The 144,179-nt window shown below is 40.4% G+C and overlaps 4 protein-coding genes across 5 annotated transcripts; 3 read left to right on the top strand and 1 right to left on the bottom strand.

The window, feature by feature from the left end:
• The first annotated feature begins 63,046 nt into the window (after positions 1–63,046).
• On the top strand, positions 63,047–67,681 carry LOC311508141 (E3 ubiquitin-protein ligase DTX3L-like). The gene is made up of 4 exons (XM_084572806.1): positions 63,047–63,113; positions 64,177–65,121; positions 65,480–65,697; positions 66,187–67,681. Exons 1-4 carry the CDS (start codon positions 63,108–63,110, stop codon positions 66,254–66,256), a joined length of 1,239 nt encoding a protein of 412 aa, XP_084428932.1. The 5' UTR covers positions 63,047–63,107; the 3' UTR covers positions 66,257–67,681.
• Positions 67,682–81,564: 13,883 nt separating this feature from the next.
• Positions 81,565–116,734, bottom strand: atp8b1 (ATPase phospholipid transporting 8B1). The gene is made up of 30 exons (XM_084572729.1): positions 116,584–116,734; positions 102,721–102,902; positions 102,346–102,443; positions 100,880–100,993; positions 99,331–99,429; positions 99,116–99,177; positions 98,958–99,030; positions 98,633–98,703; positions 97,871–97,953; positions 97,127–97,285; positions 96,841–96,929; positions 96,368–96,558; positions 95,096–95,180; positions 94,423–94,546; positions 93,143–93,186; positions 92,803–92,959; positions 92,404–92,592; positions 91,867–91,979; positions 91,615–91,779; positions 91,215–91,326; positions 90,952–91,027; positions 90,396–90,525; positions 90,109–90,237; positions 88,302–88,458; positions 87,984–88,207; positions 86,929–87,012; positions 84,873–85,118; positions 84,462–84,600; positions 83,396–83,526; positions 81,565–83,026 (listed from the first exon to the last, which is right to left on the bottom strand). The coding sequence occupies exons 2-30, from the start codon at positions 102,881–102,883 to the stop codon at positions 82,793–82,795; spliced, it is 3,741 nt and encodes a 1,246-aa protein (XP_084428855.1). The 5' UTR covers positions 102,884–102,902; positions 116,584–116,734; the 3' UTR covers positions 81,565–82,792.
• A 2,705-nt stretch (positions 116,735–119,439) lies between these two features.
• txnl1 (thioredoxin-like 1) lies at positions 119,440–126,528 on the top strand. The gene is made up of 8 exons (XM_084571737.1): positions 119,440–119,695; positions 120,832–120,928; positions 121,953–122,126; positions 122,561–122,683; positions 123,488–123,557; positions 123,721–123,893; positions 125,860–125,964; positions 126,057–126,528. The coding sequence occupies exons 1-8, from the start codon at positions 119,598–119,600 to the stop codon at positions 126,084–126,086; spliced, it is 870 nt and encodes a 289-aa protein (XP_084427863.1). The 5' UTR covers positions 119,440–119,597; the 3' UTR covers positions 126,087–126,528.
• Positions 126,529–128,929: 2,401 nt separating this feature from the next.
• nars1 (asparaginyl-tRNA synthetase 1) lies at positions 128,930–139,867 on the top strand. Of its 2 annotated transcripts, none has more exons than XM_084572556.1 (15): positions 128,930–129,086; positions 129,968–130,050; positions 130,160–130,225; positions 130,523–130,615; positions 131,757–131,846; positions 132,404–132,482; positions 132,645–132,715; positions 133,712–133,798; positions 134,032–134,253; positions 135,090–135,289; positions 136,363–136,498; positions 136,734–136,847; positions 137,485–137,616; positions 138,218–138,349; positions 138,618–139,867. In XM_084572556.1, the coding sequence occupies exons 1-15, from the start codon at positions 129,065–129,067 to the stop codon at positions 138,747–138,749; spliced, it is 1,659 nt and encodes a 552-aa protein (XP_084428682.1). In that variant the 5' UTR covers positions 128,930–129,064; the 3' UTR covers positions 138,750–139,867. The 2 variants fall into 2 exon arrangements, with proteins under 2 accessions (XP_084428682.1, XP_084428681.1); XM_084572555.1 differs by having other exon boundaries at positions 128,930–129,107.
• Positions 139,868–144,179: the final 4,312 nt, after the last annotated feature.

Here is a 144,179-nt window from a genome sequence, read left to right as displayed (position 1 = left end):
AATACTTTGTAAGCAGAGTTGTGTTATCTCAGTTTGGACAGAAGTGGTGGAGGGGCAGGCACTTCCATCCACAGATCCCACAATGCTGGCAGGGCTAAAACGTAGCAGTACATATGATAAACTTATTTATTTTATGTTGCTTAAGTTGCTTAAGCCAAAATGTGCAACACAAACACAACTGCAGGGTCTGGTTCTCATTAACCTTTTACTTTTATAGGTTCACATGTGCATTCCTTTCCTGCTGGTCAGAACAGAAACACATTAACACACATATAGGTAGGTACTGCTCTAAGGCAGGAAAAAAAACTCTTGCTTCACAGCAACTAATGGTTATAATAATGCATGTTGGTGCAAGTTGGTGTGTGAGAGAGACACCAAAGCAGTTTGCAGAGATTGCAGGCAGCTGCTGGGAAAATACCAACACACACATACACACACACACACACATCGGGGCCTTTGAACAACCAGATGTGGCTGTGCGGCAGGTTGTGAGCATCAGTGCACCAAAATCAGGGTGAGAGGAGGGCTGGGTCTGAAGCTAAACCAGTTAATGGAATACAGATTTCCTCAACCTGCTTCAGCCTGAGGACATACTCATGCACAGATGCATAAAAACCTTCAGACTGCAGTTGTGTTGAAGGTTGTGGGCTGATTTTAAAGCCTAGTTCCACACTGTTACAACTTGCTACATCTTATTTTTTAGAGTTATGTCCATAATTCTGACAGAACGTGAGAAAATAGATTGCCTGTTCAAAATACCCATCACAGGGAAGCTACCATGGCCACTCGTGATCAAACCTGCAAGCATATTTACAGCCAGATCACTCCTACTAGCTGTTCTGGAATCTGGAATATGTAAAATTTCATTTTTTCAATAAACACTGCTTGTCTGCTCACCTAAAGCTCAACAATACAAAGAGACAGAAACTTGTACATCCCTAGGACAAAACATCCAGACAAAGGAATGCAGTAAAGAATGTATAGATCTGTATATTGGATGTCAGAAGAACCAACCACTTAACAAACGTGTAGCCCAACACTGGAGAGCCACTTCATCTGGTGAGGGTTCACCGGTCCACCTACATCTGAAGTAAAAGGAATACTCTTTCAAAGACAACAGCATACACACATGTATGACAAGAAGACCAGTGGCTTGAAAGAGGAGTGAAGGAAGCCACCTATGTAAAATAGAATAAAATCTTTTCAGCCTCTTACCACACAGTCTTAAAATCCCTTCCCAAAAAGTCTCACACCCTTTTACGCCTTCAGTCTGGAGTTTCTAGCAAATAATGGGGCATTAGAGTACCACTAATCATGGAAAAAACAGGACACCACCCAGGCTAATCCCAGGAACTGCCTTCAATTGCAGGTGAGTGTGGGCTGCTATCAAACCCCAGTCATGTGAGTTTCAAGTGTGCACCACTCACAGATGTTCCGAATAAAAACCTTAACTCCCCATCAGTCATTTCTACCTGAAGAAGCCACATAGATGAGTGGTGAAAGGCTTGAAGAATATTCAAACAAGTCCAGCTGTTTTTGTTTTACATACATTTGAGGAAATAATTTCTGATGACTGCAGTATAAAACAGCCCTGTGATGGACTGGTGACCTGTCCAGGGTGTTCCCTAGCCTCTTGCCCAATGACAGATGGGATAGGGTTCAGACTACCCGCAACCCTCTTAAGAATGAGCGGTTGCAGAAAATGTATTAATTAATAAATGCAGCAAAGAAACACTTCCTGGAATTTGCTCCTTAAAACATATCGACAAGTTCAGTCAGTGAACGCTGCACATTGAACAGCCTTAGATCAATGTGTACGAGACTCTCGGGATAATTCTGAAACACAGCAATTCTGGCTGTCCCTCAACATCAGACCACGGTGATTCTGTTCAATTAATATTCTAAATTAGAGAGTGATAAACACATGTTTAACACTGGGTCAGTAGTAATAGTAATATTCATGCTTTTCTGAGTTCTGAGCTGCATATTAGCTACAATAGAAAAGAAGCAGAACATGTTGCCTCTGTTATAGTAGAACAAGGTCACAGTTGATTGCAGACACAGCCAGGTCCCACATGAAATGGAAGATTGAAAGATTAAACTTTTACATAAGAGACTTTTATGTGTGTGTTTAGCACAACAAGCCAGCAAAGCCTCTAACAGACCAATTCTAGCTTCATATCTGCACACACAGACTTCCTGTGCAGTGAGATATTCATCATGCCATAGTATGGCACTATAGATGCTCACAATGACAATACTGCACTCACACAGGAAGAGACCAGCAGGGATGCAGTGACAAGATGTGGGATGTGAGATATCAATCGTGCCATGGTTTGACTTCCAAATAATAATGTGGAAACCTTTTTCTAACCTGGTTCTCTGGCTGCATCAACATGGCCATGCTTTTGTCATAAAACCTCTTTTCCATTTATCTCTTGTTCAGTATCAGAATCACCAAAGATCACTGTGGCTGAGCTCCAGAGATGCAGTGGGGAGATGGGAGAAAGTTCTACAAAGTCAACCATCACTGCAGCCCTCCACCAGTCAGTGCAAGACACATGAAGGACCCCCAGACTATGAGAAATAAGACTCCCTGGTCTGTTGAGACCAAGACTGAACTTTCTGGCTTTAATTCTAAGAGGTATGTGTGGAGAAAACCAGGCACTGTTCATCATCTGCCCAATACAGTTGCAACAGTGAAGCATGGTGGTGGCAGCATCATGCTGTGGGGGTGTTTTTCAGCTTCAGGGACAGGACGACTGGTTGCAAATGAAGGAAAGATGAATGTGGCCAAGTACAGAGGTACCCTGGACGAAAACCTTTTTCAGAGTGCTCAGGACCACAGACTGGGCCGAAGGTTTACCCTCCGACAAGACAATGACCCTAAGCACATAGCTAAAACAACGAAGGAGCGGCTGTTCTTGAATGTCCCAGCCAGAGCCCTGACTTAAACCCAATTGAGCATCTCTGGAGAGACCTGAAAATGGTTGTCCACCAACCTTCACCATCCAACCTGACAGAACTGGAGAGGATCTGCAAGGAGGAATGGCAGAGGATCCCCAAATCCAGGTGTGAAAAATTTGTTGCATCATTCCCACGAAGACTCATGGCTGTATTAGCTCAAAAGGGTGCTTCTACTCAATAAAGGGTCTGAAAACTTGGGACCATGTGACATTTCAGTTTGTGTTCTTTAATATATTTGCAAAAATGTCTACAATTGTGCTTTTTTTCTGTCAATATGGGGTGCTGTGTGTACACTGATGAGGGAAAAAATGAACTTAAGTGATTTTAGCAAATGGCTGCAATATGACAGCAAGTGAAAATTTTTAGTGGGGCTGAATACTTTCCGTGCCCACTGTACGCTTCACCTTTCAGTCAAGAACAAAGCAGTGTAATTAAAAGTCCACACAGTCAATTAAGACTACTACGAGGTGTGTGAGGTGTGTGTTAACAAAGCTCATTCTGTCAAGGAGAAAGGGAGGAGAGCAGGAGACAGGAGGGGGAAGTAGGTGTTGGCGCACCGAACTCTGCGCTGCGCTGCAGGAAATGACACGCTTTACAAGGGGATTTTCTTTTAATCATCTCTCTATTTTTATTCACCCTCATCCTTCTCTCTGTGTTTCTCCCTTTGTCCATCTGTTTTATGCTGCTGATCCTTTCCTTCTTTCACCCCTCACTCTTTATCTTCTCTGATGATGTTTTCCTACTGTAGCATTTTCTCCAGACTCTCTACTATCCCATCATCCACTAGTCTTTTTTCATCTCTTCTCATTCCTTATCCCTTATCCTGCCATTCCTGCCGCCCTCTCTCCATTTCTCCCCTCTCTTCCTCTTGTTTGTCCTAGATGAGATAACTGTAACCATTAAAAAATTAATTTGTAGGTGTGTGCCAAGAGTGAACACATGTGTCCATAGATGAACAGATAGATTTTTAAAAGCTATACAGACAAACATGTCTAACATACTACAACGATCAAAACATTATGACCACTGACAGAAGTAAATCACACTGACCATCTTGTGACAATGTAGACATGTAGCACCCACCTAGACCAGACCAGGCACCCCACCCCATAGCAATGACACTCCTTGATGGCAGCAGCCATCAGCAGCAGCCTGACACAGACACACACACAAAAACGGTTTAGGAACAACTAAAAGTCAGAACTATTTTGGAGGCACAAGGGAGACCTACACAATATTAGGAAGGTGGTCATAATGTTATGTCTGATCAGTGTATATATAAAAAGATAGGCTCACTTCTGTTAGTTTTCAGTACCTTTGAAAAAAAGAAAAGAAAACGTAAATACGTTCCATAAAAGGCTCAGATAAACTCCCACTGAGATAGATATGAATTACAATAATGAAAGCAAAATTAACAATGTAACAACATCAGCATGAGAGGATGAATAGCAAAATAAGACAAAAGCTGTGAAAGTGTCAGTTTCACACCTTTTCAGCATATTTTCAACTAAAATATATAGTTAGGTTAAACAGTCATTAGAACGTCCAATGGCTTAGATCTGTTTACATATTACATTCAGGTACAGCTGAGATGAAATGTTCTTTTTTATACTTTCATTTCACTGTGAAGCTTTAAAAGCCAGAAATCTATATTTTTTTGTACTTCTTCGCAGTTTACGCATAAATTTTTTACAAAAGTTTACATTTGATATTTCTGTCTCTGATTTTATTCCATCTTCATGAAACACCAAGAATGAAAGAATGAAAGACACATTATGACAACAAAATTCAAGTCCAAATGTCTTTGAACAACGATTGTTAGCCTCTAAGTCTGAAAATAAACAGTTTGAACAGGTGATAAAATTTTCTTCCAAGCTCGTTATCGTTTCCTACAGCGAGTCAGCGAGCTGCAACACACCTTTGGGGGAAACTTGGCAGAAATGATGAGGAAGGTGCGAAGATGAGAGGAGGAGATAGGAAAGAGAAGAGAGAGAGACTCCCTTTGGGTAAATTTTCACCTCTGACGCGGGAGGAGGGCGAGAAATGGAGAGGGAGCTACTCAAGAAGAGAGAGAGCGGGAGAGAGAGAGGTGGAAGGAGTGTGTGGAAACTGCGACGCGAGCTGATAATTTGATCTCTACCAGGGAATTATTTATTTCCTCTCGATTATGGTGTTGTTGTTAAGTTGTCAGAGAATGCTCATCCAAACTGTTCACCTGGGTGGAAGACTGTTTATTAGACTAATAGGAAGGTGGCACCTTACACAAATAAACAGATTTCTCCGTGCAGGCGTCTGGCTGAGAATTGTTTTTTATTTTTCTTCCATTTAAAAATGTGTCTGTAGGTCTGATCCACATAGTATTGCAGTAGTATTATAGCAAAAACTGTACTTTGATTCTAAATGAACAGTAATGTTTATTCTTGAGCTTGGAACTAGTTTCATGATACGTAGCTCAGTAATACCACAACATGCCCCTATTAAAGGGGAACTATGTTTTTTACAACCTGGACCTTATTTCTGGCATAAAATACGATCGTTTACTCACCCATATAACTTTGGTGTCATTTGGAGTCCTTCGGAAGATATTCAGCTCCAGCGGAGCGCTGCGTATAGTGGGAGTGACTGGGGCATGCAGCCTCTAAATAACACATTATCTGCCATGAAATTCGTTCATTTCACCAATATTTTGTTATGATACGCTAGTGCTATCCCCCGTTGAGTCCGGAGTTACCTGTTATCTACTCGAGGACGTGCAGCGGTTTGTTGGTCTTTGGCCAGCTGTTAATTTCTCTGCCTCCGCATCCTCCTTTCAACGAGCTCCTCATCCATATACTCTGGCTCAAAACAGTAAGGACGTCCATCATAAAGTCTTCGTCCACAACCTCAGAATCGGAAAAATATTCAGGAATGTTGCAAAAAACTAGCAGTAGCAAATTACAGGTAAACAAGTTACGCGGGGTGCGCGCGTCGCTCAGAGATGACTTCATACAGGTCAGAGGTTAGTAGATCAATCTCCACACCCTGGATGATGATAACAGGTAACTCCGGGCTCAACGGGGAATAGCGCTAGCGTATCATAACAAAATATTGGTGAAATGAACAAGTTTCACAGCAGATAATGCATTATTAGGCTGCATTTCGGTGCCCCAGTCACTCCCACTATATGGATATACACAGCGCTCCATTGGAGCTAAATATCTTCCGAAGGACTCCAAATGATACCAAAGTTATATGGGTGCGTAAACGATCCTATTTTATGCCAGAAATAAGGTCCAGGTTGTTAAACACGGTAGTTCCCCTTTAAAACAGTATGTAATAACGTATTGTCACAGCCGCTCTAGTATAAAAACTATAGCTCTAAAGCATATAGTTTTCTTGTGTGATGCACTTTGACAATAGGATAATATAATAAGGTAATAATATGATCATGCATTTCGTGCATAAAGCCTGTCCATACTTGACAGCTCAGCTTCATCACTGAGTTACTCTGTCAAAGAGAAGTGTATTAAACCTTAACCCACTGACAAATTACAGACTACAGACCATCTGTGTGTGTGTGTGTGTGTGTGTGGGTGTGTGATGTGAAGTCCATGTGAGAGCGCCAATAGAGTGGAGTGCGGGATCAAAGGGCTCTGCAGCCGCTGTGGTCTGGTTCACCAGAAAGACTGACGTCAACGCACGCAGCAATAGGAGAGAGGGGTGAGGGAGGAGATGCTGCAAGTGAGGACTACCCTACACCAAGACAAACAAACCTACAGTTTCCTCCTTTTCTCATTCATAACGATTTGTGCACGTTTCTTTTTAAATTTAATCAAGATTCAGTGTTTTCACTGTAAAGTTTGGCTAACTTGCTAACTAGCACGCTAACTAAGTAAAGTCGTTTGGACTTACACTGTATATTAGTACGAAGACATCTAATGTATTCTGGGAAGTCGCTTCTGCCACTGTTTTTGGTTTGGAGTCTGCATGTGGAACATTGACTCAGTTTGGGTTGAACATCTGGAGGGCTGGATGACCAGCAACCCTCAATCCCAAAAAAGGGAAGGGTGGGGGTGCATAAAAATGTACTTAAGCCCCTCAGTGAGACATCAAGGAAAACACACAGTGACACACATGCTGTGCATGCTCATGTACACACAGTCCTGACCACAGGTGTCTGCTTGGAGAAAAAAAAAAAGCTTTTTATTTTAGGTCCTACTACTAAATTTTTCCCCTTGATATTTTAGCTTAGTAAAAAGACTAATAGAGGACAGAAAATAAATGCTAACCCAGTTTAATTACAGGTGAATTTATACGCCTTACAACAAAGAGGACACCTTTGACTCTGTCATACAGTGATGACACAGCAGTATCATATACACCGATCAGGCATAACATTATGGCCACCTTCCTAATATTGTGTAGATCTCCCTTGTGCCTCCAAAACAGTTGTGACTCATCAGAGAATAGACATGGGCCTTCTGAGGGGGTCCTGTAGTGTCTGGCAACAGAATGTTGTTAGTGGGGGTTGAGGGGAACATCCACATGAATGCCAAGTCCAAAAGTTTCCCAGGACATTGAATTTCTACAAGATGGTCAATATTATTTACTTCTTCTGTCATAATATTGTGGCTGAACAATGTGTATATTGTGAGGGCAGGGAGATGAACGGATGAGCACACAATTAACCATGTACAATCAAGGTTGGTGGATGGTGATGATGATGTCCAGCTATAGTTAAGTAAGCCCGTGGAAGCTTCAGTGAGTGGAGAGGCATTACTTCTACATTACGCAGGTGCTGTTGGTCAAGAGGTTTTTACAACTTTGGCCAACACTGGGGGGCCAGCAGACAGCGGCATTCACTAAATGGCTACTTTTATTCTACTAGATAACTCATAAATTGGGTGAAATTGTGCTGCAGTTTGTAACCGGAAGGAACCAAAGTGTGTGCTCTGGAGATAGAGGTGCGTATGGTAGAGCTGTAGATGGTGGGAATGAAGGTGGGCGTTATGGGCAGTGCCACAGGGTGAGATGGAGTGACAAGGAGAGAAAGCTAATAAGAAGGAAACTAAACTCTTGGGTAAAAAGACAAATCTGATGACGTGTATTTCAGATGTGGAGACCCAGCAGTAGGACAAGCTTACGAGCTCAAAGACCACTTTTCTATGACAGATGGTTTGTATAATATGTTGATTCACAGGTATGTAGACTTATGCTAATTGTCCCATCTGCATTGGATAAAATAGTACATAAGAATATATAGACAATTCTTAAAATGGTTGTGCGTAGATTAGGGTTTGAACAACTTCCAGACGACCGATATGAAAGTTGAGTCGACGTCGATTAGTCGATGACGTCACTAATACAAACACAGTGGAAAGTAATGCTTTGCAACAATGAAATCTATGTTCTTGACCTAAATACATATTGTAGCGTTTCACACAAAGGAATCTACGGAGGCTTTTCTGCAAGTTTACTGAAGCTTGAACACAAATTATATACTGTAGGCCGTAGACCACGCCAACACCATAAACACCATCAGTCTGATACGTCTGATGTGCAGCTCTTGCTCGGCACACTCTCAGCTCTACCGTAAATTATGTCTCTCGCATGGTGCATTCACTGACACCAAGGACAAAAAAACGCCCTCGACAACCACAGCAACAACATCAGCACAAACAGAACACAACAGAAACACATGATTTTATCAATACTGTGCGCTGCAGATATATTTAGCCTATATAAATTGGCACTAATCCACTAGTCAATAGCATTCATAGTACTTATAGCATTTAATAGTACAGCATGTTGTAAGATAGGCTAACGTATATCTCCGTAGCCTTTTACAGCTAAAGGTCTAACAACTTTAGACGATGAAATTCACCAGCAAATTGTTGATTTTCAGCATCCTTCTCTCTGTTGGTGACCAAACACTGGTAACCGCTGCTAGTTTGCTGCAATGACCCACTGGGCTCCTCACATGTCTTCTCGGAGGCGTCCGTGTTGTTATTGTCACATGATCGGCGACTAGTCGACTTCTTTCTTAAAGCGTCAGTCATGGCACGGCACTGAAGCTGACTAGTCGGTGCCGCCCCTAGCGCAGACTGAATTTCAGCACTTGACAATTCCATCTATAGAATATCTTCCTCAGTCAGCTATCTAAACTACACAGCAGGTTCACTGCGAGTTAACACCCGCACTTCAGTTTGTTCAGCGAGCCAATAAACATTGATCTGGGAAAAGTGTGCTGTTGCTAGTGGCTAGGTGGCATCAAATGTACAAAGTCCTCCAACCTGAACGGCCGTATATGTTGCGTTCCTCCATCTTCTGGATATGACCCACAGGACTCTGAATTGCTCTTTGCTCAGGTTTAGGGAAAACTCAAATTTAGGGAAAGAGAAAGGTGTTGGTTCAAATGGAGAACCTCTGGTCCCATGGTTACAATTAAAAAAATATGAGGTTACAGTTATGAAACACTGGTTAAAAGAAAAGTAAAACCTATGATTTGAAAAGGATCGTGTTAAAGTCCAATGTTTTGTAGACCTTAGCCCCCGATCTGTGGCGACTAATCACAATGAAATGTAAAAGATTATGTGAAAAGGGGTCAAATTAATTATTTGATTATTAACATATGTCACAACTTGACTCAAGGCTGGACAAAGGGGACGAAAATAAGCATTACCTGTTAAAATAAAGACAAAATCTTCACTTACTGCAAGCAACACTAAACAAACCCTAACAAGGTGGAAGCCAGAAGATAGAATGGCTGACTGCCACCACCTTAACGTATACAGTGTTGCAAGTTAGCTTAATCTCCATGACGGCTCAATCTCACCTCTGCCCACCACAATCTTGCAGGGATAGGTAGAGGATCATGACATATATACTATAATGACACAGCTATCTTGATGACTTCCACCAGGAACTGATGTTTTTGCCATCATTATTGCTAAGCATTTGTATAGTTCTTTTACTTTTGGATGGAGCTAGGCTGAGCTTGGCAAGACTAGCCTATATCCATCACAAACATGCAATTGGTGTCAAACTTCCAATCTGACCGGGGAAATGTCAGAATGTCTTTAACATTTCTGAAGTACTGTGTTTCTGCCATGAAGCTGCTGTGTTTAATTTGTTGCACATCTTTGCATAAACACTGGAAATCCGATTTTTTGATCGAACAGTCAACAACCAAGATCACGCGCTGATTGAGGGTTGTGAGAGTGTTCGCTCCAACTAACAGCAACAGAGAAAGCATGCATCCTGCTGAATGGTGACCAGATGGGGACAAAAATGTGTGTGTGTGGTCCACAAGTTGAGTTCTAGTTGCCATGAATGTCTCTTTGAAGGACTAACAGCTTTGAAAAGAATTCAAATGGGAGACAGAGATGATGACAGTGCACTGTACGGTGGAGCTGGGGTTTTTGGTCTTGTATTTATGCGCACGCCTTTTTAGCTTGAATTTGTGTTTGTTATGCTGTTCTGTGTGTGTCTGAGCAGGCTTGACGTCAGGTGCAGCACAGGTGGGCAGCAGGGGGAAGGGATGAAAAGGTCTGCAAAATAAACACACCTGATCTCACTGGACACATAACGGCAGCAGCAGAATGTTCTGCAGCCAGTTTTTTTTTTTTTTTTTAAATCACAGTAATATACTTACATGTACAATTCTTGTTTTGCTTCACACTAACTCTCTAAAGGGCTGCGTGCATTTATAACAGCCACAATATGAAAAAGCTGGACAGAGCAAACCCTGTACTGGTAATGAAGCCGTTCTTAAAAGTTTGACAAAGAGTCGGATATGTTAATACAGAGAGAATCTCCTTTAGGTCTATGTTTAACCTGCTCCAACCTGATCTTGTCACTCTAATTCATGTATGGTTTTTGCCTAGTGTAAAGGTCAACTCAATGTTCCCCGCCTGGAATTTCAGTCCAGAGTCACAGCTGTCAGAATCCAATCGTTTGGACAGGCTTTATGCGTCACGGACAGAAAAGTAACAGTGACGTAATCATACACGTCATCTGAGCACAGTCGAGGTATGTTGTTTACAACTAAATGGCGAGCTCTTGAGATGTGCGTCCTTTAAAAGACAAACAGTTAACATCCATTCAGGCATTTGTTGAGAAGCATACACCACATAACTGGCTGGTTTGACAGGTTGTAGGACGATCCAATTGCGTGCAGAGGTATGTATTATTTTTTTTCTGCATCGTTAAACACGCCCCATATTGAAGTCCAAATGCTGTGTTACCAGACCCAAATTCTGCTAGTGATTGAATTTTGCCATGCTAGCAGTGTAGTACTTGAGATGGCAAAGACAGTGTGTCAGTTAAGTTTAATACAGACATTCACATTCTACAAGAAAAACTTTGAAAACTTTTTTTATCCTCTGATATAGTCATGTATTTCGGTTTGCGACCAAATACCTTTTATAACTTACATAAATGTGTATGTGTGTACACATGTGTATGTCAACTACAAGTAAAAAGAATACTTTTTTACACATTAAGGCATCAGTAGGAATGATTCAATTCTATAGGGGGCTATGTTTCTGTATGACCGGCAGTAATAATTGTCCTGCACTATCAAAACTGTTCATATACAGAAAAACCCAAATAATTACACATGCAAATGCAGTACCATGATATCAAAGATACTATTTAAGAATGAGTACTAAATTTTTTTTCATTGTACATGTGTTTAAGACAGGCCTTCCTCTGCAGTATCTATTTAAAACCATCACATTTAGAACAGTTGTTTAAAAAAAGGGTGCGTGCACAATTTAACAACATGAAACAATGAATGGAATGAAAGACACATAACTGCATTTTACCAAAGGCATTTGTCACTTATATTTTCTCCACCTCTCTTCTTCCATGTGTGTGTGGTGTGTGTGGTGTGTGTGTGCATTTTAGTTTTGCTGCAAGGACAAACAGTGCCCCCTGGGGACAAGTCTCCTTCTAGTCTCCTCTCCCGCCTGCTCCTTCCAGCTTCCCTCTTTTTCACCTTTCCCCTTCAAGCCCTCCCCCCTCTTTCCTCCTCTCCTCCTTTGTTTCATCCTCATTTCCTCACTTCATCTCCTTTGTCCTCCTTTTTCTTGTCCCTTCTCCAGTTACGGTTGCCAATAGGATGGGAGGGAGGAAGGGAAGTGACACAGTGAGGTTGAGAGGCAGAGTGAGGAGGACACACACAAACACACATACAGCGAGAGAGTGGGAAAGAGAAAGAGAGAGATGGAGGTCATGTGGCCAAATAAAATCCACCTGCAGCCTCAGCAGACTGAAAAAAAACGTGTCACACTGCTCCGTTCCGTCATTCTTTGCCCCCTTTCTCCAATTTACTCCTCATTTATATAATATGTGTGTGTGTGAACGCGTGTGTGGGTGTTAGTGGAGGAAAGGGAGGGTTGAGCAAATTTCCTTTAAACTGACGTTCTAAAACAGATGTCGATATTATTTTGATTAAAACCAGTCGAACAAACCAAACAAGGTCAGAAAATAAGACGTGACGGAAGGGGAAAGAAGTGAAAGATGTTTCCTTTAAGTTATTCCAAATATAATCAGCTCTAATGATAGAGAGAAAGAGAGAAAACGGATGAAAATGGGAGAGAATAAACTTTACACCTTGTCCAAATAAAAAAAAGGCACATTTTCAAGCCTTTATGTTCCACAATTAAGTTGAATTAAGAGTAAAAGTAAAAAAAAAAAAAAAAAACGAAAGACAGAAAATGATGACCAGTAGGTAGAATGGCCTAAGGAGAGAAATTGGCAAGTGACTAAAAAGATAAATAAACAAAAAGCAAACAGATTTTAATACATGAAACAGAAAAATGTGACTATGTGTTAAACAGTTCATTTTTCTGGATTCTTTAAAATGTATTACATTTACAGATTACCGCAGACATTCATTAAAGCTACTCAGTCCATAGCTTGTACTCCAGAAACCACTGCATTGCATTTGTGTCATCTTTTCCGGTGTTTACCTAAATGTTTGTGCGCTGCAGCGTCGGCCGGTGCTACATACCTGCACCCACCTGGCCAACAGGTGCATGCTGGTTCTCCGCATGGATTTTCCACTTTCTGCTAATGACCTTCGCTGCCGCAGAGACTGGAATGGTTCTAATCACTATGCGCGAAAAAGCGCGGAATGAGAGGGGAGACTGCAGAAGACTGTGAAGTGCGAGGTTCAAATAGGTAAGAACAACAAAGTTAATGAGGGGTTTGTGAGTAGGTAGGTGGAACCAGACACTGCTGCTGCACTTGGTAGGAATGTGTAAGGATTGTGAGGCTGGCTAGAGTTTTTATGCACCTATTGACTATTAAAAGGAATCAGCATTTGATGTGCACATAAGGAAAAGTGGCGAGGTTTGCACCAAGCCCAGCATGATGGTCCACTAGTGTGTAAAATCTCAATTTTGCGCTATGCAGTAAACAATTCTTTATGAAGGCTAGTGGGAGTCAAGAAGTGTATTTTTTAAGAAAGAAATGCTTGGCGAACTGACAAATAATATTAATTGCTGCACGCTTTTCTTAATTCCTATCTCTTATTTCATGTCATGGTTCTTCGTGGGAACCACTGAAGTAGTACAGGAAGGCTGGAGGTCAATGGTCGGACTGGACTTACAGAGAATTATGCACATTCGCGCGTTTTTGGGCAATGTCGGAGTCAGGCAGAGATGGAGGGAGAGAGGTTTGACAAAAAGGAGGAAACAGAGGAGGTAGAGAGGAGGCCCAAGGGAGGAGTAGCACCAACACTCTTCACCCATACCCCCCACCACACCCCCACCCTTAAATAAATTCCACTGGCGTCTTGTAAATTTTTATTTTTGTGGCGCTGCCGCTGCTGCTTTTTTGGCTGCGGGCCCCATCTGTCGGCCAGCTGCTAGATGTTTGGGAGGAGGAGGAGGAGGAGGAGGAGGTGTGTGTGTTTGCATGTGTGTGTGTGCGTGAAGGGTTAAGGGGGGAAAACACACACACACACATATCCAGGGAGGGATTAAACACTATTGGATGGGAATGTTTGCAGGTTTATGAATATGCATAATGGGCAAGAGAGGTTTAGATGAGTAGAAAGGGAAGGAAGAGGGGAGAGGAAGGAGGAGGTGGAGGGAGAAGAGAGAGAGAGTTTGGAATGAGGGATGAGCGCAAGACACTAGGTAAGGGGAGACAGGAAAGAGGAAGGAGGGGAGAATGGAAAGAGAGGAAAGAATGACAAATTCGGGGGAGAAGAAAGGAGGGAAAGGGTGCGAGGGAGGAAGAGCGGGGAGAAAAAGAAACAGAAAAATGAAAGAGGGAGAGAGAAGTCAAGGGGAAGAGAAAAAAGAAAAGGAAGACTGTGACTGAAGGGAGTGGGGAGGAAAACCCAAACGAACGAGGAGTAAATGGAGACAATAGCAAAGGAAATGAAGGATGGAAGGGGAGCGAAAAAAAGAATGAAGAAAGGGAGGGAGAGAAGGAGAAAACACAAAGGCACAAAGAAAGAGAGGGGAAGGAGGCACAGAACTAGACAAAGAGCAAAATTCTAGTAGTAAGAGAGAGAGGAAGGAGTGAGAGAAGGAGTTGAAAAAGAAAAAGATGAGAATCAGATGGAAGGAGAGTGGGTGAGGCAGAGATAGGAGGAAATAAAACAAGGATGAGGAAGAAGAGAGAAGGGATGAGGGGAAAAAAAGATTTGAAAATAAAAAAGAAATGAAGTAGGTAGGGGGGAGAAGGGGGAGGAAAGAGATGGATGGATAGATGGATAGATGTGATTGGGCATGGTGCCAATCCCAGGATGCAGGGACCTTTGGGCAAGGCATCAGGGGGAATGAAAAACAGATGGCTTGTGAACCTTTTATTAGGCATTGGTAGGGAAAAAAAAAAATCACCAAAAACACCATTAATCAAGCGCGCCCTGAAAACAGCAGCTATTTTCTGTTGCTGTGCAGTTTTCCGAAGAAGCGATTATTTTGTGTGGGTTTTTTTTGGAAGATTATTTTTAATCCTTACCTGATTTTGTTTTTGAATGGGCTCTTTTATTCAAAATGTAAAGTCCTGTGAAATACGCACGCACATACGAAAGGCATGCCCGGACATGTTTGTACTGTCTTGGTGGAGTCTTCACTGGTGAAGACAGACACTGATAAAGGACATTCTGTTTTGGTTTAAGCTAGCATGACCAAGCCTGGTGTAGCCAGATTCCATTCCCATCAGAATCAGAGTCTGGTAAAACACTGTCCTACGACCAATCAGAGCAAAGGAGTGTGTGGCATTGAGTGATGGAGGTACTTTTGACAAATGCCTCAATCGTCGTTTTAAAGTTATTCACTGTCAATATCTTTTAAAACAGACACCAGCGATTTTGAAGATAAATTCAACTCCGCAATGCCCTGGCTTCTAGGCTAACCACAACCAACAATCACATCAGACTTTCCACGCCTTACTAACATGTGCCAAACAGGCTGTCTTGTTATATTTTCTACATAAATTGTAACCATTTTGTTAACCATTTTGTGTCATCGCTACGGCAGCAAAGGTCGCGAATAGTAGAAAGGGGAAGATCCGTGTGGAGCAGATAACCAGCATGCACCTGTTGGCCAGCTGAGGGCAGGTATCTAGCGCTGGTCGACACTAGAACATATAATCAGAAGGAGACGACATTTAGATAAGTTTATTTCGATATAACATTGACAGGAACAGACTGAACAGACTGACGAAGAAGACCGACTCTGTTCCGGGCTGCCCTCTTGAACCTGTGGAGGTGGTGGGTGATCGGAAGATGAGAGCAAAGCTGTCATCCGTGATGGAAAACCAATCCCACCCCCTCCATGGCGCTATAACAGCACTGGGCAGCGCCTTCAGCAGCCAACTGCTTCACCCGCGTTTTGTAAAGGAGCGTTACCGCAGGTCCTTCCTTCCTGCTGCTGTGAAGCTGTACAACCAAGCCTACTCCCAGTAGACCACTCATACACTGGGCAATATCAGCGCTGACCTAAGATCTGTCCGTACAATAACTTATGTGTACATATCTTTAATTCGCTCATGTGCATTATGCATATGTATGAATTCCATTGTATTTCATTTTCTATTTTTGTACTTTTTGCAATGCTGCAAATTTCCCCACTGTGGGATAAATAAAGTAGTTTAGTACAGTTCAATGCAGAATGCCACATTTAGTGGTCTAAAACAGACACATGCAGACACAGTGATCCTTTTTTTCTCCCAAAGAACTGGAACATGAATTCCAGGATAAATTGTTGTGACCAAAAATGTGTTGTGAGTGACTTTTAACGCCCAGATTTTAATCAGTCCACCCTGCAGTCCAAGAGAACATTTGTGCCAAATTTGACGAAATTCCCTCAAGACGGTCCTGAGATATCAGGTTCTCAAGAATGGGACAGACAGACAACCCAAAGACATGATGCCTGCGGACACGGATATCGCCATCACAGAGACGTAATAAATTACTCAGATGAGAATAGGAGCGGCCCTTCATTGTTCTTTAATTCCTCCACAGTTGTGAAGGCATCTGTGGACGTCTACTTCATTCAGAGCAGCTGTCAAGCATTACAACACATTTTTATAGATACAAACTAATCAAGATAACCCTTTCAAGTGATAACTAATAATTATAAAAAGATCAGCACAGCACTAACAAAATCCATTTTCATTTGAGATTTACTGAATTTGGTTCATCCACTAACATAGAGGAGGAGGGGCTTATGACTGTATGCAACCATTCAGGACAGCCATCATTCCTGTCATGTCTTCCATATTCATTTTCTCCAGCTCCAGCTGAGGTAACCCTAACAATATCCTTATTTGACACAGCTCCTCCCACACTCCATGCTCATTACAAGTAAACTGATCTTCAGACGTATAAACCGTATGAAGGTTCAGGTTCACTGTCAATAACTGAGAGCAGCACATTGAGATCTCTGACCACTTAGCTGTCATTGGCATTTGGCATCATCTTTATCTTGAGATCTATAGAAAGTGGGACAATGCATGGTATGATTAATAGTAAAAAGTGTTTCACATACTTTTTTGTTCCATTGAGGAACTGTTGAGGAGGCCATGTAGGTGAAACATATGCATACACAAAATTGGGACAATAATTTGGATAAAAAGTCTTGACGATTCAAAAGGCGACAGAAAAGGTCCTTACTTGTCACATGGTCCTCATCATGACTCAGTCAGAATGTGATCAGTTTTCCAAAATGCTTTGACTGTGCTTGTATTAAATGTTCTCTTCTTCTGAAAATTCCTGAAAAAGTCTGACTTTTCCACAAATGCTCATTCTTTACCAGAGTGTAACATTCTCGCGGAAAGAATACTGCCACTTTCTAAAAATATCAACAACAAAAAAAAAGCAATTCAACCCTAACCAAAGGTGTAAATTGATATGGGTCCAAACACATCTGCAAATGCAAGAGCATAAATCCAAGCAGATGTAGCCTACACACATGAACCCTAACATAGTGAGAGGTTAAGAGAATTGTAAAGCATGAGCTTAGGCTAAAAAAATAAAATAAATAAATAACAATAAAAAAGTGCAAACCAAAAGGAATGAATACTGTTGTGTGTGGGGGTGTGAGTGTGTGAGTGTGTGTGTGTGTGTGTGACCTACTTTCATGGAACACCAAAAACACAACATCCTCTCTCCCTCTCATTTAGACTGGGGATGCTTCTACCTTTTTTTTATTTGTTCTTTGTAATGTTGTCGCTGTAGACAGCAGTGGCCATGGTGTGTGTGTGTGGGTGTGTGTGTGTGTGTTCGTGCACGGTCCTATTTACAGGACAAAAGCCTTCAGTGACCCAATAAGAGAAACCAGGAATCAGACTGTTTTACTTTGGAACAGCTCTGCTGCCTTTACCATAAATATCCGAAGATAAATACACAAAAACAACAAATTTTCAAGTCTTTCTTTCTACGGACTTGCATGCATTTTATTCTAATCTAACATCTAAAAAGAGGTAAATGCAAATAACTGTCAGTGGGCTTCCTTTGGATTTTTTGCATTTTTGTGCATACATTTATCTGAGCATCTGATGCAGTAGACAGCAAACTAACTGAGAGCAACTCGGTGGTCAGTGTCCTGCTCAAGGACACTTTGGTCTGGCACTACTGAAGACTGAACCCCTTAGAGGAACCAGCTCTTCAAGCCAGGATTTAGCTGTCCATCTACAATTGTTTACCACGCTGTCTTGTGGTAAAAGATACAGAATTATCAATCCAGGACCATACATTCATTCATTCATTCATTCATTTTCTGCAACCGCTTGTCCTGTGGAGGGTCACAGGGGTACTGGGGCCATTTCCCGGCTGTCAGTGGGTGAGAGGCGGGGTACACCCTGGACAGGTCTCCAGTCTATCATAGGGCTAACACAGAGAGACAGACAACCATTCACACTCACATGCACACCTATGGTCAATTTAGAATCACCAATGAACCTAACCAGCATGTCTTTGGATGGTGGGAGGAAGCTGGAGAACCTGGAGAGAACCCACGCAGACACAGGGAGAACATGCAAACTCCACACAGAAAGGCCCCGGTCGACTGAAGGATTCGAACCCAGAAAATTCTTGCTGTGAGGCATCAGTCCTAACCACCGCGCCACTGTGCCACCCAATCCAGAATCAACAGACTAAAAAACAGCTTCTACCCTCCAGCTGTCAAGTATCTCACATCTTCAACCTCTCTTTCATAAGACTGTTATGCCATACCCCCATCCATACCAGTCCACCTGCACTCTATTGACACATTTGTACTACTATGAGCACGTTTACTGCTTTAAAATGCTGGAAAATCCCTTTCTGAATAGAGGAGGTTGACTGAGATATAATCAGCCATCAATTCATAACAAAGTCTCAACATAAAAAGTTTAACCCCTGTTCACACCAGGGGACTGGACTCTTTGGATATTAATGGGTCGTTAGAGTGCCAGTTATTGGTGAAAGAAAACAGATTCCTTCATCTACAGGTGAGTATCTGTTCCTTAACAGATCCAAGTTTCGGGTGTACAATACCAACAGATGTTCCTCTTTAAACCCCACCTCCCTACCACTCATTCAGAAGAAGCATCTTCAAGAAACTCCACTCCAAGTCCAGTTGCCCTTGTTTCAGCTTGTTGTTTGGTTTTGTTTCGCGAAACAAATTCTGGAAACCCTTCTTTAGTTACTACAGCACCAAGTGATAAATGACTAGAAAGCCTCCATGTTTCATTCAGCACACATTACATTAGAGACTCGCTCAGGCCTTGGCAACGTAACACAGCAGGTTCTGTGGCTGCTGGATGATTTTACTTAATGTAGTTCACCAACAGCCCTTGTAAATCACTGCTGTAAGCAACACCTCCGTACACGCGCACACACATTCAGGTACCCATCAGCAGCTCCCTTTTAAACGTCTTTTTTAAACATATTTTCCCGGTAAGAACATTTGGACTTTAAGCCTCATTTTAATTAGTGATTTCCTCTGAGAAGAGCTTAAATGAATCATTAGTCAGAAATCCATCAGCAGTGCCAGTTTTTTTACTAAAATAAAAACCCCAGGGATGCACCAACCTGGCATTACCTGTGCAGTCATTTTATTCTAGTTCTCTATTTTTTTCCCCCTGCCTTTTTTTTTCACTTAACAAAACTCCCCTGACTGAACGGGAGACAGGCCCTAATTGGAATAATATTAGAAGCTATTATTCCTAATTTAACATCACAGAGCGCTCTGTCAGAGTTGGACCGGCTGAGTGATTTAAGACGCGCCGAACCTCTGGCATCGTAACAAAGTCTATTAGCAGAGACGGACGAGGGACGCTTCAGAGTTGGCAAGCAGGCCAACAGGCACAACAAAACTCTGCCAGGTCTTCACTATAACAGGTGTGACTGTGTGCGCATGTATATGCCTGTGGGACTCCTCTGACAAAGTACACTCAAATACCGTTCACGCACACCTTCCCTGATTTTGGCCTGTCTTCGATAAGGTGACGGAAAATTGAGATTTAGTGCTGAAACAGCATATAATGTATATGGCATGTATCTGAATCCACAAGCTCATAGTGTTAACTGTCTGTTTTATTCACCGTTCTCGAATTAAACTTTCAAACAAGCTTCAGTAATGTATTTCCTGACCTGCAACAGATGAAGTTTGTGGTGAATTTAGTGACTAAAGAGTCAGATATTTCTCTCAGAAGTTAGCCGACATCAAGACAAAATTGAAAGCAGAGCAACTACCGGACTTGGTTTGTCAAATGGACTCAAACGTGACTGTGATGGTACCATTTCTCTGGGTCCACTTGGCTCTAAAGGTTGCCAAGACAACTTGACAAAGTGATAGCATGCATGTGCTGTGCAAACTTTCTGCCTCCTTTTAGGGCAAAACAAAACAGACAATTAATGTAACTTTGATTTCGTAATCTTTAACATTTCCATGCTTGCTGCCTTGGCGACACTTGGGTTACTGTTAACAGCAGCTGCAGTTTACAACAAACACTCTTTCGGTGAGTACTTTATCAGATATACAATAGGAGAGCGTCTGGAAAAGAACTTGTTTTGATACACCAATAATCTGCCTGTTTCTATCATGCTATGACTGCAACCATGATTGGATTTCTGGCTGCCTTTCATTGTTTTCCACACAACAGCTTGCACTGTCATGTTGAAGCATTTTTGGTGCGCGATCATAGGTTGCATAATCCATGACATACATTTGTGTTTCATATGTCAGCTGTGATGAATGCCACCTTGTTTTTCATACAGATTGTGCCACTAAAAGTGACTGCCAGTTTGTAGAGAGGTACTGAATGTAAATACAGTTTATTAGCTTGCCGTAGGTCAACTCAGTTACTATCAGAATATGATTCTGGTAAGACACCATTTGAATTTCATTATGGTGCATGTGTCAACTGATGCAGGGAAAAAAAAAAAATAAAAAATTGCAATATGTAATTGGATAGTCCTCCAACCAATCAGAGTCAAGTTGTTGTAAACAAAAGTAAATAAAATGTTGCCAAAATAAATCTTCCGTATCACAACCACAACACAAACCTCACAGCGCAAACATCATGTGCAATAACTTATTATATTACATATCCTTTATTCCCTGATGTGCAATATGGCAAATTGATCAGTTTTACAAACATATGTAACATTTCTATTGTATTAAATTTTCTATTTTTTTTTTTTTTTTTTATTTTTACCTACTTAAGGTTTTCTTTTTACTTATTTTAATCTCCTGTGTGCAATGTCTTTGAACCATCTGCTGCAACACTGTTTAATGGAAATTTGGTAATAATCTCATATGTCCTTTATATTCTCTTTTTGATGATTAAAGCACTGTGGGAACCTACTGAGACAGGTTACACCTGGCACTGGGATTACCATGCTCGTGCCATAACTGTCAGAATAGACGAGATAAGAGGACTTGATTAAACTGAAGACTTAAACTTTCCAGCAGCTACAAATTTTCCCACTGTGGGATAAATATCTTAATATCTCGTCTTATCTGATCCATAATACAATTGAATAATCAAATTGGTGTTAGCATTGTTTTCGAACTCTCCTTCTGCTTTAGCGTCTCCTCCATCTCTCAGTCCCAGCGTGAAGCCCTCTTGATGATTTCAGGTTTGAGTTTATCGGAGCTTTATGGCCACAGACCTGCTGTCATACACATTAAACACAGACACACGCAATGACTGGCACCGCCATTGCTGGGACTTTACCTGTGAACCAGGGACATACGCACACAAACTCCCAAGAATTTTCTTCATTGTTATTCTGCACCACGGTCTCGTCTGAGATTTAATGACACAGGACGAACATATGCACAGTGACACACACGGGCTGCGGATTATTCTACAGAATTAGAGACATCGCATTTCAGACATTGCATCAGAATGAATAACAGCAAAAGTGCAAAGGAGCTTCTTGATATTTCTAGAAGATGTGAAACAGACTTCTTCTTCTTCCATCAAACCCAATGCCATAACATCCGCTCAGCGTCAATCTGACAGTGTCTTTGTCAACCTTCCTTTTCCTTTCTCATTTATTAATAGATTCATGCCAATGAAGACTAATGAGCCTTTATACCAACGAGCAGCCACACTAACAAGGGCTTGCTACAAAATGCTGTAATCACAACCTGTGTAAGAGACATTCTGTTAGTTTCTTCTCATTGCTCAGCCAGACATGGAGAAATGAGAGTAAACGTGTCATCTATCAAATTCAAGTGTGGTGGAAAGACTGATTCTAACCCTTCAGCCAACAATTAAACATGATCAAAGGGCGATTTGAATGCAATTTGAGTCATTTTAACAAGAAAAAGACAAAAGGAGGCTAAAGTCCATGACGTTCAATTCAGTTTACGTCCAATGCCAGTCTTTTGTGTAAGCTATAATGGAGCTTATTATACAGGAAGAGACCAGCAGCAATGTGACAAAAAGATAGCATGTAATGTTAGGCTCCTTTCCCACCAAGGTCATTGTTCCCAAGCCTGGAGTGTTTCCCCACTAGGTTGGTTCATTTGGGCTGGAGTGTACACAGCAATAACACTCCATCCCAGAACAAGTCAACCAGGTTAAGACTGGTTAGAGAGGGTGGTTGGAACCCCTTCGCTGAGAACTGTGGCAAAGATATGCCGGGCCGATCAAATCTTTTGGGCAGGCTTTATGTGGTGATAGAATGTTAACGCTGTGGAGTTGTATTTGTCTACAACTAAAGGGCTCTGACTGGTCATAGGACTATCCAATTACATGCATAGGTATATTCTTCGGATCACTATGACCCATAAAAGCCACGAAGAAAGCCAACTACAGAAAATCACTGTAAAGAACACAAATAGTAAATGAAGTCAGGATTGCTTAGAGATGGCTGACTCCTCCTTCAAACTGTTATGGAGAGGCAGGAAAAATCTTTTCACTTGTGTGAAAGTACCGGGAATTCAGACACATACGCACACAGGGACACAGACTGCCAGCTTTTCAACAGGTGCAGATTTAAGGTGGAAATGTTGGGGGCGTTTGTGTCGGAATGTTAATTTCCTGCACCCCTGCTCCCCCTCTGTAAAACTGACTGCTGGGAGCCAGCCAGCTGATGTCAGGGTCTCTCTTTCAAACACAGTCAAACTCCAACCGCACGTTTTTTTTTTCTCCGCCTTTTCTCACACATTGTAAACACAAGCTTCTCATATGGATCTGGCATTTCTCTCTCATTTATACACACACAGCGTAAACATAAAGTACCTGCTCTCTCTCTCTCTCTCTCTCTCTCTCTCTCTCTCTCTCTCACACACACACACACGCACGCTGACCACTCTCATGCCAAAAAGCCAATTACCCGGTCTGCTTTTTAAACAGAGCGTGCTGCATTAGCGCTGGGCTGTGTATTTAAACAGGACTAATAGTTGAAAGGTTAATTGCTAATGCAGCAGTAAGCAGTCTGTAGTAATCACCAGCTATTACCTCATGCTGTAATTACTCTCTGCAACACCAGGAAACTGGAGCAAGACGTTAAATATAGTTATATTTGACAGAAATATGTCACAACTGGCTGTAAAACTAATGACGTTGCGTTTAATACCACAACCGACAACAATTCGGTGAGAGTGCCAACTCCAGAAGTGGTAGTAGTAGTAGATTAAGATCAGCTGTAGTAAAGGTATTGCAGCTTCAGAAAAAGTAAATGGAAGGGCACAAATGGTTTTGCAGTTGATCATAAACACAAAGACACAGAAAGAAACACAGCTGGACGTCCATTATTTTTGTAAAATATTTAAACTGTAACCAGATTGGTCAGTTACCAGTTACCTTTCAAAACTTCACTCGCTTCATTCGCTAGACCGTCTCCCTGTTACAGCTAGCATCAGTGTAGGATTGGTTCTAGCCATCAGCCCAGGGAAGAAGAGAAGGAAACCGCTCTTTCAAATTTCTCGGTCACACCCAGGATGACCACTGTGCGACTGCACGATGCTGCCATGATTGTATCCTTTCCCCTCCATGTTTCCTCACAAACTGCCAACTTGAAATCGTCCAGTTTCCACTGCAGTGTGGACTCTTCAGCCCAAATGGAACGCGTTTCATATTTAATCCATCCACGAGAATCCATTTCGCCTGTTGTTGGCTAATGTGGTACTTTAATATGACAGCACTGACAAGCTTTGAGTCTGGTATCCAGAACCCAGATGCAGGGCGAAAACGGTAGGCTCTAACAAGCAAAAAGCAAACTTTATCAACTTAACCTGATACAAGATAACGAAGGACCAAGTTGGCAAACAAAAAATCAGGGAGAACACACAAGGAGAATTCAGAGAAGAAGAGAAAACCAACAAGGAGAAGAGCAGGGCTAGTACAAGATTTGGATGAATACAACACAAAAAGAGGAAGTGAAACCACTGGAGACCAGAGAGTGGCATAAAAATAAAACAGAACATTACTGGCGTACTAGAGAAACTAAAATCCACAACAACTGACTGACTTTACCAGGGAAAATTTGTAAATTTAATTTAACTGTGGACATTTGGGTCAAAAATTTAAAAGAGGAGAGTGAAACGAATTGGAGGAAGTGACTGAGCATGAGGGAGGGAGTGGAAGAAGGAAAAAGGAGGGAACCAGAATTAATGGAAGGAAAAGGAGTGTGTGTGTGCGTGGGTGTGTGTGTGTGTGTCAGTCTCCAACACTTGAAAGAGACCTGTCAGCATTCCTCTCTGAACTACCTCTGTCGTCTATTAATCTCTCTTTCATTCTCTCACCCGCTCCCCCCTTTTCTCCAATGCGCACACACACACGCAGGTCCCAGTGGAGGGCAGGTGTAGACAGCTCCACCATCTGTGTATCAAACCTTCAAATATTACTACTGACACACACATATTTTAGTATAGCTGTGTGTGTATGTGTGTGTATGTGTGATGTAAACAGAGTCATATAGCTAACATCTCAGGTATAAAATATACATGCTTTCAGCACCACCTCTGTCTCTCCATCATAACCATCCTTCAGAGTAAAATGTAAGTCAGTCTGCATACACTGCATCAAAAACAGCCATCTGCTCCGCACACACATCTGCAGTGAGCACTTATTATTCACCGTCTCAAACTTTCTGTTAATACCCTTTGCTTTTAATTGAAGTTTATTTATGGTTTATTAATTTTACAGGAGCTAGCAGCTTCTTCATAAAACTGTGAGTAACAAGCTGACTGGCACTGCTGATTTAAAGTTTGGATGCATGACATCTCACTCTCATACCCTGTTCTTTTCTTACTCATTTGCTTAATACAGAAAGAAAGAATAACTAAATGAATGAATGAAGTCAACTAACTTACTAACGACACAGCATCCTGGCTTGAATATACGATACTTGTTTTCTACAAGCTGTTTATAATTGATGACTAGGCAGTATCGTTTTCAAATGGAAGTTAGACCCAATTCTGTCTCCTGTTTGTCTACATAATATGTTCATATACATTTAACCAAAACTGGGACTTTTTCCCTACCCGTCCCTACGGTGCATACAGCCTGTTGTGGTTGGTCCAAATGTTAGGGCCCAGAGCATTTTTGTGTATTTGTAATCTGTTTTAAGTTGTTGGGCCTGGAAAACTTCAGGATCAAGGCAGGTTATCAGCTTCCTGGTTCCTCTCCTGATCCTCACCTCCCATCCCTACCCCTACGCTATCCATTGGTCCAGTGTCCAAGTGCCGACTGGGTGTCATCAATCAGCACAGCAGACTCACAAGGCACCGGCACGCAAACAGCCCTCAGTACCACCGACTTACCTACCACATGCTTTTAGCTCACTTTTAACAGATTCTTTAGGAATTTTAATGTTGAAGGGGTTCACAATTTGCACAAGGTCACACTTAGGACATTTCTCAATTTGATCAAGAGAAGGGCTTCTAACAAAGAATTCTAAACTGAGTGAAGAGGAAGCCATGGCAGTCCTTCACACCACACACTTGGCTGCACTAATCAGAATCAATCTGCTCATCAAACAATTATCCTGATAAGGAGAAGGATCCTTTGGGATCCCAGACGAATGGAAGGTGGATCAGGGGAGGAACCAGGAAGTCAAAAATCAGTCTTAAGAGATAAGATAAGATTTTATTTGTCACATGCACAGTTATACATAGTACAATGCACAGTGAAATCAATTTTTGTACCTGCAGCCAGTAGTAAAAAAGTAATGCAGTAAAAACAGCAATAATTACACATAGCACACAAGGTAAACAATATAAGTATAAATGTAAAGCTGAGAAAAATAAAATAAAATATAAACTTGAAATATAAACTTAAAGGGGTAGCTCGTACATACAATATTTTAAAGCAGCTATGTGATTAAAGTGCAGTGATGCAGTGGTACTTAAGTCTGGTTAAGGCTCAGAGTTGAGCAGACGAATGGCACGGGGAAAGAAACTCTTCTTCAGCCTCTCAGTCTTTTTCTTCAGACAGCGGAAACTAGGGAGAAGAGAGAGTGTCCGGGGTGACTGGGCTGTTCCAGGACCTTCTTGGCCCTTAACCTGCAACATTTTGTATAAATGTCCTGCAGGTTGGAGAGGCGGGTTCTGACGGACCACCCTTTTGAGGGCCAGAAAGTCCTGCCTGGTGCCATTTCCCATCCAGGTGGTGATGCTCCCACACAAGATGCTCTCTATGGTGCAGGTTAAAAAGTTCCCGAGCACCTTGAGAGGCAGCTTTCTTGATCCTGAAGTTGTCCAGGTTCGGTAACTTGAAGCAGATTACACAAACACAGAAATCCTCTGGGCCTACTGCTAAACCCATGGGCAGTTTCTCCATTGGGCCACATCCAACCACAGTATTTGGCTAGCTGTCAGTGACTGTCACTGTTGCAGACTGTCCATGTGCCTCTGAATATACTGTTGTCCAATCAGCGTAAAGCCTTGTTCCTTGGAGTGCTGCTGGTCTGCCACTTTGGAGGGATTTTGTATGGCTGCTAATCACACAGACTCTCAAGTTAAGGCAGATTTTTTTTTCTTATTCTCTTTAAGTGCAGACCCTGCAATGCAATCTGATTGTGAAGTGTTTTTTTTTCATTAATGCTAAATTTAGTAATGAAGAAATGACAGCCATCTAGAGATTACTGCCTGTATTTGCTACCTGAGTTGAATGGCAAAAAACAACTGTTCAATGCAATGTGCAATGTCTAATTAGCCCGCTGTTAATCTTGCATTAAAGGGGTCTGGTCTAACATTGCCAGCATTACCCTCCCTGAGAGATTTCCCACAAGCACTACTTAGTAATAATGCAGTGGTGTGGAGTGTAAAGTAGTGAGGAGCTTTATTTTCCCCAGTGGCCAAGGGATCATGCTGAAGCCGGCCAGCATGGTCACCAGAACAACAACGGACATCCACATAGAAATCAGGAAAACGTCAACACACTTGGTACCGTGTAGTACCGATGTATTGCTGCACGTGGAAAGGGTGCCACAACATTGCTGAGGATTGGGAGGATGTAGTAGAAACGTCACATACGGATGCACCACAGCTCATCACTGAAGTAGCACAGTTCACTCTGAACTAAATCACTTGTCTGCAGGTAATAGATGCTACACTTAAGGTCATAATAAAATGCAAAGAGTCTCGCAAGAAACCTTTCATGCTTAGTGTTAAATATTTGACGGTGTATGTGTGTACTTTCCAGCTTCATGAATTAGAATAAGATGAATAGTTAAATATGAAAATATGACAGGCTGGTCGTTTGACGCTTGTTCACATTGACAAGAGACATCTGCTCTGGCCTGTGGAGAGAAGGAACTGGGTGTGTGTGTGTGTGCACACAGAAAACTTCTCATTTACATTTATTCCTGGGCATTTAGCCGACACTCTTGCGTGTGTGCACTTGCATAAGTGTGTGTTTAATGTTGTGTGTGTGTGTGCGTGCCAGCTTCTGTCAGAAGAGGGGATGAAAGGATGAGGAAGTCTCGAGAGAACAAACGGATGAGCAGACAGCGGATGATGGCAAGGGAGGGACGGAGCGCGACGCCGGGCTGCATGAGCATTGCTGCAGCAGCGTCGGTCTGATTAAAACACACGTTCTTCTAACTAATACTTTAATGAAATATTAACACAGTTAACTGTAATTAAATTAAAAGGAGAGCCGCCAGTGAGATTAGCGGCCATGTCGGAACAACCTTAGGAGGATAACCTCCCCCCTCAAATTAATACCAGAGCATTAGCTTAACTGCTCTGCTGTTACACACACAGTCAAGCTCATAATGAGCATGGACACAGACAAATTTGATCAGCCAGTTATACACATATAAACTAAATCCAATACATGCATCTACAGTACAGCACATGCACATATTTTCTAAGATATTTTTGCAGTGAGGGTTCAGTCAGGTGAATTTCATGCTAGCCTAAGCCAATGAGTACTAAAACTGTCATGCCCTTTCCATCAGAAAATGAGGAAGACTTTTCCTATCTAAAACTTCGAACAAGTAACAGAACCCCTCGCACCCTGCAGCTAAGATGCAATTTTGCACGGAACAAATTGAGGCAAAGATTTGTCCGAGCAAGCTTAAAAGGTTTTAACTCGATATGAAAAAGGTGAGCTTATCCTGCCGCCGAAGGGCTTCACTTCACGTGTGCACAGATCAGGGACATAAAAGCAGCCCTGGAGTTTGACCCAGAGCAGCCAAACACAACCGGTATATGAATGCAGGGAAGTTCCTGGCAGAGTTGTCCGAATAACCTAATTCTGCTCTGCAGATCGATCAAGTCAATGTACTTGTACCGCAAAAATTACAATAATGTCAGATTGATGCCATGTTTCATTTGGGCTATAGATAAGTCACTCAACACAGGCTATTGTGCAGGTGTTGCATATACAGTATATCTTTGCCTTGATAAGACACTCTTGAATAACTATTTCTCAACATCATCATTTCGTTGCAATCACAACTTATTATTTTGCAAGCCTTCCTTCATTGCACTGTAAAATATAATATCCTTCACTTTTGTTTCATATGATACACTATGGGGTTTTGTTATCTTTGCATGGTTTGTGATAAATGAGCCCATCATACACAGAGAAAAGAGCAGTGTGTAATTTAGGCACATTGCACAGTGGTCACTTCATTAATCATTTAAATCTACTCATGTGGTATTGTGATCTTACAGTAGCCTTATTAACCCGAATGCCTTTCTGCACAGCAAACAGGTGGGCTGCTGCACACCGACGCCAAGTCCATGCAGTGAATCGACTGGGAACAAAGTGACTGTGCCCAGTTTGAGTCCAGCATCATCAAAACTGTCATTGCATTTTCAACAAAAGTTAAAACATTTACCCTTATTCTGCCCTTTCCAGTAGATTAGTATGGCAATTTCACTTTTTACTGCTAGTTTTGCTGAATGCAGTAATATTAGATGCAGTTGAACACTACACTAGCAGTGATTCATTTATAGGTCAATTTAACCCAGTTTTTTCATAGCTGTATCTGGTCATTTAATGCTTTTTCCATGTCGACATGTCAAAACGTCTACCAAGGAACACGCCTTTTGTCTGTATCCAAAATTCTTACATATTACAATGGCCAGTGTTCAGCACAAAATGTTTGTGGAACACAATTTACAAAGCACATAGGTTTTCTTTATGCCCACAGAACACAGCCAGTTTTCTGTTTTCACCCGGGGGGACAGTTTATTCAGTAGAACCTTGTTCCACTAATGGAAGAGAGCATTAACATAACATAAACATTCTGTATGAACACACTAAATGCTGCACCTAAAACGACGCATTTTCTTGACTTCCTGTCTCACACACAAACATGCATGAAATGAAGGCAATGATCGGATTACCGTGGTGTGTGTGTGTGAGTGTGTGTCATAATTGAAGGGATTTTACTTTTAATCACGAAAGGTATTAGGCGCTAATAATGACTAGACTAAATCAACTCTGAATGACAAGTAATAACATTAAGTGTGTGTGTGTGTGTGTGTGTGTGTGTGTGCATGTGTGTGTTTGGGATAAGTTGGCCTGATGCTGTATTAAAGCTCCCAATTAGTGGAAACTATTTGATCTGCATCCCTCAGTCCTGACCCAGCATACACACATACACACACACACTTTTACATTACAGCATTTTAACGCTCCACATTCGAGAAAAAAACTGAAAAGCTAGACATATGGTTTAAATCCGTGAATTTCACTGACACTCACATTTGAGCCGTGTTTCTGTACAGTGAGCAAGAAAAAGAAAGAGAGGCTTCGAGTGTGTTCACGTGGTTTAACAAGATTATCATAATTAATCAGATAACGCTGACATTATTGGTGCAGCAATTACCATTACAGTTATCTGCTGCCTGCTGCTTGTTATTGTCCTTTTATTATTTCTGCAATCATGACCATCGCCATCATCCCTTATGTGATAACAATTAATTTACTCTATGTTCGATTGAGTTAATTTGTCTTAAACCCTGATCTGGCCCAGTGGTGTCAAACATTTTATCTAACTATGTCAAGTCTGAAATTGTCTTCAGCTGTAATTAAAGGATACGGCTGGTGTTGCTCCATAATTGTGTTCTATCCAACAAACACCATGAAAAGACCAAAACAAAAACCAGCAATGTCATCTGTTATTATGATCCATTTAAAATATTTTATGCTTTTAAAGATATGCCTACATTATATTATTTTATTATTTAGCTAGCCAATGTTTGTTATAAAAGAAAAGTTTGCCGTTTGTCCTGCGCTTGACCAATATACAACCGTTGCATTTCTGTCAGATTTTTGTTTGCAAACCAGAAAGCTGGTTGATAACATGTAAGTCATCCTTGGAAATCTTTGGGAAAGGGAAGAAACTTTCAAAAACTACTTGGCCGGATGACCTGTCTGTCTATCACAAGCTAACTTCAGCCAGTCAGATTAACGGGTGACGTCGTCGGAGAGCACCGACAAGCACAACAGCAGTCTTAGGAGCCTTGAAATCTAGTGGGCAGTCACTGACATGTCGCTTGCTATGTAGTTATGATACGATGATATAGTCACATCCGGACTCTTTTGGAGGTGCCATTGTTGTCCTCGAATGTATCTTCTTGCTGTCATGAGCATCAGCAATCGTCACTCGTAAGCGGATGAGCGGATACTCACAGAACTACTTTGGTTTGGCAGCAAGCAGATAGCTTGGAGGCTGGTAAGATGAATTCTTGCACAAGCCTCACAAGGTAAGCTATAGTTGCTACATCATCATTAGAAGCCTTGTTCCTTCTCTTTTCTGTAAAGGAGATTTTAGTATTATTATTAAAACTAGGTTTCAGCCTTGTCGCCAATTGAAGTTTCTATTGAAGTGTTTTGCTGTTCCTTGTATGACACTCCTTAAGGAAAGAAACTCCTTGGGATAGACTGAACATTTTCATTCATTCATTCATTCATTCATTCATTTTCTGTAACCGCTTGGTCCTGTTAAGGGTCGTGGGGTACACCCTGGAAGGTCGCCAGTCTATCTCAGGGCTAACACAGAGAGACAGACAACCATTCACACTCACATTCACACCTACGGCCAATTTAGAATCAATTTGATGCTGAATTTATTGTATTTGACAATAGTCATTCAAGTATTTGGTCATTTAGATTTTTGGATAATTATTTGACTTGCTTCTAGGGCTGGAAAAGGCTTGAAGCAGCCTTGTTAAACTGAGCTAAGCATTTGCTCAGCGTTTATTTTTCCTCATTTTGAGTCACTACCAGATTTCCTTAGTACATAAACTTGCTTGTTTATCAGGCCCATCTCTGTATATTCACAGGATGGTGAGGAAAGGGAACACCGGACAGCTGTAGTTTGAAAGAACTGACACAACCAACCAAGCAGTCGTTTGTCAGTCTTGGGTTTCTGACAAAGGCTACAGCTTGAAGTTTAGCTGTGTATGTATAGAAGCCTGCCAGATACCTATGTCGTAGGCCATCAGTCGGCTGTCTCTAGGTAAAACATCCTTGTCTGAAGGAGGTATCAGCTACGAAACACAACACCTGATAAACCAAGACAGAAATCCATCGCCTCCCCATTTTTCCATTGGTGGGAGAAGCTTGTTCCACCCAGCGACCAGATGGTGATGGATGATGATTGGACAGCCGGATCAGGGTTTGCCGTGTATTTCCATACATCATCTGACTCTCTCTCTCTCTGCCCCCGATGATCTGCACCTGCGCCGCCTCACTTCCCCCGAAAATACCTTTGATTAATGTCCGGAGCAGGAGAGGGGAGCAGAGTGGGGAGAGGCTGTGGTATTAATTAAACCAACCCTAACACACCCACCCCTGTCATACTTGTGAAGGAGGAAGAGGGAAGAAGAACAAATATCAAAACAGACAGAAGGACACGAGACATAAGTAAAGTGACAAGAGAGGGAAATAATGAGGAAGTACAACCTGATAGAAAGGAAAAAGAAGAGCAAAAGTGAAAACTACGCTGAAAGAAACAGATGGAAAGTCTGTGAGAGGGATAGATTGAAAAGAAAGAGGCTGCAAGGAAAAAGAATGATGACGTACATTTACATTACAGTAAACCAAGGGAGGAAAGGCAAAAAGCAGAAGTGGAATGAGTGACAACAGAAGTAAAAAAGTAAAATGAAAACACTGAAACTAAATATGAAGAGATGACATGAAAGAAGATCCACTCTGCAGCCATACTACATAAAAGTTGCAGGTTGCAAGTCACGTAGCTCCTAATAATAAAATCTGAGAGTCACTGCCAGTAACATTTATCTTTTAAACATGCTTGCCATAATGCCACTATATTTGTTCAGCCTACTGCATTTTAACCTCCTGGGTTATGCTGGGGTATTGCCACTGAGAAAAATAAATCAAATGCTGACCTGTACACTGTTCACTCTCATTATGGACGATTGTTGGTCATTTTATTTGACTAATAAGTTGCAGGTTTTTTCTGGCCATGCAGGAAGGCCTATTAAAATGCTTAGTGCGAGTTATTGGATCATTCAAGATTAATTAAATGACAGTCTGGTCTGCTCCGACAGCTCACCTGTATGTGTAGGTGTCCCATAAAATGAGGCTTTGTCCCTCACCCCAGCTCCCTTTGCTGTATATCTCTATGCCTCTCTCTCATTCCTTTATTTCCTGCCTCTCTTACCATACAGCTATCAATAAAGGCCAAAATGAATACTTTAAAAACTAATTGCACACTGTCCGCCCAGCTGCCAAGGCTAACTCAGCTGGCTGATTTGAAAGCAAAAAATGAGCAAACCAAAACAAAATGTTTTTTTGTCATTGAAATTCATCTCTAAGTTTCTGAAGGACAGCAGCTTCTCCCTGGTTTCAACCTCCGATATAACACCAATATTAATCCTTAGAATAATGAGATAATGTATCAGCTTATTAAAAAGCTGAAAAGATAATCTGAAAACAAGCAGAAATGTTAAAAAAATAAAAAATAAAAAAGCTGTGTGTGTGTATGTGTGAGGAGCCATGCAGTTTACACCTAGCAGCCACTGTCTACAGCAAACACATTTATTTTTCAGCGGCATTATTTAAAAATGCAAATAGAGGCAATTACACTCGTCGTGTTTATCAGCAGTTATTACCAGTATTTTGGCGTTGCCATGTTGAAGAGTACCCATATTTCAAAGCGTTCGCCGTCGGCCACTCGCTAACACAGATAACGAGTTTCCCCCCTCGCAGATGTAATTACAAAACTATTTTCAGGGAAACAACCCCCACAAACATGCACACGCTCATATACATATGTATATAAATATATAGAGATGGATTCATGTACAAATTCACACATGCACGCACATATTCCCTTGCAGCAGGTTAAAAATAGCCCAGTTCTCACAGATAGAGATCAGATGATGGATTCATGGCGTGGCTGTTATTACTGGAATTAATAATAATTTGTTGTGCGTGTGTGTGGTTATGTGTGTCTGGGCATATTTTAAACTGTTATGTATATGTGTTTTCTCTGTGTGCATCAATCAAAATATTAAGGCTGATCATTTTGATCATTTTTTTCTATGTTTTTTAAAAGAAAGAGAAGCATTTTTTCATGCCGAATGTACAGACATGGTATAAATTAAAGGAAACACCCCTGGAGAAACAGAACAAATGGAGCTGCTTCAACTTGGGACGCTGCATAGTACACTTAAGAAATCAACATCCAGTCATGCTCTGTGGTTTGTGTAAAAAAAATCATAGGCAGGCCAAGATGATTCAAACCTAAATGACTTTTGTGATTGGAGGTTATGGAGTTGGGACACCACGGTTGGTGGCAGGACCTCCAGTCACATAAACTGTGGAACCTGCTAGTGTGTCATATCACAATTAGATTTAAATGTAAGTGAATAGGGTTGGAAATGACGGTTGATGCTGACGTTCGATGACTGTGATGCTTGAGTGAGATGTAAGGAAAAACAGAAGAGCACCTTGTCCTTGGGTGACTGAGAATGCATGATGTGTTCAGACTGTCAGCAGTTACATATCATATACTGTAAGTCCTGCGGTATGTGTCTCTGTACAAAGATGAATACACGTTTGAGCATGTAGCGGTGAAAAAATACTGGTCAAAAGATATGTGGAAATAAGTGAAATGGTCGGATGAGTCATCGTAGCAGCACCGTATTGCTGACAAGTGGGTGAGTGCATGTGTGGTGTACACCAAGAGAGCACTACAGACCTGAACATTTGACCCCTAAGAGTGGCAGTATGGTGGCTCACGAGGTCTGCTGTTAAGATGTCTTCTGTGTCTGTCTACCCTGTCTGGTGGTGGTCATTTTTTTTTGAAAAAGTCACGGCTAATATGCTGGTGACAAGAAATAGAAACTCTTGAGTCCAACTCTGCTTACATTTGCATGTGTATTTGGGCTTTGGGGCAGAACACTCCCCCAACTCTGCTCTGACATTTTGACAAGCTAGGTTAGCCAGCTAATTTATTCAGCATTCAACTGACCTGCCTGCCTATGCAGAGAGCGGCTGCTCACATCCCTAGCGTTGGGTTGCGGCTTACCAGGTTGCAGTGACAGCTAGTTGAAATTGTAATCAGAGTGTAGATTGTAGATTGCGCATCATAAAGAATCTGGCAATCAGAGGATATGAGTATTGATGTTGTTTTGAAAACTAGTATATAAATCGAGCCACGACCAACAAATATGTAACCTTAAAATGAGTGAATCAGGCTCAGATTTGATCCTGTGTACAGTATGCATGCTCTCCAAATCATGTCTGTCTTTGTTCATATACAGGGGGAACTGAAATCTAATCACAAGTGGCCACTTGAGACACATGTGGAGATACAACGCCATGGGAGAACAAATACCTGCCCAGAGCTGCCCAGCTGTGATCAGATTACCCAAAAAGCATGCCAGGTGTGAACAACACACTAACTTTATGATCAGACAAGAATCATATAAACACTCTTTGGGGGAGGTTTGCAGGGTTGTTCAATCTTTTTAGTGGGGTTTGGGATGAACTGCTTCATCACTAACATCTGAGTTGTAGAGTGGTGATTTGTACATGTATAAAATGCATTGTGTAATTTCAGGAGATACCAATGAATTTCTTCAAAATGATTTTCTTTAAAATATGAAGGTCAGTTGATACTGAAAGCATCAAGAACTTTGAATGTATGCACAAGTGCAGCCAAGGAAACCATCAAATGCTATAAAGAAACTTGCTTGCATGACGAAAGGAAGACCAAGAGTTACCTCTGCTGCGGAGGACACGTTCAGGCACCAGCCTCAGAAGTGGGACACACATCTCACCATCAACTGTTCAGAGGAGGCTGCATGATTCAGGCCTTCATGGTTGAATTGCCGCAAAGAAGCAGAAGAAGAAACTGAGGAAGTTTCTTCTTCAACAAGTGAGTGTGGGAAGTTGTCATCAAGCAAAAGGTGGCTACTCTGTCAAAACTAAAATCTAAAATCATATAAAACATATTCTGGTTTGGTTAACAGTTTCCTGTATATATGGAATTACATGTGTTCCTTCATTGTTCTGAAGTGTTCAGTGCTAGTGTACAATATAGAAAATGACACAAATAAAGACGAGTCACTGAATGAGAAGGTATGTCCAAATTTTGACTGATACTATATATATATATTTTATCATTCATGCCCAATCTATAAAGCATGTAACCTCTAATTTTAGAGTAGAAAGAAAATACAACATGAGAGATCCTCCTTCCAGCATGGGCAAATATGACAGATCATCTTCTTCTCTGCTGAATCGTCTTAGCTTTGCTGCTTCAGTGATCAAAATATCCCACACAGATCAATAAAGTTTGCTGAAAGTGGAAATTCTCATCATATGTGCTTTAACACTGTTGTCATGTCAACATGTAAAGTGTGAAGTGAAATTCATATGTTCATCATCTGCCATCTGCGCACACGTCAGTCTGTCACACACACGGAAAACACACGCCGACCCACACTCTCAAAGACTGTATTTCTGTCTTTAGTCACTCACACACACACACCTGCACACACACCTGCATGCATGCACATATGCACATGCTAAAATGTCACAGATATGCATCATACACACATATGAGAGCACAGATGCACAGCTGAGCACATTTTACACACACACACACTCACATGCAGATGTGTGTGTTGAATGCACAGGATGCGACGCCACACATGAGTGGTTGTCACGGCGTTTGGATGACAGATGTAGTACTCTGGTCTAGGCTCGGTTCCAGACAACACACACGCGCACGTACACACACGTGTACACACGCACAGCTAAAGCCACTCTTCATTTATCAATAATTGGTTTTTAATTCCATTTGGCAGCCAGCAGCGCGAATGGCAGAACAACGACAATAATTAGTCCATCAGAGAGAAAGAAGAAAAGATGGAGGGGAAAGTTTCAGGGACTGTCTCCGAAGAAACAGAAGCCCACCTGACCACTGATCGGATGAAGAGCTTTAATTGGCGTTCTTTATCGTCATGCTAGTGTTTTTTGGGATCAAATCAGATTGTGCAGGAAAGCAGGTTGGGATGAAATACTTGACTTCAAAATGCTACCGCTAAAGAATTTGAGGTATTAGCGTCAGAGTATACAACATCAGCACAGAAATAGTCCAGTCCAAAAGATTCATCCTGTCTACTGTCTACCACATTGGACGACAACATCTGGGATGCCTCCCTATGAGGACACTAGTGTGTGAAATTACCCTCTCTTCTGCTGGGGGACCATTTCTAGAACAGGTCATTAATGATGATCAGAAGGGGCGACTGTGGCTCAGTAGGTAGAGCGGGTTGTCCACGAACCAGAGGGTTAGCGGTTCGATCCCCGGAATGTGCCACATGTCGAAGTGTCCTTGAGCAAGACACTGAACCCCCAGTTGCTCCCAGTGGTGTGTGAATGTGTGCGTGCTTGTGTGAGCGAATGGGTAGATGTGTCTCTGACTGTAAAGCGCTTTGAGTACCAATAGGTAGAAAAGCGCTATATAAAAGCAAGGCCATTTACCATCTTCCTGTGTAGCACACACTACAGCCAAGTGAAGGTTCTCAGTTATCCAGGTCATGGTATATCCCAAAAAAAAAGCTGAAAGCAAGGGCAACTGGACTTGTAGAGTTTCTTGAAAACCTTTCCCCATTCATCCAAGTAGCTTCTTCAGTTATAGGATAGACAACTTCATGCTGTCCTCTTGGTTTGATGACATGTCCACATCCACGTTAGTTTTTCATTTTATGGGAAGCATAGTTGGTCTCTGGCAGCTTCTATCACAGTACACATTTGTTCATCTGTCCATGGCCAACTGTTTCACCCGCTGTTTCTGCCTTCCTGATGTTCCATCTCAACCACTTACCTGTCTTTGGATCTGCTCGTCCCATGTCCGATGAACTCTGACCTTTATCCCAGTGTACATTTACTTCACCTACCTGTCGTTGAGTTGACCTTTTAGGTTCACCAGGTTTCTGTCCTCATGTCGTGAAAGACTGAGAGCTAGCTTTGATTTATTGGTGACCAGCCTCTTAGGCAAAACTCAGAAGCTACTGTATTTATGACAATCTGAACACAGCATTACAGGGCTTGTTTTTGCTCAGTAATACCAATATTGGTCCAGAGACATGCTCATTAGTTTCACTGGTGATTCTAAATTGGCCGTAGGTGTACATGTGAGTGTGAATGGTTGTCTGTCTCTCTGTGTTAGTCCTTTGATAGACTGGAGACCTGTCCAGGGTGTAGCCTGCCTCTCGTACAATGACAGCTGGGATAGGCTCCAAGATGAAAGAATGAATGAATGAACATCAATATTGTTATTAGACTACTGTTAGCAGTGCATGCATGTTTGGTCTATAAGAATGTGTGCACTGACTCACTATTTCCCTGTATGTCACACTACAATGGTTTCAGGGCAAAATCCTGGATCTCTAAGGACTCAGTCACCACTCCTGCACTTGTTGTCTACAGCCAGTCATAGAGATCTCCCTGACCTGTTTATTCGGCTGCTAGTGGAAAAACTAGAGCCACAGACGCTCACCCAAGACTGGGAAATAGCCAGCCATCAGCTTGGTGTCTCAGTTCAGCAGCAGCACCGACCATGAGCATATTTTTCTGTTGGGAGAAACATGTTAGAATTGGTTAGTTTCCAATTCTAATTTATTTGTTGTTGGGTAGATTTGGTATTATGTTCCCCAAAAAGAAGACAAATAAATTAGGCAAAACAAATGTAATCTAAATAAGATATTAAAAGGCCGGACATTATGATTATGTGATTATTTTAACCGCATCCCAGATTTTGAACTTTATTATAGCGCACAGGTTTACTACCTTTAAAAACTATGATCACATGTTAAAGGCCTGACATACTGTACCTGCGAAAGTAACACTCAACAAAAAAACTTTATATCACTAAAAGTTAAAGCTGAATCATCAAACCTGGCAGTTGATAAATTCAGTGTGGGTACAGTGAGAACAGATAATGAACTGGAGACTCTTAGCATAAATATGAAACTTGAGGAAAGTGAAATCGTTTTTTAAACTACAACTTTTTCGTTTTTTTCATTTAGTTTCAGTTTAGTTTGACAAATTTAGCAATATACTCTAGAATCCCAACTAACTAAAGATTGTGCCCAACTTCTTTTTCCGGTGTTGAGCTGTTCACGACCCTGCTGTCAATATTATATCATCACATAATCAGACTCAAACTCTGCGAGGCCTTAATCCTGCACAGATACGAGTCCAGATTGTTCCTCTGCTCTGGCCTCAGTTTATTACATTTGAATCATGCTCGCGCTATAGATTAGACTCTAATTAATTTTATTAGTGACCTCCGACCTTTTGATTTCCAGGACAGCAGATTGCCGACGACGCTCAGCCAGCTGGATGTGTCCGTAGTTAGAGCAGACAAACCACGGAGAACACAAAATAAATAAAACATCAGGGTTTTTTTTTCATTGTGGAAATCTCTGTACATCTCTGGTGATGTTGATTTTCAAACCCAACACGCATCACACACACACACAGCCGTTTTAACCTGTCAACAGAGGACAGTCTCAGAGATGAACCTCTGACACTGAAACATTACATCAGATTTATGCATTTTAATTAAATAATGGTGATGATCAAGAGTTATGTCTCATATAAACAAAGGTTTAAAAGGGTAGCTATGAAAGAATATATTTTTACAATCTACACTTAATTGAGTATCATTTTATGGGACTCTTACTGTCTCTCTTTCGTATTCTGTATACTGTGGCAGCAGATTTAGATCATGTGTCTTATACAAAAATTGTATCCACACTCAGATCTCTTTTGGGATTTTTCTATTCTCCATCCTCTGTCCGGAATTACTGTAAAAGAAATGCAACATCCTTCATGATTGTGGACATTATGATGTATTATTGGTTAAATGAGATGCAGTTGCAACAGAAAATTGGATGAACCCCGGCCAGCCACCAAAATCTGGACAGCGATTTCTACGCAATCGAATGCAATTAATCTCTTTGAGTGATGTCATTTTACTTTATTATTATTATTATTATTATTATTACTATTACTATTAAATAAAAAAATACTGTACCTGTATTATTGTTTTTTCTGTTTGTCTTGTTTTTTGGATTGATGGATTTTTTTATTTGTTAAAAAACACACACACACACACCGCTCTCAGAACATTTGACTGAAAGGTTGATTGCTGACACTACCTGGTGAGGGAGGTTATTTTTCGGCACTTGCCCGTCCCTAATTACCATCACCCAATTAACCTTGAGCAAAGGCCTTAACCCCCAACTGATAGAGTCTCATTAAAAAAAAAAAAAAGACGGTGAAAAAAAAAAAAAGAACAAATTGGACAAAACGCATATTCAGCAGGATCAGACTCAAACTGAGCGCAGAACATTTCCGTCTTTGTTTTGTTTTATCCGACTAAACTGAAGTGGAGCTGGTGAACCGCCTCACCTGGTCACATAGATTTATACAAGAGAGGAGGATGTGTGTGTGTGTGTGTGGGTGTGCACGTGTGTGTGTGGTGGGGAATCCTTTCATAGCTGCAGGGCCAGATGTTCATGGCGAACGCCACCCTCCCTCCTTCCCTCCATTCTCTCTCTCTCTCTCTGTATCTTTCACTCTCAGTCATTCACCCATCCTTCTTTCTTTCATTCCTCATTCATTTCATACTCTCACTCTTTAAAACAGCAGAAACAACTAAGAAAAATGTAACCTGATATTGTAAATGAAGGTAACACAACACACTTACGAGAAAACACGCAAACACACACACACACAATATTGCCACCCATTTATCAGACTGCAGGTGCAGCTCATTTTCAACTTGCTGCTGTGGAGGAAGAGGAGGGATATGTGTGTGTGTGTGTGTGTGGGTGTCTGTTTACATCCTTCCTCACCTCAGTCCTCCGGTTACTGTCTCAGTAACATCAGGTTACACATGGTAGATATGACTACAAGCAGTTGATGAGTTGATAGTTTATCTCACGTCCACAGTCACAGTTCAACTCGAACTATGTGTCTGACATTGTGACGTGTTTTAGATTATTCTGATTGTGGCTTTAAGGAGGAAATGTAGCCTAATGAAATGTAAACCTCCTGGTTTTACAATAATCCATTTCCCATACAGTCAGCTGGTGAGAAAATATGCATGGCTACTCGATCCCACTCTCTCTCTCTCTTTCGCTGTCACACACACACACACACACACACAAAAAAAAACATAAGGGGTGGGGGGATTAAAGCAGCTGTTCCATTGTGGGAACAATGTCTCTCCCAAATGAAACTTTTTTTTTTTCATTCAGCCAAAGTCAAGAAACAAGTTCACTGTCCACATGTGTGGACACGGGGTTTGGCTGAAAATCAAACTGACCAACCACAGACTGTTCCGTTACTGTGATGTCAAACAGGGGTCAGGTCTAACACAGAAACACATGCCTTTCAAGAGCAGAGAAATGTTTTCAACTACATATTAGATCTATTTAGATTTAGTTTTCTGATGCGCATGTGAGAACCCAGGACACAAAAGACTGGCATGTCACACACTGGTTCTTAAGTTGCTGCCCTGTCACTTCAGACACTGATGTGCCATGTTTTTAGTTTATTTATTTATTTATTTTTCTATTCTAGTTTGGTCTCCTCCAACTACTGGGAGGAGAATTTATTTACAGTAATGTTAGGGGGGGCAGAAAACTTGTTACCACCAGCAACACTACATCCCAACATTTATCAGCAGAATAAAATGTCTATTATTACAGTTTTAAGGTTTGTGTCTGTAATTGTGCAGTAACATTCCTTGAAAACTTGCCTGGATATGGAGTTTGCCATGGAACCAATGGCACGTTTACTCATGTAAATTTTATTGAAAGTCTTCTTTGAGCATGTTTAGCAAAATACCATTAGTTTCCATATCTTACTATCTATGGCCAGCTAACTAATTAACTTAATTTGGATATAGTTTGGAAATTGAATTTCTAGCTGTAGCTATTGAATGCATACTGCCGCACATAAGTTTCATTTTGACGGTGGCAATTTGTCTATAGCATGGGAGGAAGTAGGTGATGTAGTTATAAAGCAAAGCGAATGGATGAACGGGTTAGCAACACCTTGGACATAGGAGTCAGCTGCTTGCTCTAAACAGTGTTTATTGTGAAACCATGACAACAGTGAACCTTTAACCTGAACAATATTATTTTCTTGAAGCTGTTTTTTTGTGCCTGAAACTAAATATTTTCTTATCAATGTAGAGCAGCATCGAGCACTAAGCTTCTAAATATAATTTGAGTTTCATTTATGTTGCTTGTATTTCTTTACTGAACTGAAAGAAAGACATACAGATGTTACCCAGACCTGAGGACTGACAGGTAGAAACAGACACACGGATAGAGGTCAGGAGGGTGAACCAGAGCCTTCAGCCGTTAGTTCACCGATTGGACAAACTCCCCACATCCTTAAATATTTACCCGGTTGCCATGATAACAGACATTCTTCACGTCCCATTATTTTGACTTTTGGGTTTCCTTGTCTGGAAAACCCTGCCTTGGTGAATGAGGGTATCAGTTTCAAATCTGACCGCCGGTGACGTTACGTTTTCTTTTTGTTTTTCTTCTCATGTGTTTTTTTTCTTCTCTCTACGGATTGAAGCAGGTGTGTGAATGGATGTTGTCATCTATTAGAAATGCTGAATGGCGGAAGGTCTGCCTGGGAAGAAATTGTAAAAGTGTCTATAGAGATGTCGCTTTCTCTTATTTCCTATTTTTATACTGAACAATTAGCTTTGGGAAATAGAGTTGAGAAACGATACATGCTGTATAGTTCTCCAGCCTGTTTATCATCCCTCTCATATTCATAGATCATACCAGCTAACTCATCTGTAATAGAACAGCTACGTTTACTGACAGTTTTATGCCCCTGTGCTCGTGTTTATACCTATAACAGTAACTTTACTGCACTCTGTATACCCACTAAATGTTTTATCTGTCTGTCTAGTCTGTTTTATTCATTATCAATCTCTCATGTGTTACATCTTTAAGAATGACGTTCACTCTTGGTGCACATTTTTATTTTCTGTAGAAAACATTGAACAGATACTGTCAGCATCAGGAGCGCTCTCTGTAGCGTATATACACTTGTTTTCCCTCATCACGTACTACTACTACTACCACTACGGACTACTTCTTCAGCTCTGCTAGCGTCAGCTACTCCAAGTGCAATGAGCAAAACAAACACCTTACAGTACAAGCACCGACTCATTTACACTGCAATAAACACGTTACTCCTCATACCATATTCAGTCCTCTTGTCCCAAGGTTAATTTTTAACGGCTATGAAAACACTTTAAAGTATCAGACTACTACTCCTTTTAACCTACAGACAGATGGATAATGCATAAACTCCATGTGCATGACCATCATGAAGTATGATCTTTACTCCTTTCAGTTGTAGTTTTAAACCCCTGTGAAATATGCTCATGAACTGACTTTATCTTACTTGACATGTTTATAACCCATGTTATATTTATCTCACCATATTCTCCAAAAAAATGTTAATAAAATAAAATAACACAGAGCTCTGAACCAACGTTAATATTAATATGTCAAGAGATACTTAAATGTAAGAGGCTGAGATGATAGCGTTGGTAGTGGTATTAGCATACTAGTGGGATTAACATGGTCATGCCAGCATTATACTTGTTAGTTGAGCTAACCCAATCATATATTCTACAGTTGTATTTATGACAGATGTATGATCTTGTTCCTGCTTTCTTTTCCTCCTCTCTTCGCTCTTTTTCTGTCTCTACCCAGCTAGCCTCAAGCAGATGGGTCCCTCCATATGAGCTGGGTTCTGCACAAGGCTTCTTGTGAAAAGGGAGTTTTTCTTGCCACCGTCACCTTAGTGCTTGCTCTGGAGGTTGCAGGCTCAAGGTTTGTAAAGCACTTTGAAACTATTTGAATGTTATTGATGCTATATAAATAAAATGTAACTGAATATATATATAGCCTACATATAGATATATATTTTTTTTATTTTTTTACAGAGAGAGCGATTTGACTCTAATGCAAGAGTGATGCATGAGAAGCACTGAACTTGATTTCACTGATTCAGTGTTAAAAATACTCATCACTCTAAATATATTTTTTTATTAATATGTCATCTAATTGTCATGTTATATTTGCATATAACAACATACTTTAATGCTAATTTTGATGTATCACAATAGAAAAGGTCTACGATAATAGTATTTTTAACTGCACATTTTTTTTGGCTCCTTGAGGTGGTTTTATCTTTTTTTCTAAAAACAGTTGATTCATATAATGTGAGATTCATCATTCATGTCATCTTTGCATGGCCATTGCTGCATGCATTTAGATTGTTTCCTTTTTGTTTTCTTTGTCTTCTATGTCTCCAGAAATCATGGAGCATGGCAGCTGAAGCTGAAGCTGAAGAATGACAACAAGTGTGTTTACTCTCGTTGAAAAACAGAAAAGAAAATTCAGATAGCACACTGCTGTCTATCGTACGCTTACATGCAAACCACATGGCCCCATTTCGAAGTTCCTAGTAAATTCCAGTAATTGCCAATATTGTACCTCTCCAGTAAACTCAGTTAAAGCGTGTACTGTATATAAACTGTTGCCCATAACGTTGGAATAAAATATTTTTACATCTTCTCATGAAATGACTGTGACAACGTGATTTATAAAACAAAATTATAAGGGCGACAGTGTATTTATTTTGCAGGCCCAAATTAAAATGTCCTATGTGGGTTTGCCAAAAATGCTTTTTCACTAGAAGCAAATTGTATTGTAAAACGTATTGTCAGCTTAGAAACTGTCCAGGCCACTGAAAAAGAACTTCAAATGAAAAGCCAAGTCAAATAACCCGTACGTGGCTTGTAGGTGTAGATTTAGTGATTTCTCGTGGCCTTTCGGAGCCACCAACCAAAATGTGACTTTTCACATATTTTTCATGATTCTGAGGTGACACTTAAATGACTCGACTTAAATGGGTGAAGCTGCATGTCACAAAAACCACTGGACCCTGCGCGTTTTAAGGCCTGAAGCACGGTGCTCAAGGTGTGTGTGTCGGCTGCAGCTGTCGGCCTGCATGGAGCTGCATGCCGCAGCAGAGCGGCAGCGGCAGCAGCTGTTGATTGGCAGCTCTAATGACATGCAACGGTATTCAAACCAGAACATGGGAGAGGAAAAGGCTGTTATTTGGACCGATGCCACCGATTCACTCTCCTCTTTTTTGCTCTCCTTTTCTCCACTGTCTCCTTTGTGTCTACTTTTTATCTCATTACACCTCTTTCCCTGTTTTTCTTGTATCATCTCGCATTTTCTTTTCTTCTCCGTAAGTTTTTAATCCCCTCCTTTACTTATTTTTTATTTTGTCCTCTCTCTATCTCACTCATTTTTCGCGTGCCAATTTCCTTTCTTCCCCAAATGTCCTTGTGTTATTTTCTAAATTCCATCCTTCCATACGTCTATTTTGGGCTTTCTTTCCCTTTTCTTTCACTCAGTTTTTCTGTTTGATCTCATCCCACCTTTACCTTTTCGCTCTGTTTTCTGTTTCCCCCTGCTGGCTTTCTGCCACTCCCCTTCCCCAGTTTGTGTGTGTGTGTGTCGGTGTGTGTGTGTGTGTGTGTGTGTTACTGACAGCTGCAGATCATTAGTGTAGCAGGTACACCAACCACTGCACGCTCACAATCACACACATTGTGGACAGACAGGCACCTGGCTTATTGCACACTGTACTCTGTGTGTTGGTGTGTTTAAGAATGAGTATGCAGAGCTCAGGATGACAGAGATAAATACACATTTTGTTTTTCCCAAAAAGATTTCAAATGTGTTTATTAATAGTCGAGGCAGACACTCACACACACGCATGTTTGGATGTACACCATAACCTCTGTGTAGTTAAGAGACCCAAAACAGGGTGAGATTAATGTCGGTACCTGCCACAAGAGACTTCTGCCTATACCCCGCCATGTGCAGCACACACACACACACACGCACACACGCACACACGGTATCTGCTGACGTCTACATTTCCATTGTGGAATATATGCTAAATATGCATATCTTAATTGCATTATCTGAAATAATTAGCTGGTGTATTTTGCTTTCCCTCTCGTCCGTTCATGAGCTGAGCAAACAGTGCAGCGCTGCAGGGGTGCGCGCTGCCAATTATTAGCAGCTCTGCTGTTCGGTAACGCAAGCCGAGAACCTGGGGCAGATAGGAGGGAACGGTGCTTCCTTTCCTTCTACGGGAAAAGACTTTCGAATCAAAGGGAAGCAAAATAAATGGGAAGAAGATATGAATTCTGGTGAAAGGCGTCAAATACTGCCAGGGTCAGTAAGCTTGTTTACAGCCAACCTTGAGTCATTAATTTGTATTGATTTTAATTTGTATAAGAGTTTATGTTCCGTTAGTAATTTTTGAATTTACTTGTTGACATGCAGGTCTGGAAATCTGACCAGGTAAGTTAAGTAAAAGTTTAAATTTTTAGGTTTTTCTTTCTGGCTATTTGCTCCATTCCAGATGTGGTTTGTACCATACGAGGTACGCTATGAGGTAACAAAATGAAAAGGGAGGAGCCCAAGAGAAGGAAAAAGAGGGAAATTAGTTAGTGTGGAGGAAGGAATGATTGATGTTAATGGATGTACTGTGCCATGATTGAGTGTGTTGAGAAAAAGGGGCTTACAAGAAGTAAGGAAGTGCGTGAAGTAGCATAATGTCTGTAAAAAAGTGGGCAAACATGAAGCACCAGACCAGCCACAAAGCTCAATTCAAATTTTAAATTAGAAAGTAAATAGGCCTTAAAGTAAAAAAACAACTACAAATGGATTCAAAGGGGACTGAGCCAATCAAAATGTCACACAAGGGAAATTGAAGCCAAGAAGACTTTCTGCCAGAAAGCTCTGAACGCAAACTATAGCAGATTAGTGCCTCATCAGCAAGTGCACTTCAGGGTTTCAACTGAGTTATGGATCCTCCCTTTGGATTCAGAATTTGGTAACACTATAACAAGTGCACGCCATAAAGCATTAGTAAATAATTAATTGCACCTACATTAATAGATACTCTGAATCAGATTATAAATGCAGTTATAAATTTTACTGCCCAGGTACGTTTCTAAACTGTTCATTACCTCACATAGTAACTCATGGAACATGTGTAAATAATAAGATTTATAAATGTACATTTAAATAGTTCATCAATCCTTTACCTATACCTCATAAATGATCTTACACAGTACTGATAACTCCTAGATAACTGGTTTGGAAATAATTCAATATTGAGAAAAAATACATGCAGTGAACATTAGAGATTTAAGAGTATGTGCATTTGAGAGATATTTTAAGTCCAGCTTCTAAGAAAAAGAAGAGTGTACAGAATGATTAAAACACTGTTCACAGCTGTTGTTTCCAGAAAGAGGAGACCCGGAACACCTTAACATCAGGATTTGCTGTTTATACCTTACATGTTCTAATATTATATTTTATTAAACCAGGAAATGATCACAACTGCTGCACTCTACTAGCAGAAAGGAGACCAAAATAAGCCTTCCTGTTGCATCAAGTCATTTGGTAAAATTAGCTGTTTGCCGCCACTGTGGTACAAGGAAATGGCCTAAATACATCACACTCAATGACACCAATTAATCACATACACAGTTAATGAATAGATTTTTACTTGCCTTAAGTACCAGGCATGTTATCTCCTCCCTGAAGAGGAAAAGGTCAACGTGATCCTTTAAGCCTCCCAACACACTCCGGCGTCTCTGAAGTGGTCTGGTGTACCTGCTGATGGCTTCAGGCACACTCTGGGATCTGACTGCTAAGTGAAAATATGTAGTCACAAATGGGGTGACAGATTAAGAAGATCCATAGATGACACAGTAGATGAACTGACAGGATTCAGGAGTCACATCTGAGGTGTTTCTGCTGATTTTGTTTGCTGCAGCGGCATGATTTCACAATGTTTTACCTCTAGTTTCACATCGAGCTTGTGGCTTTGCTTTTGTCCAGTTCTCCTCAGTCTTGGGAAACTGCAACAAGAAGATGAAGGAAATGGAGTGTATTTACAAAACATATCCAAGGATTTTATGAATCGATATTGGATATTTCAAATCCAGCTCGATTTAAGTCATCAGTCAATAGTTTTTTTTTTTAAACCCAGCCCTATTCAACTTCCTAGGCCCATCTAGGCCTGACCTGCAATGGATTATGGGAGAAAATATTGCACCATTCCTCCGAAGTGACCACTGTATGTAGCCTACATTAAGGGATCACTCAGGCTAGAGAGAGAACCATGATCACAACTTGATTTAAATGTTGAAACTTGTGTAGGAACCTACTGAGCTAGGTCAGATCCACTGCTCTGCTCTGAATGATTATTGGATGTTCAGCTGCCATAGCTGCCATGACAACACAAAAAAACAAGAAAACAAAAAAAAAAAAAAAAACGGCACAGGGACAATGTTTCTGTTTTAGAGATGCAGGCCAGCGCTCCTGCATCTGTTTTACATGGTCACCAGCGCCCTCGTTTAAGGTGTTTCGGCCTCGCCGGGCCACCTCGCGCTCAGACTCCATCACGAGTGGTCCACCTTAACAGCACTGTGCCTGGCATTCAAACAAGCTTTGTTTACTGACAGGATTTGGCAGTCAGCCATTTTGTTTTTGCACATTTACATAAACACCAAATGGTGCCTGTTTCCTGCGAGTGTGTGTGCGGGCGTGTGCGTGTGTGCAGGGGCCCCGGCTAATTCCCTCCCTCGTCGCTGCAGATGAAAATCGGAGGCAGTTTGAAATTCATTAAAGCGAGGATGCCGTTTTCCTGCAAAAGCCGATGAACTTGACACAAATGCTCACGAGCTGCAAGTTCATCTCTCCATACCTTAATTTAGTTGATTACTAAATTATGCAATGACCCAGCCAAAGACACTGAAGGGGGCAATGGAGGGGGAGGGGGGTGGGGGGTTTGGCTGCCAGTGATTTTTCCAGAACTGCCCTGTTTTTAGAAATACTTCCTGCTTGCCATCACCCCGGGCGAAACATGTGTGCCAGGCAGCACGGCAGAAAATAAATGAAGAAGTTTCTCTCTCCCCCTCCCCTCCAGTGGACTGTAATATAACCCTCATACATCAGGTGGACAGGGGTACGTAGCATCAACTTAAATGCTATTAATTTTACCACTTAATGTTCACAGTTAAAGTGAATACACTAAATATACATTAAATGTGTAACATTAAACAAGTTCACGCTGCTTTTAACTGTATGTGGAAGATTAACTATTTACTCTCTGATGTTCTGTTTCTTCTTGAGTCTGCTGCGGCACGTTTGTGCACCTGCTTTTTGTTTTGTTTGTTTTTTAACTCTTCTTTAGGTATTCATTAAGTCGTTCCAGATCAATTCACTATTAATACACAAGACAATGACTATATATATATATATATATATATATATATATATATTTTATTTTTTATTTTTCTTTCTATGACACATGTATCCAGTATTTCATCTCTTAAACATGTGTACGTATGTATTTATCCTAATAGGGTAAACGAGTTAAACCAGTTGTCACTTGTGTACTGGTCATTTGCATGATATACATGTAAATACTACACAACTGTCGAGATTAATATATGGTCAGAGGAAGAAGAAAAGCAACGTCCTCCTAAACAAGGCCATCTTGTTTAGGAGGACAAGATGGCCTCCTAAACAAGGCAATACAGGACCAAACCACAACACAAAGTATGCAAAATTATACAAAGTTGGGGTGGAAAGTGAGGGTCAAAGTGGAGCGACAGAGGGAGAAAAAGAGTTGAGGCGGTGGATAAAGATGACGGGTGAATGATGAGGGAGTCTAAGTGGCAGCTGATGAGATGTCATTTTAAAACTGAAAATTAAAAAAGTGGGTGGAACTGAGAAGTTCAAGATGTGGTGTAAGAACACCACCTTTTTGCCCAATGCCAGCTGGGATACATTCCAACCACCGGCACCCCTCTACAGCATAAACGGTTATAGACTGTGGATGGATGGATGGATGGATGGATGGATGGACGAGGTCTGCTGAAGAAAACCTTGAAAATCATCAGAAAATATTGAGCACATTGTTTAGCATGGTTCCTGTATGAAGACCAGTCATTTTTAAGTATAATGCTGGGCTTGCAGTTACCGTATTTGTGCTTCCTGCCTTGTATATATTTGTGCTAGCCTGGAAGCCTTCCCCGTCTACAAAGTAGACACAAACGTCGTCCGATTGACATGAAGTTGAGGGTTAGGGAGAGGGTTAGGGTTAGAAGCTAGCAGTTTTAGAATCCACTATTGAAAAAGGATGAAAAAATAGCAGTATTTGTAGTAGGCATTTGTCCAGAACGGCTCTTAACGTCACACACCTTGTCCCTGTGATTGGTTGTAGGACAGTCCATTTGTGTGCAGAGGTATTATTTGTCTGTATGGGTTGAAACAGGCCATTTAATGAAAGCCAAATGGAGTATGACCAGACTCATATTCTGATAAGAGTTGAGTCTGGCTGTGACAGGCTATATTTATGCCTGCTGATTGCCAAAGGTTTGCTCTGGTACTTCTATGGTGGATCTGTCTGGGATAGGAGTTGTAGGAAACTAAAACTAATCCCTTCTACAAAAAATAAAAAAAAATAAAAAAACATGATTCCACTGTTCATATTTGATTTATTTTTTTAATGGAGCACCATGGAAAACCTTATGTGTGGGAGCTACAGTAAGAATGATTTCCACCACCTGTCTTCTGCTCAGGCTAAGAAGAAAAACTGTAATGTCAACACCCTTGTTGTCCCAGGGCAGATATCTGATTTCAGATTATTTCAGATTTAAGACTGCAGACTTTATTAAAATGCATTAAAAACTTAATTACCAATGACATACATAACCCTACAGTCGGCTGTTTACACCTGTTGATTTAGTTGTTTGTACAGATGTGGCCCTGGATGAATGAAAGTACATGGAGGCCCACAGAGACTGGCTATTGTGAATAGGGCCCAGATTTTTTGCACTACACCCCCGTCATTATACGCACTATATACACTTATTTTATACATCGCAGTTTGAGTTTGTTAACTTTGTTAGCTGCATTTGTCGACAATCCACTGTGTTCAACATATTTATTCACAACACACACAGGTCTGGAGATTTTTTACATTTTTTTTGCATAATGAGTTGTGTAGATTTTTGTTTTTTTATAAGCCTCCCAGGTTGTTTGGTTTTTATAGTACCGTCATAATTCACCTTCTGCCCCTTCCCAGTCATCTTCTAAAACATAAAAATGTGACTGCCTGTGTGTGTGTGTGTGTGATATATGAGGTCATTTATGCGTTCTCTTTTTTAGGTGTTTCACAGCACATTAAATAAGAGGAGATTTCATTATACGTGACGACTTTTTTTTCAAACAAACTACGCTTGGCTCACGAGTCTTGATTTGCTCCCTTCCTTCTTCACTTCCCAAGACTAAAAAATCCCTTCCTCCCTTTTTTCCGCTCTGATGAAGACTCCTGTCTCTTCAGGCTGTAATTAAGCAGCTCTGCCTCTGTCTCTGCGCTCAGTCATGGGTGGCTCATTGTGCACATGGATTCCTCTGCAACGCTTAATTGGCTAAACACTGTTTAGCCCACTTAGTCACTTTTCTACTATCATTCTTCTTCATATTATTATTATTATTATTATCATTATTATAACTAAATCCACCCTGCACCTTTCATCCTCTCCTCATCCTGTTTCACTTTCCCTCCACTGTCTCTTCACTCATCACACTTCTACTGCTTTCTCATCTGCAGCCTCTTGTTTTTTAACTTTTTTTTTTTCTCGGTCTTTATGTCCTGACTCTTTTTCCTCCTCTCCTTTCATCTGGCGGTGCTCCAGATCCGGTGGGGCTTTAGCCCGTGGCCCTAATTGTCAGGACAAGGGTAGATCCTGTGCGAGACGACCATATGGTGCCTGATTACAAGTCCCAGAGAATTTTAGACATGCTCATTACATTCCAGAAAGCATATTTGTTGGAGGGATCAAATAAAAAAGGGACAACTTCCTGTTTCGCCAGTGGTGGGGCAGAGGATGTAAAGTTTGTCCTGAGGGTGCCACCAGAGGTCCAGTTGTTACCGTAGCTTGTGTATAGAGATGGTCGATACGCAACCTCTTGCCAAATCAATTTTTAGATTAAAAATGATAAGAACTCTAATCATTCTAGCTAGCTACATAATTACGACTACTTTTTATTCCAAAGATTGTTTGTGATTGCTAGCCATGTCATTAGCATTAATTATGAATTAAGTTAGACTTCAGAACAACTCATTTTGCAGACAGTAAAAGTTTAATGAAGTAAAGGAACACCTCTTCGACCAATAATAATCCAAAGAAGTCTGAAAGTGCCTTTTTAGTACCTCTTCATAGCATCTAATTTGGCTCTTATCCCATACACTAATGTTGGTTGGACTGTGTTTATGACCTATGCTGCAACCAGCCACCGGGGGGAATTGCCACGTCATTCATCTTTATATGGTCACCTCAGAATATACAGTGACCTTTATGAAGACTGTTAAGCTCATTCTCAGCTCAACGCCATCAGTCTTAACTGGATTTTGCCCGATTCAACTGTATTTTAAAGGTGAAATGTGTTAAATGGTTTGTGAGCTGTCGCTGTTGCTGCTGTTAAATAGTCCAGAGATACTGAAGCCACTATCAGCATGATGTGAATTGTGTAACCCGAGTCAAGCTGTACTTCGACCAGTTTACACATGAATTTCAATGTAACAAATGAAAAACAATGAATTAACGTGTTTCAGGCAAACAGTGAGGTAACATTAATTCAGGGGCTGTTGCTTTTAGTAGACAAAGCCAGCTGGCATACCGGGTTTACTGTAATGGTTGTGCACACTTGGCAACTCAAGAAAACTCAGCTTTTTTTGTTTAGACAGAGGGATTTATTGGTTCAACTGATTCCAACTGCCATCAGTTTTGATGGGAATTATACACCAATCAGGCATAACATTATGACCACCTTCCAAATATTGTGTAGGTCTCCCTTGTACCTCCAAAACAGTTGTGACTCATCAGAGAATAGACATGGGCCTTCTGAGGGTGTCCTGTGGTGTCTGGCAACAGAATGTTGTTAGTGGGGGCCTTTGGGTCCTATGGGTTGAGGGGAGGGGCCTCTGTGGATCATCCCACAGATACTTGATCAGTTTGGGATCAAGTGAGTTTGGAGGCCAGGTCAACACCTTGTGCTGTTCTTCATGTTTGTTTGTTTTTTTAGTTGTTCCTAAAGCGTTTTTGTGTGTGTGTCTGTGTCAGGCTGCATCCTGGGGTGGTGGTGCCTGGTCTGGGCTAGGTGGGTGGTACATGTTTAAGTAACATCCACATGAATGCCAGGTCCAAAAGTTTCCCAGCAGAACATTGAATTGTCACAAGATGGTCAATATTATTCGCTTCTCCTGTCAGTTCAAGATTCAAGGATTCAAGGATTCTTTATTGTTATTTCAACACGTTGGTACATGGGATGGAACGAAATTAGTTTCTCTGTTCCCGATTCAAGCCATAGCAGAAATAGAAAATAGAAAAGTATAAATATAAATAAAGTGAACTAACTAAGAATTGTACAAAAAAATAAAAAATATCAAGAAGTATATAAATAAGCACTGTCATGGCACTGTCAGTGGTCATAATGTTATGCCTGATCAGTGTACAGCCAAACAAAAGGCACAATAAAACCCTTTAAAAGTCCCATTATTTGTATTTGAATAGTTTTTTATTGAAAGAAGCAAAAGAAAACTGAGCAAATTAAAATGCTAATGCGCTAATGTTGCATGCAACATTATTGAGTGACATTAATTAACACAGGGTGTAAACTATAAAATAATACAATAAAGAATTTTCATATAATATTTGTCAGTTGCTCCCTACTGCCCAACAGTAAAATTGCAATATTAGCTTCAATAAGTACAGTTATGCAAACTATCCTTGTTATTTATGAAATAATTAAAACTCCAGAAGTTGGAGCTGAAAACAAGGAAAAGAAAGTTTTGCAGTTTGTTCTCCCCTATGAACTCAGGAAAACTTCTTTCAAAGATTTGTTTTAAATCTGTGAGGGTCTGTGTTACCTATGGTTAATAAATGCAGATAATCTGCTCCATATGTTAATGGTCAGTAGTTCAGCTCCGCTAATATCAGCAGAAACACACACACACCGCCGCTATACCTCCACAGCCATCAAGGCACCCAACCTGTTGGTCTCCAAGAGCGCACACACACACACACACACACACATGTGAGAGCTGTCCCACATGACATCTGCTAGTGTGCCTGAGTGTGTAGTCCACAGGTATGACTGGTGGATGGGAGAGTGTGTGTGTGTGTGCATGTGCTGTGGTGTAGACATAGCACAAGTCCCACTGGGAACTTAGGATCCAGCTGCTGATTTCAGAACAAATGGCATCTGCTGCTACACACACACACACACACACACCAACACATTTCATCTCCACCACCAAGAGTATATACGAACGCACACATGCTAACCGGTGGTGTGACATACACACGTTGCGCCGTAACAGATGTAGTGTGGGCCTGAGACACATGCTCACCCTCCTTCACTCAGGTGGTGAGAGAGCATGTCAAGATGTTAAAATGAGAACGTGGGGCTAAACTTGTCATCTAAGAATGGAAACGTCCAGAAGACATGGATTCGTTTTCCAATATTTGGAATAAGACAACGCTAAAAATAATTCATTGGGGCAACAAGACAAAGAAATAAATTGTGAAAGGAGAGTAAAAGCAATGAGATTAGAAATATATGAGCACGTGAGTTAAAAACAAAGAGGACTCTTGTGATTCTGGCTACATAAATAACCGTCTATCTACCCCCACCTCCTCCTGTGCAAACATCTTGTCTGTGTTACTTTACTTCCTGCTTTCCTCTTGTCGTAACTGCTAAAGCCACTAAAGGCCCCCATTTAAACATAACTATGGGTCAAAATGAGCTGGCAGCATATCAAAGAACTTTGAAATATTATGTTAGCATCAACTTAGACCACCACACTGTTCTCTGTCTGTTTGACGAATGCTGTATCTTCAGATGGACCGTTTTAGTGAGGCCTTTTTCAAGCGCCTCTGACTTTTTACAGTGTGATAAAATGTGTTTCTTCCAGGTATTTCAATTCACCTGGTTTTGATCCAAGTATTGCTCTTGGGCAAGGCACTAATCTCAGCAATGCTACAGGTCCATAGGGAATTGTGCCGTGTACTGGTGTGCTTTCCTGTTTTTTCTTTCTTCCAGGAGGTACAAAGGGTTTACATGTGGGCATTACTTTTGAGTCCACAATTAACCAATTCCTACTTCGGTTCTATGATATGCAGCTCTGTCTTTTGTGTGTTATTGTTTTTTTTTTTTTCCTGTGTGCTCAAAGCTTGCTTATCCTTCTCATTTTAACATTTGTCTGAGGTCTGATGTTTGAGCATGACTATGTGTTTGCGCGTGTGTACTAGTGGGGGTCAGCGGATCAGAGTGGCAGGTGCAGAGATCGCGGCGACGCCGCCGGGCCGACCACGGGGCTCGAACGCTCGCCACGGCGATTAATCACCCGGCAAAATGCTTCTGACATGCCGAAGAGGGGGAAGAGTGGAGCTCCGTGTTTGTGCATCCTTCAGTGAACACGTGTGTGAGCGAGTGTGTGTGTGTGTCGGTGTGTGAGAGCGAGAGGAAAAAGAGAGAAGATGGGGATTGGGTGAATGTGTGTCCACTGACAATCTGGGAATGGAGCATGAGGTGTGTGTGTGTGTGTGTGTGTGTGTGTGTGTGTGTTCGTTGGTTAAGTAATATATGTGTTTATTTGCTGGTGTTAGTGCAAGCCCTCATGTCTGAATGAAAAAGGAAAATATTAAATTTAGGAGAATATTCCTGATCTTCCACCTGAAAACATGCTTTTATTTACTTTTGCATAGATTTCTTCTTATCAGTTTTGTCATATTTTACAGTTTTGTCATGATTTCTAACAATAACGAGACTGAAAAGATGTCTACAATGGCAGAGACAGCACTGCAACTTAAGAAAGCACAAGCAAATGTAATGCAAATGCTGATGCAAAACACCGGAAAAGATGATGACTGATTTACTCATCAATCACGAACCAAAGTCTTACAGCTTTAACCTTGACCTGTAGCTACCATAGTGTCATAGCCCAGCAAGGGCTCTGCTTGTGTATTTTGTCATAATGGCCAGACAAAGAAATATCCATTTAGACCACAGCATTATTCAACTTTATAACCTCACACCAACATGTTAAGGTTGGGGTAAGCTGGTCATCTGCAAGAAAATGTTCAGAGTGAATTAAAATTCGCCCAGAATTCCTTAACCTTAACCTCAGTTAATTTGCTGCCTCAACCAAAAAAGGGAGTCTGAATGCAAACTTCAATCTCTGGTGCGAATCAAGAGGTTTATACACCTACCAACAGCCTCAACCTCCTCCTACTGTCTCTGATACAGGTCAGGTATTAAGCTTTCGCCATTTGATGATTTAATTTAATCTGTACTGTATATTTTACAACTTAACATGAAGTCCCTGCCTCAACATGTCTGCTATGTGTCAAATTCAGTTAATATCTGTAGTAGAAAAAAAATCAAAAGATGAGAGAGAGCTACGATAAATTCAATTTGTGTTGGTGTTTTTCTTGTCAGGAAGGTTTGCGAGGTAAGGGGGTTAGGACCCAGATGCAGGACTGAGAAGGTTGAGGCTGGAGTTGGCGAAAAGGTATTTAATTAACAAAAAAAAAAAGACAAAACTTAAAGCGCTGCAGACCTGGCAGGAAATTCCAAACGTGAGGAAACAAAAACTTCTTTGAAACATAATCTATGAAAAAGTGAGCTACATGCGACAAGACAAAAACTAAGACAAGACATGAATAACAAGAAACAAGAATCATGGCATGAAAACCGGGCTTGAAACAAGTGCGACCTCACAGGGAACAAAGGGGAAGGCAGGGCTATATATACACACACAGGGGACAGAGGGATGACGAGACACAGGTGAAACAAATCAAGACAGAGCACAAGGAGAAATCAATGACCTAATCAAAAAGGGGGAAACACAGGGAGTAACACAAAACAGGAAATCAAGAACTTAACAAAATAAAACAGGAAACTGAAAACAGAAAAACTAAACACTAAACCATGACTGTAAAAAAACAAGAACTTAAAATACAAGAAACAGAAACCCAGGAAAACTAATCACAAAACATGACATTTCTATCACATTGATGCAACAGAAGCAGCATTATGTGTACACTTGTTTCAGTCTTTAAAAAAAAATACATTTTTATGCATTTGTGTGGTGTTTTTCCTGAATTAATTTGGAACAGTGAGACCTGTGATTAATAATACAGGTAATTTCTACTTCATCTTAGCAGCTTTCTTCCTTCTGTTTTTTTTTTTTTTTTAACCGTGTAGTTACATGTTAAATCTGTACTTCTAACCCAAAACCTCTGCTCGTATTTAATAATCCACAAATAGTGGTGATTTTTGTTACTTTTTTAAAAAAGTTCTTTATTTAAATGCGGTCCTTTAAACACAGCTCCACTGATGAATTTGCAGCATGGGAGCACACCATGCATTTTCATATCAAACATTTTATCCTGAGACTGCAGGAAAAGCAGGTGTCTTTGGACCTGTTAACAATGGCTCTGTTGTATTTATGAGCAAGCAATGTCACTGAGCAACCTTACCTCACCTTAAAATGATTTTAGCAACAGTGTTATAAAGTCACAAATGTTGATCCGAAAATGTTCACTTCCGATATCTGTTTGTTTTTTCATTTCTTTTCTCTAAAGTCTGCTCTTAAAATACAATATCCTCAAAACACGTAAAATGTGATTCGACTTTTTTTGGCAACGGTGTATTTAGCCACTAATTTCTTAATATTAGGGAAAGACAATGGGGTTATTTAGGGAGCGAGCACTCCTATGTCGTTGTTTAGAAACAACAAATCAACCAAGCTGAGCTCAGTTAGAGAGGGTGGTCTCAGCTCAGTTGGTTCCCAGAGCGGTTCATTTGCAGTGTGAACACAGATTACCAACAGAACAATACCTTATAATTACAGAACCTAGAAGCTGACCTGATACATCTTCGGAAGAGTGCACACCTGACTGAGGTGTTTGGCAGCAGCAGTGCACCTTCTCATAAAATATATGTGGCAAATTCTAGATGCTTTCTTAAATTTCCTAAAATCCATTTTTTTCTGCAGAATTAGAATTGGCCACAAAACTGTTTGCAAGAACGTAGTGTAGAGCAGTGTTTTTCAACCACTGTGCCGCGGCACACTAGCGTGCCGTGAGAGATCGTCAGGTGTGCCGTGGGAAATTATCCAATTTCACCTAATTGGTCTAAAAACATTTTCTGAAAATGAATTAATTATTAACTGCAAATAATATGCCATTGTCAAGTGTCTGTGTATATATATCTGTCTGTGTTTATATATAAGACTTTTTTCTTGGTGTTTATTTGATTCCTATTCAAGACACTTTGACAAGCTATAGAGTTTCATTTTTTTAAACATTTTCGGTTGGTGGTGTTCCCTGTGATTTTTTCAATGAAAAAAATGTACCTTGGCTCAAGAAAGATTGAAAAACACCGTAGAGTATGAGAACCAAGGTTAAGTGCAACACTGTAGCAAACGTTTCTTTTACACAATGCAATCAATGACCACATCTTACAAAACTAATTTCACCACCAATGACCTCTAAAAAGCCTGTGCTTTTTAGGCAATGGAAATGTAAAGCAGAGGGCAGACCACTTTGTAACTTTGGAGTGTTATGACATAAAAATGGTTTTGTCATGCTATTTGAAAAAAATATATATTATACTATATAGTGTAAATATACTATAATAAGGACGCACTAACTGAGTGTGTATGCTGTATACTGTAGGTCCTGCAAGTTTTGGCAAGCTCGTAACCTGCTCCTGTTCTCTGATTGGACGCTTCAAATATTTGGTTGGTAATTTCAGAATCAGGACTGTTTTTAATTTATTTTATTTTTTCTTGATCTATTTTTACTTGTTAGATAATGGAGCAGCCAGCAAAAGTGACATAAAATCAAAACACTGACCAAACACGGGTGTAGAATAGTGGGGAACAAAAACACTGCATGATTATTTGCAGAAGGAAAGAAAGAAAACCACAAAGACAGATGAAGAGAAGAGAGAGGAAGCAAGAGAGAAGTGGAGGAAAAACGAAAGAGGGTAAAGGATTATCCTGGAGGGATGTGAAAGGAGTTTTCTTATTAGTTGTTTTTATTGTTTGGGTCTCAGCTGGCAGAGTACAATGCCTTTTCTCTCTGTGTGTGTGTGTGTGTGTGTGTGTGTGTGTGTGTGTGTGTGTGTGTGTGTGTGTGTGTGTTGTGTGTGAGTATGGCCGTTTATAGGCATAACTGCCTCCCTGTGTACAGACGTACCCACACGAACATACACCTACAGTATTAAGTGAAACTGCCCTTTCAGGTTATAATTTACATAATGATCCCGTATCAGTTTGATTTATCAGTTCAAATCCAAGACTCCTTTTTCTCCATGATCCCTTGGGTGAGGCCGTTTACTGATCTGCTGTCCCTAATCGGATGAGCAAGGCACTAACACAGCCGGGGTGAGCATTCGATTCCCAGTGGGGCCAAACGTGTTAAAAATAAGCACAAACTGTGCCCAGCTAAATGGGATTTAATATTAGAAATGTTTAATAATTATAAAGTCCTTGTGTTTGAGTATGACAGGAACATATTCAGAGTCAAACGTATGAGAACCCTCGTGGGGTAAAGTGTGTCGAGGGAAGAATTACGTTTTTCTATAATCGGTTATTCTGTTGTTCTTATTCTTTTCATATCCCATTAAAGCAAGAGACCCACAATACGTTGTTCTTTACCACTATCTCTGTCTCAATACTTTCTGACTTCCCTGCCTGAAAGGAATTCATTCTGTTGATATTTTGGTTAAAATTCTGTTTTAGGCCTGTAACACACCAAAGGGACACTGTCCAACCATCACTGAGCATCTGTGGTCCTAGTATCTGCAGTGCATCCCATGTTGTTTCCACTAATCGGACCCCTGTCTGCGCCATTTTGGCCGACTTAGGATGTTGACTTCTACTGCATGTTCCGCACTAACACAGAGCGAGCAAAGCATGGGCGGGCAGCGACTCAGCGTTTCAATGTGAAGCCATTCATTTGACTGGAGACTGTAAACTTAATTGCCCTATTTGGGAAAAATAAAGTTGTTTGAACTTGAACCTCCAGAGTAATGTAATGCCAACACGCCTGGACTGTTAGTGGACTTAAGGCTAGCTTACTCGCTAATTTCGGCTTTAAGGTTGCGGGAAAAAACCTCAGCAGCACATGGAATAAATAACGAATATTACGGTCACATTTAAACACTACACTGTAAAATATTGCAGCCTCATTTAGTTATGTCCACTTGCTACCTCTCTTTAACACAAAGAGTGGAGCAATACAACACTGTCTTTACTCTGCATCCAACAAGCAAACTGGTCAGGTGGACGGAGTAGTGCAAGGTGAGTTTAATAATCTCTAATAAACTATTTTTCCATTAACCATCGGTGCAGTAATGTAGTAGCAGTAACTATGTAGGTTGTGCTTTTTAATTCATGGCTTTGATGGTAAGCTAACAATAGCACCCCCTCCGCTATGGTGGACAAATATAATCGGTCACGCTTTTGTTAAAACGTGTAAAATGTTAAATATATAACTAACTGGTGTACACTGTAAAAAATTTCAAGTCAGTTAAACTTGCAAATGGAAGTTCACCTGCTGCCTTAAAAACGCATGTAAACTCAACTTGAGGTTTATCTTTGTTTCAACTCAGAAATAAAGTTTAAAAAGTTGATTGTACTACTAAATTGTTGTAGTTGGCTCAACTTTGTTTTTGAAGTGGTCAAAGTTGATTTAAAGTTTTATCACTTGTTGTTTCAACTCAACAATGCGAGTTAAAACAAAAAAATATTAAACATCACCAATACAATAACTTTTCTAGTTGAACAAACACATGTTTCTGCATTATTGTAACTCACAGTTTTGAGTCAAAATAACTTACTATGTTTATATGACTTCCCATTTCAAGTTAAGAGATTTAAATTTCAAATTTGTTATAACTTACACGGTACATGACAGAATACAGTGAATTCTTGCATTTGTCCAAAAATACATTTATTGAACATTACATACATTTATAAAGAAAGAAAGAAAGAAAAAAAGAGAGGTGTATAATAAGGCAAATGAGAGACTCATTAATGCTCATGATGACCTTCTGGTGTACTTCATATTTCACAGGTACTCAAGATTAAGGCAGTAGATGGCTCCCAGTAACATGGCAAAGCCGGACTGATGTCGTGTAGGATGATCTTCTCCTCTACTACCATAGCCACATTAAAGACTTCCAAAGTAAATGCATCCTGCAGAGGCCCTTCATGCACGATCAGCAGTCCAACTTCCATTCCTCTCATTATCACATCGAGGGTTGCGCCATGAGTCTGAAGACATAAAAAGATCTTAATATACTACTATAGAGGGAGTGAGTGAAAAAATAATGGGACTGAAAGGCTGTGGTATCAACCAATGATAAATAAAATAACTCAATTTAAAACTAAATGTAAAGAGTGCAGTATGAAATGTGTAAATATGGTGTCTGACATCACACATCCTGATGGCGTTGGAGGAATCATCTGAAAGGTAGTGCAGGAGACCAAGTAGGGAAGCTGTTCTTTGGTTTTGGTTTGTGTCCTACAAAAGCAGGTAATAGTAGGTGAATGCAACACACAAGCTAGAATCTTTATCTTAGTACTCTTTGATAGGAAATATTCATGTATACAGTACATACCTCCTTTTGAAGACAATCCAGAATGCTGCTCAGGGCCAACCTCCTCCCCGATGCAGCAGCTGCTTTGTACAGTTGTAGAAGACTGGGCACCAAGGCATCAAGTCCACCTGGAAAGGACTCCAACAGGTCTTTGGTGACAGTTCTGTGGAATTCTGCGGAACTCGGCGATTAACTAAAGCAGATGGACAACAAAATAGCAGAGAAAAGGGCATGAGTGAGGGAAAAATAAGAGCATTGAGCTGTAGGAATAGAAACACAAAGAAATAATTATTATTGAGTTTGAAATTCATTTAAACAGTCTTCATAAATACAGACAAGGCCTGAACATCTTAGATGATGTCCGTGACGCTCTTTATAACGCTGTAGTATTCTTCCTTGCCCATTGGAGGAGAACGCACAAAACTTACATTTCCACCTCATGAACTGGACACCCTCGTTGACTTCTGTGAACAGAAAAAACAAACAATAAATTGCATGTTCAGAAAAAGAAACCAAAGTACATTGATGGTAGGAGGAGCTGGTTGATTCAGACTTAAATAATAATTCAACTGCTTTCAGACACTTAACGTTAACTAAAAATATACTTTTATTTACAAATGACGGTCGTTTTCAGTTAATTCGCTGAAAGGAGCAGGCGTCTGTTGCCTGTTTAACAATTCCTTGTACTGTCTCTGGGGGAGTTTTGTTAGTTTACTCCCGTCTTTGATTAAAAATATTATTTTAACAGGACAAAGCCCACCTCTGCTCTGTATCCGCGCCGAGTACCCGCTTTTACGCAAACGTGCTGCAAACATGAGCCAAACACACGAGAGGTAAAACAGGAGAAATGGCAGTGAGGGGAGAAAAGTTACCTGAGAAACGAGTTTATAGTCTTCCCAAACTTTTTTGGCCGCGCACCCCCTTCTATTTTCTCTTATTTTGAAATGCAGTTCACTTTTATTTAGTTAATAAGAGAACATTATGTCTACAGGATTGTATATATGTTCAGTTCTTTGTTCCATGACAATAAATATTGTCAAAAAGTTTTCTCATCGTACTGAATTAATTTGATTTGATTAATTTTACATGCAGATGTTGATACAACTAATAGGCTACTTGTACTTCTATCACACTAAATAGTTAGATATCTTGATGTTCTGGAGCCTTGCTTCAAGAAATTTTCTCCAACCGGACGGACCTCTTTAAGATATAGTTGAATACATGGGCCGATCCGATATCTTTGTTTATGTTGTTTCTAAGGAAACCGACAGGGGTCACTGAACGACATGATGAGCACTGAGAAAGAAAGTGAAACCTAAAAGCAGACTGGTTTTCGCTGGGTACAGAGAAACAACATCCCAACGACTCGCTGCAGAGGAGAGTTAGTAGAGCATTATGGAGGTAGGTTCTTTATATTTAGATTTAAAAGGTGTTTACCAAGCGAGTATAGGCGGAATATGAAAACAGCAGTCGATTTTGTAGTAACAAATGTGGTTGTTGATCAACGCTTGTTGCTCCTACAGCACGCGGGGAAGCTCAACGATTTAATCGTATTCCTTTCCCTCTATTTCAGTTTGCCACAAAAACAAACTAGACACGTTTGATTTTTGACGCAGATAACTGCGCTGTCTTGACCAGAGAACTGATATAACACTTCCGGGTTTTGTTTTTATTATTATTATTAACTTCCAGTGCCCTTCGTTTTATGTTTTTTATCATATGTTGGAATCAAAATCGAAAGTTCTAAACTAATAATAATAACAACAGAAATAGGGATAACAATAACAATAACGATAATACTCAGGACACTCCATGTCAGTCCAAGTAGGCAACTCCCAACTGGCACACGAGCCCAGTTTATAGCATGCATCATAGCCAACAATGGGTCATACTTGCCATTGTGTCTTGTTTGAAAAATGACCACCGAATTACAGTTTTTATTGTTTTAAAACACTTTACTTAGAGGCGCTGCAGTCTATATGTGCACTATGCATTGGTTTGTAACACAAGTGTATTAACTTTCTCTAGAAAGGGTTGCTGTTCTTTCTGTTAAATAGTCCTGAGATAGTGTGTCTGACCAACACAAAGGTAAGTCGTTGCTGTCTGTGGCAGATCAAGGAAATTGTTTTATTTGTTTCAAACTGAAACGCTTTCTATTCTAGCTAAATATTAGTGCCTCCCTCTTCATTTATTTTTTCTCTTTTGCCATTTCTAACTCTAATAGTTTGCCATGTTAAAACACATTTTTTTTCAATGGTTTTTCTCCTATGGATCAATTATTTATTCCTTGAATTCACATAATTGTTTGAGTCTTATTTTAATGTATTAAATTTATTGCACCATCAAACACAGTTTTCACACACATTTCTAAATCTTGATAACTCTAACAAACTATATGGCATTTTGTATCTAGATTGAATTTATGGATCTAATAACTAACTTCAGCTGTCATGCTCTGTTGCAGTTTATCACAGACATCACCATCATCATTGATGAAGCTAATTATGAAGGCCCTGGAAGATTAGAGGAGGTTCTTCAGTCTTGCAAGTCGGCGAAAAAAGGTTCCAACTATAAAGTTAGAGGAACATTTGAGGAGTTAGAGAAAATTGTAAAGAAACTATCAGCTATCACTAACTATGATGCTTCCACCCATGTCAACTCTGTTGATGTATCTGCAGTTGTTATGGACTACATTCAGCATAAATGTAGAGAAAAACTTAACGAAATACTAGGGAACAGTTTTGTCTTTGTGACAAAGCCTGACCTCAGAGCAGTGGACGGTTCAGCCAGTAGCACAGTACAGTTGGACTTCAGACCACTACACACTACTTACAGGCGTCATTATGACTTTGTGAGACAGCGATTCATCGCATTCTACCAGAGAACTGCCTCTGACTTACAGATGATATCTGTCCCTGTCAGTCCACATAACCATCTGGACCTGGAGAGAAATTTTCCACTACTTCTTTTTAAACCAAGCTCCAGAAAAAACGAAGTCACCGCCATTGGGCATTTTACACAAATAGCCAAATTGAAAGATTTTCTCTCACAAAATAGAAAGAGAGGGAGCCAGAGATCAAGCAAGATTCCAGGCACAACTACCTCAAGTCCTCCAGGTGGACACAAGAAAATATCTGAGGATGAATCGTGTCCAATCTGTATGGAACCAATAGTAACAAAAGAGAAAAAGATACTACCGTGCAAACACTCATTCTGCAGAGACTGCCTGAAAAGAGCTTTTGACTACAAGCCTGTATGCCCGACCTGTGGAGCATTATATGGCACTTTGACAGGGACACAGCCTGAGGGAGGCACAATGAATGTCACCAAGAATTCTTCATCTTTGCCTGGATATGAAAAGTATGGAACAATAATCATCCAATATTATATTCCAAGTGGTATTCAAAAGGTAAGCTGAATTTTGCAATACTTCATTCTTAAAATTAATGACAGTCAAGACATGTCAAGTCTTACCTTATGTACAAAAGAGTTATATAGCCAGAAATGTATGTCAGTTCAAATGTGTCATGAATTCTTGTGTTTGTTTTTAAATCCTCCAACCATGTGGAGGCCTTTGGACCCCACTCTTATCTTTTGCTTTGGGGGATTTGTGCTGGGCTGGGACACTATCACCTGCATCCTCAGAATTAGCATCCTCGTGTGTGTGCACGTGTTTACATGCTGAATGTTTTTTTTTTGTTTTGTTTTGTTTTGTTTAGTTATTTCTTTTTAAAATTTTTAAAAACTTGAAAAAACTCTTTCTACAGGAAGAGCATCCAAACCCTGGTCAGCCATACGAAGGCACAACTCGGACAGCCTACCTCCCAGACTCCTCAGAAGGCAGAATGATCCTAACACTGCTGAAGCGAGCATTTAATCAAAGACTCATCTTTACCATTGGTCAATCCAGCACCAGTGGCCGGAAAAACACGGTCACATGGAATGATATTCACCACAAAACATCAACACATGGAGGACCAACTAAGTAAGGACTCTTATTACATTACATATCACTGATCACTTATTTATTGACTGACCATTAAATATCTTAATAGCAGCTGCACTTATTTGAGTCCTTTTGAAGTGAGGCATTTCACCACTGGCCTCTTCTGTGAAATCTTTAGAACAGAATAAGAACCACTTAGATGAGCGGTGAAACTTCTTCAAGAAAACAAACAAGTCCAGTTGTTTTTTTAAAGAGAGGCCATAATCTCTGCAGATCGCTTGACCACTTATTGGCTAGTTAGGCCTCTTAAAATATAAAGCTACAAACAAATGCACTAAGCAGGTGTGTGACAGTGCATTCCTTATTTTATTTTATTTATGTCAACTGAAAAGGATTTATGTGACCTAAATGTAATCACATTATCACAAGCTCATTAGTATTATTACTATATGATTTGTACTATACCTATGACTATGTCTATGTCCGTCTGAACTGTCTGTGTTAATTCAGTGTTTCTGTTGTTTGCAGGTATGGATACCCAGATCCTGATTATCTCCATCGAGTACGAGATGAACTGAAAGTCAAGGGAATTGAATGAGTCATTTTTGATGTACAGAGTTGCGGCACAGGAGACTTCAAAATGGGGTATAATTCTTCCACTTCCACATGTATGAATGTATCTGTGCCGCAAAACTGACATGATTCCCTCCAAGCGGGAGATCAGGTTTCAGTAAAAGTCTTTCCCTCACGTTACCTGTACAAGCCTGTGGGGGCAGTGCTATGATCTGGGGTTGCTGCAGTTGCTCAGGTCTAGGTTCAGCAACATTATGTTGCCCAAAGAATGAAGTCAGCTGACTACCTGAATATACTGAATGACCAGGTTATTCTATCAATGGATTTTTTCTTCTCTGATGGCACGGGTATATTCCAAGATGACAGTGCCTGGATTCATGGGGCTCAAATTGTGAAAGAGTGGTTCAGGGAGCATGAGACATCATTTTTACACATGGATTGGCCACCACAGAGTCCAGACCTTAACCCCATTGAGAATCTTTGGGATGTGCTGGACAAGGCTTTAATTAGTGGTCAGACTCTCTCATCATCAATACAAGATCTTGGTGAAAAATTAATGCAACACTGGATTGAAATAAATCTCTTCACTTCTGAATGACTTTTAACTTACAATGACTTATAATGACTTTTAACTTTTAACTTATAATGAATGCCACCGAATCACCTTGGTTAGTGGGTGGTATGCAGTGCAGCATCAGTCTGCAGCCAACATGACGATTTTATCAACTACAAAGACCAAAACACTTGGTGCAAAGGCTCAGAAACGGACATTACCATCAAAATGCCTGTCAAGATGAGCAACAGATCACAAGGTTGAACTGGCCTCAGACTTTTTCTTTCAGTCTCCCCTTAATTATATGTTCTATTTAGTTTGAAAATTGGAAGAAAAACTTATTCTCACAATTAACAGCACTATTTAATTCATTTTCTTCTAACAACAGCATCAACAGAAAGAAGCAGGTACAGTATAAATTGCACATTTTTAAATGGATGACTATGCGACAACACCTCAAGGATGCTGCAGGTGGACAAATTTGGCACTTTGTAACCTTGTTGCTCATAGAGGGAGCATAGGTTAAGGTATAGGGATCATATAATTATGGTTAGAAGGAAAATCATTCTCTGTGTTTTTATAATAGAGTAATGGTCACTGTAAACCTATCCAAAGCCTGTTAAACGCATAGTAATAGCAAAATGTGTAAACCACTGGACATTTTGAATCCAGCTCCTTGGTTTACACAAAGCTCACATCACATTCCACTTAAACATTGTTGTTGTTTATAGAATAATTAAAATTTTTGTATTTTTCAAAACTGTGCTGTAAAAATGTCCTTCATGATCAATGACAGCAACAGTATTTGTGTTTTGATGGTGATCAATTAAACATTTCTCAACTTTCACTTTCTTCGTTCGCACAGTTTGATTCAACATTTACTTATTCATTCATTCATTCTCATTTGTTCATCCATTTATTCATTACCTCTCTCCTGCTCTCTCAGTCATGTGCACAGTAATTCATGTTAATGTACTTTTTAATATGCATGTCGAGTGCATTCAGTGTGGTTGACTTCAGTCAAACATACATTTTAATTTAATTCGTTTGATCAGCACTTTAATTCATTCATCTGTTTGTTGGTTCGTCAGTCGATCCCATACTCTCCCCGTCAGCTCCATTTAAATATTTCAGTTGTGATCCGTGCAGGTATCTGTCATGAATATCAAACTCACCTCAAAGAGCATAACTGTCCTCTGAGGCGGCGCGCACACATCCAGTGTCAGCCTGTGACTGGATGAAAGTCACTCGATCAGTCACTCCGCTGATTTGATCGACTCTATTGAGACAAACAGTTTTATTTCAAATTAAAAAAAAAAAAAAAAGGTGGGTGAGTGTGTCTGTCGTAAAGAATATATTTTGTGTAAAAGCAAAAATCTGTTGACTATTTAGTAAATGAATCAATTCAGCAAGCAGCTAATCGGTCAAATAATCAAATACATCTATGCACCTTTTCAAATGATTTCAGTTTGACTAAACAATGGCGAAAATAAAACTTTCATGTTTTTGCTTTTGGTGGGAATCAATAAGCGTGTTCTCCATTAGCCTGTGCCAAGCCTTTCCTGTTTTCCTCCACTTCTCCCTCTGTGTGTTTCTATAGTAACCTTGGCTAAAATCCAAACAGCCGGTAGGGCCCTCTGAAGGGCACTACGCAGGCAAGATGAAAGATTTCCACCAGGCGACTGCGGCTTCTAGGCAACACATAAATGTGATTTTTAAAGGAGGACACGGCTCCACTGAGCAGAGAAGTGTCAGTGAATATCAGGGTGAGAGTGGCCCATCCAACATTTTTATATAGCCTGGTTCCATAGTAACCACATTTACTGACACACCTAACATGCTTTCTGATCAAATCTATAAAACCTAATATATAGTCACAGATTGGGTGAAAGGAGCATACACACAGTGTGCATTTAATACTTTGTCGCAAAGCCCTGTGTAGCGACTCCTTTGGAAGATAAAGAGTCACGCATATCCTGCTCCAATAGGTTCTAGCAAAGAAAGAACCATCTAGTGTTCACTGGAAGAACTACAGCGTATGATAATGCTTCCTTTTTAAGCCCACCTACACCAAAAAGGCATAACATTATGACCACTTTCCTAATATTGTGTAGGTCTCCCTTGTGCCTCCAAAACAGTTGGGACTCAGAGAATGGACATGGGCCTTCTGAGGGTGTCCTGTGGTGTCTGGAAACAGAATGTTGTTAGTGGGGGCCTTTGGGTCCTGTGTCGGTTGAGGGGAGCGGCCTCTGTGGATCATCCCACAGATACTTGATCAGTTTGGGATCTAGTGAATTTGGAGGCCAGGTCAACACCTTGTGCTGTTCTTCATGTTTTTTTAGTTGTTCCTAAAGCGTTTTTGTGTGTGTGTGTCTGTGTCAGGCTGCATCCTGCTGGGGATGGCTGCTGCCATCAAGGAGTGTCATTGCTATGGGGTGGGGGTGTCTGATCTGGTCTAGGTGGGTGCTACATGTCTAAGTAACATCCAGATGAATGCCAGGTCCAAACGTTTCCCAGCAAAACAATATATTGGTACAAGATGGTCAATGTTATTTATTCCTCCTATCAGTGGTTTTAATGTTAAAGTCCTTTCTAAGTTTCACCTTTGGGTGTGACTCATGTCAAGTGCCGGTCCTCAGTTGAGTCCTCCACTGTTGGTTGTGTCTGAGATGATGAGAAAGAGTACAGAGGAAAACTTACTACCTGCAAATTGAGGAGACTAAGGAGGTGGTGTTGGACTAGCAAGAGGCCTTCCAGTCCTGTCACAATACCAGTGAAGATAGTGGACATGGTAGACAGCTCCGAGTTCCTGCAGTCCTGCAGGCGCAACAATAAACTGGACACCACTGATGTCCTCCACAGGAAACAACAGACCAGGCTGAAGTCCTTAAACCTGTGCACTGGATTTCCATGGATGTTCTGGCAGTGTAGTGGGCAGGGCTATCTTATGCTGTGGTATCAGGACTTGTGGTACCAACATACTGGCTAAGCTGGGGAGGATGGACAGCTCTGTGATGGGGATACAGCTGGATCAGTTATCAGCAGTGACATCGGTAGTGCCAATCTGAGATCGATCTGAATCACGTTCAGCTGACTCACCAAGCCATGCACCTCAAAGAGTTTAGGTGACTTTAAACGAGCACTGAGATTCACAAAGCCACACCACCAGGTACCTCCAACCTCCGCTGACTGTGACACACAAACCATTTACAGTCAGACTATCTTACCATACCTATTTACCACAAATCTTGCATGTATTTGGATTTTATAAATACGAATACCACAGAAAAGCACATATTATATAAAATGTTTAATTGCACATAAAATTGTATGTTTTCTCTTTTATTGCCTGTGTCATTGTCTTGGATTTCCGGACACTCATTGGTTGTTGAGGCAGCGACCAGTGAAGGAGTGTAAAGCTCTCAGCATCAGTGTTTCTGTTTGTTCTCTGAAAGATTCATGAGCGCCACATCCACATGAATCATTCACTAAGGAAATGATTGCCGTAAACATGAAGTGCCATCTCTGCCACTGTGCGCTGAAAAGTTCATGCTTTTTAAGTCATAAATTATGACACGCCTCTCTCTCCTTTTGCCTGCGAGGGGGGGGAGGGGTAATTTTCAGTTATATCATAATGTGTGAATGGTTGAGAGTGTGCGTTTCCCTATTGAATCTCAGTCTTCTTCCTGACACGGCACGCACTCACCAGTCAAAATGAAACGAGAGAACTGTCGAATGAGACATCCATGTCTCAAGATGCCACAATGAAGGCTGTCTTCATTACACAATAAGGATTTCATATTATGTAATAGTCTTGCCCATCATTTTTTATCAGTAATAAGCTTTCTCCCAGGAGAGAAAACTGTCAGCTGTAAAATAACTAAATAAATAATCACTGTACGTCGACATCCTGCTCCGACTCTGACACAGTCTTCCTGTGCAGTAAAGGAGGATTATCTCAGGGCACTTGTTTCAGTCCACACACTTTTGATCATCTGCTGACTTGTTCACAACCTGCCCGATGGGTTGACTGCTCGTTTCTTTCTCAGTTCCATTTAATGATGCCACCGTGTCTGCAGACATCAGCTTGATGAGTTCAGTAATCAGTGGCCGAGTTATCATAAACCATGTGCGTGCCTCATTGTTATAACTGGTTACAGATGCAGTTCAGGGCAGTGTCTTTTTTGATTTATGAGGTTTTCGATGGCGACTATGTGGGATGAAAATATGATTTTACAATAAATAAACACAGATTTATCACTAGGTATGGTTTCTTTGTTTCTGTGCCTGTATGTTAATTGGGTGGGTGGTCTTAGGGCCAGTCTAAAACGGGACGTGACAGCTGAGATAACAATTCCTGTGAAATCATGACACAAGGAAGCTATGCTAACCTTAGATAAATCGCACAAGGGTTTGCATAAGGTGCTCAGACTTAAAAACATAAATAAATGAAGAAGAAACATGCTTAATAAAGGTTATCTATATATATAGTCATAACATTATGACCTCCTGTGTAATATTGTATAGGTCTCCCTTGCGCCCTTGCACAGATACTTTGTTGAATTGGAGACCAGGTGTATCATTGCTGTGGGGCGGGGTCGATCAATGCCATCTACTCCTCCTGTCAGTGGTCTTAATGTTGTGGCTGACCGGTGATTCTCTGACCACTACTCCATGGCTTCCCCCTCCAAACACTCCCTGTTGAGCAATCGAACCCTAGTCCCAGTCTAGTACTTGTACTACACTAACAAGGACCACTATGATTTGGTTTTGTACCAATAACAAACCAGTTCAAATTGATCGATCCAATATGCAGACCCAGGATAAGTTAGGGCTGATGATGGTGTCGCATTATTGTTACTTCACACAAGTGCATTTCCAGGACAAGGATTGGCAAGAACAATGACTGTCTTCTGCTGTGTCCATGGCTGCAGACACAGAAAAAGGTGCAACGACTTCCAAAAGCTGATGAATGCTTCTACTACAGTATTAAGCTGGTCCAGGATCAGAACCAATTCAGATGTAAGACTCCTACAAAGCAGGGTCCACGGCCTACTGGATAGAGGTCTTTGTGAGTCCACTGAGTTCCTTGTATCTGATACCATATGACAGTCTGGGCCAGGGCCAGGGGAGCAGGAAGGTGTTAAGGAGAGTGAAAAAGATGACTTTGAATTTACCATTTAAAGTCTTGCACGATCGTAATGCAACCGCCGTTATCACTTGGTTTCAGTTCGTCATTTTGAAACGTGTGTGTTCCTCCCTCCACCTCTGTGCCGCTCTCACTGCCAGGTCCTGATTTTATCCCGGGGAGTGTGTGGTCCTATCTGCGTGAGCATGTTCCCGTCTTTGTGTGTGTTCCGCGCTCTCTCTTTCTCTCGCTCCGTATATTCGGCCCTCACCTCGAGGCAAGTCGATCCTCTTACAGTAATACCATTGCCTAATCTCAGAGGCGTATCAGAGGGAGCTCAGAGCGCTGAGCACTAATAGGTTCACACAAATGGGATCTAGTCAAAAACCTCCCAATCCTCCTGCCACTGTAAATATGGAGCACCGCCTAAGTCTGCCCGGAGGCCTCTGATGTGGAACTGATGCAGATTTGACAGAGAGACTGAGAGATAGCAGCCAAAAAAAGATGATTTAACATGCTGTTAACGGTGTTACAGCAGTTTTATTGGTTGTAGGGATGAATCGAATAAATCTCAACTTTAAAAAACTCTGAGACTGATGTCATTCGTGCAGGGTTGCTTTTAAGACTAGAAACCTTTAAAAATATTGTTTTTATAAAATTAAACAGTTTGCTTTTCCTCAGGCTGATCATAGCCAGAGTAAAGCTGCATTATGAGTCTGATTCTTTAAAATATATAGCAGAGCTGTAATTAATCTAAAAACAGCTGCGTGCCCACTGTTGATACCATTTTTGGTGCACATTTTCCACTGAGTTTCAGTAATGACTTTATTATGTTCTTTAGTAGCTTTCACTGCTGGTGGCGTGCACCGCTTCCAAGCTGCAAGACATTCACAGCAAAAGATGGATAAGATGGATGCACGTAATGCAGCGTTGCTTTCTATCAGAGAGGTGGCCGGTAACCTCGGTCATTCATTTCATTCATCAGTTTTCAGCGATTTTCCACAGGACTATGGTTGGAACTCATTTTGTTACACACACAAAACAAAAATACATGGAGCTGCAAACCGTCTAAAATTGTACGTCTAAAATGTGAATACAATGAAATTAGAATGCACTGGCTTTCTTTAGTATTTTGTATTGTTGATGTGCAATTCTTTGTCTTGCTTTAGATTTAGATTTTCTGAATTAGGCCATTGTGGTAAAAGAGCAACTCTTCTATGGGGCCAGGATTCAGAATGAACACTGCTTTTCTGACCAACTGATTAAAACTTTATTAGTTTGACTTAATAATACCAGTTATTAAGTCAAACCCATCTTGCCCAGTTTAACACATTTTTCTTCCGTAATCTCAGATTACTGTACCTCTTATTTTTAGTTATTGCAATTGTTATCAAAATCATGAAACATTACTTTCCAGTCGAGCAGAAAATTATAAGTATAATCTACAGATTCATATGGTTGTTTTAGAATGGTTAAGTTACAAAACTACCACCCATCAAAGCTATTCATAAGCCTTTCTGAGAATTTAATTCATTAAAATGAAGCTTTTTGGCACCTGATTACAGATGATTTATTTAAGATTTGCCATCTCTGTCTGTTTCATTATGTCAAGATGATATATATACATATTCTTTTAACAATGACTCTTGTAACATTTTGATTGTTCTTCTGTTTAGTCAATTAATCCATTTATAGTTGTCTTTTATTGATATTTTACATCCTATTTCACCTGACAAAGCTGTGTCGGGATGTATAGGAGACATTTTATAATATTGTGAGAAATTCAAGAGCAGTTCTGATGCTGACTGGACTGTGTGGGGAAAAGAAATAAGTTTAATTCGTTTGTATATGCTTGTAATGCTTGTGCAAACTCATCATAAGGTCATAATAAGAGATGAACTGGTAAGATAACAAGTAAACACGGAAGGCTGTGAATTGAAGACACGCTGTATAATAAGAAAAAAATAACTAATTTGACTTTTCAGTTCCGCACATAAATCACGAGGCCATAACTATCAGCCAATGCCAAATGCTGAACAAAATGTGAGCTGCCCTGTCAAAAGAAGATTCAGGCATATATGGGAAAACATTTGTGATGTTCCCACGGCTGACCCACGCACTGATTTCTCACTGGAGCCAAAGCCACTCGAAACAGAGCTGAGAGAGGCAAACACAGTCATGCAGTGACACCTGGAGGCTGCAAACGGTACTGCAGCCGTTCAAAGGTCTCTAAAACATAACTGTGGCGGAAACAGTGTTTACTGTCAGGTGAAGAGTCAAACACACAAACCTTAGTTAATGCCATGCCAGAATGTAGATATGTATTTATTTGTAATCAGTGAAATAAGCCATATGAATTATATAAGCATAAAGGAGAAAATATCTAGTCAGTAATTAGTTCCTGTCTGCTGCAGACAGACTGTAATGTTTGTGCACTAAGGCATTTTGTTTTCCTTTATTTGCATCTGTCCAGATTTCAGAATCAAATAACATGATTAAAATGCTTATTTCTTTATATAAATAATATTTATATAAGTAATATTTATATAAAGAAATGAGACATATTAAGCAATTCTTCACCAGATGTTGGCTATCCTCTCTGGTGATGCTCCCAGGCCTCCACTACAGCCGCCTCTTGTCCCCTCCGGTGTATCGAAGGCACTATCAGCCAATGCCAATTTAGAATAAACAACTGCCTTTGTCACTTGATTTTTATTTATTTATTTATTCAGCTTTTAGCTTTGTTGATTTAGGATTACGTCTGATTAAAGTTCATCTTGGTCTCATCTGTCCAGACCTTATTTCCAGAATCCTGCATTCTCTTTTAAATAATTATTGAAAAACATATTTGCATAATACAGTGTGGCCTTTTCTGTTCATGCAGGCCGAGGTCATTGACACATGCCAGCCTACTTCCTGAAGAGGGTTTCTAGGGGTGATAGGATTGGGGTGATAATCATTCAGTCATCTCAAGCCGTCTTCCTTGGCCTACCAGTGCCTTTGCGATTGTTTAGCTCACGTTGTCTCGGCCGTTTTTTTTTTAGAAGTTTTCAATACAACGACAGATTAATACTGAATGGTTTAAAGAGTAAAGATTTCCTTCTAAATGACATGTCTTTTAAGTCTCTATCAATTCTTCACAGAGCCTAGATGAGAGCTATGGATGCATTGCGATGGCTACATTTCTGGATGCAGCGTTGAGCGACTGCTAATGTAAAGAGCTGTCTGAATATGAATGCAGGATTGTCATCAGGGCCATGTTGTTCAAAACCTTCAGCCTGGATGAGAATGATATCAATTAGACTGATGCTTGTAATGTAACTGAATATGATGCGGCTAAGGGGATGTCCCTGTGGCGTACTCAGATGCCACTGTGGGTTCTTTCAGCGAGGATTTAGAGCGCAATGACGTTTTCGTTCTTTATTGTTCAGGTCACAACACAGTTACACGTCTATAGGCGTCCTTTGCAGGTGTAGTCTCGCGCTATACCGCTGTGTCGTGTCTCATCTCTCCCAGGTCCAGCACGCTACTGTGTTTAAAAGGAGAGAGTGATTAGTCTAACAGGATGCAGGTGTGCCAATCACTCTCACCTGGTGCTGCTCTCATGAGCCCTCTCCACACCTCTCTCCTGCAGCCGACGCACCACGCCCCCTCCACAGTCCCCAATGAACACTTTGTCGACTTTTAATTATGGGTGCCCCGATAGGTCACCTGGTTTAGTGGACACCCCATAAACTGAGGCTGCAGACAGGCTTAACTCCAAAGTAATCTGAGTTAAATTATCTGTTTGTGTCTTCAGGCCTCAGGGGAAAAGAGTTTTCACATTAAATCTAGCAAGATGGGGTTGCTAGCTTGGCGTTTACTTTAACTTTTATTTCCAGTTTAAATTACTGGAATGTATGAAACTGCTGGTTGTGATGGATTCTAGCGTGTCAGAACCAGTTGGACTTTTAATGCTAAATGCTACTGAGAGCTAATGGAACCAAGCTAGCTAAACAAAGTATGGTACAACATCTCTTACCTCTTTTTGGCGAATGGCCATACCAACTTTCAAGAAGCATATCACCGTCTACTGTACATGTAAGAGAACGTAGAACTCCTCGAACATAGAACTCCTCGAACATAGAACATCTTTTAAACAGCCGGTAAACAGTGTTCACCAAGAATTTTTCCCCCTCTCTAAATTTATCTCTTTACTTTTTGTTGTAACCATGCCTTTTCTTTATCAGCATTTTCAGTTATATCATAATGTGTGTGCATGGCTGTGAGTTTGCTTTTCCCTCCTGAAATAATGTCTCATTTCTACCAGTGTAATCTAAATATTTATAAATCACCCTTTTTTTGTAATACGTAATACACACTATAGTACAGTCTCCCCTTACTGTCCCTATCCCAATTTCTCTGCCAATTTTCCAATATTTTCTTTTTAATGAGTTTTTTAACATCCCCTGTAAAATCCATAATATATATATATATATATATATTTCACCGTCCCATCCGCTAACCTGTTTCCCGTTAACATGAACCCAACTAAAAAATTCAACATCTATTTTCTATGCCTTTGTATTCTAAATGAACACTGAAGTATTTCTAGCTTTTCTCACTTCTTCCAGATCCATAATTGCTGCCATCCTGTTTGCTGTATAAACCAATCATTTAGCTGTAATGTTATACCCTAAATTTGAAATTGTGGTGTGGAGATTCCTGATCCCATATTTAGACTTTTTGAACTGTCTTTAAACATCTATAGGCGATTATTTAATGCAGCGATCAGCCGCAACATTAGAACTAGTTCTCGTTTAGTGTGAACTTGCACAACACCTGCAATGACACTCCTTGATGGCAGCAGCCATCCCCAGCAGGATGCAGCCTGACACAGACACACACACAAAAACACTTTAGGAACAACTAAAAAAACATGAAGAACAGCACAAGGTGTTGACCTGGCCTCCAAATTCACTAGATCCTAAACTGATCAAGTATCTGTGGGATGATCCACAGAGGCCCCTCCCCTCAACCCATAGGACCCAAAGGCCCCCTCTAACAATATTCTGTTGTCAGACACCACAAGACACCCTCAGAAGGCCCATGTCCATTCTCTGATGAGTCCCAACTGTTTTGGAGGCACAAGGGAGGCCTATACGATATTAGGAAGGTGGTCATAATGTTATGACTGATCAGTGTATATATGCCAAACTTCAACACTGAACATTCTATATAATTCTGTCTTGACATACTACATATAGGTATCATTGATAGTAATATTATTAGAAGTATTATAAGTAAGTATCATTATAAGTAACAGGACCAAGGACACTTCCTGGAGGGATTCTCTTATATCAGACTCTACAGATAATGCTGGCCCCAGCTTAACCCTTCACCCTTCCAAAGTTATATGTTTTTTGTTTTTTGTCAAAGAAAGGAATCAAGATTAAATCATTCATCGTTCTTTATTTAAATATTTCCAACAGTAGTAGATCTTTTTTCCTTGTTTCATTCAGATATAGTGTACAGACAAATAACTTTTCCATCAATCACACACATAAGAAGTTAAAAGGCTGTGTCTTTAGTAGTTATCTTTAGTTTCCAGCTTATACCAGGTTGAACCACATGGTCAAATAAAGGCCCTCTTCTAACTTTTCGGCAACAGTGATTCCCGACAAATCTTATCATATAATTCAGAATGTTTTCCTGCGTCATCTTCAGCAGCCTGAGAGCAGACATGCATAACGCTGTAGAGATCCTTCTGTGGCACAGGAATCATGGGAGCAAAAAGCAAGGTGCAGCATTACTGCTAAGAATAAATCCTCTGCACATTTACAGAAACACATCAGTAAAATGAATGAGTACGGGTACACAAAATCACAGCAAACCAAAGATTATTAGACAGCATATTATTATTGCTACATCTAAAGTACAGTAAAATGCTTAAATATTGTCTGGTCAGTAGAGTAGTTCTCATGATTTCTCTTGAGCCACGTGTTGTGGTAAACACAGATGCTGGGTCGTTAGCTACCGTTTCGTTTTTCCTCGTCAGTTTCCTGCAGCAGTGAGATCTTGGTCCATTCTTCACTAAGAATAACTTCTAGCTTATAGGTCTCTGGCACAGGTTCAAAATACAGAACAGGACAGATGCTGTTGATGCTGGTTGACTTTTCAGAGCCAGTGAATCACTACGTTCGGATGCACATTAATGCCACTACTATACAAAAGAAGTGTGATAATACTTTGAATTTGATATGGACCATGTAAACAAGATATTCTGTCCGAATGGTCTAAATTAGGCCTTTTGATGATTGTGACATTTTTTCAAAAAAGACTATTAGTCCATATATTTTCTGGAGATGTAAAGAGCACATTCGTTAAATGCGTCTCAGCTGCTGTCTGTTTATGGTGAAATCTGTGTGTTGTACACTAACCAGTATTCAGTAGAGGTATATGTGCATGCCCAAATTTCAGGTCAGAAGGACATCATGATAGTCTGGATATCAGCAGGTTTTTGCAGTGTCACTGAGGGTTGACAGGAAGAGCTGGTTGCGATTCTTTCTGTGAGAACTGCCGCAGGTCAGATTCGATTTGCTTCAGCTGCGCAACATCCCGGTTCAACTTGTCCCGAAGATCTTTGAGTTGTTGCTGCTTGCTTGCTTGCTGGGCTCTGACCTGGTGCTTTACCTCAGACCTTCTCTGCTGTAATAATCGTATCATGTCCGCGCACATCTTATCGCTGTCCCTCACAGCTTTATCCGCAGAGTGGCGGATGGTCTCCAACTCCTGCTGGAGCATCTTCATGTCTCTTTGGCGCCCATGGATGCTCTGCTCGATCTGCTGTTGATAGGCACCGAGCTCTTTCTTCTTCTTGATCACTTCTAACACTTTGTCATGGTCTGTTTGTTCTTTCTTGGAGCGCAGGCGCCTCGAGCAGATTTTCCTCTGAAGCTTTTCTGAGGGGTTGTTCAGCTTGTGTTTCTTCAAGGCAGGGGATTCATGGTGAGGCTGGAGGTGCTCCTTACAGCAAGAGACCAGGCACTGCAGACAGGACTTGACGGCTTTCAGTTTTCTTCCAGTGCAGATATCGCAGCCCACATCTCCTGGTCCGGCATAGCAGTGTTCAGCTGGAGCAGCTTGGAGTTCATCTGGAGCAGCTTGGTGTTCATCTGGAGCAGGTTGGAGTCCAGCCTTCTCAAATTCCTCAACTAAATCTGCTAACCCATTGTTTTTCACCGGAGCAGGCCTAGACATGAAGGCCTGTCTGCACTCAGAACAGCTGTTGATTTTCTTCTGATCAGCTTCATCGCTGTGGCTTTTGAGACAGCTCATGCAGTAGCTGTGTCCACAAGGAATAATCACTGGATCCTTGATTTCATCCAAACAGATCGAACAGAAATGTTTTTCCTGGTCTATCTGAATTTCTTGCTGCGCCATTTCACCTCTTACACGGTGAGAGTGAAGTAGCTGCACTTCCTCTTTCAACAAGAAAGCAACAGAGCCAAAGCTAAGCTGAGCTCTCTCTCTGTTCCTGTTCCCACTGACAAGCACGTCACACCATGTTGCTTACACCCATCTGTAAACTTACAGATCTGTGCAGGGTGAAGGAAGCAGGAAACACATCGACTGAGTGGGAGTGGCTATTCTCGTGAGCAGGGAGAAATGCAGGAAGTGGATTCGAGAATTTGATCTGTGTTTGTCTACCAGTGAGGAGCGGTAAACCAGAAAAGTTGCATTGTTTGTAATTGTTGTTTCACTGTGCCGGAGAACAGGTTGTGCAACTGATTTGTTTTTGGTGAGGATTAGGAAGATGACATAGGGAGGCTCACAAGGAAGTAAAAATGCTACTGCATCTGAAAGACCAAAGTAGATTACAAGGACATGTCAGAGCAAAAGAAATCAATTAAAGAAGGAAGTGAATCGGACATCTGTATACATCTGGGGATGGTTGCTGTCTCCTGTCAAAATGATTAGAAGTACTTCAGCTATAGAGAGGAAACAGAGAATTTCTACCTGGTCAGCAGTTACCGAACATTTCCGGTAACTGCTGACCAGTCGTATACAGCGGCCGGAAGGAATTTTAGCACATTCTTCAGTACAGAAATGCTTTAGCTTTGAGATGCTGGTGTTTCCTCACATGAACTACTTGCTTCAGGTCCATCCACAACATTTCTATTGGATTAAAGTCAGGACTTCAAATTGGCCATTACAAAAGATTAATTTTGTTCTTTAACTATTCTTTCGTAGAAAGACTTGTATGCTTGGGGTCATTGACTTAGCTAAGTCAATGATAAAGATTTGGAACAGCACTTGAGTCCTATTACACTGACTAGAAACACATCAGAACAGATGGATTCCACTTTGGCCTTGAAATTATTTTGTGCTCCTGGAAATGCACTGTACTTTACTGTGGTTAGTGGGGGAGCAGCACCAGCAAAAATCACATGAGTAGGAACGACAAATTGATCTGAAAGGCTGGTCATGTTATTGGCAGTGAGTTGGAGATGTTTGTCTCAGTGAGGGACTACACCAGACAATAGAGGGACAGCAGAGCTCATTCTCCAACAGACTGATCCAGCTCCGCTCCGACACTGAACGCTACAGGACTTCTTTCATCCCATTCGCAGTCCAGATGTACAACAACTCACCTTTCAGTAACAGATAACTCCATGCTGTTCATGTTAATGGACACTATTGCACCTTACCATCATTCCTATGTATACAATATATATTCTTTCTCTATTTCCTGTACATTTTTGCTTATACTTTTTTTATTTTACTAGATTTTACTTATATTTTATTTTATATTAGTTAAACTTTCTTAAAGTTTATCTAAGTCTTTTGCAACTCATAAATATATAATATTGGCTCATTTTACCAAATACACAAGTACACAACTATATGATTTTGCTCATTTGACTGGGTTTTCCTTGTCTACTCTCAGGACTGTGAGAAGATGTTGATGTTTTGTGTAATTTGTATGCAGAATTGTAGAAAATTCTTGAAGGGTGCAAAAACTTTACACTGCATATTGGATTTTTGGAATCTTGGAATACTCCAGTGGGGTAGAGTGGGTCACCAGCTGATGAGATTTGAAAGCATTTAGACCATTATCAGATAAGGGTCCTAAATTGAAGTGAGGACTACATTAGGAAGGCTCCAACTGATCTTCTTACTATTAACATAACAGACAGGGTAAGACTTCAAGACCAGTTGCATCCAGCATTGGTTGAAGAGGTTACTCATATACAGTATGCTGAGAATAGGGATGGTCGGATGACGAGGAGGAATAGCAGCCATATACCTTCCATATACAACCATTCCTTGTGTATACAAATACAAGGAATTTGTTCTCTGCATGTAAGTGGGCAGTGGCCAACAGTCTAAATCCACTTCTCCACAGTTACATTAGTACACTTAATATACATTTTTGATTCATGGTTATAACTGTTCTGGATACAATGTATTTATTTTATTTTTTTCAATTTGATATGCAGAGGAATTGTCTAATTCTTGTTCAGTTATTTTTTTGAAAATAAATAAATCAGTACTGTATAGTCTACTGCAGCATCATGAACTGTTGAACAATGCAGAGACCTAACAATATTATAAGCCACACAGACATAAGGACAATAATAATAATAATAATAAAAAAAAAAAAACACTCTTTTCAGATTGCTAAACATGCCCTTGGCTTTTATTAACAACCACATGTTAAAATACCATCATGCACAGGACAGAAACACCCTAGTCAACAGCAGTGATCCACTGCCTTCATTCATTCAACAATAAAATGACATTATCTGCAGACAGTAACGCTAGCATGAAGAGGATACAGTAACAGAGTGTCAGTTGTGGCTAAATGTGATTATGGGACTGGAAAAAAAATTGTAAACAACAAATGACACACAGATAATTCACAGAAAGTTTCAGACATATGGGATATCCGGTTTATAAGTAATAAAAATAGAAAGGAAAAGAATTACTTTTCTTATTGTAGTACAAGTAAAGAGCACTTCAGTTTAGATTCTGCAAACTGTAAAAGACTGAAACTGATGCTGCAGCAGGTTCCCTGTAGAGATTCTTTAAAGCACCTTAGAAAAACAAATATTAACAAAATGTGAGGTATAGAACAGTAACATTAGGTATTAAAATGATTTTGAGGATAAAGTCCATCAGATTAGCGAATGTAACACATACATGCAAGGACACTACCAAGGTCTGATACAGAGGAGGAGGAAAGATCACTATTCACAACTTACTTTTAAATTAAGACACACTTTATAACGTCTGACTCCCTTGCATAGCTTGGCATAGTAACATTCTACCTTATTAAGAATAAAACGTTAAAACACAACAACAGATATTGCAGTCTGATTTCATGTAGTACAGTAAGAATTAACTGGAATATTGATTTGGAATTTTAATAAAACTAATATAGAAAGTGCTCTGCAGACGTCAGTCTAAAACGTCAAAAGGCATCATATCAAACAACGTTACGGCATCACGTCAGCCATAGTAGTGGTGAGCACAGATAAACTGACTAAAAATAAGGCTTTTATTTTAAAAATCCTGAGTTAAACAACATTATCAGTCACACAGATGCTGTATGACCTAGTACCCCGGTAGTGGCGGTCGTCTCTTCGGTGAGCTTTTAATTTTTTTGCATTATAACAGAAGTCTGTGCATAGAGGTGGAACTGGAGCTGGTCATAGACTGGAGCAAAAGCCCACTTAACACTGGAATACCAGAGAAAAGGTCTCCTCAGACTGCAACCAGACAGACAATGGTAACCATTTCAGCATAGACTCCAAGTAGAAAAATGGCACTCCTCCTGGCACACCCAGATATTTTCAAACCCTGTAGTTTCGCTCCATCTCACGCTCCACCCCCACTCAGATGTTTTCGGCCTCTCTGTGGGGAACCTCCCTGATGCTGTCCTGGGGTCCACCACGAGCCGGCGGGCGCCTTCGTATGCTCCGCCCCGACGAGATGAGGTCAGCATAACCACGGGAGTGAGAGAAGGCATAGGCAGATCGGCGGGAACGCCTGCCTCGCTGGAAAGCTGACGGCTTTTTCTTCTCGTCCTCCTCCAACTGCATCTCATACTTCTTCCTGTTTCTCTGGACCTGGAGGATGATGGGAAATAAGCAGGTAATGTTAGAGAAACACTATTTTATCATAACATTCCCATTTTACATGAAATAGAAATTATAACTGAAAATAAAAAGTACATCTTGAACAAACTCTTACTGTACAAAATTTCAGTATATTATTTAATCCAAATAATTCTGTGAAAGAATTTATCAGCACCTGATGTTACTACTAACTTATCTACACTGTATTTATATCCAAAACTGGCATAGATTATGTAGTTATTGTCCTTGTTTTTCTTCTTTGTGTGCGCGTCTCTGAAGAAGTCCCATCAACATTTCCCTGAGAGGGGCCAGAATGACTAGTGATTAGCAGGTTGGCCACTGGACTCCCAGGTGTCTCACCTTGTCTCCTTCAGAAGGCCAGATGGTTTTATGGAGGAACTGGATGCAGATGACAGGCAGCAGGCTGATGCCCACCGTCAGGATGATGGTTAACCACAGGTAGGGCTGTCGCAGAGCGTTCGATGCTGCCCCTGCAAAAACATAACATATATGTGTAAGTAGAGAAGAGACTAGAGGGGCCCTTTATAATCACATGACTGGAGCCTTTTATTGGTTGAATCAAGAGAAAAAACAGGGACAGCTGTGTCTTTTATACCCCAGAATTACAGATGTGTCTGAAAAGGCTGAACAATCTTGGAAGCAAGATTTTGCATATTTGGAGAAACCAAGAGAAGCAACAGAAGGAGGAGCTCTCTCTGACAGACATATTATGCATACGATAATACACTGTATTCAGTGTATAACAGATATGATATAGGACAAGTAGAAAGTGTACAAGTGGAGTGCATACCTTCTCTTAATATCCAAAAAAACTACTGTTCTGGCTTTTTCTCAGCATACAAATTGTTTCTCATGCTATTTCAAATGAAAAACTGAAGAAAAAAAATTTAAGTAGGTGCTGAAAGGTCCTGCAACACTGAGGTTTAGGTTTAAGGACAAAACTAACTAGAACTAGATGTCATACAATTTGCCGCTATTAAAGTTTATTTATTTTTTTAATTAAAAAAAAGGTTCTTTATCTTGCTTAAACTGAGGAGGAGCAGAACCAAAGTGGGTGCTAATTCTTTTAGCATGGTACAGCATTGCTCAGTCCACAACTTTATTTTTCTCTTTTACTGCATCATTTTTGACTATAGTAGGCTCCTTTTTTAGCAATAAAGCTCCAAAAACAACTGTCCAGCACCATGATAATGTCGCTCTGTATCTGAATAATCCACCCTTTCCTAATCATCTAGGTATATCAGTTTAAAATGTGATAATATTTCAGTGTTAATATCTCAATATGTTTAAAGTTTGTTTCTGCTGCTGGACAAAAGTGTTTGCAAGTGTAAGAAGAAACTTTTAAAGAAAAGACTAGTCAGAAAAGTGAATTAAGTGTTTTACAGCGAGGTGAATGGTTACTGACCAGTGAAGGTGAACACTGAGGGGAAGATGACATGTATCCCAGCGCTGTGGATGTCAAACATTATCCCAAAGTAGATAGCTATACTGCCCAAAACTGAGAAGCAGTTGACGAAGGTCCAGTACGAGGTATCCAGAGAGATCTGACAAATAAGAGATGAATGAGAGAACAAAGTGTTATGTGTTTGATTTGAAACCCTGGTCCATTACGTTACATAACAATACATTGATTATCCATTTACTTAAAACTACAGTTATGGCTATAATGCCAACTTTCTGCCATAAAATTATTTATGGGAAGGGAAGTTGGTCTGATTTCCAGGCTACTTCTATTCATGAATAAGCAAAATACATATAGTCATTCTGAGCCTGAGCTCAGAGCCACAGCTGCATAAATCAGGAATTTGCGACTAACCTGCAGGTTGACCGTAAAGATCAAGGATGAGGCAGTTACGACAGCAAAGGACTGGTAGTCAGAGGGGGCTTCTCCATCCTGTCCCATGGTTTGCAGGAACGCTCCGTACGGGATGAAAAAGGTGATGAGCGAGACAAAGATGCCGTGGAACAAGCTGATGAAGAAACTCTTGTAGTTGAACATCACCCCCTTTTGGCCGGGCAAGTAGAGCTTGGGGAATTTCAGGCTGAGTCTGTCATTAACGTCCTGCAGGGGGAAAAGCAGAAATTAACAGAAGTCTGGATTCATTTTGTTTATACTATATTGAACAGGAGGGAATGGAACACATTTTTATACCCATGCGACGTAGGAAGCAGATCCAACCCTTCACTATTTGGCAGAATACTCAGACTGGACAAGCTCTAGTGATAATAAATCTGACACTTGTATCTCTCCTGGTTTTTCCTTATCAAATAGTGCTTTATTAGTGTTGTCATTTGCAGCCAGTGCTGCCTCAACCAAAAACACACATCACTCTGCAAATATAGAGAAATAGTAAACACAAAAGTCCCACAACAACCTTATTTGCAACAAATCAATAATTTCAGTTCATTAATCTCAAAGTTCTGGGGAATCCAATCACAAGTGACCAGCGTCAAGTGTTGACATTTGAGATAAATGTGATATCTGTTCATTAGTATGATGGCCTTTTAAAATATTCTGTCCTTGTAGCTGTTGACTAACTAAAAAATAAATAAATCTAGGTAATAATTTACAAATGAAAGTATTTAATATGAGTACACAAGTCTGATTCTGTCATTAAATAATGTATTAGGAGTGAGGTAAATTATTGATCCAGTCATGTAGATCCATAAGGAGCCGCTTAAGTTACATACTTCCTGTCTTTACTTATCTTTATTACCAGAGATTATGGTGCGTACAGAAACTTCCAGGGGTGGAGGTATGATATGGATAATGTTTCCAAGTTTCGTGGAGGTCTAACTAACATCAGGGTGGTTCTGAGTAAATAACAACTTAACGTGTGTGCCTAAGTCATGACGCACACACATAAAACAGCGCTGTTCTCAGTTCTGAAGCAACAGAAACACACAACAAAGACAAAAGCACCACAAGTGATGTCTGTTCATTAGTAATACAAGTCTTTTAAAATATTCTGTCCTTGAACCTGTTAACTGAGTAATAAACAAATCTAAACAAGAAATAACAAATCACTCTGTGATTCTGTCATTAAATACCGGAGTGGTTAATTGTTAATTATTGATGCAATCGTGTGGTTGTATAAGAAGCTGTGTGGTGTTAAGTTACATATTTCCTCAATGACCAGTTTCTCCATTTCGCTTTATTACCAGAGATTACAGTGCGTAATCTCTAGGGTTGGAGTTATATTTGAGTTTTGTGAATGTCTCAAAATTTTACTACGTCAGGGTGGAGATCAATGATCTTAACATGCGTGCAAAGGTCATGACGCACACACAAAAAACAGTGCTGATCATAGTTCTAAAACAGCAGTAGTGATCCATTAGAGGCAGGTGCTGTTAAAATTTTCTACTCTGCCTCAAATGATGTTGTTGTTTATTTACGTACAGAGCACAAAACTTAAATTGAATCTTAAGAGATGGCTGGAGATGTTTTTTAATGCCATGTGTTAACCACGTATTCAAAGCTGGCCACTTGTGATGGGATTGCCCATGTTGGATGTTAATGCAAGGTCTGAACAGGGCCTCACAATCTCCTTTATTTGGTAGTCACCATTTTCCAACTGTTATTCCAATATTTCTGAACAGTCAGTAGTCACTACAGAGTATTTGCTTCTCACTGATTTCTTGATCTAAACACCACCTGATTCCATTCTCAAAGCAATCTTTGATTTGTCCTTCTGATTAATAATAATGAAAGTTAAACACAAGATGCTTTTAAACCACAACCATGAATGCACTGGTCTTGCTTTTTCAGCAAATGATGGCTTTATCTCAATAGCAGTTATATGAATCTGTAAAACAAGCATGTCACAAGTTGCACCTGTATTCTTCATGTGTATAACGAAGTATGTTTTTACCTGGTCAAGAAGTCCAACAAGTAGAACAGGCAAGCTGCTGTAACAGAGATTGTAGAGAGTGATGAACCAGTCTTCATAGGCGACCTGCAGAGAGGAAAACAATATTTTATCGTCTCTGATGGTGGGTGCATACAAATGCCAGGATGAAGCTAAATGATATCAGGGGCTGAACCCTACAAACTGGGTTATTGGTTGATTACTTTCTATAAAAATATGAATAAAAACATTATTCGAAAATTATAAGAGTTTAGTTTTTGAGCATGGTAAATCTTTGAACTTCTCATTATTGGTCTCTGCTTTTTCTCTCCCTGAAATTATTTTAATCTGTTTCCAAAGTGGTAGGAATGTTCCATCAAAAACCGAAATATTATGGAGTTTATTCATTACAGGTTTTCTGTGGCAGGCAAGTGTCTTCCATTATAGTGTTTGAATGTAGATGGAGGTTAAAAAGATGGAATACCAGCTGTGGGTGCACCACATTGATTATAACTAAGCAAACTCCATGACCTTCAAAAAACTTTACTAGAAGTTACTTTATCTATTGGTTTCTATGAAATGTATTAACATTCAGTAGTTCATTCATGCCTAAACCATAGACCATATAAATATGGATGGTGGAACGGCTCCTCAAAGTGAAGCCAAAGCAAGTAGAGCGCCCCCTGGTGTCTGGCTGTAGTGTAGGCCATAAGCTCCCCCCCCCTCCATATTAGTGGATGGGACTTAGGCCAAACTAAAACTTTAAATAAGTACAGTGTATAAACCATGATTTTCTAGTAAATAGTGGAGGTAGAGCAGAGCGTAGTATTAGTTAAACAAAAACGTGAGTCTGGCATAAGCGTGGTCAGGTCATCAATATTGTGGCTCCGCGCGGCTCCATTCTCGGATCGCACTGGGCAGACTCTGGCTCTGGCTGGCACCACTCACAAGATGGTGCTGCCCAATCCCCGGGAAAATAACGCCAGTTTGGCCAATGCAAGGAAGTGGGGACGCATTATCCATATTTCTATACAGTCTATGCCTAAAACCAAAATGACATAACTTGTACAGATGCTGACCTGTGAGGAGTATCCGCTGAAAAAGGAGTACCAGAAGTGGACCAGAGTGAAGGCAAAGTTCTTGAAGAAGAAGAAACGCAGGAACTTGCACATGCGGATGTAGGACCAGCGCCCATGCACCAGCAGGAGGCGCTCCAGGTAACGGAACTGAGCAAAGGCGTAGTCGCTGGACATAACGGCCTGCATCCCCTCCTGACCACTGATACCTACACCGATGTCTGCAGCTGGATGGACGGAGGATAAGGAGAGAGATTAGGTTTGCAGGACTATGAGACACAAAAGAAACATTTTTTGAGCAGATTAAATTTGTGTCCTTACTCTTGATCATGTTAACGTCGTTGGCTCCGTCTCCGATGGACAGTGTGATAGCCTTCTTGTACTTCTTCACCAAACTCACCACGTTGGCCTTTTGTTTTGGAGTTACACGACAGCAGATGACTGACTCACACTCACAGGCCATGTCCACAAAGTCAACCTATGGGGCAAAAAAAGAGACAAATCACCATGTTTGATCACATTAAATCAATCTGAGACACACTGCTCATTAAACATACACTCCTGATCAAAATTTTAAGACCAGTTGAAAAATTGCAAGAATTTACATTTTGCACTGTTGGATCTTAAGAAGGTTCTAAGTAGTGCTTCAAAATGCAAAAAGAAGAAATGGGAGTGAGACAAGAAAAAAATTTGAGTAAGCAATTTATTGCAAACGACCATTAAACTGAAATAGGCTGTTCATCAGCTGATCAAAAGTTTAAGACCACAGCCTTTAAAAGCCCAAATCTTCGCAAAAATGTGGATTCAGTGTCATTTTCTGTCAGGTACCCACACTGTCATGACCTCCTGATGGCAAAGGCAAAAAAGCTTTCTCTCTTTGAACGCGGTCGGATTGTTGAGCTGCATCAGCAAGGCCTCTCGCAGCGTCGCAGTAAAACAGTCATTTTAAACTTCTTAAAAGATCCTGAGGGTTATGGGGGAAAAAAAGTCAAGTGGTAGACCCAAAAATATTTCACCGGCCCTGAGCCAGAGGATCCAATTGGCTGTCCGACAAGACACGGGACGATCCTCGGCCCAAATTAAGCTTGTCACTGGTGCCCACTGCAGTCCCATAACCATTAGACGGCATCTTCAAGAGAAGGGTTTTAAGAACAAAAAACGTCTTCAAAAACCTCGTCTCCTTCAACGGCACAAAATTGCACGTTTGGAGTTTGCACGAGAGCACCAAACATGGGACACTGAAAGGTGGAAGAAAGTTTTATTCTCTGATGAGAAAAAATTTAACCTTGACGGTCCTGATGGCTTCCAACGTTACTGGCATGACAAGGAGATCCCACCTGAGATGTTTTCTACACGGCACAGTGGAGGGGGCGCCATCATGATCTGGCGGGCTTTTTCCTTCAATGGAACAATGGAGCTTCAGGTTGTGCAGAGGCGTCAAACGGCAGCTGGCTATGTGGAGATGTTGCAGAGGGCATCCCTCATGACTGAAGGCCATCGTCTGTGTGGTAATGACTGGGTTTTTCAACAGGACAACGCTGCAGTTCACAATGCCCGCCTGACAAGGACTTCTTCCAGAGAAATAACATCACTCTTTTGAACCATCCTGCGTGTTCCCCTGATCTAAAACCAATTGAGAACATTTGGAGTTGGATGGCAAGAGAAGTTTACAAAAATGGACACCAGTTCCAGACAGTGGAGGCCCTCCGTGAAGCCATCTTCACCACTTGGAGAAACATTCCCACTAGCCTCCTGGAAACACTAGCATCAAGCACGCCGAAACGAATTTTTGAGGTGATTAACACGAATGGTGCAGATACTCATTACTGAGTCCTTTTTTGAAAATTTTATTTCTGTTTTAGGGGGTTTTCGGTTTTTTGAGATGTGGTCTTAAACTTTTGATCAGCTGATGAACAGCCTATTTCAGTTTAATGGTTGTTTGCAATAAATTGCTTACTCAAATTTTTTTTTCTTGTCTCACTCCCATTTCTTCTTTTTTGCATTTTGAAGCACTACTTAGAACCTTCTTAAGATCCAACAGTGCAAAATGTAAATTCTTGCAATTTTTAAACTGGTCTTAAAATTTTGATCAGGAGTGTATATTTCTCTTCTCATCTATTTTTGATACCTGTCTCATCTCTTTCTCCCAGTCATTCATTGGTTGTCCGTCCTGAGGGTTGCTGGGAGGTGGTCGCTTTCCCAGACGACGAAGATGCAGACGACGACGCTTCTTCTTCTTTTCATAGAGAATCTCATTCTGGGAAAAGAAAGCAGCACAGAAACACTAAAACAAGCAGACAGAGTGATCTTGGGAAATTTTAAACATTTCTTTTTTAGTTTAAGAATATAGCTGCATTTGTGATATACTATAAATACTGAAAAATATAGGTTATCCTGATATTAAACAAATCTCACCAGCCATCCACCAGTGATGATGAGAGCATTTTTTCCTGTCTCAGGGAAGAAAGGCTCTGCAGCTTTCTTTTTGCTTCGGAAAGTTTGAGGTTCACTTCTCCTGTTGGTCTGACGAATCCTCAGCTTCTCGCTACAGACCGAAACAACAGAAGAACAATATGATTCTCTTAAATCCCTGATTGTTATTTAAAACCAAGATGTGAGATAAGATAAGAGAGACACAGAGCAAGGTAAGATTTAACAACTCATTTTATTGTGTAAAAAAACAAATCAGATTACCAACAACAGACTCCATACACACTTCTGCTGCCAACAATATGTCCAACAATATTCCTTCAATAGTCTTGCACTTGTTTCCAAAAGTTCTGAACTTCGGGCATTTCTTTTGCAGTTACATTACATTTCAAGTATTCAAGTATTTTCCATGACTAATGTGTTACATAGCATAGTAACGTCCCATGTTAAAGATTTTCTTCATGTCTGAAATGAACCTGTGTGCTACAAGCAGTGTAAGTACCTCTTCCAGAAGTCAGAAGTGACATTTTAGTGAACTTACTTGACATCTTCTCCATAGTGGATCTGCATGTCATCTGTCAGAAGCTGACAGGAATAGCCAATGTTCTCTGCCGTCTCTGGGGATGAATTAAAAAGGACATGACATGAGCTCTTATGGCGAGTTAATTCTGCGTAAAACCTGCAGGTTCATTCACAAATCCAAAGCTAACCAGTGGTTAACAGCGAGTAACAATATGGATTCCTGTTGCCTCTCATGTACATTATTCCAGATCCACTCTTTTCTGTAGTCTAAAGTGATGCTACCTTTCTTATCTCCAGTCAGGACCCAGATCTTGATTTCGGCTTTTGCCAGTTTGGCGATCGTCTCCGGTACTCCATCCTGTAGCTTATCCTCAATAGCTGTTGCACCAATCAACTAAATGAGGACATTGATGGTTAGATGTGACAAACGATTATTATCATTTTAAAAGATAGAAAGTAGAAATACCCAGATGTTTGGGTAAGGAAGAATTAATGGCATAAAAAAATACACTTCTTCTCCTGTGAAGAAATGCAATAAGCTTAAATATTTTTCCAGTCAATCCATAATTCCATAGTTCACTGAAGCACCTCCATCTGTAGGTGGTTTATTTATTTATTTATTTAAATAAAAGTTTATCTTCAATTTATTAACCAAACTAAAGTAGTGTCATTTTCTACCCACCATCAGGTTGCTCTCAATCTGTTCGTACACTTGGTCAAGGGCAGCTTCTCGGTCCACCATGGTCAACTGGGCCTCTTTGTGTTTCCTGGACCAGGCTTCAAATTCATTTGCACTGATGTCTTTGTAACACAAACACAGCGTTCGGAGGGTCTCGTTGGCGAAGCTCTGCAAGACAGAAATCAGACAGTGTTTCCTTCCCCGACAAAACGTGAGTTCTACGCAACAAATTAATAGAAAGACATTTGAACTCACATCCAGAGCAGTCTGGGTAGTGTCCTTGTGTTTAGAGTTGGGGGCGAGTCGTTCGTAGATGACAGTGTCTGCTCCTTTGCAGTACAGACGGATACGACCATCAGGAAACTTCACTGAAAGACACGAGACACAGGGGACTCAGATGGTCAGAGGAAGCACAAGTCACATGGACGTCTCAAAGCTTTGCTGTAAGGTCAAAGTAAAGTCCAAGTGCTGCGTTTCAAGTGTTAAACAAGTTCAAATTCATCCATCTGATTGGCTGTTTTCATCTGTAACACTATTGTCAGTATTTTTTTTCATAACATTCTTCTAATTTGTAGCTAAAATTTCAACTAAAAAGGCACGGACAATCTGCGCCAGGTTTGGATGTATGTACGGGTCATGTGATGGAGTCCACACATCTTTTATGTATGGGCCCAATGGCTAGGTGCTTTGTTTCCACCTTTACAAATATATCCTGAGCTTTCATGTGAATTCTCTGCAGCTTTACTTTGATTGGGAGTAACTGCGCAACTACAGAAGTGTGTTCGTGCTTACAAATGATAGACATCCGTTTGCGGTCAGAGTTGAAGTCGAGCAGCGCCAGCATTTCATAGGTCATCTCCTGCTCCATTTCCCAGATGGTGATGGTGTCCTGCGTACGAGAAAGAAACACATAGCCGAAGTTCCTGGCTGCCGTCACGAGGGCGCCCTCGTCTGGAGATGCAGCCTGGTACACCAGATCATCTGAGAGAAAACCGTACATGTCAGTATCAGTGTTTTATTTTCCACAGAAATGCATCCATAGTTCATCTTTTCATTCAACAAGCTGTCTGACTTGATGCTTGCTTAGGGACAAGCTGTCTTTAGCTAAATACAAGTGTAGCCACTTGTCCGTCCCAGTTCAGCTCAACTCAGGCATATTCACCTTTGCCCAAATTATTATTTTAGGATTACCATCTTTGTGCTCCACCATGACAGTGTGGCAGAGAGACAGCAGTTTGAAGAACTCCGTGGCCTCTTTATCCTTCTTGGAACGGACGTGGGCAACCAGGTAATGATCCATGAACTGGAACTTTTTGTCAGCACGCCGGTTCCAGCTCCAGTCCACCGGCTGAAGGAAAACGGAAAATGTTTTTTGACTCAATTCATCCTTGTTAGCACATTAAGCTATAACTTGGAATAGGGTTCACTTTTTAGAAATAAATACAATATGACTGTTTCATATTTTATCCTTAAATATAAAAAAATCTAATGATGACAGTCAGTAAAGTCAATATTTAGATTAATATTTTACCCGTCCTCGGTCCAGAGACACTCCCTCAGCAGTGGTTGGGTTACCTGTGGGGAGGAGAGCAACAATGTGGAATGACAAACATGCAGATCTATAATACAGGGTGTAACAATTCATGACCGTAAAAACAAATAAAGAAAAGCATACACACGGGCAGTGACTGATTCATTTTACCATTTCCTTTTCTTATCTACACCATTTTATTGTCCTTGTATAATGATTTCATCTCTTGAACCTTTGCTTTTATTTGTTTTCTTTTCCTTTGTAGATTCACAAGCAGGTGTGTTTGTGATGCAGATTCACAAACACACCTGTTTATTCTCATCGTCATTCTCTCTGTAAGAGTATCCCAGATGGATCACTACTAGCTCATCCTCATGATAACACACCGAAGTCAGTGGGGACAGGCAGGAACAACACAAACCCTTTAGTTCCTGTAAGCTGAATGCGAAACCATCCCGTATATCCTGTTGGAGCATTGACGCGTTTGGTAAATGAGACAGTTGTCATTGCTATAACAGGGCAGCAGGTGTCACTCATACGCTTTCTGAGCCTCTCTTTTTTTCCTTGGTTCACCAATTTAAATGTACAGACTTTAAGATTGTAGAATACAATCTAATCCACGTGTGTTATGACGTTTGAATAAATTGTATTCTATTCTGTCAACACCTCTAAGGCACATTTAATAACTCGAGCTAAAATGAACATGGATTTAATAATAGATCAACAAGCCAACATTTAGAGATTGAACAATTCCACGGATGAAACAGCTGACTGATCAATTAGTCAGCTGACTGATCAATTAGTCAGCTGACTGATTGATCAGAAAGAGTAATAGATACAAATATTTTAATAGCAGATTAGTGGTTGTGCAGACTACTAGAAATTGTGCTTTAGGTTGGCTTTTTTCCACAATTTATTTTATTTTAAAAATTTCACAGACTTGATCAGGTTGATCAGCTAATTGAGAAATCATCAGCTAGTTACGCACAAATAAAAAAAAACTGTTATTTAATTAATATAAGTCAGTTCTTGGTAAACTACACCCAACAGCAGCAGTACACATTTACACTGTTAGAAATGAGAGGGCTCCTTTTTGAAGAAACCTTAAAATCCTTGCTTTTTACGACTTCAAGACATATCTACCTCTGCTGTCCCTGCAGTAGCTTTTAATTCCATCCTCTCAAAGGTTTACTCAATACCTACAAATGAAACTCCAACACTACTAGACCTCTGTGTTCTGTTGTTATTCTGTTTGGATAAGAAATAAAGCGCATCGGTACCGTAGCTGCGTCCGCCGATGGTGCACTTCTTGAACTGCATGATGTTCTGTGTCAGAGTGCCCGTCTTGTCGGAGAAGATGTATTCGATCTGGCCGAGTTGCTCATTCAGGGTGGTGGTACGAGCCTGTGCAGGGTCAGTGAAGGAATTTATATACACCAGATGCACAGGTAGGTAGTACCATGAATTTTCATGATAATAATTACGGTATTAATGTCTTATATACAGAACTTACTAGCATAAAGTATAAAGTACTTCATATAAAGTACACACTTTTTGGTATTTTTAAAAAAAAAATAAGTTTTACTCTGAAAGTTGACAATTTATTTCAAGTCAACACACAAAAGTTTCAAGAAAGTAGAACATGATATAAAGAAAATGATCCACAACAGTGTTGACCATGTATATGTGTCAGTGTATTTACTAAATAAATTCACTGCTCACAAATGTTTGCTGATGTTTTTCTTCCCTGGGAAACTGTCATAAAGTCTCATTAAAAGGACACAGAATCACAAGTTCTTCTCTAGAATTAGGTGTGGCGGACTCACATTTTTGAAAATATTTTTGTCTATTATTCATTCATTATAATAAACCTTAACCCTACGATGGTGAGAAGATTTAAACTATTTGGATAGAACAGAATGGGATGCATCCACTGAGAAGAAAGGAACGTACCTTAGCTGGTGTGTCTTTCTCGGCACAATACATCTGCAGATCCCAGTTGATGAACTTACTCTGGCCCAGGCGAATCACCTCCACACTGCAGATAAAAAAGACCGCTTTTATATGGAAAACTGCTCTCAGAAGAAGAGGTGCCCTTTGACTAAAGGATCCGGTAATAGCTGTCTTGTAACATCAGAAAAACAAATAACCACTTATGATAGTACTGAACCATTAGTGTGAATCTTAATGTACTCCTGATACATTTCAAGATTTAAATCAGCATTTCATTCGCATCTCGCAGAACACATTAAATTATCAGTGTCATAATAAACACCTGCTCTCAGAAGAGTAGATATATTCCAATAGGGGGATAACCCTTTCTTTCCATTGTACAACTACATGTCAAACAGGTTTTGCAATGCAAAACCAAGCATCTCAGGCTCCACACTGTCTCTACCAGCCATCATTTATCAATTTATTTCTTTGAATATGGTCCGTCATATGGCTGCACCATGGATGGATACTGGAACAACACGACTTGTAAAAGACCCCATTCCTACGATGGAGCAAGTCAGGCCCTTGCTGTATTCATTCAGTATTCTTATTAGAGCACAGTTGGATGTTCTATGAGTCCGTGGTGGCCAGTGCGCACCTGTATGCCGTTGCATACTGGGGCAGCAGGCTGAGAATGACTCAGCAAACTGATCTGCAAGGCCAGTGATGTTGTAGGGGCGGAGCTGGATTCTTTTCCATTCTGAACACAGTGTCAGAGAGGACGATGTTGGCAAGAGTGAAGACCATCCTGGACAACTCCTCCCACCCACTCCACAACACACTGGCCAGTCTAAGGAGTACCTTCAGTAACAGACTCATCCTACCCAAATGCACCACAGAACACCACAAGAGGTCATTTCTTACTTTTTTATTACTTTTTATTCTATTTGTATTTGACTCTGTCACCTTGCAACTGTCACTTTATTAGAGCAACAGCAACAAAACAGTTTCGGTGAAGGATTAATAAAGTATTCTAATTCTAATTCTGGTACTTGTGGCCAAGACACACTTCATTTGAACATCTGATGTTTTTTGTTCATTAAAAAAAACAAAAAACTATTAAGCTGCTATCAACTGGTAAAGTTCATAACACAAGGGTTGACATACATTTACCCAAAGAATTAAAAGTAGAACATGAATGGTGTCCAGCCGTGGAGAATAGTCCCTTTGTCTTTATATAGCACCAATCCTTTGTATATAACCTACATATCTTTGTATGGATTTACTGACCTGACATATAGTGAAATGGGCACCATGGTGTTGAGGACGATGATGTAGCCCCAGAAGCTGAGGAAGCCTCTGTAGGCGGCAGTCTGGTCTTTGTTGTCAAACAGATACCAGGCCTTAGAGCCAATATCCGTGTACCAGTAGCTGTGACCAATAGCCAGACCTGCCGCAATCAGGATCAGCACCACAAAGATCTACAATGAGGGGGTGAAGAAACACAGTTACACACTTAGCACCTATTAAAAAAACATACTCATATCATGTTATGCTAATTGATGTGAATTTACAGTCTTAGAGGAAAGGCACTGTGAAGGAGATCAGAAAGAAAAGCCTTTTTCTTGTGAAAATGCTGGCTCGAACCAATTAACTAAAAGCAGAACAAGTCAGAATCATGCCTCTACCAAGCAAGCAAGTGAGGATGGGGCAATATGTTAAAGAAACACATGAAACAAACAACAACAAAAAAAGTGACCTACTGCGTAAACCATGTAGTTCATCAGCTCATCGATTTTAGTCCTCTTGAACCTCGTCTTGCCACCATTCCTCATGATTTTGGTGTCGGCTCCTATGGCATCAGTCATTAATGATCATTCAATAATAAAAGTCAACATTATTCCTTGTCGTGATCAAATTTAATTTGATGCAACTGGGACATTTGATGCTTATATCGAATGGACAACTAATAAATACTGGACAAAATCACTGAAATTGTAAATCTGTTTCTCTTTCTGAGGTGATATTCTGCAGTGATATCTTGCACACCTGCAAAAATGACCACCCCGTGGCAGACTTCAGTGTTTCTGATCTTGCAGCCTCGGAGTAGCATGTTGTCCAGTTCCAAAGGGTAGCGCTCCCTGTTCCACAGCATCGTCCCAGTGAACTTATCCAGACGGTTGTTTGGCTCCTCACACTCAATCAGGGCTATGAAAAAGACCAGAGAACACAGAAAGGGCTTTAAACTCACGTATACATGTTTGGGACAAGTTAATATGTTCTGGACTTGGATCCTTTAACAAAATCAGCCCTCTGACCTCTATTAATCCTAGTCCCTTTAATTCAGCTTTTTTTAGTTTGCTTATTCTTAACAGTATAGGTGCACATCAGGCAGAATTATGACACAGCATGATATATGATTACTGTTGTTGCTGGGGCCTTCCTGAAATGTTAAACGGAATCAGGAAGTTCACAAGCAGAAATATATTCTTGAAAATCCCTTGCATAAAACACACATTGCATAATGCAAACAACCTCAATTGTTATCTGTTACTATTGCCGTTATCGGTGTAACAGCCACTGTGGTATTATTAGTTTACTGGCCCCTGTTTCATGTGGATAAGGACGTGACAAATAGCCCTGTTACAAGAAGTAGTTATGATTATGGCTTCTCTTAGTTTAGAATTACTCGAAATACATACTAGAAATGTGCAATTATACCCATTTTATTTTATTATTATTATCAATTTTAAATTTAAATGAACCAGGCTTGTGGTTGTGGGTCATGTTTACCGTCAAACTCAGCCAGCTGGCGTTCCTCCTGCAGTTGTTCATCAGTCACCCGAAGCCCCAATCTAAACTTCAGGTTGGTCTCACTGGAACAAGAGAACAAAATGCACAAAAGAATGAAAAGTGACTCCGGAGGGTCACAGTTAACAGGAAACCAGAGCTAGGTTCCAGTTCAGAAAATTAAGATGGAAACTTTTGAGAATATTTTGGAAAACTTGGAATAAATAAGATAAATAAAGTTTACAACTGAAAGTAATTATTTCTTTCTTTCTCAATGTTAGCTGCATGCCACACATGTCTGAAAACACAGACAAAGCCCTAGAAAGATGACACTGATGTCCATGTTTCACTTTAGTGGCCAGTTGCTGTGAAATGGTTCCATTGGAGGCACCTGTACACATGTTTGTTTGATTTAAAGGTGTTACCCACTTTAATCATCGCAGAAAATATAGTAACATGAGTCACACAACTCTGGGCTGGCAGAGGCTGTTTAACTCTGGGCAAAAGCGCTGCACAAATATACCGTTCTCTTATCAGTGAGTACTTTGTTGACTGAATACTTGAGGAAAAAAGAAGACTGGTTAAACAAAAACCTCAGAAAGCAAGGAAAGCTTCAGATGTCTAACAGAAGGTTTGAACATAACATTCAATTTAGATAGAACAGTTCAAAACTAAGAATTTATCAGCCTGAGTTGTGATAAGGATGATTTTTTTCACCCCTTTGTGTGTATAGAAAGAAACATGGCAACAGGTGAGTGGTCTTACCCGTCGAGTTCAGCAGTTTCTACATAACATAGACTGTTTGGGTTGGAGCTGGACAACAGCAGGATGTCAGCCTGAAGAGGATAAAAATTATACTTTTTAATAATGTGACAATCATCAAGCATTAGATTTAACATCAGATCTGACCAACATTATTATCTGGTTTAGGTGTTCCTGACCTGCTTTAAGCTCACAGTTGTTTTACTGTCTTAACCTCTGTCCTTACATTCTCACTAACATAGCACAAAATGGCATCAAATCAGTCGATCGCTAAATGATAGAATTCTATATCATTTTTATATTGCATTAGAGAAGTAACTTATCTTACTGGAATAAAATCGTTTTTCTTGAGACGAACCACATCTCCAACCCGTATGTCCATCCATTTTGACTGTTGAAACCTGAGAGACAGAAAATCCGTCAGTGTCATGTAAAATAAAGTGCTAGCGTGAGATTTCTTTCTAGTAATAAATAACATTTTCTGACCCGCCATTGAGCAAGACATCACACTTCCTGTTGTTGATCTCTTTGTCCATCCTGTGACGTGCCTGAAGAAATAATAAGTAAACCCATCACAAAAAAGATAATCTGAGCTCAAAATCAGCTTCGTCCCAGGCTTCTTTCTAAGTTTTCAACCACATCGCATAATAGATAAAACCTACAAAACAGGATGTAGTAGTGTGTGAGTAAATGTGTCTTACCAGATCGTCCACTAAGTCTTTGATGGCAGTGACTCCCAGCACTACAACCAGAGGAATCAGCGTGGTGTACCAGGGCAGAGTGGAAATGTCTGGGATAATCTAACAAACAAACAAACAAACAAACAAACAAACAAACAAACAAACAAACATTTTATGGCACTCAATGTACTGTTTGCAAGATATATATAAAACGAGGCCTCATAAGTGTGCCCTGAATCATCATTCCTTTTACAAGATGTGATTAAACTGTTGCAAAAAGACAAATTCTCCTGAACGTTGACAATGTGGTAACCATATTGTCACAAAAAAATGTCAACCGGGAAAACTGCCAGTTCAAATATGATTGGAGTATATTTAAAAATCCTGCACTTGATCCAGATTAAATATATACCTTTATCCAAACTCCCGTTAAATTAATTATGTGTCAGTTTGCACAGGAAATTATTTGTTTGAATAATCGGCCCACAGCAGCACAGGCACAGCCCTGGTCAAAGTTCCCAACAATCCTCTTACAGACTCAGACAACAGCCTCATCTCTATGCACTACTTGTCCTGAAAGATCTTGATGCTGCAGCTGAAACCACTAATAATATTTTATTGCAGAGAACAGAACATGTCATTGGGACTTGCACTAGATTAGTTTGCATTTTATTTGCCGGACAGCTTCTATTTTGTTCATGGCAGCATTAATTCTTCCTCAAGCCATTCAGGCCTCATTAAAAAGAGTTGCTCACGGAGTTCCAAGGTCTTCTGGGTTAGGACAGATTATATTCACATTATACGTGCTTCCCTTAGTGGGCATCATCAGGAAATGCAACATAAATGTCCACTGCTATGCAGATGACACCCAACAATATTTCTCTGAGGCCAAATGAGACAAATCATTGAATCAAGCTTGATGCATGTCTTAAAGACATCAATGCCAGGATTTCTTGTCATTGTCTACTTCTAAATTCTGACAAAACCTTTGCTCTGGAACACATTTTGCAACTATACACTATACTGCAGATGAATGACGAGCATCTTCATTGACATGCACAACAGTGTCAAAGTAGGATCATTCAACCCAAAGTGATAAAAACAAAGGCCATGCTCTATGATAGACCTTTAATATTTCTTGATATCTGGATCTTCCCATAATTCTCTAAAAAGCCTCCAGCTGATCCAACATACAGCAGTGAGTATTGACAGGAACCATCCCGTGGACAGACACCTCTTTGACACATTTACATCTCGCTGTTGCATATCATTGACATGCTTTCTGCAGGAATTCTGTGAAGTTGTATGTTGTCAGTGCTCATTCTTTCCCCCCTCTACTCCTCTCACCCTGCAAAGTCTGGTTCTGATGGTTTCTTCCTGCTAAAAAGGTGTTTTTCCTTTCAACTGTCACCAAGTGTTGTTTAAGGAGGAACTGTTGGGTTTCACTCTATAACACTGCGTGTTCTTGCTCATACAATAACGTGTAAACGTGTCTTTGACTTTGCACCATATAAATAATACTGAACTGAATTGTAAATAATAAGACATGTAACATATTTTGTAGACGTACCTGTAAGATGAGCAGAGCCAGGAAGTAGAGATTGGCTGCTCTCTTCAACTGCTCATACAAGTTCAGTGGGATGAAGGTGAGGGCATTGTACTTGTATGTCTTAATGGCATTTCCCTGCAGAGAAGAACAACATAGCAAACTCAATGATTGACTTTATATCTTTTAGTATTCTTCTGTTCTATTTAGCTACAGGAAACACGGAAAGGAATACTCGCCCACAATTTGATGTGTGAAGATAATTTCAGTAGTACATTTAAAGCAGACCCCACTATCTTTTAAGAGCTGAAAAACATTTTTATAGACTGGATATCTACCAAAGAGCTGCAGTGGAATTTTGGTAATTTTGGTCATTTGGTCATTCCTAGCATCTCCAATTTTCTCCAATTGTTTGAAATTACGAGTCACTCACGTTAATTTCAGTTGCTGTACAAGGTTCTAAAAGTAAAAAAAGGGTAGAATAATACACTTAAGGAGTCACCACTATCAAACATGTATTGAGCAGTCAGTTATCATTGCACCAGTGGTGAGCAGGTGCTGCGTTTCAGCGAACGATAACCATCTAAACTCTGCTCATTGCAGGCTGTTTCCACTGAGCAGGACATTCATCCCGACCTCAGTGTCTCTGAGAAAGAAACTTTGCTGCTCTAGGACAGCTGAGAGTTTGATTTCACAAAATAACCTGAACTGGTCGTGGCTATTTAAAGAGCTTCCATAACAAATTGGAAGAGCCATTTCTTAGTCTGTCTTTGTGAACTGTGTAATAGTCATGTTTAAGTAAATTAAGTCTAGGGCATAGACAAGATTCAGGTTTGGTTATACATTTACAGATGGATGCACTTTAGATAAAGGGCTATCCAGATTAAATGACGTCCCATTTAGCTGTCGGTAGCCTGGTTAACTGTGCAGGCAGTGGCCCGGTTCATGCGACATCATTAACAAGATCTATGTATCTGAACTCTGTCCATTAACAACTTGGATTCATCTGAGCAGTATCTGAATATCTATTCACCAGTTGACTGTTCAATATCACACTCTAATGTTGTTTCTAACATCCACTGGATCTCACTGTGTCTAGTGTGTCTGTTGATGAGATAAAGGTAGGCTTCACTTGGGCGATCAAGTTTCAGCCCTCACAAAGACTGATGACACAAAGCATGAGACAAACCCTATTGAAAGAACTAAACCTACTGGTCATCTGGAGTGAGTGCTTCAAATGGTCCCTAACAAATGAGTTTGGTCAAAAAACTAAAATGTACTTCATGTATTACCATCAAAGCACAAATAACTGTTAAGAGTATGGCACAAACAGGAGGACAAGTGTATTTCGCATGTCTAATCCTACTGCTTCAGTGCTTCCCTCTACTTAATGAAAGTTCGGTTTATACCAGGACCAAGAACAAGGAAGGACAAATGCACTACCAGGTGAGTACATCGTATTGTATGTTTATGTAAACTGCTCAACTCACAGAGTATCTGCTCTTCTTGACGCACAGGAAGACTTTTTTCTGAAACTCTGGGAGTTCGTGATAGGGCCGGTCGTTGGCTTTCACCTTCCACCCGATATCTGAAACACAAAATATGAAGAAAAAACAGCATTCCTTAAAATAAATGAAATATGTCACTACAAAATGAAAAATAAAAAAAAGCTCTGCAGTTTTTGGGAACATATATGGGAACCTACATTCTGTCTGTTGTGAGGGATTAATGCAAGCAGTTCCTCTGTTATACCAAGCTAAAGAACTCTGACAAAACAATCCACACAGCTAACTGAGGAAGATGGCTAACAAAAAGGGATTACCCAAAACAACAAAGAAATTATTTGTGTATCTTAAGTGACTTACCACTGGGTTTTGTTTCCACTTGGGCTGGCATGGTTCCTGGACGCTCATCCATTTCCCCATCAGAGCTCCCTTCCAATTCGTCATCCGTTTCATCGTCGCTGTACGGCATGACCTCATCGTCGGGTTCCAGGGAACCCTGGGAGTCTACACGCCGCCGACTCATCTTTGCACCTCAGTTGACCCTAAGAGTAGAGTGTCAGTTGATTACTAGATGGACAGTAAATAATAAGTACAGAGCATTAACGTTGATACAATCAGGCAACCGTTCTGCCATTGCCTGATTGTATCTGTAAAGTTTTGCAACGTTTCAAATCAATCCAACAATTGAACCGACTTCATGCGTGTGTGTTTGAGTCACATCATGCAAGATTTGAACTTTGAACTCAAGTAGTCTTTTTAGACATGCTAATGACACAGCTATATGGATGCAGCCATCATGCCTAGTGCCTACTGTACAAGCCTGTGGGGGCAGTGCTATGATCTGGGGTTGCTGCAGTTGCTCAGGTCTAGGTTCAGCAACATTATGGGCCCAAAGAATGAGGTCAGCTGACTACCTGAATATACCGAATGACCAGGTTATTCCATCAATGGATCTTTTCTTCCCTGATGGCGCGGGCATATTCCAAGATGACGATTCATGGGGCTCAAATTGTGAAAGAGTGGTTCATGGAGCATGAGACATCATTTTCACTCATGGATTGGCCACCACAGAGTCCAGACCTTAACCCCATTGAGAATCTTTGGGATGTGCTGGAGAAGGCTTTGTGCAGTGGCTCTCCCATCATCAATACAAGATATTGGTGAAAAATTAATGCAACACTGGATGGAAATAAATCTGGTGACATTGCAGAAGCTTACTGAAACAATACCACAGCGAATATATGCTGTAATCAAAGCTGAAGGTGGTCAAATGAAATATTAGAGTGTGTGACTTTTTTTTGGTGGCGATTTATTTATTTTTTTTGGTCAGGCAGTGTATGAAAAGGTTCTCTTTTCCCCAGTTGGCATTTACGAAACATAATTAATTGTATTTCACTTTAACTACAGCCCTGGACATGACTGCAAGAAGGGCCTCATGATTTGTCGTGCCCTACACAACTTGTACAGTGAGCATATAGGGACACTCCCCCCTGCATTGTACAACCTATTTCATTTAGCCTGAAGTCAGACCAACTTCCCTCCCCACAATTTTTTTGTGGCAGTACGTTGGTCTGGAACCAATCCATTAGGAAATTATTGCTCCAGCAAAGATCTGCCAGGCCAATCAAAATGTTTGGGTGGGCTTTATGCAGCGATGGACAGAAGAGTAACAGGGAAGTGGTCACACACGTCATTGGAGCACCGTTGGTCAGATGGGTACTTTGAATTAGAACAGTAAAATTCAAATTCAACCCATGTACAATCCAAATACCCAGATGTGCATTTGTTCTGTGAAGGATGCATCGGGAGGCAGCTTGTGTCAACTACAGTCAGGTATCCCAGAATGCATTTCGTGGGAGTCATCAAATACACTGTTGGCCATCTGTCCAACAGTCTGCATTTCAGAATCAAACTTGTCAAGTCTGAACTACCAAGTCCGCAAGTCTTAAGAACGCAAACTTGGTATTAATGAATGCCGTTTGTTTATAACAGAATAGCTCCGATTGGCTGTAGGACTATCCAGTAGCTATCCCAGGCTAAGGTCATTAACGACAGTACATATGATTCAGGACTAGCGACCAACTGTATGGCCATAAAGAACATATGAATCAACAAACTCACACCACGGTAATGAAAAATAGTAAACCTAAGTCGATGGGTATTAAAAATAAACCCAAAAACTATTTCATGTAGTTTGATGAACTGAATACTAGACATAGCTTATCAAATGAGGAAGAAAAAGGTAAAGAAATGCTGATGGAAAGACAGTCAGCTGATGGCAGTGATGGCAGCCACATCAAGTCAGACACATTTACAAAGGACACACCTGACTTTGTACCAAGTATGCCCTGCAAGATTCATCTGCCACATAGGAACACAAAGAACAGGAATGCAGGCGAATCAGGAAATACATATTTGAAACGGTCAAGTAATTAATCTCGTAAATACAACTGGTTGAATAGTTATACTCAAGCCTGCTTCAATAGTTCAAAAGGTATTTTAAAAAGTTCTAGAAGATATCCTCTTCATTAAAATGGAACATCCACTTTGATCTGTTGAATCGTTCCAGTTATCAATACAAAGTTGCAGTTCAGGTCTACTCTTTGACTTGACTGACAAAAGCTTACGATATAATACAAAGCATGTGTGGTGACGTTTGAGTGTGTGTTTACAGTGCCTTCCAATGTTCATACGTATGAGGACCATAACCACACCCTCTGGACTGTCAGCTCCTGCTTGGGACTGTGTGTTTGCATGAGCTTCATTCAGCCGATTTGCTGTCTGTCATTACTAGTAACTTGACACCATGTCAGTGTGAACAGGAAACCTGTGTCCTGCTTCAGATCGAAGAATGGAAAGAGACCGCGTTACAACGGACACTTGTAAAAGACATATATCCTTGTTATTCTTAAAGCCTGTTTGTTCAAAGACTTGATACTGAGTTGGTATGTCTTAAAAAGGAGGATGAGCCACAACTATTCATTCTCAGGATTGTTATGAATACATCATCATTCGTAACATAATGAGCCATAAGCACAGTTTTTGAAGTTTACCTGAAGGATAACTCTGGTTATCCTGGTTTTATTACAGATACTTAAAACAAATCCTACAGAAAGACAACAAATGCATCTCATTCCGCTGTTCCACCGAAATTTACACTTGCCTATTGTATAAAGCATCAGTGAGAGTGGTGCACTGGGTGACTTATTCCATAAAGACACACAGACTCAGTTTCACATATACCATCCTGCCGATAAGGGGAAAAAAAAAATAAAAAATCACTTTTCTTGAGCTAGAGGGAGAATTATTGGTAAATGCGCTAGGTTGAAGTAAACCAGATATCTTCCATAAAAATCAACCAGTAGCATAAAGAGTAAATGAACGTGCATTAACACCTCCAAACTGACGGTAACATTAACTCGTAAGACTGATCTCACTCTTGACAGACGACGTAATGACCTGGCTGTTTTGTGGGAAATCCCTGTCTGACATCCAACTAACTGTTCCTGGCTAGCAGGTGCCAAGTTTAGGTTGGCAGCACCCACCAACTTAATGTTTAATGGAGTGGAGATATCTATTAGCACCGTCGATAAGGTTCATTAGTCTGGTTCCCAAGAACACACACACACACCTAAAAAGCAGTGAACAGTGCCAGAAAGACACATGCACAAAAACAAAGAAGGTGTAGGTCTATTTGAGTTTTATCATTTAGTTGCTTTGGAATCTGCAACTTTATTTTCACAAAAAACACATAGAACAGAGCCTTTGTTAGCGTTGTTGTTTTCACCTGCACCTTTTCTGGTATGACAGGCCAAAATGTTTGCTGTGGGAATGAATGACAATGATAATGACAATGACGATGAATGTCAGCTACGCAAAGATGAATTCCAATCCACTTGTTTGACATGATAATCAAGTTCTGAAGCTGTTGTTCAGCCACTTAGAAAACATCATCTGTTAAAACACCAAAAACAGCACTCCACGCCTTTAAAAGCTTAGAACTGGTCAGGACTTTACACCTCTGTGTTAGCACACTTACAACTGATTTATCTACACAACCCGTGTTGCAAAATAGTTTAGCAGGAATGCTTGTATTTGATTGCCCGGTACCATGTTTTGCTGCATGACGTTGCAATTTGTTTTGACATTAATCCAGGTTTCTTTGCCGGAACCTCCACACTGAGACCTTTCAACACAGAGATGTGGTGGAGGTGTGTGCCCTGGATCCAGACTGGCACAGTGGTGGTCTGAACTGGCTCATTGTTTTCCCTCCATTTAGGAGCCCTAAAGGTAAAACACTCACTCACTTTGTGTGTCCGTGAGCATGGGACACACCCATGGCTTTGTACTCCATGTTTGTGTGTCGGCCTCAACAATATTTCACAACGTTAATATGCAGTCGCCGGAACATTTCCACCGCCAGTTTATTACCACATGCTTTTCATGCTGGATTTAACGGGTATTGAGAAATGCATGTTTAACACTCAAGGTACATGATCAATTTAGGTAATAACATAGTATGATTAAGATAGACTGCTCGCAAGAAGAATACATCCTTTCAGCAAACTCCCCAGAATTTCGTCTGTTCCTCAGAAACTAGAAATGAGGAATTAGAAGTCATGTCCAAGGAGAAAAGACCTGAGTCGTGTGACATTAAGGACAGTGGGAAGAGGATAGATTTGACCAATTTCCAGTCAAACACTTGTTCCTTTAAGCATGAGCAATATAAGCAGTGTGGGAAAGACAACAACAGAAGAAATGAGCCAGTGGTCTTTAACAATTACATGACGAGATGGTGAAGGATACTAACCAGATTGTGTGGGCCTCAGCATTCATTGCTTTAGGAGTTCACGTGTTGTTATCATTCACATAATGATGACGCATTCATTTCACAGCCCATGACTGACAGCACTACTGGCAAGATTTGGAGCTCTTAATCAGCATTACAGTTCTAGGAACTTGTCCCTAAATAAGCTAAACATGTGACCGGTTACAAAAGGTTACAGCAGTGGAACTGTCATAATTGCAGGTATAGTTTAAATTGGTGCAGGTTTTATCTTGCATGAATGGGGTTTCAGTGGCTCCAGTTTTTTCAGGGCTCTCTTGCTAAAAGCCCACTTTGTTCTGATTCTGAGGAAATCTCCAGAGCGGCACCGAGTGCTTAGGAATTATTCGTCCCGCTATTCAAAGGCGTGCTGTGCCTCGAGCAAATGGCCCTATAAAGACATCTGTGGGCTCGTTCAGACCTGGCATTAAGATCTGATCTGGGCTATCAGATCACAAGGGGCCAACGTAAAAGACAGGCGTGAAGACACCCAGGACAAATTCAGATCCCATTTGAGAGATCCGATCTCTGACCACATTTGGAGGTGGGCTGGGTCGCATGTGTCCGCATTCTTTAGGTAGTGTGAACGTTATGCATAATGAGTTGCACTCAAGACCGTCTATACTCAACAGGGGTGCTTCTGTGTCAGAGGAGTTTTGTCTCACAAACGAAGGTATTTACTATGAGTACATGAGTGTCTCCATCATTACATAATGTATCAGTATGAGGTCAAGTAGATTTATAAGGAGCTGCGTGTAGTTAAGTTATGAAGTTCCTCAATCTCCAGCATCTTTATTTACCTTTATTACTGGAGATTACAGTTTGTATGGAAGCTTCCAGGGTTGGAGTTATAATCTGAGTTTGGTGCAGGTTTAACTAACATCAAGGCGGAGATCAGTAAACAATAACTTCCCAAGTTGTGATGCACACACAAAACAGCTCTGTGTTCCATAGCAATGTTAGTGACCCATCACAGATGGCGACTATTAAAATATTCTACAGCGCCCCAGACGATGGCGGAGTATATTTGCATGCAGAACGCAAAACTGGGATCAGATCTGTAGAGCTCACCTCAGATGCATGTCACGTGCGTTCGGGTTGTCCAGATTGGATCTCAATGCAAGGTCTGATCAGGCCCTGTGATGAGCTGATGTCAGCTTGGCACAAAACCAACTTTGTAAATCTTGTGTTAGGATCAAGCTTCAACAAGTCTAAATTATAATCTGAGTTTGGTGTAGGTCTAACTAACGTCAAGATGAAGATCAATAAATAATAACGTTAGTGCTTGAAGCCAAAGTCATGGCGCACACACATAAAACAGCTCTGGTCTCGGTTCTGGAGCAGTGGTAGAGATCCATTAGAGACATCTGCTGTTAAAATATTCTAGAGTTAAACATACTGTACTGTAATAGTTCATCAATGCAGCACCGAGGTAGACTTTCAATTTAAAGAAACTTACAGAAACTACAGTTTAAGTGAACTCTGTGGGGTCACACAAGTCTGAGCATGCAAACTCAGCCAGGATGGCAGGAGGAGAAGAACAAAGAGACTGAGGACCCAGAGGAATGAAAAGAATGAAAAAAAGGAGAGTACTTAATATCTTTCAGGAAGTACACTTCCTACCAATCTGTTGCAGTTTAAAAAAACAGGGTAAAAGATAAAACATATTCATGGGATTTTTATTTTTATTTTCATACGTATTGATTATGACAGGACAGATTTTCTACAGAACGCTCAGTTTTCTCAGAATGCAAGACGGACTGAAAGGAATAATCCAGATACGCGTCTCTACATGTTGCTATAACCTTGAATTCCAGATACAGTATTTGCCAAACTGTCCAACATGTCACACCAAAGTAAATCATAGCCTCAAATCAAGCCCTGCATCACGCCAGCTTTGGTCCAGATATTCTTTCAGATATTGACCATGTCTTTTGTCCCCTTGTTAGAATTCTCGCTACCGCATGACAAGTCTGGCGCGATCGTGCAATGAGATTAGTGTGAGGGAGATCCTAAACATGACAGAAGTTACAACTTTACAGTACTGACAAGCCTGGAAGCTGCAGTATCTGAGCATTTTGGATGTAAAAAAAAGTGATACCACAGAGAAGAGCTGGACAAGCGCAAAGCCCCATGCAAGATGTGTCGAGTAAAATATCGTGGAAATACCACAAACCTTGATTCAAGCCGTACTAGACTGTGAGCTAAACACCCTACACAAACTCATTAAACATGTATAACACACGTCTACATTACCCAACTACAAAGGCAGTAAGCTTTGACAGGGAACTTACTAACAAACACTGACCCCTGAATAAAAGGACTTGGCAGTAAGTTGGACAACCTTCATGAGAGGACTCCAACTGGGGACTAACTCAAAGCATGCACTGCCACGTTTGCTGTGCAACAGACTAGTGACACAAGCGGTAACTTCTGACTCGGGAACAACAAGGCCAAAAGTTTCCTCAGACAATTGATTCTGCCTTGCATAACTAAGGCCACCAGGTTCTGTTGGCCACGATGAGAAGGACACCTGGTCACTACCTGGTTGCATAATCAGCCAGGTTTCTTTCAGTTGTAACATAATTCCCGTGACTTGCTTGTGGTGACTGCCTGATATGCTGTGAGCGATTATGGATACAAATCTAAAAGAGGGAATGTAGACCATGACTCTGATCAGTAAGCGTCAATCATCAGGTGTCATATCCAACTCTTTCTGGAGCAGCTCTGTTAGCTAGAAGACCAGCAAAGCTACACGGATTTCAAGGTTCTGGTTTTGGAGAAAGCTTCATCCTGCTACTAGCAGGAATAAACATACTCTTTATCAGTGCTTTCATTTAATAAAGCACTGATTTCATTCCAGATCTGTATTTTTTTTACCAGCCATTCATGAAGGCCCTCAGCTGACTTACTGTCTGAAACAATGGATTTCAGTTGCTCCTGTCAATTCAAGGCGCCCTTCTCTAAAAGCCAACTTTTTTCTGATTCTGAGGAATTCTGTAGGGCAGCACCAATCGCATGGGAATTGTTCCTCCTGTGCTTCGAAGACGTGCTGTGCCTTGAGTAGGTGACCATACTAAGGCGTCTCTGATGAGCCGATGTCAGCTCGGCACAAAAGCAACATTGGAAAGCTAGTGTTGGGCCGCATCTTTTGGCGCACATAGTTTGCCTTTACCCCATTATCTGAAACTTTGGCCAAGTTTAATATGAGCATAAAACACAAAAATAATTCATATTTCCCTTCTTTGATCCGATCAGCGCAGCACCTATAGGATCCCCTCCCCTTCTACCCGGGGGGTGTAGGGCAGAGAATGTGAATTTGAGTCATGCAGGAAGAAAAAACAAACACAGTGCTTTGATGCTGGTATGCAAAGATTCAGGTTTGCAAGTGTTATTCAGACAGCAACAACTACATGTGCAGAGTTTTGATAAGGAAGAAATAGTTTTCCATGCAAACCAGGTAATGAGAGGCAAATGTGAAAAAAAGGGGGGGAAAAAAATCAATGCTGTTTTGTTTCTAGATCTGAGTTGCAAAATAAGAAACACTTCCTGGTCCAAGAAGTGTTTGACCTGCCATTCATTTCAATACTGAACACAGATTCTTGGATAACATTACAGCCAATGTTGGCATTTTACTTTAGCTTTGAGATATTATGTCTTCCAGAGTAAGTAAAAACGCTGAAAAATGGTTGATGTTTCTTTGAAGGGGTCATTCAGAGACACAAGTCAGAGCAGCAAAGATTTTAAGAGATTTTAAACTTCAGCATTTGCAGGAAAATGCTTATTAGCTTTAGGATGGAAAGTAAAAAATTATGCTTAAGCCAACAGGCACTTCTCCCCCGGCGGGTTTCAGGCTGCTCTCACCCGTCACCTAACTTTAGCAAATATTGACCCAACCCAATGTAGACTAGTTTAAAAAGTCTGCCACAAGACCTGATATCTATTAACTCTGAAATGAGTCCAATTAAGAAAAATATTTTCCTCCTGAGAGCTTAACATTCACTGCTAGAGCCACCCCTCCAAAAAACAACCTATTGGAGGGTGAGAAGGAGAAGTCGCTCTATGAGAATCACCCTTCTCAGAGAACAGGTTTTGGTGTCTAGCCCGGAGCATCCCTATGGCAACAAAAGGAGCAGGGGAGGGAGGGGGGAGAGAGTCTTGCTGAGAGGGACAGGTGAAGAACATACCTAAGTGACGACAGCGAAACCTGAGAAGAGGGAAGAGGTGCAGCTTGAGCTCTGAATTCCCAGGTAAACATGCGGTGTGTGAAAAATGAAACCAACCAAAAAATAAAAATAAAAAATAAGGGAAAAAACCTGACCAGCAGATATACATTTCCATATACACATCCTTTGTGTATTGAATCTTTTTGAGATTGGAGAAGGAGTCCGCCCTTGTAGGTGCATACCAATTAATTCTAAATATATATATATATAATTTCTCTTGTTACAGTCTCATCTCTTTCATAGTTAACTGAAAATGTGAATCTGAGTACTACTTTATAAATGTTTTATAGTCGTTTTATTAGTATTTGAATTTATCATTTAAATCCTCATGTTTAAGTGAGAGAGTCTGCAGCACTCCAATCAGACTTCTATCAGATGTAGTTATGCTTGGGAATCTTTTTTTTTTTTGTTTCCCACTTTATGTATGGGATGTAGAGCGTGGAACTCCACATCTAAAAAAGTAAGTTGAAGTTGACGACTAAATGTTTGAAAAGAAACAGTGAGTGAATGCAGTAGGCTCCAGGTTAGAAGCATGAAATTAAAGGTGATGTGACTGGTTCTGCTGTGACTGTCTATCATGAATCTGACAATATAACTGAATGTCAGTAGAAAATCCCTCTCAAACAGGTAGTAAATTTGAAGAGATGCTTCTTCTATTGTTTAAATGGCCACTTTGCGATCTTATTAGGTCCACTAAATATTTTGACAGAAATCCAATTCTGAGGGCATTTGTGGAATTTCCTGCTTCAAAGAGATGTAAGGAACATACAAAATATAAGATCTTGTAGTAGACGGCAGTGTGAAGTATGCGTCTGTGAAGCACTGCAACACTGTGAGAACAGATGCTATCAGTCAGAATGATGCTGATCGGGTTTCTGCAGCACCTGAGGGGAATCCGCTTGAGCCAATGTCCGTAATAAAACAGGTGGAAAACTGTGTGAACAATGGTTTTGCGTTTTCTACTGAAAGTATCATTTTTGCCAATACCACATTCCTCCAGTCTGTTTTATTTTGCCATGTGAAGTCCTCTTAAATGCTAACCATCTGGATTTCCACCACCATATTGGGTGCCGTAACCTGACAAACGTCCCTAAATACAGGTATTTGTAAGTGGGAGAGCATTTGTTAAATCTCACCTAATACCAGCACGGACTGAGTTAGCCAGTAATCCAACATTATAATTTACAACCTCTTTGGATGTGTTGGTTCTATGTCATTCTGTCTATACTTTGTGAGGTCATACTAGTCTTTGATTTGCAATCCATTAAAACCTTGAAAAAAAAAAAAAAAAAAAACTCATTTGCATTCCCATAATAAGAGTAAATTAAGGGCTATAACTGTCAGTAACTGTAAATTCATCTATTATATGTATAATCAATCCAGCGTTTCCCCTAAGTTTACAGCTTTTTTAGTGCATCCCCCTAATATAATGGTAAGGGGAACACTGCAGTCAATTGCTGTCATCTCAGAAATAGAAACATTCCCACGCTGCACTGTGTTTGCGTGTGTGCGCGTGCTGGCTGTAATTGAGCTTAATGAAGTTTAATGAGTCGAGCTTCTTCTGTATTTTACTCACAGCTGGAGTCCAGACAATGAACCTATAGATGCACAGTCAGTCTACAGAGGCGTCAGCTTCCACTTCAGAGTGTGATCCCACACCACCAGAACCCCTGCAAGGTGATAGCACTGCTAGAGGTAGAAGCTCTGTAACTCTGTGGAATTTGAAGATGTTCTTAGGGCACGGCAGAAACTACGATTACCGGCTCCTTCTTTTATAGTGAAATCTTAGAGTGTTCCGCCAACAACAAGCACACACGCTACCAGCATCCCCCGTGCAGTCAAATCTGTCTGATTTGATTATGTTGTTCTTACGACATGTATGACTGAAACCTCAAGCCTCTGACGTAAAATGCTTTTGACAGAAGTGGTTTAAGGTAGAGTGACCTAGAAAAATACTGTACAGTAACAAAATACCACAGTAACATCATTTTGACACCTAGACCCTAAAGAAGATCATAACCCATTTCAGTTTATGCTCACATTTCCCAGTAACTTGGTCACCAAATTACCAAAAGAAAACAATACTAACAGTGAGCATCATACTTTTGGGGCACTGGCTACATGACATGTGCCTGCTTGGGACATACGGAAACAACTCAAAAGCTTAATAAAGGAATTACGTATGATTAAAGTAGATTTACCCCTTTAAGATTAATTAATGCTTCAAGTCATGATAATTAGTGGGCAAGTGACAAAGAGATTTGTGGAAAAAAAATGAATTTCTAAGGAATATATTAGCACGAGTGATGGGACACACATTTCTGCTTACTGCAGTGAACAGATGTATTTTATGTGACTTATTAGACTTTAAGCTAATGCTTTGCTTTGTTTTAAGACATCTTAATGGATTCATTTCAGCAATGGCAACCTAAGCCTGTATTTCACAGTAAACGAGTAACACTGTGGTGCACAACTAGAAGAAGAAGAAGAATACTGTTACCTATTTCAAATACACACTCGTATTTATAATTATTAATTTGTCAAAAAAATATTGTACAAAAGCATTTAAAACAAAGGAATAATTGAAACAGAAAGAAAGCTGACATAAAATGGGATTGGAAGAATCGGAGTCGTAAACCTGTCCGCTTGGCCAAATGGAAAACATTTAAAAACAGCTGCCACGATGCCTTCACATCAGACCATGCAGCCCATTTGCCTCTCAAGTCACAATTCAAATCCTCCTTGACTGCTTCCAAGGTGAGACATTTCCATAAGGAAGCAAACATTTCCCTAATCAAAAAGACTCGTACTTGCTTGCACACCAGCAACAATGATTGTTTATGGAAAAACAGCTACCACTGTGTTCAGACACAACACCAGCAGCAATGGAGGTTATTTCCCCTCCAGGAAGTTCTGTGGTACGTTAAAAGCATGTGTAGCAGCTAGATTTAGTGCTTCACTCAAAATCTCCCTTTTTACTTCTATAGGAAGTTTGTAGTTTGCTTATGGACAGATAACAGCATGGACAATGTTATGTCAGTTACAGTTTAGGGGAGAGAAGAAAAAGCCATCACCCATAAAGTCACACCCATAAAGAAAATTCAGACATGGGATCCTTATTTTTGTTGTAAAAATAAACCAATAGACCAAGTCTTCAGTACAGCACGTGTTTCATTAGGTAAATTATTGTTAAATGTGGAAGAAGATAAATCTTTTAGGGCGTGGCTACCCTGTGACTGTCAAGTTTCTAGTGCAGGGGTGGAAAAACACAAAGAGGCCAAGTCCTGGCCCTAGTGGCGGACACCTAGCCGGGCTCAGTTCTTGTCAGAATACGAGTCTGGTAACATGTCAGTTGGATTTCATCATGGGGCCCGTTTCAACCAATACCTCTACATGCATTTGGATAGTCCAACAACCATTTCTGTTTTCAACGCAGACCAAATTTCTGCCACAAACAGTTTGCAGGCGGGGAAGTTATTCTGACTTCCTGACTAGAGAAATAAGGTCTATCTATAAGACCTTATTTCAGGGAAAGAACATAATATAGTACACTAATCAACAGCTAGTTTTCTTGACTTTCAAAATTACGTTTTAATGGCACAAATCCAACAGGATCAAAAAACAATTAGACATCTTGACATCCAAAAATCATCACCTCTGGCTCCAAAAAGTCGATAAGGCAACAACCAAAAACACCAGTCACTTGGTTTCAAAAAGGACAGTCAACACACCAATGGGTTATGTCTCTGAGGCTACATGCAGGCTTCCCGGATACAATCTATGTGTTCAACCAGTTTAACTAGAATATTTTTTATTGTTAAAAAAAAGAAAAAAAATTATCAATTTTCAACTATGACAAGACAATGCTCAGTAAATTGCAAAAAGTATAAAAGCACATTATGTACAAACCTGGGACAACGGTTTACATTTTTAATATAGCTACAAAATAATAGTGTAGGGATAAAGTACAAAATGTTATATGTATATATTTTTGTTTAATTCACAAGTCACATCGTGTAACACAGACAGGCTTTTTCTCAGGATAAGACAAACAATATGCAAATGTTGAGGGAAGGCAACAAAAAGATCACAAATGTTATACGGAAGAGCCAATGTTTTCATAAAAATCGGCAACCATCAAACCTGTCTAAATGCCCAAAAGGCCAAAGCGCAGATGCTGAAGTTTAGTAGCCTCTTACTTTCCTCACACCATATTTTACCTTCGTCATCGAGAGTAAGACATTGGACTGTGTAATGGCAAATATTTGTGTCGGGAATTGAAGCACTTCAACTAGGGCTGGGCAGTGCAAATTTACCACAAATAAACACTGCTTCGATACCCGAGTTTGAGTAAATACCACTACGATTCCTTTACTTGACTACACGACTTCGAACAGCAAAATAAACACGCCATCTGGAAATTATTTAGTTGCGAGTGTAACAGGATCTTGAGTGTTTTAAGATCTAGACAAACCCACCAGGTCTGTTCTATGGACACAGTATGGTCAGCATAAAAAAATGTTGAAGTTCAAGTCTATATACAAACAGTCCTCTGATAAATCAATGAAACTCCACATGTTCTGTTTTTTAATCCAAATTGCCTCAGGTGTGTAGTGAACTGTATGACACTACGGTTAAACTGTTAAACTGAAGTGATTGACAGGAGTCTAGCTCTATAGATCAAATGGAATGGACGAAGTGTAAGATAAGAAAAATTATTTGGAAACAACACAAACATAGCCCAGTTTAAAAAGCATTCAGTTTTTAGGATGGTTTGTGTACGTATATTAATGTATTCCCCATAACATGCCAGTGAATTGACTTTAAAGCAACATTTTCTTCCATATAACAGAAGTCCATTGGATTTTTGGATCTTTTAAGGATTTGAGTTTCAGACATTACAAAATAATTTTCGACCATAAACCAACCAGTCTAAAACAGAATCAGAAGCTGGATATGAATTTGTAAAGTGACTTTTCTGAAGCCAACGCGTTTAAAACAAGGTTCTAGAACAAAACTGCAAACAATAGTCTCTTTAGAGAGGAAAGGTGAGTAGAGTAGAAACCGCCCAGGTGAGTCGCTTATCCTGCTCATGGTGTTTTTGATAAACACTTACAAAGCCTAAAACTCAAAGCTAAACACCGAAAAGTGTACAGTTTGGTGTGCGCTTACCCAGTGTCTTCTCCTCGGAATAATTTAGGATAACAAGGTGAATCTCGCTCTCAGTCGGTGTCCGGGGCGCTCTCTGTCACCGCACCATGTTTTCTTCTTCTTCCTGCTTGTAGAGTCTCCTGCGGCGGCTCCCCGCCCTTCTTCCCCCCGCTGCCTCACCTGTTCAGCCCCGCACAAACCTGCCGGACCGGTCGGACCCGTTCACCGTTTAAAACAACAATAAATAGCCAGTTTAAAAACTACGCGTGGCATTTAGAGGAAGGAAGTGGGCACGGAGGTGTTCTGGTCACGTGGGGTGCAGGTAAATACGCGTGGGCCTATTAAATTGTTAATTAGTCCAGGTGGGGCTGGCAGGCTGGAGACTGAACATGCCACTTTGCCGCTATTTGTTTTAGTCCACTTTCTAATGGTTTAGGAAGAACATTTGGGTCTCTGACATTACACAGAACTATAAGTAGTGTAGCCTACATGTTAACATAATTTCTTCATTAAAAACATTTTAACTATGATTAAGATCAATAAAACATGGGAACAACAAAAGTCAAATTTGAACTTCTCTAAATGAAAATGTGTCGCCTGAAAAGTTTAAATGTTTGAGAAGGTGGCTTTTTATCTTACAGAATCTAAACAATTTTCCTGATTTGAAATGTTTTAAAGGATGTGTTCGTGTTGTAGGCCTGGCATTTATTTATTATTTGTGGACTCCCTAAACAAGATTATAAAGATATACATACGGTTTGAAAATGGGCTAAACTAAAAAGAACGTAGAATGACATGAATTTGTAAGAACAGGGATTAAAAAAGGTAGACAAACATCCGCAATTCAGCCATCATATGGTTTGGAAAGTGCAAAGTAAAAAGGAGCGTAAAAAGAAAATAATCTTTATTAATTAAATTAAAATTAATTAAATTTTATTTGGATTTGGAGCTTACTTTTTGTTTATTCTATTATTTATTTTTCTTATTTTACTAAGATAAGATAAATAAAAATTTGATAAAAAAAGATTTAATCAGTTTAATTTGTTAACTTGATGTGTTTTTTTGGTGTTGTTTCTTTGTTTCTTTGTTTTTACAGAATGTGTTCCATTCTGTGCGTTTTCACATTAACATTAAGAATTTTTCTTGATTCTCTTATTTTCTACTATTAATCCTTGTAATTAAAGCTCTGTCAGTCAAACTGGATTTTTTTCTTCTTTAAACATAGTTTGTATATGGAAATTTTGTCATTCTCTTTCAGATGATCATGTCATTCATTTCTGGTGTTGTCATGCACATTCGCTTGTCACTAACTCCATTAGTTGAGTAGCAGCGCCACCTATGGACAATTCTTCTTCTTCTCCTGATTGCATAGGAAAATATTAATTTAGCAAAACATATTTAAAGGTTTATTATTATTAATATATTTGTAGGAATAACCTTTATAATAATGTTTTAAACAAGTAGCTTTAAAATACAATATAGTCATTTAGTGTTTAGTTTGTATTTTTAACTTTATTATTATTTCGTATATTATTTTTTAATCTTGCTTGCATTTTTGCAATGTCTTGTCCTGCTGTACCATCTAAATTTACCCCTGGTGATCAATAAAGTCTTATCGAACTATCTTTAACCTTTGAAAACTGTTGTTACTGTTGGTAATTAAGTAATAGTGAGAGGAAATAAAAAAAAAAACAGATCAAAAGAAAATCCAAACTTCATTCAATTAAAAAAAAACTAAACATAATTTTACTGTTTATTATTTTTAGGAGGGAAATGCTTATCACTTTGTACTGATTTATTGTAACAATCGTCTTTACACTGTGATCATATAGCGATATAATGTTATTAAAACAAAACACATGCTCTAAACAGTAATGTATTTATCAGAAGTGAAAAGGGAAAAAGCAGCTGTGGGACGGAAGGGTCACAGGTTCGCATTCCCCTGTGTCCATGGCTGAGGTGCCTTGAACAAGCACCTAAAATTGCTCCCCAGGCGCTATACAAGTGGCAGTCCACTGCTGCGTACACACTGTGTGAACAAATGGATGGGTCAAATGCAGAGAAATAATTTCCCCTTGTGGGATCAATACAGTATAAATTATATTAATTATTGTTATAAGTATTATTGTTAGAGCTAGAAATGGTTGTTTGCAACCACTATCAGGTATGCAATAGTAACAAGATGCCTTCCAAGTTGACCAGTATTAATTAGCATTAGTTGTTATAACTTAACTCTGCTTCACCAATGTGAACATACAAAAAAAACATGCAAAACAGCACAAGGTGCTGATCTGGCCTCCAAATTCACTAGATCCCAAACTGATCAAGTATCTGTAGGATGATCCACAGAGGCCCCTCCCCTCAACCCATAGGACTCAAAGGCCCCCACTAACAACATTCTGTTACCAGACACCACAGGACACCCTCAGCCTCACCCATGTCCATTCTCTGATGAGTCACAACTGTTTTAAAGGCACAAGGAAGACCTACACAATATTAGGAAGGTGGTCATAGTGTTATACCATATCTGTGTATGTATAAATAAACACATTACAGTTTAAACAGTGTTCATCCTGGTAGCAGTAAATCACCAGGGAAATTAACGCTACCGGAATCCTATCTGTTTTTCTATACTGGTTTTATTTTAATGTCCTGGTGTTGAGACAGTTCAACATTTATTTTGAAAGGCTGACAATTAGGTCTACGAGTTTTTTCTTCTTCTTTCTAGAAGTTGTCATTGGAGTTTACTTTCTTTCTCCTGTGGGTGGCAGCACAACGCACACCAGCTTAAAAACTACGACCAGCCAGAGAAGAAGAAAGGAACTCCTCCTTTCCTGTTGCGTATTGGCCAATCAGGAGTCTACATCCTGTACCAGCTCACTGTAACAGTAGTGTGGCTCAGAACCGAATAGCTAGTTAGCTTATATATTCACAGAAAGCTAAAAACAAAGAACTTTATATTTATTCGGTTGGACAGTTTCCTGCCCGGAACATCCCCTGGGGAACCAGCTTACACTGTAGTCGCAAACTGCACCATGGTCGGTGTTAAAGTGATCGGGAGCGACCCGGACTTCCAACCAGAGCTAGCGGCCGCCGGCTCCAGGCTAGCGGTGGTGAAGTTCACAATGGCTGGGTAAGCTCTTCAGACCGGCTGCGAGGCCTTACGGTTACGATGGCTCGACCTTTAGCATTAGACTGAAAACACGCAGAGCCCGTCGTTGAACGTTTTTGGAGAGGTGGCGTGAGATGGAGCTGGTCGTGCTATCGGCCAGGAGCAGCTGTCTTTCTTGTGAAAGCTATGTTAGCATGCTAACGTTAGCAAACGTTAGCTACTTAGCCCTGTTGCTTAGAATGACATAGCACTATTACAGTAACTTGGATTTAAATGAACTCCCAGGAGAGGAGCAACAGAGGAGAGCCGTTAATACAATGCTAAACAGTACATACAATGTTGTTTCTCCCAGTATCATGGTAAGAGTGTGTCTTTACACCGTGATTGTAACCTTGTTGTTATGAGGTTTTATTTGATTTGTTGTCTCTAGGTCCAGTAAGTTGATTAAATCACTGATAGCTTTGAAAAATACGAGCTAAATGCCGTATACACACTTAGAATTAAAAGTTTTGTTTCTTGTTTAGCATATTGCAATGAATGTAATGTGTATGTTATTCCAATGCGTATTTTTTAGTGTCTGTTAGAGAAACTAAGTAACCTCAAGATGTAGTTTAGGTGAGCTGTGGTGTGTGTTTCTCAAATATCAATATCTTTATTTAACAGCCTTATTTATACTTTTTATACTAGCTCCTACTATCAAAACCTTGGAACTGGCAATAGTTGTATGAATCAACAGTGAGGATCGTGTAGCCTAATATTGATGATACAACACTTAAGGATTGACAAGTTTGTCATGTTTATTGCTTGCAGTCAAGATCAATATATAGGTTTTTGCTGATATTTTATCTGAACATGGCAGCCGATAAGCAGAAGACATGTCACCAAGGAATTTTTAAAGCTATCTTTAGAACTTTTGTCTCCCCCTTCTGGCAGTAGGAGTAATTAATCATTCTTACTCTGAACGCTAGGTTACTTTTTTTATCTGAAGCATCAGAACATTTTCTTGGACACTTACTAAATTCTGTAGAAATTGTAATACTGGTTTCTCTGGGGTTCCCTCTTATGGAATCCTCCTGTAACATGCGTAGTACTGACTATTCATTTCAGCACTACTTTCATCGTTCAGAAGACTAACCTACCCTCTTCTCCCTGCTCAGGTGTCGGCCCTGCGTCAGAATAGCCCCAGCATTCAACATGTTGAGTAACAAGTACCCACAGGTCGTCTTCCTCGAAGTAGATGTTCATGTCTGTCAGGTGAGTCTTATCTGCCATGTCCCCCACAGAGTTTTAATCCTGCTGACTTGGTGAGTTGCAACACAGCTGGAGAAAAGTTATTCAATCCCTTTGATGGTCTGGATTTAGCACCTGCCAAGTGCCACATGCGGGCAGATTTTCCACTTGGCAAGTCACTTGCCGCACTGGCAAAATATAGAACATAAAACAACTAGGCTGAGTTTTGGTGTAACTTACAGTCACAGATTCAGAAAACTTTATTTGTCTCCGGGAGGCAATTTAAGGCACAAGTGAGCAGTTTAACGTGCAAGTACAGACATTTTAAAGAGCAAAACACAAAAACAGAAATAGAACAAGGTACAAAGTATGAAGTATATACCATGCCATAAATGATATAACTATATATAACATCCATGGACAATGTAAACGGACTGTATAAGTTATGTAACTAAAGTGCAAATGCAAACAGTAAACAGTTGTTACAGGGATTATATATTTATAGCCGAGGTAGAATGGGTAATAAATGCTTTCTGTCAGAGTTTGTCTCACACAGTGTTAAGATAAGATAAGATAAGATAAGTCATGTTTATTAATCCCACGTATGGGAAATTTCCTTGTCACAGTAGCACGGAATTTGGCAAATGTATATACAGAAGACAATGACGACTTCGACATGGTTAAAAAAAGAGTTACCAAAACGACACAATACAAATTTGAAAAATAGTTTTTGATTTCACCCGTATTCCACAAATACCTTTCCCTACTCTGCCTCTGATGAAGAGGGTGACTGTGGTAGAGAGTGAGTTTAAGTTGATTCAAATAATTCAACAACGCTCGATTTTCTCTGCCGCTATAATACGTAAGCGTTTTATTTCTCAGTGCCTGATCCAAGTGAACAAAGGTTATGTTCTCAGCTGTGCTTTATAGCGTCTGTATGTCCAGCTGCAGCATTTCCTGTCTTACACACACCGTACATTTTTCTTTTTAAATACATTCTAATAATGTTGCAAAGATAATCTCACCCATTTATTTCTGTTTTTGTCAGGCAACGGCAGCAGCCAACAACATCTCAGCCACACCAACATTCTTGTTCTTCAGGAACCGAGTTCGGGTGGATCAGTACCAGGGGGCAGACTCTGCAGGTCTGGAGGAGAAGATCAAACAGCACACAGAGAACGACCCGGGAAACAGCGAGGACTCTGACATTCCTAAGGGATACGTGAGTGAACAGTGTTTTTGACAACAATTTGTTAGCTTTTGTTCCCTCCATATGAATGAATGAATGCAGTTTTTTTTTCTCGCCATAGTCTCTTATACAGAAATGTGACGTGGCAGTTTGGGACAGTTTTGCGCTATATAAATAAAAACTGAACTGAAGATGCAACTCCAGTGCTGTTAATCAATGTTTAGCTTACTTTGTGTCATTTAAAGAATTAAAGTATGTAAACACTCTGGGTAGGATAAAGCACAATATTCAGCATTGTAGAGGTGCTAGCAACAGCAGAAATCTGACACCGAGTTAAAACATATGGCAAGGCATCTGTTAACCCCTCACATCGACAGCGGGCCAGCTTTAGAAAGTAAAAATGTTTGATTACACAAAGTTAGAAACAAGTAAATGTTAAAGTTCGTCTTTCCTGTTTTATTTTTCAGATGGACCTCATGCCATTTGTCAACAAGGCTGGCTGCGAGTGCCTCAACGAGAGCGACGACTGTGGCTTTGACAGCTGCTTAATCAAAGACTCCTCCTACCTGGAGTCTGACTGCGATGAACAGGTGCCAGATATTCTTGACACATATTCCAGAAGATGCCTTTTTTCTAGATGTTTTTTTTTTCTTTGTCACAAAGAAAAAAAATAACACGTCATTCTCCATCACCAGTTTCTTCCTCATTTCTTTTAATTCTTGACAAAATGAATGTGGGGATGTGTTCAGTTGGCCTAGTATTGCCTTTTAATGACATATATCCCAAACTTTGACAGCATAGACACATGCTTAGAACCCAGAACACTAGCTTGATGGGTTTTTAAAAGTCATGAGAAGCTTCAGGTTAAGTTAAGATTTGTACTCCTCTACATTACGCCAGGAGTGTTACAGTAAAAACTGGATTGACAACACTTTTGTTGACATTACTGTGGCTAGGCTGGAGACTACAGGTAATGGCATGTTGAATTTGAAAAATGTATTCAGTATTCAGTATTCGTATTTCAAATAAAAAAGATTAGAGTAGTTTTTTTCTGATTGCATTATTGCCATGAAATAGATGTAGTTATAACCAACCAGGAGCACGAACAGAATCAAGGTTACATGCTACCCTGTTCCGATTTTCTCCCTGATTTGTAACGAAATATAGAGAACAGTCTTTATGGAACAGCCTCTTAAAATCATATTCAAATAACATTTAAATGCATCAGCGTCTAACTAAGAAAAACATTGATTCCATTCACACTTCCAAAATGTGGATTTTTCTTTTCTTTCCTGACGCCTCAAGACAATTCTGTCTTTGTCTTTTTGATGAGTATGATTTAATACGTGTGTTAGTTTGTCTAATGTATTTCCATTATTTTTAATCTTGTCCAGTTGTTGATAACGATGGCCTTCAACCAGCCTGTCAAACTCTTCTCCATGAAGCTACAGTCCTCAGACTTTGGTGAGTTTAATTCTACTACTCTCATATGGAGGTAAAGCACCGAAAATAGTTTTCATTCTCCTGTTAACTAGCATGCTCTCTCCTTTCCCTCCTGCCATCTTCCTATTCCACTCCTCTTCCTCATATTGTGTGTTTGGCCTTTGGCGGTCTTTCTCCCTGTCAGCCCAAGCCCCGAAGGTGGTGAAGGTGTTCATCAATCTGCCTCGGTCAATGGGTTTTGATGATGCGGAACGGAGCGAGGCCACTCAGACTCTGGAGCTGTCGGAGGAAGACTACAAAGACGACAGTTTGGTTCCTCTGCGTTACGTCAAGTTTCAGAATGTACAGAGTGTTACGGTAAGGACCGGATTAGCAACATGCTTGTTGAGAATAGCTTTGGCTAGGCCTGAGACTGGTAATGTCATATAGGGTTTGGAATGCACTCACCAGTAGCAGTTCACTACATTTCATGCAAGACTAGAGTTAGTTTTTTCTGTTTGCAATATGACCATTAAACATAGATTCTTCCTGTTTCAGACATGATCCCCTTACACATGATTAATCTAGTGTAATATAAATATGGTGGTGTTATGTCTGAATTAACACCCTGCTCACATTTTCAGTAAAAGTCCAGTGGTAGTCTTACTACGACACCTGGTAACATTCATGTATGAAGAATAGGCAGGAACAAGATTGTGACATATTTTAACATACACACAACATGAAAACCAATGACGGGTGATGGGAATAACATTAAGACTCTTGTTGCAATGCAATGTTCTGCAGAGAAAATCTAGTTCTGATATTCATGTAGATGTTATTTAGACACGTACAACCCACGTAAACGTTGTTGCTGATCAGGCATCCCCACCCCTTAGCAATGACACTCCCTGACAGCAGCAGCCATCCCCAGCAGGATGCAGCGCAAAAACTGCTTAAAAACAGCTCAGGAAACATGAAAAATAGTCCAAGCTGTTGCCTTGGCTTCCAAACTCCCCATGCCCTAAACTGATCAAGTATCTGTCGGATGCACTGGAACAAACTTGGTCCACAGAGGCCATGCAAGACAGATAGAACATCCTCAGAATGCCTAGTGTCCATTTCTCGATGCACCCGTACTTTGTGGGAGGCAAAAAGGAGAACTAACCATTATCAGGCATGTGGTTTTAATGTTGTGACTAATATCAAATGGGAAGAGCTCTTTGTGTGCTCTTGGACTAAATTATTTAATCTACTTTTGTCATTTCTGTTTCTTATGCACTGGTTCTCTATGCTGGTCAGCTGGTCAGAGACAACTCTGTCACAGACTCTGATTAACACGGTGAAGTGTCTAAAAACACAACAAAGAGCTTGACTAGTTCTAAAAAAAAAAGTAGCGCCACAGACACTCACCGAGGGCCTGTCACAGGAAAATGGCCGACTGTTGTCTTGTTGTATCACGGCTCATTAAATGTAACATCCTGTAATTTTCAGTCAACATTCCTGGATACAAATTATTCTATTTGTACCGTGCAAGGTTATGTTAGCAAACTGATACTATGTTGGAAAAACATTCTAGGGAAATGAAACTCACAAAAAACAACTGAAACCATACTGTGTAATGTCAAGACGACAAACCGCTCTGAGCATGTCTCCAACGGTATAATATCAAAACCAACAGTAATACTGAAACTGAAAACTAAACATTTATAAAACAGCAAACTCATTCTGGAAACTACCTGAAACTAAACTGATTTGAAAACAAAAATAAAAACTGATTAAAAATACAAAACTGTCATGAATAGTTCATGTTTACATGGAGAGAAAATGCTTATCACCGTTACGCACTGCTATATGTGTTTACCTGAAACCACTGTACGCTCAGCTTTAATGTCTTGACGTTCAATACATGGTAATCTCATTTTATTAAATTAAACTAAAAGAAACCCGTACTTTAAATGAACACCATGGAAAATCCTGTCTGGTTGTTTATCAAAGTCATGGTAAACGCACATACGCATACATGTTCTTGGTTTCATGTCGACATACCTAGAAATAAGGTATTCATTATTTATTTTGCAAACAGTGTCCCACAGTAAGCTAGTTGTGAGAGCGATGGTGTGTATGAGCGTGTTGCTGATTCACTCACACACCCAGTGCAGTGCCTGCACATGACTAACGTACGCTCAAGAAGCTTGTGCTTTGTTTGGAGATATTGATGAGTGTGAGATCAACCCACATCACATGTTGCCACTAGAACAAGAAGTCTAAATGAATGCATTTGAATATGTTTTAGTCTGATTATAAATTTCATTTTGTCTTTTTTTTCTACTTTTCTTATCAGTTGTTTGTCAAGTCGAACCAAGGAGATGAGGAGACAACAAAAATCAACTACCTGACGTTCATAGGTACTCCAGTACAAGCTACCAACATGAGCGACTTCAAAAGGGTATGCAACCGTAGCGGCCGCCTTCATTGATTTATCTTCAGGTCTGTTTGAGTGTGTCACACTCACAATACAATGATTTCATTGTCATGCAGGTTGTAGGGAAGAAAGGTGAGAGCCACTGAGCGTGAGAATGAAGGGGAGGGAGGACGAGAAGAAGAGGACGAGGCCGCAGATACATCCCAAGGACTTTCCTCTCTGCCAAAGCTACTACACACAAAGCTGTCAGACAAACACACATACGTACATACACACACTGCCTCCAGCTGCCCTCCCTGAGCTCTGAATGGAATCTCCGTCTGTGGAGACTCAGTCTATAAATCATTTGTATTGTAATTCTGATGAAATCACTGTAAATAAAACCCAATCCTTTTTCAAAGGCACGTTCGTGAAGTCTGCTCTTTTTTTCTGCTCTACGTCCATGGCTCAAGGAACTTCGGCGAGCCACCTGTCCCCAAAACTGCTGCCTGCCCACCTTGCACAGCTTCCCACTGCCCAAAGTGTGCTCACTACTCCCAGTGTACACAATGGATGAGTTAAATGCAGAGCATGTTTACTAGGGAGTGTATGTGCTATGGATTTATTACATAAGGACATACAAAATGCATTAGCTGTTGCAGAGTCATGTAGAGATCATGGGAAAGCCAGTTTGTGCCAGCATTTGTGTTGTGTTTAGGTACTTGCAGTTCAGTTCTACCACCAGAACTTCCCATGTACTCAGATTGTACAAAGGAATCAAAAATAAAACTATGCTGTATAAAAAATTCTTGTTGTTGACAGGAAGTCTGTGAATGGAATGGTAAATGCAACAATGGCTCAGGTTCTTTGATCGCCACCATCTTCTCCCAAAATGAGACCATGATCAGACACAAAGAGAAGACGTAAAACAAGATTGATTTGTTAATTGGTGTTGTTTCTCCAATGGAGATGGACCATGGCGAGTGAAGAAATGTTTAATGCTGGACCTGCAATGCTTCTTGCTGTTGACGCTGACTATATATAGCGGTAGTAATTCTAAAAGGCAGCTGACACTGTTAAGAAGTTTGCTAGCCATTCTCAGTTCAAACAAGTCAGAACAGCTGTATGTGACCTAGCTACCTACCGCTCTGAGGTAGTTCTATGCAGCAAACAAGCCATGCTAACCTTGCTCAGAGAATTCGGAACATGGCCTTAATGAACCTCTTTGACAACCCAAAATATTCTCGCACCAGCACAACATTCCGGTAACATGCCCTCCCCCTCTGTAGTAAGCTTCAAACCTTTACCTCATATTGCACCTTTAAAAGGCACGGAATTGTCTCCTAATGAACCTAAATGTTCAGGTGTATTTAACACAGCATCAGTAGATACTTTACTGTAACGCCAGCAGCTATTTCGACAACCACTTTTTCATCTTGAGTTTTTACTTTTGATGGCCTTCAGGTTTTTGGCTGCTATACCTACTATCTAACTATCTAAACTGTAGCAGATGCCAAAAGAAATGCTTCATTACATCCGACCTTGCATTTCAAGTTCAACTTTGTACTGTGGCCAGAATGTGCGCTTACTTTGACCCTGTCTTTTGTCTCCAGCTCTTCACTGCATACTGTGAACAGAGGCTCTAAACGCGCTCTGCTTCACTGAAATGCCTCCTTTTCCTCGAAGCAGTTAGTGACCCCCCTCCCTCCCCCCCAGTCTATTTGTTTGCAGCTCCTTGCAGTTTCCACGGATGGGTGTAATCAACATCCTGTGAAAAAGGAAGAGCAGAGAAGAAGCCACACTCACAGCTAGTCAGACCCGTGAACAAAAAACTTAAAAGCAGGCCTAACCAGACACATGACTAATCTGTGAGAAACCAGCACAGGAACCTGCACACAAATAATCCGTTAAACTTTCATTAAAAAAAAAAAAAAGTTGTTTTTACTTCACTGACTTTTCTTCTCCTTCAAGCTTTTGGTTTTGCTTAATAATTTGCAAAGTTTCTTTGATTGCATTGACACAGTCCAATTCCATATCTGAAGTGCTAACATACTTTTTGTGTTTATCCATTAAACTAATTATTAATTATATATAAGCATTATTTTATATATAAGCATCATAAGCATTCCTTAAACGTAAAAGCAAATCTCTAACCTCACACATTTTCTACACTGAAATATAAATTTGGGCAGAAATCAAACCACGAGTTAGAAACAGAAAGTTCTGTGGCATCACCGCCAATCTCCGTTATACGTTGCTGTGTTTTCACTTCCTTGTATTAGAACGCAGTGTGTTCTAATATGCATGAAAACCATCTTATTACCTGTGATAAACACTGACATTTTTATTTATTTGTCTCCTTGTGTTCTAAGATGGAGCTCCAGGCGGATCCTGGAAAGATTTGCAAGGTGCATGCAGCAAGTCATGAAAAGCCTCTGAAGCACACACATTATCCACACACATCCAGCAGCTTGTTATACATTTCACTTTAGTTAGACTCTGAACTAAATATCAACCACAAGGCATTGAATGTGACAAGAAGGATGATGCTCTTCTTTGATCTCACTGTTCAGCAGCACCTAATGTGAATTAATCTGATTGGAAGACATCCAAACTTTAGATAAAGCCTTTGAACAAAGTCTGAAGTAGCATGGACTTTGGTTGCTTCCTAAAACCTCTTTTTATAACTTGTAGTTTAAAGACAGCTGAGCATGCAAGTAAAAACGTAAGGAGTGGGAGGACCCCCAGAGACAACTGGGTTAAATTAATATTAACCATTGACTATATATGGTGCCAACTGGCATGATAGAGCATTTTCAATTGACCTGGTGGGTGTAGCCCAGAGACTGTACAGACTATGGTGGAGCCCATAAATTAGCTGACAAGGAAGATCACCAATCAGATTAGCCGTTATAAGACGTGGCGTACCCACGTTAGCCAATCAGTGCAGGCGCACTGTGCCGAATGTAAAAGCGAGGGGATCCGCCTCCTGCGTCGCTTTGCGGCAGTATTTAGGCTGATGTAAAGTTGCATGTGCGACTGACCAGACATCGTCGGCATACTCGCTTGGGGTTTAATTTCCATTTTTCTCAAAACAAAGCGGTCATTTCCCTCTTCAGCGGACTCCTGTGTTACTAGGGCCAACATGGCAACGGAGGTAACAAAAGGTGTGGAGGAAATCACAGTCGGTAAGAAATAAATGAGCTTAGTCTACGCTAGCTAGCATGTTGGCTAGCTCCCGGTCTTTGATATTGCATCAGTTGGGGTGAGTTCAGCAGTTAGCTCGCTAGCTAACGCTGGGTTCCGATTCTGTCTTGTGTGTGTGCTTCGATAACGTTGACACAGAGCGTGTGCACCCGGTCACTGTGCTTATTTGAAACGACTGAATGAACGACAGTCAGATATAAGAGCGTTGAGCTAGGAATAGGTTAACATTTAGCAATGACAGCTGTCAGTTTGCGGTGTCAGTCAGTGAAACGATTTCAATGAATGAAGGCGACCTCGCTTTGTAACGTCAACGCCTTTCAGTGAATAGGCCGCGTAAATAGTTGGCTATGCGACATTCATAGTTAATCATCTGATCTGGCAGACACGTTGACTGTACTTTCGGTTTCGTCACACAACGTGCCACCCCTAATATGATCCGAAGACACATGTGGCCTAAATGTAGATTGTAAGTTAATAAGGAGGTTAAACTTTATTTTGCTTTCCTTACGCAATCGACATTGTTGGCTAGATTACTTGCCATTACTACTAATCTGTTTTTAGTAACATTTTATCGTGCATTAATAGTGGTCTATTATATCATTGGTATATTTCCATATTAGAAGATGGTTAAATTGAGTTAATTATCAATCTACAGTTTTTTGCAAGGAAAACTAAAAAGATGAATTTATGCTTCTGTCGTGAGTCTGTCCATCTTTAAAGAACGCTCCTATAGGGAGGGGTCCTCTCCTCGACCTAGACCCAGAGCTGGAAGACACAAACCGAAATCACTTTGCGAGCCAACTCCAGGAGCCCTGCATCTCACTGTTCCTTTGTTTCTCAGGTGAGGTGTACGTGTCCGACAAATGTGGCAGCGACGAGGATGGAGACGGCACGCAGCAGAAGCCCTTCAAAACTCCTCTCAAGGTAAGTGGACTTCTAATTGATTTGTTCTTCATTAAAAGAAATGGTAATAATGTTGTTGTTTTTGGGGGTCTGCCAGCGCCTCATTGTGTTTCTTATCATTTCCTCACAGGCTCTATTGTTTACTGGGAAGGAACCATTCCCCACCATCTATGTAGACTCACAGAAGGAGGGAGAGGTACAGTTCTTTTCGGTTTAAATTTTGACCATTTAAATGTTCTTATTAGCCGTATGTTAATTGCACCAAATTGCACCAAATACTAACAGAAACCCCTGTCTTTGTGTGGGCATACTTGGCAGTGAATACAATTCAGATTCTAGATAGGAATTCTGTTTTGTACCCAAGTTTGCAGGTTTTATTGCAACTGCAGCTTTTGTGCCATTTTCTCTGCACTTTTCATATTGATTTTATTGATTTTATTTTTCTAGGTCTCTCCATTTTTTTTGAAAAACATATTTTCCTTGTCCTCCTCAGCGTTGGGCAGTGATCTCTAAGACGCAGATGAAGAACGCAAAGAAGGCCTTCAACCGTGAGCAGATGAAGACCGATGCCAAGGACAAGAAGGAGGTCTGTGTTCCAGAGTTCACTTTCGCTTCAGCTAATACAAGCTCTTTTAGTTTCTCTTCTCTGCAAGTTTCCTGTCGCCACTGAGTCATGAAAACTCCCTCGAGGACATGTCCTTTCTCTTCCCTGTTTTGCAGTGTGTAGGGTTGCAAAATTCCGGGAATTTTCAAAGTTGGAAACTTGCCATGGGAATTAACGGGAATATATGGGAATTAACGGGAATATATGGGAATAAACAGGAATAAATAAGAAATTTACAAAATTGAAGGTTGGCCCTTAACAGGGAACTTAAATATAGTTGGGGGGAATATATTGTAGCATAGTCTTGGCTAAAACAACCAGATTTAATGCAAGTACACTCCTCAATCACATGCACACAGCACACTGCTTACTGCAGGGCTATTGAGGCCACGCCCCCTACATGAAGCCTGGAGGCCACACTTTTGAGCTCAAAGCACAAGACTATTGAAGCCACACATTTGAGCCCGCGGACTATATAAAGTCAAGTAAGTTTTGATAATATCATGGGGTAAATATATTTGATCTATAACGTTATTAATGTTTAACTTGCAAATATTAAATAAAAATGTATTAATACAGTAGCTAACTATCTGGTAAGTTAGGTGCTAAATGAAAGCTATTTTTCATTTCATTGACCATTTAAGAGGCTAGCTAATTATGGTGGTAGCTACCTCAAATTTGATGCTGTTTCTTCTGACTCCTGCAAGACGGTTTTCTGTAACCATACAAGAATTTGTACATCAATTGTCATCCCATAATTCCCATAAATTCCCAATAATTCCCATAATTCCCATGGAAAGTTTCTAATTTGGAATATTTCCAAAATTCCCCAGTTTAACTTCCCATGGAAAGTTTCTGGAAATTTACCGGAAATTTTCCACCCCTTTGCAACCCTAGCAGTGTGGAATTCTGTTTTGAGATATGTCCAAGCTTTCACGGATGCCCTTAATGGTTAATAAAAGCTGAGCGCAGGCTAATGTGGTCAATGGCGTGAAAGAGATTTCAACAAACCTGCACATCAAAAATGTACATGGATACAACGTGAATGATTGAAGTGGTGAACGTGGAAGGTGAAATGAATATGTCAGTGTCTTTAAAGGTTCTCTTCATGTTTGTTGTGCAGACAGAGGACAGTGAGAGGAGAGAGAAGAACCTGGAAGAAGCCAAGAAGATCGTCATTGCAAAGGACCCCAGCCTGCCTGAGCCTGAAGCGGTCAGTTGTTCATATTTCACATTGTTCTTTTTAAATCCTAATGCCCTTTGTGGCTACAAATAACCACTAAGTTCCACTTAAACCACAAAACTGAACCTGTATAGTCGACAGACAGTAGTATACCATACACATTTGTACTACATAAAAGCAGAACAGCTTTCTTGTGGTATAAAATAAATATTTTTTATGAATTAGAATAATGGAAAAAGTGCATACAAAATTCCAATAGGCTAATGGAAGGAACAAAAATAGTCTTATCTATTTACTCATTTAAACAAAACAAAAAGATATAGTCATCTGCTGCAGACTTGGCCTACCAAGCCAAACTAAAATCTTAGTGGTAAATATATGAACACAGTGTACTTGATTGGCATTGTAGACATATAACGTGCCCTGGTATCCACACAGTGAGCAGCCAATGAGTATAACATTTGCCAAATCAGAATGTCCTGCTGTAGTCTTTGTTTCTGCAGATATTTGTCTGCTCTCGTAGTCTGGATCAGAGAAAAAAGTTAAAGATGTTAATGATGAGTGACACTGTGACTGTGTTTGTCCAGGTTAAAATCCACCGACTGGAGGCAAAGAGAGGTCAGAGGGTCAAAGTGTTCGGATGGGTCCATCGCCTCAGGAGACAGGGTGAGGAACATGTCTGTGTGTTTGTATTTGTAGGAATTTTGCAGAGATCTTACCGTTTTTAAGACCAATCAAACTGCTGGGTGTTGGGAGCGGCGAAGACAACACCACATTAGAATGTTACTTTGAACTTTAATTTACCGGATATTTATTTGTCCCCCACAGGCAAGAACCTGATGTTCATTGTGCTGAGAGATGGAACCGGTTTCCTCCAGAGCGTCCTGTCCGATCAGCTGGTACAACTTTATGTCTATTAACATTGACTGACTCGCCTGGCTTCAGACCATTGAATTGAATCCACCCACTCCATTAGTCAGTCTGGCACTGTGACACAAAACGGCGGCTTTGCGGTTGTAAAAGCAATCAGCCCATGAAACGCCGATCAGCACCATGGACGGGACACACACTGATGCCAAGCTGGTGATTGTTAGAGTCAGGCTGTTGCATTGGTCTTGATTGGTCGGAAAAAAAATGAGCAGTAATAGTTTACAGCTGAGGCGACGTCGGACTGAAGATGAAACGAGTTTTTATTTTTTCTTTATCACTTGAAACGCATCCAATAATGAAATCACATTGGAGTGTTAACAGACTCATATTCTGATAAGAACGGAGTCTGGCTAGTTCAGGGTAGTAATTGTGTTTACATTAGTTGAGGGCTGTCAAACTCATTTTAGTTCAGGGGCCACATACAGCCCAATTTGATCTCAAGCAGGCCGGACCAGCAACATATTAGCATAATATGCTATAAATAATGACAATTCCAGATTTTTCCTTTTGTTTTAGTGCAAAAAAGTACAAATAAATTAGGAGAGTGTTTAATTTTAATAAACTATCCTTAAATAAGTGCAATTTCAGCACACTGCTGTCTGCTGTTCAGTCCTGGGTCTCAGTGTTGTGTTCTGTCCACTTCTCTTACTAAAACAGTTGATAAATTAGGAATAGAAGTTATTTTCATTGAAAAATTGCAGTCTCCTATGTAATTTTCACACACACAAATTCAGGCTGCGGGCCAGATCAGACCCTCTGGTGGGCCGGTTTTGGCCGGCCATGTGTTTGAAACATGTGCTTTAGTTGGTCACGTGGTAGGGAGTGCTTGTTTTGGTGCACCACAGTAAGCACTTCAGTTTAAATCACAGTTGTTCAATTATTCAAGCAAAACTGTTCATGATTATGGCTTACTGATGTGTTGCTGTGTATTTTTTATTATTTTTTTTTTTCTTTCTTGTCTTCAGTGCCAGTGCTACAACGGCTTGGTGTTGTCCACAGAGAGCACTGTAGCTCTGTACGGGACCGTCACTGCCGTTCCTGAGGGGAAGCAGGTAAAGGCACCTGCTGCAAAAGCCACAACACTGTAAAACCTGTAAAGTTTTAGCCCTAACTGACAAGACTGATTCTGATCAGTTTTTATTATGACTGAAGGAACAGTTCCAGTGTCAAATGTGAAAATAAAAGTCTGCATTTATGGGGACTTGCAGTATAAGTAATTCAGGATAGTCGTGGTGCAGACACCTAAGGTGTTCACTGAGTTCCCCTCTCATCTCTCATCTACCAGGCGCCCGGAGGCCACGAGCTGCACTGTGACTTCTGGGAGCTGATTGGCTTGGCCCCGGCAGGCGGAGCCGACAACCTGCTGAACGAAGAGTCTGACGTGGACGTCCAGCTGAACAACCGACACATGCTGATCAGGGGAGAGAACGTCTCCAAGATCCTCAGAGTGCGATCCGCTGTGACACAGTGCTTCAGGGACCACTTCTTCAACCGTGGATACTGTGAGGTGAAACGCCCAGACACAAAGTGATCGTCAGTCAGTTGTTTTTGATATGTTGCAGAGAGAAAAAAAAGAAGGTCCAAGGCTAACAAAGTGTTCACCAGATTTAGCAAAAGGCGATTCCGGTAGAATGTTTCTCACTTTTAGTTAGTGTAGACTTTCCTTCACAAGTTGAAATGACTAATGTTGCAGATGGTAGTGTACAGCTACAGTATCAAGAGCTTGAACTCAGATTAAAAGTTGTCACTTGAAGTTGCTGGAAGTCAAAGTATTAACCTTGACATACATAAATACATTCCCCCCCCCCCTTCTTGTTAAAGCAGCTACATGGTCTTAGTCTGCAACACATTCACCAGCTGTAATCTTTAAAGCTGATGTTATCTTTGAATGAGTGAACTGTAGGACTTGGCTTCAGTAGCGTTCTATCAAATATGAATCCAGGACTAAAGGTGCTTATCAAAGCTAATCAGGACTATGTGAATTGATTCAGGAAATGGGTTGTAATACCTAGCCCTAGTACAAAATCAGTTAATAGTGCCGTGGTGACCACTACTTCATAGAGTCTGACTGCTTTACTGTGAATGCTGTCCTGTGTTTTGCCAATTGAATTGTTTTAATTTGAAGCAGCACTTAAGCAAATGCTAGGTTAGCAATAGTAGCAAGTTCATACAGCTGTGATACATCTGTAGGAAACGGAGCTGTTATGAGTTCTGTCACATCTGTTACAAATGCTAGATTACATGCTGCATGCGCTTCCCGGTGCAAATCTCTTTCAGATGGACGTTTCAATCCTGGATCGTAGACTCTAACCGTTGCTGATTTGATTGGTTTCCTTGGTACAGATCACTCCTCCGACCCTGGTGCAGACTCAGGTGGAGGGCGGCTCCACTCTGTTTAACCTCAACTACTTTGGCGAGCAGGCCTACCTGACGCAGTCCTCTCAGCTCTACCTGGAGACCTGCATACCTGCCCTTGGAGACACCTTCTGCATCGCCGAGTCGTACCGTGCTGAGCAGTCTCGCACCCGCAGACACCTGTCTGAGTGAGTCTGGCTGGTTTACACGTTAACAAGCGTCAGTCAGGGACACTCGTGTAGTCTTGTGTAGGGACTCAAAGCCACAGAAGAAAGAAATGTAAATACTGTTTAATACTGAATTACTTTAGATTCCTGGCTTTTGTTTTGTCTCACTGCAGATCAGGAAAGAAAAGCAAGGGATGTTAATCTGAGCCAAAATATGTGTCTTTTATAGGTTGTACCACAGTGTTAACATTCACACATAATGTACACTTGGCCCCTGCAGGAGGGACACATATCTTGTACTCATTGTCCGTCCTTCTCCTGAGCACATGTTGCTGAACTTTGGTAACTGTGGTGTCGGCTTACTAAATTTAGCAGTACATGGGGCTAATGTAAAGAAACACTTAATGGCTTATCTACCAAAACTCTGCAGTGACATGTACAGTACACGCGGTAGAATGTGCCTTCAACACGGTATGATGTGAAACCAAATTCCAAGCCAGCGGTTTACCTGCGCATAGCTGTATGAAAGCTGAGAGCCCTGAATGATCCACATTATAGACAGTGTTACAGCACACTGACAACAAGCTGGGGCCCCCTCCCGAGAGGGTGGGAATTTCCTATGTAGGTTGCTACTGTAGCTTACCATCAAAGTACAGATAGTATCAAATGACAATAGTCTCTATAAATAGTGTCCCACTAGAGCCACTTTCTCCTCTCTACTCCTGGATGTACATACAAATGTATGGAAGATTCAGTAAAGTATCAGCGAATAAAACATATTTTAAGAAAAATGTTGAATTTCAGTCTAACTTTGCTAGCTAGCTCTTATAAAGTTAAGCTAGTTCACGTAACGCCTGGAGTCGTTTACTGGTTTTGACCAACTCTCTCTAAATAATTGTAACTCTCCATGTTCTAAAAAATTAAGCATGGGTTTTTAAAATGTGTCAGTTTGAAACGGGCAAAAATATTTCCGATTCTTTATGAGACCATGACAGAGTAAATTAGGCCGCCATAGCATTTACATTGTATGGAAAACACAGATTTTTGTCTTAAAGCCAAATTATTTATGTATTGATTTGTTTTTCTGTGTGCAGGTACACTCACATCGAGGCCGAGTGTCCCTTCATCTCATTCGAGGATCTGCTGAACAGACTGGAGGACCTGGTGTGTGACGTGGTGGACCGCGTGCTCAAGTCCCCTGCCGCCCAGCTGCTCTACGACATCAACCCGGTACGCCACGATTGATCTGTTTACGGAGCACGCAGCTCTTTGTGACTGTGTTTGACCGCTTTTTCTGAAACTGCTGCGGTGTGTTCAGAATAAAATGTTAGGTTGCTCTTCAGAAAAAGCACAAATCAATCCCAGAAAATAACTGCATCTCAAGGTCTGTTAATAGAGTGGTACTGGAACCTTTTCTAATATTGATAGTAATGCAGATTTTTTTTTTTTTTGGTGATTTTTCCAGAACTTCAAACCTCCCAAGAGACCGTTCAAGAGGATGAACTACACTGATGCCATCGAGTGGCTCAGAGCGCACGACATCAAGAAGGACGACGGTACCTACTACGAGTTTGGAGAGGTGACTGTTGAACGCAACACATCCAGCAAAACACACACCATTCTATTATTTATATGGTGCTCTTTACTAACCTCTGTTTTTACAGGTCAGGATGGTGGCAGAGTGTCTTTTTATAGCGTCAGTTGGGTTATAAAGATAAATGATTAAACATGATAAGGGGAGAACCAAAACAAATCATCACTGGGGTTATTTCTTCTGTCTTGACAAAGCTCCCCCACACCCAGAGAAGACATTACACAACTGTTTTCACGGCAGTTTCCACCTACTCACATATTTTTGTCTATTTGGTGGAATCAAGTTAAAGTGGTCCAGGATGTAGTTAGTTTAGTTGTGTAGCAGGTCTGTTGAAATTGTGTTCTCAGTCAGAAAAGAAGGACTGTAGTTTTCAAACGCACCTGTAGAGGCCGCTGTTGTACTACAGCTCCAACACACTGTATCAGAAAGCCTTACCTCCCTCTTTAATGTGTGTTTGGGAAGTTGTGTCCCCGGAATTATCATTTTGTTGACTGCATCTGTTGGTTGCAAGGATTTAATAATCATTAGGTACATTGTAGATAAAAAAACAAAAACAAAAAAAGATTTAGTCAAACTTTGGGTATCAACTGGGTTTTCACCTGTCTCTTTCTTTCTCTCTCAGGACATCCCCGAGGCTCCAGAGAGGCTGATGACCGACAGCATCAACGAGACCATCCTGCTCTGCCGCTTCCCGGCTGAGATCAAATCCTTCTACATGCAGCGCTGCCCCGAGGACAGACGCCTCACCGAGTCGGTACGATCCTCAGGCGCAAAAAACCCTGGACGTGTATACGTAAAAGGACGGCCATCTCTGCTGAGAATAGACTAGCTCTGCAAAGTGTTGTCATTCTTCCCTCTTTAATGATCCAGAGGTAGATCATATATAATAAGTGACTAAATTTCCAAACAAAAGCCAGTGTTCAAAAAAAAAAAAAAAAACATTAAAAACAGAGGAGGGATTGAATTGGCCCTCTTTATTTAGTGACATTTTGCCTTTATTTGGATTATCATGTAGTCATGTTATTCTCCCCATCCTGCTACTGTTATGCTTTAAGTTAAAAACTTGCCAGAATATTATTTGACCATGCTGGAACTGTTTTAATATAAAGCATGCAGGATTATATTAAATAATAGAAGTGCGTGCATGTAATTAGTGAATTAAAGCAAAATTTGAATCCACAAAGGGAAGCAGAGGAGAGTAATGAGTGCAGTACGATTGTTCCAGTGATAGAATCACTACAGAGGAAGTGTTAACACTGATTTACTTCTAAAAACAGGGGAGCTTAGAAGTAAAGGCCTGTCTGATGTAGATTTCTGCTGTTATCTGACCTTCCGTCTCGTCCGGTGTGCCGCAGGTTGACGTGTTGATGCCAAACGTCGGTGAGATTGTTGGAGGCTCTATGCGTATCTGGGACGCTGAGGAGCTGCTGGAGGGATACAAGAGGGAGGGGATCGACTCCACCCCGTACTACTGGTACACCGACCAGGTAACAGACGCTGCCTCTCCTCCTGTGTGTGTGTGTGTTTGATGTATTTGCACCTTGGCCCAGGAAGAAATAACATTTCATATCAGCAGTTATTTGAAAGACAACAAACGATGTTTTCGGAGCATGAGCACTTTTGACTCTCTGGAACAGCTGATCAGACTCCACTGAGCCTGATTTGTCTAATCTGTTCCTATGTGGAGCCATGTGTTAACTTTGTCACGTTGTGTTAGTAATGGTGTGTATTAACAGGCTTTCTTGCGTGTTTCAGAGGAAGTACGGCACGTGTCCTCACGGGGGGTACGGTCTGGGTCTAGAGCGTTTCCTCACCTGGATGCTGAACAGACATCACATCAGGGACGTCTGCCTCTACCCTCGATTCATCCAGCGCTGCAGACCCTGAGCGCGTATCCATACGCCTACACACACTCACATAAACACACACATACGCAAAGTTAGTATATCGTGGAGATGGCTTGTGGCAGCACTCTGTTAGCCATGCTGCACATTAAATCAGAATCGAGTTTTATTCTCTTACTCGATTTATTTTCTGCATTCAACATAAGTTCTGGAAGCTTAGCATCTTTCCAGTGAACTCTGCCACCACAGACTCAGTTGGATATCCCACCTACAGTGCTCTGCCTCAAACCTTAAATCCTCCTCTTATTAGTCCTGTGACTAATTCTGACCATTTATGCCTCCACAGATGTTCAGTGGCTGATTAGTGAACTAGAAATAAACAGTTTTGTCTCGCTGTTCTACAAGTTCATGTTGCAAAAGAATAGCTTTCTGCACTTTAAATTATTATTTTCTTTTATTCATATGATTCATTAGCGATTTGGCTTTAAAATGGAATTTTAAAGTTGTCGAGATAAACTTGCAGCCACTGTGTTTTCTAAAGTAAACAGTCACATCAGCCTTCAAAACAATTAGAAGTATGTTCAGTTTGTATTGACAACTCAAGCACTATTATGTTTTCTCAAAGGCAGAACAGGATCCTGTCACAAAAAGGTCTGAGACTTTGAGGGTCAGATTTGAGTGAATAACAGAAAATTCCTTACATCGAAGCACAAGACATGAGATGGAAATCCATAATGAGAGAACTCATTTTAAGATCTACAATAAATTACAAGACACACACACACATGCATACACACACACACACACACACACACACCTTCCTTCTGCTTCCACCTCATTGTGCTGGGTGACCACCGTCCTGACCTGTGTCGCTTCTGTCAACGGTTGGTTCCAACTAACGTCACAAAAAGAGCGCTTCTTCTTCTGCACACTGTTTCTTGTTCTTGGGAACAATTAACTTCTCAGCTAAATTAAACCCAGCCTCGTCTGGAAATCAAGTAGAAATAAACCGTGGGCAGCGGTCTGTCCGTCAAATCCCACCGCCTAAAGACCTGGTGGTTTAGAAATGTGACATTGTTGTCGACCTCTTACTGTCTCTGTCTGCTCTGCCTCTTCATCTGATGAACCTCCTACTCGATTAACTGCACTTCAATAAAATGTGACTCAAAACGTGCGCTTGTACGAGGGGTTTCTTCAGTTTGGTCGTTTCCTTTTTCAGGTTTCACTTTGTGTTTAAATGGCAGCTAATGCCATAACAGACTATTACCCTGCTATATGGTCGACTTAAATTTTTATGTTGAGGCAAACTGGGCTACCAAATCAAAAGCCTTCTTCACAAAAGCCATGCAACGGAGACAAACTGTATATTGCAGTGAAACAATGAAAGCCTTTATATGGACAGAGGTTTTGTCCATTTAAACAGAGTTCCTTTTATTTAGATGCAAGTTCCTGTTTTATTTAAAAAAAAAAAAAAAAAAAAAATGGCCTATAACGTCGTATACCAACTGAATAGACTTTACAATTTTCCTGCAGAAACCACGGAGTGAAATAATTCAGTAAATGTTCACTGTAACATGGACATCAACGCAACTTAAAACCATACATTTCTACAATAGGTTTTAGAATCGTTTATTATAATTAGTGTGCAACAAGAGCAACTAGATGTGTTGAGTTTCTTGAGGATGTTTCTCCATCATATAAGAAGTTTCTTGAAACTCAAATGACTGGGGTCTGTTATCAACTATACATTGCTGACCAGTAATCAAAGGAAACTTCTGCTTCCCAATGAATGGTATTGCTCTAACAACCCATTATTGGCCAGATGCCTTTGTTTCAGCTTAATAATAATAATAATAATACATTTTATTTATAGGCGCCTTTCAAAACACCCAAGGTCACCGTACAGGTAAAACGGGGTTTAAAATACATAACAGACATCAAAAGCATTTAACAAACTATAATACACTAAAAGATACGATAAAAAGATAAAAGATTTGGTTTAAAAATTAAAAATCTGGAGAAACATAAACCTTAACAGACTCATATCCATAGTCAGTGTGTTACCTAGAGTGGACGGTAGACAGTCTGCCTCCAGTTTGGAGAATGACACAGGAGTAATGCCATTGAAGCTATGCAAGGAACTGCTGTGAACAGATATCTCTGCTTTACACTGATGTCAGTAGTTTTCCTATACGTGGCCCTATGCTGTATTTAAATCTCCCAGACTTCATTGACAGAAATGTTGCTTATATCTGATACAACACAGGCGTTACTGGTCTGCTGCTGCACTGATCTGTTACTTTGCTTATGTGTTAACATGATAGTTAGGATCCAAATGAACGTGCTAATGTCACTGAGTCATACAGGAGTAGACTAGCAACTTGCATGTTCTGCAAGGAACCGTTGACACTGTCATCACCCTCTCAGTCCCAGTGTGGATTGAAAACTGCAATGCTCAGGATAGGAAGTCAGTGGTTTTGTGTTTTTTTTTTTTTTTAAAAGCAGGCATTAAAGCCTATTGGCACTCATAGCTCTTTACAGTCATACCAGGCTCTCATTTCTTCTTCTGTAACCACTTGTCGGGCGAGAGGCGGGGTACACCCTGGACAGGTCTCCAGTCTATCACAGGGCTAACACAGACAACCATTCACACTCACATGTACACCTATGGCCAATTTAGAATCACCAATGAACCTAACTAGCATGTCTCTGGACGGTGAACACATGCGACCCAGACCACCTCCAAATGTGGTCAGATCTCTCAAATGCGGCCTCAGTCTGTCCTGGGAGTGTTCCTGTACTTTACATGATTGGATCTCCCAGATCAGATCTTAATGGAAGGTCTGAACAGGCCCAATGACACATCTTCACACAAGCACTGCCAAGTACTGGGAGCGACTTGGGGTTCACTGTCTTGCTCAAGGACACTTCAGCACGTGGTCCATGTACCGTGGATCGAACCCTCCACCCTCAGCCACAGCCACAGCCACCCGAAAATATACTGGTTCACACATAGATATTAAACTGAGGGGATCAGGCTCTCCAAGTGTGTTTTAAAAACTGTACAGTTATCTCTGGAGTAGCCCTCCCATCACTACAGGACATTTATACAACCAAGAGCTATCAGGAGAGCCCACAACATCTCCAAGGACGGGACACGCCTGTAACACAACATGTTCACACTAATGCCTTCTGGGAATCGCTACAGGAGTGTGAAATCAAGGACAACAAGACTCATGCACGGTTTCCTCATGCCACTTGCTCAGAGTTGCGAGGTAAGAATTCCTTGCATGGTCTAAATCTCTGTTTTGTTTTTGTTTTTACAGAACACATGACAGCAAACATCTTGAAGCTGCAGTTCATCTAATTACCACTAGATGGCTAAGTGTACTGACAATGAAGTGAATAAGAAAAACACACAACTTCTCAAAAAATGATGAGGTATAAAATAAAAAAGACTTCCAGGAATAGGATTGTGTATATGACGACTTCCTGCTTTAGAAGCCGTTTTCTTTCTTCGTGAGCCGGTTGGACACACTTCCTCTTTGACCCTCTTCTTTTTTTTTTTTTTTTATAAGGAAGAAGGAAACACAGCTCTCAGTTCTGGAAAAACTGGTATCATTTAAAAGAAACGTAAGCATAAGCTACATCCATTGTTTGTAAGAAGACTTTTCAAAGAGATGCGCTCCAGGAAGTCAACTGTCTTGCCCTTAAGCAGATGAGGGAGCTCAAACAACCACTGGGACGATCGGTCCTGTTTGTCAAGACCACAGAGTCCAGGACCTCTGTTGCTACTCCTGCTGTATCAACACCACTTTAGCTGAGTTTGAAAATCTTTCAGTTTAATTCAAATCACTTTATTTTTCCCCTAGGGCAGAGGTCTTCAACAGGGGGTCCGCGACCCCTAGGGGGTCCGCGGAGGTACTGCAGGGGGGTCGCGAAAATGTTTTGATTGATTAGACATTTTTTTATATTCACCTCCACAATTTTTTTTAAACACACATGAAGTTCTTTTTAAATGTTATACAGCTTGGGGATTATGGGGAAAAGAATCAAGGCTCTAACTATTATATAACATATATTTATGGGCGATTTCCTGATAGTAGTGATCATAAACGGCAACAGAGTCAACCATCTTGATGTAAATAAACGATCTATGCTGCTGTGCCATACTATAGGACCGGTTTAATATAAAACACAATTTTATACAATATATATATATAAGTAGGGGGTCCCCGCTCCATCTCTCCATCAGATTGGGGGTCCTTGGCCTGGAAAACGTTGAAGACCCCTGCCCTAGGGGCAATTTAAAATGACATACATTGTTTAAAAATAGACATAATCAAAATCAATAGACATGGAAAGAAACAGCTTCTAATACAGTCTATAACTGCCTGTCCTTCATTAACTACCTTCAAGTAATCAGATTAAAGTAAATAATTGGATTACTTGAAGGTAGTTGCTTAAAGAGCCAGGATTAAAAGGTATACACCGATCAGCCACAACATTAAAACCACTGACAGGAGAAGTAAATAACATTGACCATCTTGTGACAATACAGTGTTCTGCTGGGAAACTTTTGGACCTGGTATTCATTCATGTAGATGGATGTTATTTACACATGTAGCACCCACCTCATAGCAATGACACTCCTTGATGGCAGCAGCCATCCCCAGCAGGATGCAGCCTGAGACAGAGACACACACAAAAACGGTTTAGGAACAACTAAAAAAAACATGAAGAACAGCACAAGGTGTTGACCTGGCCTCCAAATTCACTAGATCTAATATTATTCTGCAGACTTATAGCAAAAGTACATTGACTACAAAAAAAAGTTTTTCCACTAAATGTTACATGATAGATTTAGTTTAATGTCGTATGAATCAATCAGTTTTCTTTGGAATCTTTTCTAACGGTTAGAGCTACAGTTGCACAGCTCTCTCTGTACTGACGTAAGGCCGCTCATACTAAAGCTGGGACTTGGCACTGGAACATTATTTTAATTCTAAATGAGCGAGCTCAAAAACATGTGGTCATTCAACAGTCACAGGGGAGAAGCGTGAAAAGAAAAGTATAAACACATAAATGGCAGATAATGATATTACAGTTCTTATTCTTATCATGATCACCCCCCCCCCCCCCCCCCTCGTTCATTTCCCTTCTTCATTCCTTTCCCTCCATTCATGAGCTTGAAACCAGGTCAAACAGTGAACAGCTATAACTTTATCTCTGAGCACACACACACAGAAGGAGGGTGTGGCCAGCACGGGCGTGGGTGGGTTATCTCATAGATGATTTTCTTGTATACAAACATTACTGGGTTGCATATGTACCAAAAAGATGGAGCGCTTCAACAAAAGACAGGAAAATTAATCCTCTGTGTCCAAAAAATAAAAAAATGGGGGCTTAGATTGCAGTTTTTAAATCAAAGCACAGTTTGCAAAATTGTGCAATTTCTGAGTTTGTCTTTTAT

The sequence above is a fragment of the Chelon labrosus genome, assembly GCF_963514085.1.
Source record: "Chelon labrosus genome assembly, chromosome: 22".
Classification (NCBI taxonomy): domain Eukaryota; kingdom Metazoa; phylum Chordata; class Actinopteri; order Mugiliformes; family Mugilidae; genus Chelon; species Chelon labrosus.
Note: the sequence above shows the minus strand (reverse complement) of the source record. Positions and strands in the feature narration are given on the sequence as shown.

Bases quoted from the DNA above. Each gene is read 5' to 3' on its own strand.
- atp8b1 (XM_084572729.1), bottom strand. From the start codon at position 102,883: ATGAGTCGGCGGCGTGTAGACTCCCAGGGTTCCCTGGAACCCGACGAT. The intron at 94,547-95,095 runs GTACGTTCCTTT...GACCCTGCACAG, and splicing joins AGAAAGACACACCAGCTAAG to GCTCGTACCACCACCCTGAA. The intron at 91,980-92,403 runs GTAAGCACGAAC...CGTGTCTTTCAG, and splicing joins CAAACGGATGTCTATCATTT to TGAAGTTTCCTGATGGTCGT.
- nars1 (XM_084572555.1), top strand. From the start codon at position 129,065: ATGGCAACGGAGGTAACAAAAGGTGTGGAGGAAATCACAGTCG. The intron at 130,226-130,522 runs GTACAGTTCTTT...TGTCCTCCTCAG, and splicing joins ACTCACAGAAGGAGGGAGAG to CGTTGGGCAGTGATCTCTAA. The intron at 133,799-134,031 runs GTAAAGGCACCT...CTCATCTACCAG, and splicing joins CCGTTCCTGAGGGGAAGCAG to GCGCCCGGAGGCCACGAGCT.
- txnl1 (XM_084571737.1), top strand. From the start codon at position 119,598: ATGGTCGGTGTTAAAGTGATCGGGAGCGACCCGGACTTCCAACCAGAG. The intron at 119,696-120,831 runs GTAAGCTCTTCA...CTCCCTGCTCAG, and splicing joins GTGAAGTTCACAATGGCTGG to GTGTCGGCCCTGCGTCAGAA. The intron at 122,127-122,560 runs GTGAGTGAACAG...TTTATTTTTCAG, and splicing joins CTGACATTCCTAAGGGATAC to ATGGACCTCATGCCATTTGT.
- LOC311508141 (XM_084572806.1), top strand. The intron at 65,122-65,479 runs GTAAGCTGAATT...CTCTTTCTACAG, and splicing joins TTCCAAGTGGTATTCAAAAG to GAAGAGCATCCAAACCCTGG. The intron at 65,698-66,186 runs GTAAGGACTCTT...TGTTGTTTGCAG, and splicing joins ACACATGGAGGACCAACTAA to GTATGGATACCCAGATCCTG.